This window comes from Esox lucius, chromosome 17 (genome assembly GCF_011004845.1).
Source record: "Esox lucius isolate fEsoLuc1 chromosome 17, fEsoLuc1.pri, whole genome shotgun sequence".
Classification (NCBI taxonomy): Eukaryota; Metazoa; Chordata; class Actinopteri; order Esociformes; family Esocidae; genus Esox; species Esox lucius.
In genome coordinates, this window is record NC_047585.1 from 17947587 (window position 1) to 18091300 (window position 143714).

The window sequence follows — 143714 nt, forward strand, 5'->3', positions numbered from 1 at the left end:
GAACGAGAGAACAAAAAGCAAGCTGTACATAAAAACAAAAAGTCCACCATTATAAAAAAAAGTCAATTTTCCTATATGAAATCAATAATATCAGGTTCATGTAGCTTGTCATTTTTTTTTAAATCCGAAAGAAGTTGAGATCAAAGCCAGGGCTGACAGCCGGCCCATCGCCATCCTTATGTACACTCAAAGCAAAAAGATAGCCAGCTAGGTAGGCTCAAGCGTGAGAAAACAAGGTAAGGCTCGCTATTGGCTCTGAATTAGTGACGTATACTTATGCCCTCTAGAGCAGTGTTTCCCAATCCTGGTCCTCGGCACCCAAAGGGGTGCACGTTTTTGTTTTTGCCCTAGCACTTACCTGTTTCAAATGTTACCCCACCACTTACACACTTGATTGACATAATCGACCCATCATCAAGTCTTTCATAGTATATGTGAAATACTTAAAATAATAAAGACATAAGATGAAGAGATTGGTAACTACATTATATACTTATACATACATATATACCAACCTAGTCTGTATATTACTCAGAAGAATGTATTTTCTTCAGGATTGCTTGTATGACTCTTCTTACTCCCTTAACTTTTTCTTCTCCTACAATCTTTCTCCTCTTTTCATTCAGCTTCCTTCTTTTTCTTCCTTCCTTGCCTTCTCTTTACCTTTCAATCACTCTTCTACACTCCTCACTTCGCTCTTTTGACCCCCTTCATTGTTTATCTTCACTCCCTTCTTCCTCCAATTTTAATAATAGTATACTATTATATAAAATACTTTGATTAACAGATTCCCATTGCTTACTTCATTTTTGTATTTCATCTAAAACCCATTGTTTGGAATAATAAACTGGCAGGCTCTGTAATCATATTTTTACCTTTCCACATCTATCTCCTTCACACTCCCAGTCTTCCTCCTCCTTCCTCTCCACTCTCTAAAACAAAACATTATGCTAGTAATGTTATTCTTGAAAATTTCAAAATATATATTTTCACACGACTTATTATAATGCCGAACCGTAAAAAATGTAACCTACAAATAAATATTCTTATAATTTATTGCGCATTCATTTAATATAATCACAATTTAAAAATAGCCCGTCCACTGCATGTTTACGTTTTTTAAACCAAGCTATCACGACAGTAGCTAGCTAAGCTAGTTAGCTAACTTAGTCTATATCGGTCTATATAGCTAACGTTAGCTAGCATAACCAATTTCAAACACTATAGAGCAGACCATCTATCTATTTAATAAATTGTGACATACCATAACCAACTAGTATCTCAAATGACTGAAACCGGTCTTGAAAAGACGTTTGTGGTGATGTTGTGGATTCACTTGCTAACCTCTGGCCGAGTTCTCACAGCAGTTTTCTCGAAAATCAGCGCGAGCAAGTAGTTAGTAGAAGAGTGAATGAAGTTGCTAAAGCAACCAAGCGCCCTCTGTTGGCCAAAACAAGCACAACGTGATTGAGACGTCAACAGGTAGGCTCTGCTGCCCTGTCTTTCTTGCCACGTAAATTATGTCACTTTGCGGTCTGTTTTCAACGCAGTTAAAAAACCGGGACATTTCCGGGGACAGGCCACCAAAACCGGGGACTGTCCTCGGAAATCAGGAATGTCTGTTCAGTAGGCTACTGTATTGCATATTATCCTCAATTTCAACACATTGCTCGATCAACCGGGGTCTTAGAACAATCTAATGTCGAACTCAAAATAATTACACAAATCCATAAGACAGCTTGAACTGTTGATTCCTGGGCTGCTGCGAGTCCAAACGTTTGGTGCAATTTACAGCAACAGACAGGCCCCTTTATCATTTAGTACTTCTTGCTTTGTCGTGAGTCCAATGGAAACACGTGCTAAAACGCCTCGGGCATTCTACCAATATCAAAGAACACAATCTGCACGAGAGAAAGTGAGTGATTTCCAGTTTTTCCTTCTACTTGTGCATGTGACTGAAACTCGTTTATGTTACAGAATAAACCTAAAACGTTAATACATTCGTCTGTAAGTGGTGGAAAAATTCAAAGTATAGTTTTTCACAAAATAAATATCAAAACGTGTCCTCCAAAAATGACTTCTCTACGGGATCTTGTATTGGAACTGTCTTTTTGGGCTCGATAAGCAATTGGTTGCAGTACCCATTCCGACCACAGAGCCCATGAATATACTTCCATCCGAACGTAACCCTGGTTCCTTGGGATGTAAACTTATTTCAATTCATCACTGTTACGCATGCGCGGTACATCTCCCCTTGAGTGTCACTAGATAGGGAAGTGGCGATTGCCACACCTTTGGATATCAACACACAATACAGTTCCCATTAACAAAACCTTGATAATTGCACAAGTGATTGTGTATTTTGTTGTAATATACATAGAAAACAAAACACATTTCCATTTAAACTTGATTCTGTATTACATTTTTTCCTGCGTCGCCATCTTTAGTAAGGGACAATGTAGCCTATGCAAGTATAATAAATTACAATGAACTAAAATAAATGTTTTAGGTGTACAAATTAAAAGCCAATTTTGAGTATCTCAAATGAAATCATTTAGGATGTTTTGTAGTCCAAATGCATGTTCGGTTTACTCTAATATGCATGAATGGATAACGGTTCATACTATATGCCAGTCGCCATATTTGTTTGGGGTGACGCCGAATCGCTGTATTTTCCTCCTTCTTTGGTTGTCAAGAAGATGGCAGCTTCCAGGCAGGCATGAGAGGGAATACTTCTTAAAAAATCTAATGAACTTGGACTAGTAATTTGAGATTAAACCCCAAAACCATCGTACTGGAAATAGTGCATCGAAAGAAGTAAGTAGTATGCGTTATGTACGTTAAATTGTTTGAACGTAAGTGTTTTGTTGTGGCGGACTGCTCGGCCATTTTTCTTTAGGGACGAATTTCAAAAAGATGGCTGCTTCCACAGACAGCATGAAAAATAACTGCTCTTTGAATGAAATTTAATACGATTGAATATACTTCAGTATGACACTGAATCAGTTGCACGTATACTGTGTATAAATACATACATATGTATCTAACTGCATTATTTTATGTAATGTGTTCAATGAGTAAGCCGCTCATTCCAGCAACAACATAGTTAGCTGGCTACGCGTTAGCCCCGATAGTAGCGCTGTAGGGCATTCGCGGTATTCAAATGAATGCTTTTTAAAGTTCAACATTTAACGCGATTATGTGAAAGAAAATGGACACTATTCCACTTGTAACATTATTAAAACGTGATTACAAAGCCGGACTGTCCACATACTAAACGTTTTACAATATGGCGACTCCCAGAGAAGCATGAAAATAGCAATATAGTACAGTAAACATGTACTGTATAGGTGCCTTTATTTTTGACTTACACATAAGCATGGTAAAGATATAGCAGTATGACTAATAAAATGAGACATGGTGCACGGGCTTGTTATGACAGTCTAAAGCGTAATTGAGATAAAGCGCGTATTTTTCATATCGTTTGTATTATCTCACGCCATTTTTCGGACTGGCGGAGGTTTGTTTGGTTGTTACAAGATGGCGGCTCCCATGGAGTTGCACTATATGGTTGCTTCAAAGTTGTTACTGAAAAATACAACTGAAAAATATGTATTTCTAATAAACAGTGTAAAACTACAACAACAAATATTATATATACTGTATCATATTAGCTTAGTTTTTCATTTTATGAAATTTCGGTAATCTACCTGCTTCCATAGTTGGTATACATATTTCTTAATCATTTGTACTGTCATCTTCACTTCGCAAAATTTATTTTAACTTCATTGATATACAACTAGACAGAACGTGTCATCACTTCTTGGTGTGCTCTTTTTTTATTTTTTTTACACCAAGCATTATCTTATTTTCCTCTTGAGGACATGACTTCTACTGGTTCCACCACATGTCCACCTCTCCAGCCACGATGGAAGCGGGTTCTGGGATGGTCTGGCCCTGTCCCTCGGCCCAGACATGGTCACCGAGCCGTTACTATTAAGGAATTGATGGTTGTTTTTGGAGGAGGGAATGAAGGGATTGTGGATGAATTACATGTCTACAACACGGGTAAGATCAGTTCGTTTACTTTGCCTTTAAGGCACATTTTAACACTAACGCACCATTTATTAGCCCCTCTGTCTCATTTCTCGCTGTTGTGGTATTATGACTTCGGTCTGGTTCTACGGCCTTTGGTCAGATGAACAGGGAGACTGACAGATTTCTAAAGAAACTATCGCCATCTAGTGGTCCAGTAAAAAAGTCGCACACAAAAATGGCGCGCTAAAATAAAATGGAGTAGCAACGGTTTTGAAATCAGTTGTGGTTTATGTGCGCAATGGTCAGAAATATACTTATAGGTCTATTATATTGAGTAGCAAGGTCAGTAATTACTGTATATTTTGTTCACAACAAAGACAATAAATTACATCAATCCCGTGCCTTATGTTATTTTGATGTAGTGAACATGCACTTCTAGTTTACCATTTTTATTTTTTGACATTTTAGTTTTAATGATCGAGCCTTTGAAATGTTAGTTTTTTGACTTCATGTTTTTAAACATTTTAACTAATTGGCTATGAATAAGAATACATTTCTTAGTGGTAATGGATGTAACTTAGTTGCTTATGTGCTGGATGTTAAAATTCAAATTTTTCCATGGCAATATTTTTGATATTTTGTCTTTAAATATCGATTTGACATTAGAAACAGACTTTTTACAGCTTGTTGAAACTGTTGGTACAGTCAGTTCTTTGGTTGCGTCTCTGCAGCAGATGTGGTCAGGAGTGGAGAGGAGAAGGGGTGGGTTTTCAAGGACAGGAGTTGTTTGCTATTCCAGGGGAAGTAGTCCCTTGGCTGTACAGTAAGGTCATCAAAATCCCCAACATTGAAGGTGTTGAGGGTTGTGTATGGTAGAAAGAAACGTGTCTGTGTTGGAATGGTGTGGAGGTACTCATCATTAAAAATATGAATCTGAGTAGACTGTTTATTGGCCAGCTCATGACATCCTCCCCCAAGCCTTTTACTTATGCTAGTTCACGCTTTTACCACATTGAACCCAATAACACATATAGCCTAATAGACTAACCTCTACTTTATTTTACCTAGCAACGAACCAGTGGTTCATCCCTGCTGTTCGGGGTGATATTCCCCCTGGATGTGCAGCGTATGGTTTTGTTTGCGATGGCACTCGGCTTCTGGTGTTTGGTGGAATGGTGGAATATGGAAAATACAGCAATGATCTCTATGAGCTACAGGTAATGGAATGTTAATGTTCCACACTTGTTATAAACATATATAAACATTTGTCAAAGTAAAAATGGGTGTAAAATTGTGGTCTTTAAGTACTTTAATGGTTTACTATGCAACAGCATGCTAAACTGTTTTGGTTATGCCGTTGTATGCGTCTTCTTGTTCAGGCCAGCAGATGGGAATGGAAAAAGTTGAAGGCTAAGCCCCCCAAAAATGGCCCACCTCCATGTCCTCGACTTGGCCACAGTTTCTCTCTGGTGGGCAGTAAATGCTACCTCTTTGGCGGTCTGGCAAATGACAGCGAGGACCCCAAAAACAACATTCCCAGGTACAGTTGCCACGCAGAATGTGACTAGTGGGTAATGGAAACTGAGGATGCTGTGGAATGGAAGCAAATAAATGTTTTTTGATTAGCAATTGAAAAACAATGTGACTGAATGCTCTTTTTCTTCACTAGATACCTGAATGATCTGTACACCCTTGAGCTCCGTGCTGGCTCGAGTGTTGTGGGCTGGGATATACCAATTACTTATGGTGTTTTGCCTCCTCCTCGTGAGAGCCACACTGCTGTGGTGTACACAGAAAAGGAGAGCAAGAAATCTCGCCTGATAATATATGGAGGAATGAGTGGCTGTCGTCTTGGAGACCTATGGACCCTTGACATTGGTAGGCTTCTAAATTAAAAGGGGGACAATGCCACATTTTTAGAAAGGAGCTTTTCAGAAATTGTGTGTGTTTTAAATTTTTTTTTTTTTTTTTTACAGTAGGTCACAGGGTCATCATTTGTGCTTGTCCGAGATGCTTGTCTGAGATGCTTGCCCTTCAATGAGAATAGAGTAGGCAGTGTGCTTACTGCCAGTGCAACAACACCTAACAAAATCACCCAATATTCTATCCAGTAGGATACATTATGTAAGCCAAACGTTATGAAGTTTTCATGCATCGGCTATAGATGGAGTGGAATATTGGTTTAGATGGCTGAGAAATACATTAAAGGGGCACTGTGTAGAATCCTGCCTCCAAACAATAAGACTTGTCTCCAACTTGTCTGCCCTTACAGAAGGAGACCGGTGGCGTACTAGCTAGTCCAGGGTGGTTTAGGGTTGGTAGGATCGTACTTTAAGCGTCGACAGCGAGTATGAAGGGTCACTGTGAACTGATAGACGGACCAGTGAGAATGTTCTCCCTGAGTAAGAGGCGTATTGAGTGAGAGAGGCAGTGTGATGCTCAGTGAGAGATTTAGGCACATTTCCACAATCCTGCACTGATCCTATTTTAAGAGTATTATCGTTTTATACCCGGTGTTCAAATAGTTTTCACCTTTTGCTCCACAGTGTTGTCGTTGTGTTATTAAAATGATCTCGCCATCTCTGCAGAAACCCTGACTTGGACTAAACCGTCTGTGAATGGCACCGCACCCCTGCCCAGGAGTCTCCACTCTGCCACCACCATCGGGAATAAGTGAGATTCTCTGGAATTCTTTGGTTTAATATAAATAAATTATCAAACTGGTTTAACAAAGGGTTACATCTCTCTGCAGTTGCTTTTAAATCACTGATCACTGCTTTCTTCTGATCTGTGTGTCGCTCATTGTAGGATGTTTGTGTTTGGTGGATGGGTTCCCTTGGTTATGGATGATGTTAAGGTGGCCACACATGAGAAGGAGTGGAAGTGCACAAATACACTGGCCTGTCTGAATCTTGGTTTGTCTTCCTGATTTTCAGTTTTTGGTGCAGCAGCTTGCATTCAACCATACATAGTGTTGAGTCATTCTTATGGATTGTGTATAGACCTGATGTCCACAAAAGGAGATACTAAAAGCTCAGACTGAAACCATTTGACATATCAGAGTAGCGTTGGGAAATAAGAGTGTCATCTGATACTGTCATAATGTTTCTTTTTAACCAAGACTCCATGACCTGGCAGTCTGTGTTGATGGATACTTTGGAGGACAACATTCCAAGAGCCCGCGCAGGACATTGCTCTGTGGCCATCAACTCCAGGTTATATGTCTGGAGTGGCCGTGATGGTTACAGAAAAGCATGGAACAACCAAGTCTGCTGTAAAGACCTGTGGTACCTTGAAACAGGTTAGCCACCTCTGTTGTCTCATTGCTCGGGTAAAGCAGTCCTGACCTATTTGCTTACTCTTTAGTTTTCATTCTAACTTTAATAAAATGTTTTCCCATGTCTCAATTGTGTAACATTCAATTCCTGATTATGCCCTTACCTCGTTTGCGACAACTCTGCCACACTTGCTTAACTCTGAGTCCTGTAGCTTGTACACGTGTGCTGTGATATTGCATTTCCCTACTGTACATCCACAATTGAATTTGCAGACACCTGACCTTAACACAAGGAGCTGCTAAAGTGCAGCATGACAAGACAGTCCTGTCCGAATAACTACCAGTCCTTCCATGGCAGCGCCAATTTGCACCTCCCTCTGCCTACTCCGTTTCCGTTGATCCCATAAGTGAAATGACGTTTTTCCCTTTTCGTAACAGAGAGGCCACATGCTCCCTCGAGAGTGCAACTTGTCCGTGCCAACACCAACTCCCTGGAGGTGAGCTGGGGCGCCGTGTCCACCGCCGACACCTACCTGCTGCAGCTGCAGAAGTACGACATCCCGGCTGCCACCACAGCCACCTCGGCAGCTGTCAGCGCCTCCTCTCCTTTGCCGGGGAACCTGCCGCCCAAGAGCCCAGCCACAGTCGTTCCCACCGCGCAGAACATACCACACACAGGTATCATCCTGGTCTCATGCCGGTGTGCCAGGCAGCCTCCTCCTGTTCTGCTGGACGTGAGTGGGGGCACGCAGCTGAATGAACACCACAGGTTGACCCAGGTTGATTTGGGGGTGCTGACGTTTTAATGCAAACCATGCGTCTTTGATTAACTGTGGCTCGTTCCGTGAAGCCAGACTGAAACACAGGCTCTCTGAAAGCAGACAATGGCACGCTTGTTTTAGTTTAGGTGCGTAACCCCCTTCGGCCTCAGTCGTCGTGGTTCCGCTGTGTTCTCTGACGTGTGCGTGCATCATTCTGGTGCTACTGTGCCATGCTAGTTCAGCCTCGCCCGTTTTGTCACAGACTTTATGTCTTTGATGTTAAGTACCCCCGCAATTTCTTCAGTCTTTTTTGCTCCGTCCCACAGTGACTTAACTATTCCATCCTGAAATTGAATGCCAGCTGCTTTTTTGTTATCGTTGTTGTCAGTTAGTTGTTTCAGCCCTTCTAAAGACCTTGAATTTGATTTGGCAGTTTTGAAGGAAGCTGGTAAATGTTTCTGATGAGGTGTTGGAGTTGATTGCTGCTTATCTGTGGCACAATCCGTTATGTGCACTTTTTTCAAACATCAAAGAGAATGTTGCCTTAGGCATTGCCGTAGTGGAAATTAATGGGAGATTGTGAAGGAGCGGTTTCAAATTTCCTTTGGGCAGTACCTTTGTGCTGGTTAAAATCATATTTCTTAAGCTAATTTTATTTACGGCTTAACTTATGCAAATTCTTTGTTTTTGTAAACTACTATATTAGATCTAATATAATAAACAAGAAACCAGGCAAGCCTAGTTCAGCTGGCCCGCAATAGAAAGTGTTGATCATGGCTGCCCTCTCAAGATTCTAGCCGAGGTTGTCCACGTGTCAGGCTGTGTCTTTAACCACAACACCACAGAGCTGACATTATATAATGTTGACATGCATTAACATCACGTCATGTTTGAATATTTCGTTAGACGCCATTACACATTGTGTTAAACTTAGCAACATTTCTTATTAAGTTTACCTCCACCACAAATCGCATCTATTAACTGTATGGCTTTTGCCACTGGCCGTTTTAACAGCTTATTTGCCATTCGTGAATGACACTGAGACAATAACTGCTGTGTCAGTATAGGGAACGATAACCGATGAAAATACGAGAGAATCGTGTAGCCAGCGAAGTGTTTGACTATCCTGACGAAATGCTAAGACATAATTCGCAAATCCACCAGAAATAGTCGCAATAACAGTAAACTAATGATGGCCGTTCTTCTATCAGCAGGATATTATGCTAGCAGCGCTAACTCAGATTTTATTTTTCAAAATAAAATCCATAATTAAAATTATGTAAGGCGATATAGTTAACAATCTAGTCTGTCATTTTATGTTTAATGCCCGTTTCAATGTTGTTCTTGTCTGTTCCTCTTTACATACTAGATTAACTAACTAAATGGCCTTCTAAATGTCAATGACGGCTTTTATTGTGATAATGAAAATCTGCGGGCTGCCAGCATAATATCCTGCTGCTAACATAACATTAATGAAGCCTCGTTTGGCCATCACTACAGTAAACATTTTCATTTTAGGCTTCCCGTAGCCACAGAAGGTTGTACCCCGCAACGTCTATTCTGAATAAATCCTCTTTTACCACTGGCCGTTGTAATAGCTAATTAGTGAATGACATTGAGTTTCTATCAATATAGGTGACGATATATTGATAACTGACAATTTTGTCAAGTGAAAAGACGAGAGAATCGTGTAGGCAGCGAAGTGTTTGTCTTTCCTGAACAAATCCTAATATCCACCAGAACCGTTTTATTTTAGGCTTCCTATTACTTTGCTACATAAAGTTATTGCCATCAAAGCTTTGTCCGTCCTGTACCACCGTCATGTGGGCTGACTGCTAAAGGAGTCGAACACAGGACCTGTTATTCCGTAGCTCGCGTCTCTAACCACTAGGCTATTTAACAAGGGGTAGTCAGTCAGTTAGTCACTCTTCTAGTCCGGCAAAAACATTAAAAAAAAAGTTGTTTGATTATTGTTTATAAAAGCATAGGTAAAGCATGTATAATTCTAAATAAGTAGTTTCATTTTCAACATTTTGTTGATAATCTAAAGTCCTACCAAAATGCATGAATTCTATATTTTTCCCCTCATTATACCATTGTTTATTTGGTGTAATACAGTTGATATTTGATCATCTTCATTATGCAGATGTCATCAAAGCTGTATTTTTTACCTTAATCAATTTTGACAACTTTGCAGTTTTCTTAATTTCTTTACAGCTGTCTTGAAAGTTGCAGCACCTCAGTCTACTGCGGGAACCTCCCTTGTCACTGTTCGAGCCAACCAGGCTGGGAAATCCCCTGTCACTGTGTCATCACTTCCTCCTGGGGTTCGGATGGTTGTTCCTGCCCAGGCCACCCATGGAGTGGTATGGAAAAATTAGGATTGAATTTAGTTTCTGAACAGATGAAAAATAGTAATGTAATGCCAATGAAGTATTGTCTCACTCGAGTCTTTTTTTTTATTTTCAGCCAATCGGCAGCAACCCTCAGATGAGTGGCATGGCGGCTTTGGCTGCGGCAGCAGCCGCCACACAAAAGATCCTGCCCTCTTCAGGCACAGTGCTGAACCTTCCAGCAGGTGCCACACTTGTTAAAACCATGGCTGTCTCCCAAGGCTCCACCACAGTCAAAATGGCCTCTCCTCTCATGGTAACCTATTAGATATTGGCCTTTTAAATTTTACTCACTGGCAGAATGTTTGGTTTGGTCAGGAATTGTTTTTCATTGCCTAGTTTGATAGACACTAAGTGTATAATTTTTCACCCCGTGTCCAGGTCAGTAACCCAGCCACTCGTATGCTGAAGACTGCTGCAGCTCAGGTGGGCACAGCAACCGTATCGTCACCCAACTCGCCCAACCGACCAATCATCACTGTGCACAAGTCAGGCACGGTCACGGTAGCCCAGCAACACCAGGTGGTCACCACCATGGTGGGAGGAGTCACCAAGACAATCACCCTCGTCAAGAGCCCCCTCACAATGGGAGGAAGTGGGACTCTGGTGAGAGAACTATAGGACAAAGGGGAGGGTGTGACGAATGGCTCTCCGTATACAGAATCCAAATTAACGTTGTAAGACCCAGGCAAAAATCCAGATTTAGATTTCTTTGGGCGAAAGATCAAAGGTCTCTGCCGTCAAAACAATAACAAACTGACACCCAACCTGTGATAAGCTGAGGTATGGGCCTGGAAGGAGGGTGTCCAGGCATCTGGTGGCCTCAGGAGAGTGAGTAGTTTTATCTCAGAATGAGCAGAAATGTTGTTATGCTGACACCATCTCCGTGTTAATCTCGCCTTATGCTGCCCTTCATGCCCCTTGACTTTTCAACCCTGATGGAGAGTTCAACTGTACATCACACAGAATGCTGAGCTAGTTCTAATCCAGGCACTTATCTCACTTCTGGACTGCTGAACTGTTGGTCATGCCCTGTGCTTTTGCCATCAGTGTATCCAGAATGTGTCAGGCAGCCTGGTGTTCAGCCTTCCCATGTTCTCCAATGTAATCCTGCTCCTCTGCGCAATCCACTGGCTTCCAGTTGAAGCTTGCATTACAAGACGGTGCAAAGGGAACTGCCTCTCCCTACTTTTGTATCCAAGCTCTTTGTTTTTGCCACTTCTGGTCTCCTGGCCATCTTAACAAGACCGCAGCTCTTCCTTAGCCCAGTCAAAGCTCATCTCTGGCCTGTTTTAAGTACACAACCCTGTTTCCAGAAAGGCATTGCTCCTTCAGACACTCACGTGGTTCGGTTACCGTTTGGTGCCCTACATCCATAGGGTAGCTCAAAAAGGGGTTTGGCCTTAATATGCTGTTGTAACAGTACAAACTTTACCACAGTGAATCTCCCTTCATGGCCAAACTAAACAAATTAAAATATTTTCCCGCTAAGCAAGTATTCATTAGCTGATGTTCGATTTCCCTAGAGTATGCAGCTTGTAGCAGCAGTTTTTATGAAATGGGAATGTGAACTGTATCTAGGTAACATTCCAGACAACTCGTTTGCTTAATAACTCAGCTGAGCAGATCTCTAACCCAACAGGGATGCTGCTACCCAATGATACACTCAAGCAAAAGGGTCGTAAAATTCATGACTACAAATACACCGCTGCCCGGTGACACCACAAGCACAACAAATGTGACAAAACGTGAGCTTTAAAAAGGCAGTTAATTCTAACAAAACCCTTCCCACACTTCTGAACACTAACATTGAGCGGCAAGAGTGTGTTGCAGCTTTATATGGCAGCAAACGATGCTCAGCCAGCCCATTTGGAGGTGATCTGACTTACTGCTCATGAAGGCATGAAGGGAAATTATTAGGTGGGTTCTTGTAGTTGTATTTCAGGAATGTACAAGGATGGTGATCACACCTCCCTGGCACTAAATTGGATGGTGATGAGGTTATAGGTACTTAAGCAATATTGCCATAATCAGAAATTGGTCTCAACCTATTTTGGGACAATTCAACTCTTGAGTGTATCTGAGTGTAACTGCACAAAATCGGACAAATGAGGGCAGCAGAAGCATGTCCCAAAATCGAGGCACACCACTCAAAGCTGGTGGAAGCAGTGTTGGAACTACAGCAGAGCACATATTCTAAACTCTATAACTGCTTGGATGCATTCGTTTGGAAGAAAACACGAATGCAACAACTTAAGCAACCATGCCTTCAGATTTAGGACATCCCCCTATAATGGACGTTTACCTTAAATGTCCATTATAGGACATTAACACCTTAACACACGCCGCGATTGTGGCGTGTGTTCAGATGTTAACGGGATAAGGGTGTTTGTGCACATTGGTTGGACACAATTGGGTCTAAGGACTTGGGCTGTCTGGTGCATCACATTATTGTTGTTTTAAGATGTGCAATTTGCATCTGTGGGTCTTACAGGGTTAATGGTTTTACATGCTGTCAAGTGTTATTTGTTTAGCTTACTTGTGCCCCCCATCAAATGACAGTGTGACCTATGCATGAACCCATGGTAGAAGATCTGGCTGTAAAACAAAAACTTAAAACTCCCAAGATAAGGAACGGCTTCATTTTTGCATGTCTGTCAGGGTCAGCTAGATTAATGATGAATGATGAAGCTATAATGTAGACACACCGATTCTTTTGACACCAAATACAGTTGTCCACCCAACACCCTGATCTTCTGACGCCAAATACTGTGAAGTCTTCTGGTGACTCATAATCTTGAGTCTCTCTCCTATGTCAGCAGATCTCCAACCTTGGCAAGATGATGTCTGTGGTACAAACGAAGCCAGTGCAGACATCAGCTGTTACAGGCCAGGCTTCCATTAACCCTCTTACACAGCTCATACAGGTCAGCTATCTGCACGAGTGCAGGGAAAGTAGGTAGCTAAAACTCCATAGACGGGCTCAACCAAAGTTGATCATGTTCCTTGTCTCCCGTAGACTAAAGGTTCCCTCCCTGCCGGCACCATATTAAAGCTGGTGACCTCAGCGGATGGCAAGCCCACCACCATCATCACCACTTCCCAGGCAGGGGGCACAAACAAGCCCACGATCCTGAACATCAGTGGCATGTCCCCCAGCACAACCAAGCAGGGCACCACCATCATCAAAACCATCCCCATGTCTGCAATAATGACTCAGCCTGGAACCACAGGTCAGGACACGTTGGCTCCATGTTTCAGGGACAATGTAATACAATTGGACCACACGCTGACAGATGTATTTCTTGCTAACAGTGACCAGCAGCACAGGGATGAAGACCCCCTACACCATCATCACAACCAAGATGATGACCACCGGCACTCCGGGCAAAATCATCACTACAATGCCCAAGCTTGGCTCTGCAACTGGCCAGCAGGGGGTGACACAGGTACCTCTCAGACCTCTTTGTCTATATACAAAAGGTGACTACTCTTTTGACAATCTAGTGTGTTCGATAGAAAATCCAGTTTCTATCTTGAAGGTAGTACTTCAGCACTCTGCTCCTCCCACTGTGTTTCTGCTATAAATGCCGTTCAAACTTTAAAATGCTCAGGGCATTCTGTACCAGGTTGTCAAAAGGAATGTAACATCAAAATGTTTGTAGACTTTAAATAATAACTATTGATTTGCATACATTTGCTTAGTTAGTGTTAATTAGCCCTAAAACTGTACCTCTTATAAAGTTGCTATACTAAACAATCACAGCTACCTATTCACTGATGAGAAGGGAACAAAATAACTATTTATTAGATCATGATTTAATAAATATTCATAACATTTTAGTAGGCAACATCTGGCAAGGTGGATCTGATACTTCTGTGTTGAAAGCAGTGGATAGTTCAGGAAGAACAGTTGAGTGTCAACTTTGACAGTATCAAGATGCCTAGTGGACACAGAAGACCATTCGCCTATGTGTCCTTTCCTAAAACCCAACTTGTTATGGTTGAGGGCAAGTTCAGCAATACAAGGTTAAGACTAGAGGTATTCTAAAATCTCAACTCTTTGAGCTACTATTAAGCAAGGGACCAGCTTCTGCGTTCGGTGTGACTGGGAGTAAATGGTAGCAGCAGAAGGATAACCCCATTTTGTGTGAAATGTAAACAACGGTTATTCCGCAAACCACTGTATGATAATACAGCATATCTGCCAGTTATAACTCAGGTATTCAATGCTCATTATGTGGACTAGCTACACACTGGTCCCATACATTGCTTTATTTTCAAATACATTAATGTGCAATTAGAATTAGTTTTAACCTTGTATTGTTGAACGTGGTATCAAGTTAATAATTTTAAGGGAAAAAACTGCAGTTGTTCAGGGACAGCAGGCTGAAGTGTTTTGGACGGGATGGGTTGGGATATCGGCCTTTTAGTTTTTGATGTCAGAGTGGTCAAACATTTGGGGCTTTAGGAGCAATTCTGCCATCTTTAAGTCAGATGCCATATGAAAAAGAGTGTTGGGGCCACGCCAGCAAGGAGGAAATTGGACAGTCTTTGGATGTAGAGAGTTAGGAAAGTGTTGAAGTGGCAAAATCAGGAGACAAGTGGGAGAAGAGAAATGGGATTTGGCAGATCGGAGAGAGTGGTAAGGAAAGAGAACTGAGATTGTTGTGGGGTAAGTGGGTGGGTGGGGGAGAGAGAAAGTACTGATTTGATGAGGCTTTATAAGGAGATGTATTTTATTCATTTAGCAGACACTCCTGTCCAGAGCGTGTTACAGTTATTGCATTTATCTTAAGATAGGTGGGAGAACTAAACAACACAGTAGTAGTAAATTCACTGCTCAATATAGTTATCAGCAAAGATTGCTAGTGATGTTCACAGAATGTTTGGTGGTGACTTAGCCAGCTCACTGAGGAAGTCAGATTATTATTTTAAAGGGACATTATGCAGAATTTTTGCATTTTAATATAAGGAAGTGGATCACCCCAAGGTGCATTGACTTCTTGAAATGGAAACCTGGCACCATCTCTGTCTTCCATTGGTGTCACTAAGGCACACAATTTATCCACATAAGAGCAATGGAAAACAGTGGCAAGTGTAATCGCTCAGCTATTTCCTGGTTGTTAAAAGTCCACACAATTTTGGTTTAAATGAAAAAACAGCTATTGTATTGTGTAGGGAGTCATTGTACCATCTAAAAAAAGAATAATTTAATACAAACAATCAGTTTCTACAGCTTTTTTAGGGTGGGCAACCAAATGACTGTTTTATACAACCCTGTTTCCAAACAAGTAGGGACACCGTGTAAAATGCAAATAAAAACAGAATGCAATGATGTGCAAATCATTTATCCATATATTTAATAAAAAATACCACAAACTAATGTCCAAAGTCGTTGTGACGCTGGGTAAAATATAAAGAAAAAAATTATGCAATGATGTGCAAATCATTTAAACCCTATATTCAATAGAAAATAATACAAAAACAAAATATCAAATGTCGAAACTGAGAAATGTTATTGTTTCTTGAACAATATATGGCCACTTTGAATTTGATGCCAGCAATACGTTTAAAAAAAGCTGGGACAGAGGCAACAAAAGACTGGAAAAGTTGTGTAATGCAAAAAAAAAAAAAAAAGTGGACTATCACACAACTAATTAGGTCAATTGGCAACAGGTCAGTAACATGATTGGATATTAAAAGATCATTCCAGAGAAGATGGGCCTGTCAAAAGTGAGGATGGGGAGGGGTTCACCACTCTGTGAAAGACTGTGCAGTCAAATAGTGCAACAATTTAAGAATAACATAAAATTGCCACCTTGAACTGCCACCTTAACGTGGTGGAGGGGTTTGAGTACCCGAGTGACCCTGGGAGCTATGTTGTCTGGGGCTATATGCCCCTGGTAGGGTCTCCCAAGGCAAACAGGTCCTAGGCAACGGGTCAGACTAAGAGCGGTTCAAAACCCCTTAATGATGAGAAAAATGTAGGTCCGTGACGTCGTCCGGTATGGCGCAGCCGGGGCCCCACCCTGGAGTCAGGCCCGGGGTTGGGGCTCATACGCGAGTGCCTGGTGGCCGGGCCTTTCCCCATGGGGCCCGGCCGGGCTCAGCTCGAAGGAGCGACGTGGGGCCGCCTTCTCGTGGGCTCACCACCCACAGGAGGGACCATAAGGGGACCGGTGCGGAGAGTATCGGGCGGCAGTCGAAGGCGGGGGCCTAGACAACCAGATCCCTGGACACGGAAACGTCACCTCGCTGGCGGGGAAGGAGCCTGAGATCTTGCGTGAGGTTGAGAGGTTCCGACTAGAGGTAGTCGGGATCACCTCTACGCACGGCTTGGGCTCTGGAACCACACTCCTTGAGAGAGGATGGACTCTTCACCACTCTGGAGTTGCCCATGGTGAGGGTTTGCTTATAGCTCCCCAGCTCTGCCGCCATGTGTTGGAGTTTACCCCGGTGAACGAGAGGGTTGTTTCCCTGCGCCTACGGGATCACCACCTGGTGGTGAGTTGGATCTGATGGCAGGGGAGGAAGCTGGACAGACTCGGCAGGCCCAAGCGTCCTGTAAGGGTCTGCTGGGAACGTCTGGCCGAGTCTCCTGTCAGAGAGATCTTTAACTCCCACCTCCGACAGAGCTTCGACTGGATCCCGAGGGAGGCTGGAGATATTGAGTCCGAGTGGACCATGTTCTCCACCGCCATTGTCGAAGCGGCCGCTCTGAGCTGTGGCCGTAAGGTCTCCGGTGCCTGTCGAGGCGGCAATCCCCAAACCCGGTGGTGGACACCGGAAGTAAGGGATGCCGTCAAGCTGAAGAAGGAGTCCTATCAGGCCTGGTTGGCTTGTGGGACTCCTGAGGCAGCTGACTGGTACCGGCAGGCCAAGCGGACTGCAGCCTGGGTGGTTGTGGAGGCAAAAACTCGGGCCTGGGAGGAGTTCGGTGAGGACATGGAGAAGGACTATCGGCTGGCCTCGAAGAGATTCTGGCAAACTGTCCGGCGCCTCAGGAGAGGGAAACAGTGCCCTACCAACGCTGTTTACAGTAGAGGTGGGCAGCTGTTGACCTCAACTGGGGATGTCGTCGGGCGGTGGAAGGAGTACTTCGAGGATCTCCTCAATCCCGCCGTCACGTCTTCCATTGAGGAAGCAGAGGATGAGGGCTCAGAGGTGGACTCATCCATCACCCGGGCTGAAGTCACAGAGGTAGTCAAGAAACTCCTCGGTGGCAAGGCACCGGGGGTGGATGAGATCCGCCCTGAGTACCTCAAGTCTCTGGATGTTGTGGGGCTGTCTTGGTTGACACGCCTGTGCAACATCGCGTGGCGGTCGGGGACAGTGCCTCTGGGATGGCAGACCGGGGTGGTGGTCCCTCTTTTTAAGAAGGGGGACCGGAGGGTGTCTTCCAACTATAGGGGGATCACACTTCTCAGCCTCCCCGGGAAAGTCTATGCCAGGGTTCTGGAGAAGAGAATACGGCCGATTTTAGTAGAACCTCGGATTCAGGAGGAACAGTGTGGTTTTCGTCCGGGCCATGGAACACTGGACCAGCTCTATACCCTCTATGGGGTGTTGGAGGGTTCATGGGAGTTTGCCCAACCAATCCACATGTGTTTAGTGGATTTGGAGAAGGCATTCGACTGTGTCCCTCGCGGCATCCTGTGGAGAGTGCTTCGGGAATATAGGGTCCTGGGTCCTTTGCGAATGGCTGTCAGGTCCCTGTACGACCGAAGCAGGAGCTTGGTCCGCATTGCCGACAGTAAGTCAGACTTGTTCCCAGTGCATATTGGACTCCGGCAGGGCTGCCCTTTGTCGCCAGTTCTGTTCGTAATTTTTAGGGACAGAATTTCTAGGCGCAGCCAGGGGCCGGAGGGTGTCAGGTTTGGGGACCACACGATTTTGTCTCTGCTCTTTGCGCATGGTGTTGGGCCCTTCAAATCAGGACCTTCAGCATGCACTGAGACGGTTTGCAGCAGAGTGTGAAGCAGTGGGGATGAGAATCAGTTCCTCCAAATCCGAGGCCATGGTCCTCAATCGGAAAAGGGTGGCTTGCCCACTTCAGGTTGGTGGAGAGTGCCTGCCTCAAGTGGAGGAGTTTAAAATTTCATTAAAAGATTCAGAGAATCCGGAGAAATCTCTGTACACAAGGGACAAGGCCGAAAACCAATATTGGATGGCCGTGATCTCCATGCCCTCAGGTGGCACTGCATTAAAAACAGACACGATTTTGTAATGGACATCACTGCATGGGCTTAGGAGCACTTTCAAAAACCATTGTCTGTGAACATATGCATCCACAAATGCAAGTTAAAACTCTACCATGCAAAGAAGAAACAATATATAAACAAGATCCAGAAACGCTGACTCCTCTGGGCCCGAGCTCATTGAAGATGGACTGAGGCAAAGTGGAAAACAGTCCATTGGTCTGACAAATCAAATTAAATTATTTTTGGGAATCATGGAAGCCGCATCCTCTAGATTAGAGGAGAGGGACCATCCTGCTTGTTATCAGTGCACAGTACACAAGCCAGAATTATGCAATGAAAAATACGACAAAGGAAGACCCCGAACTGTTGAGCAGCTGAAATCCTATATCAAGTAAGAATGGGAAAACATTTCACTTTCTAAACAACAGCAATTGGTCTCCTCAGTTCCCAAACGCTTTCAGAGTATTGTTAGACAAAGGGGTGAATCAACACAATATGCCCCTTTTCCAACTTTTTTTAAACGTGTTGCTGGCATCAAAATGGCAATGTATTGTTCCAAAAACAGTAACATTTCTGTTTCTTCATTTGGTATCTTGTCTTGAGATTGAGAAATTTGTTTTTATTTCCCTAAATTGTTGTACCAATGGGCCAGAACAAATGTTTTGTTTGTTATGAAACTTGGTTTTAAAACTCTTTCTGATTCTTATTTTGAGATGCTAGTAGTCTAGTTAACTGGCTAGTGGGCTAGGCATTGGAATGTTTGCCTGAATTTATATGAAAAAAGGACCCTCAGCTAGGTAAGATTTTTGAATATTTGTTGATGTACTTTTGGATAGCAGACAGCTAGCTTGCAGTTACAAGTAAAGCTTTTGCAGTTAACTGTTTCACTATGCTGTTTCATGCCAGTGGGCTTGCTGTAAATTTGTTTTCCCTTTTTTCACAAGAGACTTTACAGACTTCAAACGTGTCAGTAAGTTATTAATCTTGTTCTCAGACAAAACTGCCCATGTTTGCAGAAATTCCAGTGGAACAATCCATCAAACCTGACTTTATTAGTCAATAAGAATGCTGCGAAATTCTCTGTGAGGTGCGCTTTGGCTTAATCGCCTCAGTTTACCAACCAGTCACCTCCCACAATACCGATATTGTGACATTGTTTTGGGACAGCGGAGCTGTCTCTGGGTACTGCACCAGCTCAGAACAGAACAAGACTGTTCTTGCTTCATTATAACTAGTTAATCGCAATAAAAAAGTGCACCAGTGGGTTAATTGAAGGATAATGAAGTGGTGGGCTCAGCCTAGACAAGATGGCCAAGTTTTTCAATAGGTTATGCTGGCTTGTTGAGCTTGTTCATGAAACCAATATTCTTATACTGTATTGCACACTCTACAATTCTCTTCAAGCCAGTCAGAAAACATATTTAATAGGTTTATGTTTAAAGGCTATGTACATTGGAAACAATTGTAAATGGGAAAACACTTTTAGATGTTTAAAAAAAGAACAACTACATTTGACTTTATAATATCAGGTGGAATTTATTTGGTAACTACTATAAAAGTATTTTGCTAAGTACACGCGAGGCTGTTGTAACATATGGCTCTATCTGAACTTCTGCCCCCTGTGGGTGCAACTGATATTTCCCCCTAGTGTCGCGGTCATACCTCCCCCTAGCATCGCGGTCATACCTCCCCCTAGCGTCGCGGTCATACCTACCCCTAGTGTCACAGTCATACCTCCCCGTAGCGTCTCAATCATACCTCCCCCTTGGTGTTTTAGGTGGTTTTGAAGGGAGCTCCTGGCCAGCCTGGTACCATTCTGCGCACTTTACCCATGGGTGGAGTCCGACTCGTCACTCCAGTTACGATGTCATCTGTCAAGCCCAATGTAACCACAATGGTCGTCAAGGGAACAACTGGTATGGGTTTTATAATTACTCCATTATTGAAAATACGTGTAGTCTGTTCAGTTCATAAATATCCGCACTCCTGACAGCAACCATTTAATTAAATTTGTCCATCCTTTGACCTGGCTATACAAGTAAACATTTTAATTTGTCTGGCCATTCTGAGCCACTCCCACTGGTGCACATGTGCTTGGTTCTTATTCCACCCTCCTGCTGTTCTATCACATTCCTGTCTTTCCCTCCTTTTCCCTTTGTCGATAAAGCATAACATGCCCAAATATGTTTTTTTATATGCATGCATACAGTACCAGTCAAAAGTTTGGTCATGTTCACCCATTTAAGTGAATGGGTAAAGTGTGTCCAAACTTAAGATTTTTTACTGTATGTACACACTTTTTAATTGGTCATACGGGCGCACATATGGTCCTCTCACTCTGAATAACAATATAACGTTAAGGAGCCTAAGACCATGATTTGGTCAAACAGTAATGTACATTATCCTTGCAGTGGACCATCAACCTAACAGTTCTGGGTGCTTGGTACCCACTGTCTGGATCAAACCGGTTTAGGGACAGTGCCCTGTTCATGTTCAGCTAAAATGTGGTGAATTGTCAAACACAACCACTTACCCTGTACGTATCCTATACATTGGATTAAAGAGAGCCCTAAGTTATCCATCTCTGCCTTTTCCATTGGGTGCTCCAACCACTTCTGTTCTCAAATTAGTGTTTTTTGTCATTTTTTCTTAGTAGCCATTTTTCATTAACTCCAAAAGGACAGTTATATCTGCTGTTTTTGGCTCTGTGTTCTGTCACCTGGGATTTGAAAACGCTATGACTGTGTAGGCTGTCGGCTTTCATTTTTATCCCTATTAGATTAACCATTTTGTAATTACAGCACATTAAGTCCTGTTAGGGTACAATATTCTAAAGCCCTATTTTAATACAACTGTAGTGTCATTATAAACCTAACATTCATCATTAAATTTCTCTATAAAATGTATCTTAAGAATTAAAAAATATTCACGCACACTGATAATGCTTACACTGATAGTGTTATAATTTAAAAGATGCAACGTTTTTGTCAAAGACCTTTATTAAAAACTTTGTTTATAATTGCACTAATATGATATACATGAGTATCTTATTATTATCACTAATAAGATGGTAAGATAAACATGCGTGCATATACAGCTGTGTGCATGTGCACGAGCAAACCTGGTAAAGGTTTGCTACTACTGTATGCAGTTTATTTTTTAAAGCCAAGTTCTGCTCCCTGATCATTTGTGCTGCATTCCTCTAGGGGTCAGCACACTGGGGACCGTCACAGGAACTGTCTCATCCAGTTTGGCAGGTAGCAGTGTAGCCGGTGCCTCTCTAGGTACCCCCATCACCACTCTGGGCACCATCGCCACTCTGTCCAGCCAAGTGGTCAGCCCCCCTGCCATCACTGTGTCCGCAGCACCGACCATTCTGACCACAGCCACTACTCTATCTGCCTCCACCATGGTAAGGCTGTTCTTCTTCATGCCCGCCTTTACAAACCCTAATTTACCTACTTGAGAATTGGAACATAAGATATAATTCTGCACACTAAAGGGCTTACCGTGTTCCTCAGTTATAATAAATACGTGCTGTCATGTCATTGCAGTCGGTAACCCAGCCAACCCAGGTGACTCTCATTACCACCCCCAGTGGGGTGGAGGCCCAGCCAATACAGGACCTGCCCGTGTCCATCCTGGCCTCCCCGACCTCTGAGCAGCCGTCCTCCACCGAGGCCGGCGATGCCCCTGGTACCGTCACTGTGGTCTGCTCCAACCCCCCCTGTGAGACCCATGAGACCGGAACCACCAACACGGCGACCACAGCCTCCTCCGCTATAGGTGGGGTGCAGAGGGTCTGCTCCAACCCCCCCTGTGAGACCCATGAGACCGGAACCACCAACACAGCCACTACGGCGTCTGCTAACATGTCTGTGCCGCGTGTGTGCTCCAACCCTCCCTGTGAGACCCACGAGACCGGAACCACCAACACCGCAACGACGGCATCCACTGACATGGGCGGGGCAATAAGGGTGTGTACAAACACTGCCTTTAACCAAACCTAACACTGCCTTTAACCAAACCTAACACTGCCTTTAACCAAACCTAACACTGCCTTTAACCAAACCTAACACTGCCTTTAACCAAACCTAACACTGCCTTTAACCAAACCTAACACTGCCTTTAACCAAACCTAACACTGCCTTTAACCAAATGGCCTCTCATCCCTCATCTTTCTCCACCTCTCCTCAGACCACCAGCTCGGCGTCCCCCAGAACAACCCCTGCCGCAGGCGACCAGGGAACACAGAATACGAACACCGCCATCACGGTGTGCTCCAGCGCAGGCTCTACAGTTTGCTCAAACCCACCCTGCGAGACGCATGAAACGGGCACAACGAACACCGCCACCCAGTCCGTGTCCAGCATGGGTAATGGGCAGACTGGCATTGTAGAGAGGGTGTGCTCAAACCCACCCTGCGAGACACATGAAACGGGTACCACCAACACCCCGTCACAGGCCACCTCCACCATTACCGGGAACCAGACAGGCACGGTGGAGAGGGTGTGCTCCAACCCCCCCTGTGAAACCCACGAGACGGCCACCACCAACACAGCCACCACGGCCACAGGTACACCGCAGGGGTGGCAGGTTTGAATGTTATTTCATAACGTGTACACGGTTATGCTGTATTTCAAGCCCTCTTAATGTGTCCTACAGCAGATGGAGAAGATGGTGGCACCAGCAATACGGAGCTTCCCACCAGTGCATCAGAATCAAACCCAGCCCCCACTCAGAGCAGAGCCATCACCACTGTGACCCAGTCCACTCCAGCCCCTGGGCCCTCAGTGCCGGTAACAGAACAACTAATCTCACTTCCAAGGCTTTGCCGGTCTAGATTTTACTTGTGCTCTGGGACGAACTGGGAGTAAAACATTTTAATGCACACGCGTACAAATGCGACCAACCTCTAATACAACCACTTAGCAGCATCACAACAATTGATCACTGTTGTAGTACTACTTTTAAAAGGCTGCAGAACGCACATACGATGCATATTGGTATAACACTTCTACAGAACACACACTGAATTTGTCATAATTGAATTATTAGAGTGAAAAGGAGATGCTAAAATAGCCACAAAACTCATTGAGACAGAACTGTCTAACTGCTGCTCAGGGTCAGCTGGCCGGCTTCACTCTGTCGAAGTACTGGACAGCAATATTACAGACAGGAAAGAGGCATTAGAAATGTAGGAGTAAAATAATGGCAAGTTAGCAAGTTATAGGAAATATATAACTATATACTACCTACCTTATTGGAGGAGCAATTTTCTTTTCATGTGGATCACCATGTCAGTATCCAGGGCCCTTCTATGGATCACTGTGTCAGTATCCAGGGCCCTTCTATGGATCACCATGTCAGTATCCAGGGCCCTTCTATGGATCACTGTGTCAGTATCCAGGGCCCTTCTATGGATCACTGTGTCAGTATCCAGGGCCCTTCTATGGATCACTGTGTCAGTATCCAGGGCCCTTCTATGGATCACTGTGTCAGTATCCAGGGCCCTTCTATGGATCACTGTGTCAGTATCCAGGGCCCTTCTATGGATCACTGTGTCAGTATCCAGGGCCCTTCTATGGATCACTGTGTCAGTATCCAGGGCCCTTCTATGGATCACTGTGTCAGTATCCAGGGCCCTTCTATGGATCACTGTGTCAGTATCCAGGGCCCTTCTATGGATCACCGTGTCAGTATCCAGGGCCCTTCTATGGATCTGGTAACAACACAGTGGACATTCTTTACATGATGAGCAGCATTTATTCGTTATTTCCACCTCATCTTCATTTTCATCAGGGCACTCCGCCACTGTCCTGGTCATGTATTCCTCCAGTCCTGAACTTTTCAGTCTTTTCCATTGTACAGCGAGGCTCCTCAGCTCACACTGAAAATTGTCGACAGTTGCTCGGCTATCAAATCCATGTAAAAGTTTCCTGAGCTCTTCAAGGGCTGTCTCAGCAAGACCATTGGATGTTAAGGTTTCCCTGAAGCCACGACCATTCGATGGACAGACAGGATGTCCATCCCACTTGTCTGCAGGTATCTGGACAGTGGTGACGTGTTCTAAAATATCAGAGGTTTTTGAGATGTCAGTATGGTTTCATACCGGTGAAGAGCCTCGGTAAATCCTCTTGCCTTCACCCGATCAGCTGTCTTCATGTTGGCCTGTTCTTGTATGGCTTATAGTGGTCAACATAGAGACCCTGGTCTGGTTTTCCAAATGATCCAAAGACCTTATTCAAAGCGCTGTCCTTAGCCCACCAGCTTGCTTTTCCCACACATCCATCCTTTTGTAGGATTCACAGAGTAATACGGCAATGTCGTTAAGGAGAATTTACAGTGACCCACTTGCTAAGACAATTTGTTGTCAGACAATAAACAATTAAGGACATAGCATCATAGATGCACTTGATTGGGAGACTTAGAGGATAACAGAATAGAGAAGCCCTTATACCGTTATGTCCAGAATTAATTGGACACTGACACACATTTTATTTTAGCTGTTTACCAAAATATCTTCCAGTTACAGTTAAATAATGAATATGGGCTTAAAGTGCAGTCTCTCAGCTTTAATTTGAGGGTATTCACACCCAAATTGGAGGAAGGTTTTAGAAATGACAGCTGTTTAATATGTAGCCCCCTTTTTTTCAAGGGACCAAAAGTAATTGTACAAGCTGTCATGGACAGGTTTGGGCTATTCCTTTGTTGTTTCTTCATCAATTAAGCAGGTGAAAGTTCCAGATGTGGTATTCACATTTGGAAGGTGTTGCTGAGAACCCACAAAATGTGGTCAATGCAAGTGAAACAGGGCATCCATAGGCTGCAAAAAAAAGAAAAATCCGTCAGAGATGGCAGCAAGATTAGAAGTGGCCAAATCAACAGTTTGGTACATTCTGAGAAAAAAGAATGTACTGGTGAGCTCTGCAACACAAAAAGGCCTGAACGTCCACAGAAGACAAAACTTGTGGATGATCGTAGGATCCTTTCCATGGTAAAGAAAAACCCCTTCACAACATCCAGTCAAGTGAAGAACACTCACCAGGCATATCATTATCCAAGTCTACCATAAAGAGAAGACCTAATGAGAGCAAATACAGAGAGTTCACCACAAGGTATAAGCCTCAAGAATAGAAAGGCCAGATTAGACTGCCAAAAAACTTCTAAAAAAAGCCAACCCCGAAGATACTCTCTTACACTGAAACTGGACTGGGCCTGTCATCAACCTAACATTCTTCCACTGAAACTGGACTGGGCCTGTCATCAACATGAATGCATTCTTCCACTGAAACTGGACTGGGCCTGTTATCAACATGAATGCGCACCACAAATGAAACTGGACTGGGCCTACCATCAACCTGGATATGAATAAAATAATACATAAAATAGCTCAAAGGCCCAATTTCGAAAAACTACAAAAACACAGCAACAGTGCCAATATTTAATATGAAGTGAATGAAGGGCAATACAACAAATACTCACCGTTCACACTGGACGCATGGCAGGATGAGTTTCATAGCATTACTGAATCCCTGTAGCCCTATCCTCCCACACACAATATGAATGTGATGGGCGAAGGACTTGATTGGTTTTACAATATCTATACTATTTGCAGTAGACATTAAATAAAATTTGCTAATTAACATTTTGTAAATGTCTAATTTAACGTTTAGAACGACAAGGCAAAACAATCAGAATCAAATGAAAATGCGTATTTTAGCTAGGTAAAATTACATGACAGTAAATCACTGATACTCAAGTGATTGCCATTTCCCACGAATTCCGCACAGGACAACGAAATGTAGGCATTTAGAGCTTTGCTAAGCATCAGATTTTTCCCACTAGGCGGTTTGAACACCCAGTTACTGTACGTCTTTATCTCAGTTAATTATTTCTGGTACATTTACACAGCAGTAGCTTGTATTTGTAACACATTTAGGCTAGGGTTGCACGATATTGAGTAAATATGATATTGTGATATTGATCATGAATATTGTGATATCAATATTAATTTCAATATTCTTAAACATTTGAAAACACAAAAGGGATTGGAAAATCCATCCAAAAAGTTTCATAACATGAAAACAAGGGTGTATTTCCACTGACAGTCATATTGGACTGGTACAACGTGAATAAAGACCATCTCTACAGAACAGGATATGTTGTACTGGTGGTACAGCAGACCTGCCAACCCTGTTCAACTTTTTGAGTACCAGACGCGCAGCAAACTGGGGTTCAGAACTCCCATTTGCCTTCATTGCACATTTATACATCACCCTTGTACATACATAATACTTGTACATTTTCTGCCCTCTTCTATTTGCACTTCTGGTTAGTTGCTAACTGCATTTCGTTGTACTATACTTGTACTGTACCCCAAAGTTTATTCTCTACAGTAGAGGAACTCTCAAACAGGGCCAATCACAGGTATTGGCTTTTTAGACACCGTACTTAACCAACAGTATAAAAGTAAAATCATTTAGAAAACATAAATCATCGCATGGACACAGACTGCAAACTAGCCACACAAATCTTTTTAGTCTACCGCAAAGAACACTCTGATGTTTCATCCTTTGTAAAGGTGCCTATTGTATTTTTTGGCAACACATACATAATTTGAGATTTTTAAATTGATGAATCCTCAAATCTAGTGCAATGGCATTTTAGAAGCATTGCCTCTATAACTAATAGCCTACCGGACACTCATTCATTCTTTATTGTACAGTCTTCTCCTGATTCCATTTAATGCCAAGATATTTATATTTGTTTAGTATTCTACTTTTTTAGTGCTTTTTGTGACGTGCATCAAAAAGTTTGTTCAGGATAAACAAACACTTAGGTGGCTACAAACTTTAGTAAGCCTAAAATAAAACAGTTTACAGTTATATTGCGACTATTTCTGTAGTACACATCCGTGCATGCTTTTTGGGGTAATATAGATCACAACCCTGAAAATGCACAGTATAGAGGAGGTGTTTCCATGATTCTCTTGTCTTTTCATTGAGGGAAAGGTCAGTCATCATCACCTATATTCATAGTTATTGTATCAGTGTCATTCACAAATGAAATAAAAATAAATGTGTGTAATGAAATAGCTTTGGCAGTGTGAAGTCTTGCTAGAAGTGTTCAGTCTCGCTAGATATTGCTCAATTCTTTATGACTATTCCAAGTAGTAAGTTAGTAGATACTAGTAAGCCTATTACTGGCTAATAAGCTGTTAAAAGTCCAGTGGCAAAAGCCATATGGTTCATAGATGCTTTTTGTGGTGGAAGAAAACTTAAAAAACGCTAGTCAGTTTAACACAATGCTTGATGGTGTCAGGCTAAATATTCAAACTAAATTGATCAAATGTCAAATGTCCCAATACTAGCTTACTATATGCAAAACAGTACTTCACCATCATCTGCGAATTACGTACTATGTAATATGCAATTTGAGGTTCAGCCATTGCTTTCAATTTACATAGTAGTTCAGATAGTGGTTGGCTTTTCAACTGTCATTGTTTTCTAAAGAAACGAACCCGCCATGTTTCTAATAAATGGTTATACAATTGAGAAGTATGCCGACACTGCGCACACATAGCTTAGTGGTTTTGTGGTTAAAGACAGTCTGTCACATAGGAGACCCCGGTTTGAATCCAGCGATGGCAACACCATTCATCCCTTCTAATGGCGGGCCAGCTGAACTCGGATTGCCTGTTTCCTTTTCTTGTTTACAGTTACTAGCATTTGAGTGAAGAGTCTTTTGTCTCAACCTTTCAGCCTCACCCTTACGGTGTTTACTCTGGTTTTCCATTTTCTGTTGTAGCTAGTTTCTGTCTGTCTGGGTGTGTGTGAGGCAAAGGGGGCATGGCTAAGGGCTTGCATAGACATTCATTTGGATTAGACCAACTGGCCTCGGCAAAGGGGGGTTGACCCATGTTGCTCAACTTTCTGCCAACTTATTTTCATTAGCAGTAAAAAAGGTATAAGGCAGGTGTCCCACTGGGAATTCCCAGTGCTCCTTGTGGTTAGTCTGCTACTGCTGGCACTGTAGAGATTCCTTTTGAATGAGCCAATATTGCTTTGAAATGAATTGTTCTAGCAAATGCATGAATTGTATGGACATTTTGTTATATTACCCATTTCAAAATTCGCAGTCTTGCTAATTTCCACCCATTTGTCTTCAGTCAATTTTGTCAATCACTGAGGGTGCAGCCGGTTCCGCAGAAGAGCCCATGCAGACTGACGCGGTCGAGGCCTCAGAAGGGGGCGACACGGCTATGGAGACTGGACTGCCCCCGGAGCTGATGTCAGAGGGCCAGATGGGGACGGGTCTGTCTGAAGAGGAGCTAGCAGTTACTGCAGCGGCAGAGGCAGCGGCCCAGGCTGCAGCCACAGAGGAGGCCCAGTCCCTGGCCATCCAGGCTGTCCTCCAGGCAGCGCAGCAGTCTACCATGAGTAAGTCTGGCCCCCAGATTGGTCGTGTACCAGGCCCTTACATAGAACCCGTTTTTGGCAAATTATAAAGATGAGTCTCAGTGGGTTACCGATTTGTGTAAAGACCACCGCTATCCAACAGCCAGAATATTACAAAATATGATCTCTGCATCACACAGATGATGGTGATTCAGCCTCTGGTGGACAGAAATCTACCACAATCCCCATCGTCCTGACCCAGCAGGAGCTGGCAACCCTGGTCCAGCAGCAGCAGAAGCTCCAAGAGGCTCAGGCCCAGGCCCAGGCTCAGGCTCAGGCCCAGGCTCAGGCCCAGGCCCAGGCCCAGGCTCAGGCCCAGGCTCAGGCCCAGGCCCAGGCCCAGGCTCAGGCCCAGGCTCAGGCCCAGGCCCAGGCCTTGCCCACAGAGGGCCTGGCCCCTGCAGACAGCCTTAACGACCCTGCATCTGAGAGCAATGGACACAACGAGATGACTGCAGGTGTTTCCAGCGCTGTGGCGTCACTACTACCGCACACCTCTGCTGAAAGTTAGTCCTTTTAGTTTTTTATGCATTTCTTTTGGCGTATTGTTTTTTTTTTTGTCCCTACTGACCTGTTTCTTTCGTCCCCTTCACTCCACAGCCCTGGCCCCCTCAAGCACATTTGCCGTTGCCGGTCAAGCCAAGCTGCAAGCCTCACCTGCTCCAGCCGAGGTGGCCAATGGCATCGAGGGCGGGGTGAGTACCCTTTAAGTCCAGCTTTTATCCAAACCATTTGATCACGATTTGACATTAACATTGCATGTTCTTACTTTTTTCATCCCTGTCATTCACAGAAGCTAAACCCTCAGCCGTCCCCAATCAAGACAATCGTAAAAAAAGAAAACCAGTGGTTCGATGTCGGAATCGTCAAAGTCACAAACATCGTTGTCACTCACTTCTTCATCCCAGGGGACGATTCTCAAGTAGAGGTATGCTTTAAAGACGGGTTAGGGTTCAGCGAGGTCAGAGCAGCCCTAATGATCTATGCATTTTAGGACGATTCGGGTGCCGTCCCAGACTATAATCAGATGAAGAAAATGGAGTTGCAACCTGGAACAGCCTACAAGTTTCGTGTGGCCGGCATCAACGCTTGTGGTCGTGGTTCCTTCTCAGAGATCTCCGCTTTCAAGACCTGTTTACCAGGATTCCCCGGAGCACCATGTGCCATCAAAATCAGCAAGGTAAAACTATGCAGAATAGTTCTGACAAATCATTTGTTCCTAGTCATAATGGAATGTGAATTATTTTGCTGGTTTTGCATTTAAATTATGGTTCCTTGGTTTCCCATTCAGAGCCCAGACGGTGCCCACCTCACATGGGAGCCTCCCTCTGTGACATCGGGAAAGATCATTGAGTACTCTGTGTACCTGGCCATCCAGAGCTCACAGACTGCTGAGCCCAAGGCCTCCACCCCAGCCCAGCTGGCTTTTATGCGGGTGTACTGTGGGCCCAACCCCTCTTGCTTGGTGCAGTCCTCCAGCCTTTCCAACGCCCACATAGACTACACTACTAAGCCCGCCATCATCTTCCGCATAGCCGCGCGAAACGAGAAGGGCTATGGCCCTGCCACTCAAGTCAGATGGCTCCAAGGTGGCCAGTCTTATTTATTTCTCACTTTTCAGCCACATGCTTTGTGCTTTTTTAATAGTTTTGTAATATTAAACAGGTTTTGTTTCCTGAATGGATTTTTCTCCCCTTTTCAGAGTCCAGCAAAGATGGCACCTCAGCAAAACCTGCCCCAAAAAGACCAGTTTCCTTGCCTGATACGTACGTACCTCTACACTACCTGCCACATACGGTATCACTAACTGGTTGTGTAGATTTATATCTTCTCAGCACCTTAAAATGTTTTTGTTTTTTGTGTTCCCCTGTAGTAAGGCTACTGGTCAAAAGAAAGCAAGAACAGAGCAGTGAAATGGCCCTGATGAGCACCCTTCCAGAAAAACACACGGTTGCTGTCCTTTTGGGCCGGAAGATTAATCATCCTCATGCCAGAATTCATTGCATCCTGAAGTGGACTTACATCCAGCCAGTAACAGAAGCAAAATGGCAGTAAAATACCCCAAAATTAAGTCAATAAGAGATGGTTCTCTAGGCAAACCCCCTTTTCCTGTTTCTACAGCAACACAAATGAAAGCACATTTATAGCTTCTTCTTCATTGGGCTTTTTTGCTTTGTACACAGCTATGCTTAGGGCTCGATTCAATCCCATCTAGTGCAATAGTGGACACCCGGATCGCTGATGTTTTGATGAGTGTCTGGATGTTAAGACTTTGGTATTTTACCCAAGTACATTACACAATATAAGCCAATGGAACACTGTATGTGAGTCTAGGTCACAAAATGGGCTCCTCATAGGACAGATTCCTACCTATGTTTTTTTAGGCACATTTGCGCCACTCAAATATTGTAATGGTACTTATGATTCCTTATGTTACGATAGGGCCATTGTTGTTTTAATAGGGAAACCTGTATTGAAAGTATAAACGCGGTTCCGTGATCTGCTCTATATACTATATTTAAAGTTAAGTTGCATTCCTCGATTTGTGGCCACTGATTGTAGATGTGCTGCTGTCGAGCCAAAACAGGTCTTGGAAAATTGTGCTATAATGTCTTGTATGTACCAGTATGTGCCCCATGTCATCAAAAACGCTCACTTTCAATTGTATTTATTATGTTCAAAGATTATGGGCACAACATATTACAAATCCTGCTGGAAATTAAAGGTTTAAAAAATTGTTAGGGTTAAATGTGCTGAAGTCCAGGGATGTATCATTACATGTTTGGAAAAATTAACTGGGTTGCCGCTGTGAAATCCACAAGAAGTAGTTCTTGTGTTCGTTATCACAAATCCACACTTGTTCCTACTAATGCAACTCAGTGCAGCCAACAGCCATGTCCAAGATGGTTGTCAGGAGCTGCTTGTGTATTTAGCGACTGTTAAGCAGCTGTACCCATGAAATCGTCCAACACTAGCTATGTGGGTGTCTGCTAGCGCAAGAGGTTGAATTGAGCCCTTATGTGACTTTTGATGGGTCTTGTTTTTCTTTTTTCCATTTGGGGGTCTGTAAAGAGACTACATGGGATGAGACTGTTTTAGGATGTACTGAAAAGGAGGCAGTGGTAATGTCATTTTAGATGGGAGGAAAGGGGAAAACAAAGCACTTGTCCTCAAAAGGGGATATATTTTTTTGGTTCAGAACAAATCTATACAGACATCATACTGGACTCCAGTCTCCTGGTAATATCAGTACTGCTTTTACCCAGGTTGGGGAATGATGGCTGATGCTATGAAGTAGGAAAATGATATAGTGACTAAGGAAGATATTTGTATAGAGGGACACAGACTTTGCTCGGTCGGAGACTTGCATACACACACAAAATCTTGCAAAGTATTAGCAAGCAATGATGCATAAGATCTTTGTGTCGTTTATTTTTGTATTTTTTAAGCTTTTTCCTGTGTGTGTGTGTATATGTGTATGTCACTGCATTTTTGAAACGTCAACATTTATTTTGTTCATTTTTTCTTTTTTACTATTGTTCATCCCCATAGTTTTCTAATGTATGTGGGAAATGTGGCATTATTGAGGTAGCCACTATATTTTTTAAATCTTGGTTTGATCAGTTGTATTTTATTGTGTATGAGACGGTATGAAAAAGAAAGACTTTTGTATTTGTTCTCAGTAGCACCACAGTAACAGGAAGGAAGGGAACTTTAAAAAGAATGGGAGGGAAGTGCTTTTACTTTGTTTACTAGCTATGCTAAATCTTTCAATGCTTATGTTGTGTATGCCAAAATGTATGGAATATAATTAAGAAAAATCTGATTGGTTTTCACATTCCTTCCCTCTCCCTAATAACCTTCCCAAACAGTAAGGCGTATAAGATTTATTTTGGGGACTAATTTAGAAAATCCCTTAACAATGCATTTATTTTAAACCATGAAAAGGCAGATGAATTTGAAACCAATAAATACAATTTTAATTGCATTATAATTTACTTTACCAATTATAAAATTGAGGTATGCAGCGTCATTGTGAAAAGTAACCCCATGTCTTTACATTGGGAAGAAAGAAACATAGTCACAGTTACTTCATTAAAAACAGCTCAGCCTTTAATATTACCTGTACCAAAATGTTTTTACTTGTTAGTTATCTCATGATTGCCTTTTGTGTCTTGAAATATAAACAACTGAAATGTACAGACTCCCTGATCAATTGCTATTAATTGCATTTGTTTAACATATTTGCATTAGAAGTCTCAATTATAGCAAGGTTCATTACCAGTACCAAAATATTTGTATTCAGGATAAATCACTAATGGAGTTTTATAGAGGGAAGTCTTGGAGTGGATACAACTTTGTTCAGTGTTATGTAAAATTTGTTTTTAGAATGGTAAGGGCCAGAATAGAAATTAAGCCAAGTGATTAAACTTGCTATCTCTCTGGATTGTAGTACTTGCACTTTGGTTTGTCTCAAAATTCTCCAGAGTTTTCTTCTATAAATGAAAATATTGCATATACATCAATGGTTTTGTACTTGTCAGTGTGTCTGAGGAAAACTAGACATGCATGCTACCAGTGTATTTTAGTAGTGATGCCTTAAGGTAGACCATAAGCTGAAGGATAAAACAAATTAAACATTAAATTTGTTTGTTCCTTTCCATGTATTATACAAATGTGTCCTTTCTTCCACAAAACCTTTAGCGTACAATTTTTTCACCCTTAATAGGTTGGTCATCAGCAGTGCCGAGGTCTTTCAGAACTTTTCTTCCCACACTGGGGCAGGTGCTGGTCTCAGCACTGATGTGTCATTGTTGAAAGTTTATTTCGTTTGGAGGTTATCTGGAATTGTCCTGTATTTTCCAATGTGTGTTTTTTGTACTGTAGGGAGTAATGTATCTTTTCTCATCAAAATAAACATGTCAAACATTACATTTCCCTTCATTGTGGGATATTCTGAAGCACTGTTTTGTAGCTTAAAGCATGTTTTAATAAGCGCTAAATATCTGAATAAAATGCCAGCCGTGGTTTCTGCAGTACCTTTTACTTGAATGTTAACGGCAAGTGCCAAAGAATCCTAAGCCCTCGATTCAATCTGCAAGTGGGTTATAATCATTGTCTTTTAAAGGCTGGTTCGAATCGAGCGACACAAGCATAATTTATGGGTTTATGATCATATTTGCAAATGTCTATGGAAGCTGCTTCACAATCAGTGCGCATTCATTTATTCTTGGAAGTACATTTGGATTGCTGCTTATGGATTGAATCAAGGCCTTAAAACATTACATAAAGCAGACCAAGTAGAAAACATTAATAGAGTACCCAGATCAAACTTGAGATAATTTATATTCAGACAGCAGAGAAATTATACCATCTGATAGAAATTATGATTCAGTAATGTTATTTCTAACACAAACTGATTTATTTCATGGTAGTTGGAGGAAGAAGGTATATTATTCATCTTACTTACACAGTTTGTACTTTTGAGGAAACGTAAACAAAATATATACTTTGTCGCTATGATATACACTCACCTAAAGGATTATTAGGAACACCTGTTCAATTTCTCATTAATGCAATTCTCTAATCAACCAATCACATGGCAGTTGCTTCAATGCATTTAGGGGTGTGGTCCTGGTCAAGACAATCTCCTGAACTCCAAACTGAATGTCCGAATGGGAAAGAAAGGTGATTTAAGCAATTTTGAGCGTGGCATGGTTGTTGTTGCCAGACCGGCTGGTCTGAGTATTTCACAATCTGCTCAGTTACTGGGATTTTCATGCAAAACCATTTCTAGGGTTTACAAAGAATAGTGTGAAAAGGGAAAAGCATCCAGTATGCGGCAGTCCTGTGGGCGAAAAATGCCTTGTTGATGCTAGAGGTCAGAGGAAAATGGGCCGACTGATTCAAGCTGATAGAAGAGCAACTTTGACTAAAATAACCACTCGTTACAACCGAGGTATGCAGCAAAGCATTTGTGAAGCCACAACATGCACAACCTTGAAGCGGATGGGCTACAACAACAGAAGACCCCACCAGGTACCACTCATCTCCACTACAAATAGGAAAAAGAGGCTACAATTTGCACGAGCTCACCGAAATTGGACAGTTGAAGACTGGAATGGTCTGATGAGTCAGAATTTGGCGTAAACAGAATGAGAACATGGATCCATCATGCCTTGTTACCACTGTGCAGGCTGGTGGTGGTGGTGTAATGGTGTGGGGGATGTTTTCTTCGCACACTTTAGGCCCCTTAGTGCCAATTGGGCATTGTTTAAATGCCACGGCCTACCTGAGCATTGTTTCTGACCATGTCCATCCCTTTATGACCACCATGTACCCATCCTCTGATGGCTACTTCCAGCAGGATAATGCATCATGTCACAAAGCTTGAATCATTTCAAATTGGTTTCTTGAACATGACAATGAGTTCACTGTACTGAAATGGCCCCCACAGTCACCAGATCTCAACCCAATAGAGCATCTTTGGGATGTGGTGGAACGGGAGCTTCGTGCCCTGGATGTGCATCACACAAATCTCCATCAACTGCGAGATGCTATCCTATCAATATGGGCCAACATTTCTAAAGAATGCTTTCAGCACATTGTTGAATCAATGCCATGTAGAATTAAGGCAGTTCTGAAGGCGAAAGGGGGTCAAACACAGTATTAGTATGGTGTTCCTAATAATCCTTTAGGTGAGTGTAGATTGATAATTTCTAGACAATTACGCCCATACCATCTCCTGGCTGATTTTGTTATCTGGATTGCAGCTGTTTTGAAATGTTGTTGTGTGTTATCCCCTATCTCCTGACATAACAACTGAGCCTTCTAAAGGAAAGTAGTGATCTCACTAGGCCTACCAAACCAGGGTTTCCTTCTAAAGGAATGTAGTGATCTCACTAGGCCTAACAAACCAGGGTTTCCTTCTAAAGGAATGTAGTGATCTCACTAGGCCTAACAAACCAGGGTTTCCTTCTAAAGGAATGTAGTGATCTCACTAGGCCTAACAAACCAGGGTTTCCTTCTAAAGGAAAGTAGTGATCTCACTAGGCCTACTAAACCAGGGTTTCTCAAACCCAGGTCTGCAGACCAGAAGAAACCTGCAGGTTATATCCCTCATTGACGGCATTGACACTTGGTAGAAGAGATGTCAGATCCTGATCTGGCTGATCTACCTGATCTGACTGATCTACCTGATCTGACTGCCTACCTGATCTGACTGATCTACCTGATCTGACTGCCTATGGGATCTGACTGACCTATAGAGCTCCGTCTCCACGGTCTGTGTCATACACATACATTCTGAATGTTGATTTGTTGCCTCTCTCTGCACTTTCTGCCACATCATTACAGTTTCTGCAACTAGCTGATGCATGTTTATTTTTCCTGGGAGAAGACTCTTTCAGAAGTAGAGATGGGAAGGGGTTCACCACTCAGTGAAAGTCTGCGCAGGCAAATTGCAACAATTTAAGAAAAACGTTTCTCAACGTAAAATTGCAAACAGTTTGAGGATCTCATCATCTACAGTACATAATCACTGCATGGGCTCAGGAACACTTCCAAAAACCATTGACTGTGAAATGCAGTACATTGCTGCATCCACAAATCCAAGTTAAAACTACCATGCAAAGAAGAAACTAGATATAAACATGCAAGAATGGGAAAACATTTCACTTTCAAAAATACAAAAATACAGCAATTAGTCTCCCCAGTTCCCAAACACAATACAGAATATTGTTAAAAGAAGAGGTGATGAAACAGTGGTAAACTTGCCACTGTCCCAACTTTTTTTGAAATGTGTTGCTGGTATCAAATTCAAAATGGGCATTTTCCAAAAACAATAACATTTATCCGTTTCAACGTTAGCAATGTTGTCATTGTACTTTTTACAATTAAATATAGGGATAAATGATTTGCACATCATTGCATTCTGTTTTTATTAGCATTTTACACAGCATCCCAACTTTCTTGGAAACAGGGTTGTAATTTCATACCCCATTTGTTGACAAAGGTAGCCCAATTTAATGAACCACACATAAAACTACTTTTAAACTATTTCTGCAATTATTGTGAACAAAAATGCAGTTTCCTAAAATGGCTAAAAACAGGTAAACCAAGAACAGTGCAATTAGAAAACAATTTGAAAATCATCATAGGCTTACTTGGGAGCCCTGGCAAACAGCCACTCTATTAAACTATGAATAGATTCATAACTGCCAGTTTCAAATGATAGGTAAACACCCCTTCTCATGTGATGACACTGAATGTAATCACGGGTCATTAAGAACCAAAAGCACTTGTATATGTTGATATTGAACATAATAGCGCTGCTGATTTGTTCATGATGAACTTAATATTTTTTCCCGAAATAGATACATATGCATGTCATTCATGCAATGATGCATTGGTATATGACATGTTAAAAGGCACTGAGGCAAAATCGCAATAAAAAGCAATGTACATCTAATCTATACTCAATTATTACTTAATGGTTTTTCCTTATGTTTTAGTAGACATCCCAATAAAAATGTTATACATAGCCAATACAAACCGTAGATCCCTATCTCTGATTTGAATTTGGTTTACCTAATTTTAAAGAAGGGAGTAACCTAAACTGAAATACACTTTTTCATAGCCCATAATAAAACAGCCCTAACAGCCCTAAAATAGAATATAAAAATAATTATTGAACCATGCTCTGTCTGATAAAATAATGTATTAGAGTAGTAGAAATCATAGAGATATTGTAGTAAAATATGTTTCTAAAAAAGCGATGGTGGATGTGTTTTTTTTATGTAAGCGACCCCCAGTGGAAGACAGCCATGCATTACCAGTTTGAGAAACTCTGTGATGGACACTCCACCTGAAATAAAGACAGAACCATGACCACCACCAGAGGGCAATCACATGATGTTCACACATGAGCTCTGCAAGGATTTAGGAATCTTGCTTGGATTCTACCAATTATCAATGTTCCTAGGTATGATGGTAGTAACTATCATCATGAAATCTTCCCAGGCATGAACATGCCCAGGCATGTTCAAGACAATACAAGAAAGAAGGGGCCATCAAAGTATCAAGTGAGGAAAAATAAGATTAGACAGAAAATGTATGTGATGGTATTTGGTGTTCTAATGTGTATGTATACATGTATGTCGATATGTAGTATAGCTGTTACTAGTGTAAGAACTAAAAAAGGGGCCATGATTGTGCAAATTTTTATTACATGAATATTGAAATCAAAGCTCAGTGAATAACATTGTTGGATGTTGTTCAGCCTTGCTCATGTCAGATGAAGTAAATGCTGACATTAGCCTTGCTTGTTTATTAGGTCACATACAAATATGTTGGGGTGTGTCAATGTTTTACGACAGTTGGGGTGTGGTACCAGCTTGTAATTTGTCACAACAAACATTTAAAAAAACGACAGATTATTATTCAGTAAGGAATTAGTGTTGAATTAAACATATACATTTTTTTTTTTACCTTTTCTAATTTCGGATATGCCATATGTTATATCTCTCAGACAGTGCACACTTCATTAACAGCATGTACATGGGAACACACAAGTTACGGAGAGAGAGATTGGGGGGGGGGGGGGGGGGGCAGTAGTCCCGGGTGTATACTGGTGTCTGAGAATGGCTCAGCAGCCTCTGTATGGTAGAGATAAGACCTCTGCATACACAGAAAACTGTTTCTTGGGAATTGGAGATTTGACCACTGGCCTACAACCCTGTTTCTCCTGCTGCCCCATTCATCAGGTCATAACCTTACAACACAACTGTTCAGCTGTGACATTACGCTGGTTACACTGTCACTTCTTTATAGTTCTGAGTGAGCTGGGCGTATGTGCACGCGCCTCTGTGTGTCACTGTACATGCCAGTGCATTGAAAATACACAAACGTTTGAATTTGCCTGCTATTATTGGCTAGGCTTTTCAGGGTGCCTGTGCTCCTCTGGGTCTCCTGAGTGACCGGGTTAATTGGGCCAATAATTCCTTGCCTCCCCCTTCCATCTTGATAACCTCTTATCAGAGACAAGCAGCTCGTTGACAGTGTCACCAGCCACATCCCACTCCACTGCTCTCCTCACACAGACCTTTTCACCGCCAGAACAGGCCCTCACCCTCTCTCTTTCATTCCATGTTGCTCTTTAAGTGAACTGTAAGACTCAACATAATCTCTCCAACTTCGGATTTGTCTGATGAATTACTTCAATTTAAGTAATGTATTATAATAATTTCACCGTGATAGAAACAAGGACTATACAGCAGCTGTTAAGGTGAAATTCTGTTACATTTCCACTTCCACAAATAAACAGTTACATGCAATGAGCATGCTTCTCGTGCAATGAAAGGATTCACTTCTTTCCGACTCTCTCCTAATTTCCCTGAAAACTGTAAATGAACAAAGGAGGAGGAAAGTATGGGATGCTTTGACTACCAAATGCCTGTGACCGAGTGAGGCCTGTCCAGAGCCTGACCATATCTCTCTCCATGATTGTAGCACTCCCGATTTGCATTACTGTCCTCCACTCTAAGCTGTGTTGAACCGCATAGAAATTTATTCTTTGCATTTTTTATTGGCTTTGTTTAAATGCCTGTCTGTTCTTTTCCCATTTGTGTCTTATCGTTGCTGTATGCATAACCATCAACAGACAAAAAAAGACCCTGCTGGCTGCTGGCTGCATTTAGTCAATAAAGACTGAAACTCAGGACTAGACACAGATTCCAAAGCACAGAAGTCCAATGGAGGGAGTGAAATTCTGACTTCCAAAGTCGTATTGGACTAGATATAAATAATATACATTAATACCTCTCATTTGTCTACTGTCACTCCTCTTTTTTATGTAACACCATCCTGACCTAGTTGGAACTGTACAAAAATAAAACTTTCCTTTCAATAGCAAACCAAGTTTGGACTGACTATAGTGAATCTACATTAACCGACAAATTAGATGTCTCTGGGTATAGTAGGCCCAGGAGGTGTGTCTTTATGAAAACAGTTCTCCCCAACCCCTCCCCTCGCTCCCTTTCGAACCTAACTTCAGTCAGTTTTCTAGGGGTAATAGATGTCAGTTCTTCTTCTGGAGATTTGCCCATACAGACACAGACGCAGAATCTAAAACCTTAGGCTGAGCAATATCTCAATCTCTCCCTGAGCTGGGCATCCTACACAGTGAACCTAATCCACTCTACCTTTGACATCCACTCCAAGGTAGGTGCAGCTTTTCTGTCACATTACAGGGCCAGTGATGATGACAAGTGTAATGGTTTGAACCTGAGACCTAGGGAAGTTAGCCTTCCGCTTCATTACAGATTATTAGATGTTTCATTGGCTGCAACACTATGTGAGATAAGATGCAGTGATCTTTGGGCATTTCAGGGTTGGAATTGAAAATGATTTCCAATGAACATTTACATTTACATTTGCATTGCATATTAATTTATTGTTGCTGGTAGTAGAAGTATCTTATTTGTTTTGTCTTTTTTATACTCCTTCAGATCCTCCAATTAGGGAAAAGGAGTGGGTTATAATAAAACAGTAAATAAAAATGGGATTAGATTTTGGGCACTTCATTTGGTATTTTGGGGATGTGTATGAAATAAATTCCAAATGACCTACCAAGTTTGATCATGTTTCACTGAAACTCAGCAGTTACCGTAGAGTTTCATGACATGGTTGAACCCATTCTTTACTGACAAGCGTACATCAGTCCACATCCATTGTGGTTCAGCATGACATTTTTCTTGCTAATACCTGCAGTACTTGTTATCATCTTTGATCATGCTTTAGTGTATTTTATTTGGATGTTAATTTAAAAAGTAAAATAGATTTGTGTTTTTTTGCTGTACGCTTATACAATGAAAGTAAACAACTTTCCTCGCGTATAAAAAAATTACTTATTGTTGTGGTAATGTTTTTGTCTGGACAATGCTGAAAATTTTAAAAACACTGTTGTGGAGTTTCCACGAGAGAGGTTATCTATGTCGACTTGCTGTTAATCATCAGTAATTGTGAGACAATACATATATTTGAATCAGATGAGATTAGGGATGATGTTCTGTCATATCACCAGGGCTGCTTGGTATATTTATTATGACAATAATATGCTCTATCTGATTTTCTCAGAGCCTATCAGGCTCTTCTTTCCTCTTATCACAAAATTATAAAGATATGGTACTACGTTTTCTCTTCTACTTTCTGTACACTATGAACTGTGCGTAACATAGCAGACGTTACTCCTGTTATTTACATATATATATATATATATATATATTTTGGACTAGAATAATTATCTGTTACATTATATGACCATCAATTTCCCACTACAGTGATAGTAGTAAACATATTTATACTAGTTATAATTTACATTATGCCAATGAAATCCAATTATCTAAGCATAATGCAAGTACTGAACATTTATTACAGATTATTTCAATTTTTTTCATTTGTTTGTTACTTAGAACTCAGTGTTTTACCCCAGGGATGTTTCTTTCACATTCTACTTTTACAAAACTTATAATAGGAATTCCTAAAATGGTAATTGGTTGTAGTAAGCAAACGTTTGGACACGGTAATTATAGATAGACCTATTTATTTTTAGGGTCTACTTTCAGCCACAGGCAAATGAGGATCCTTGAAAGGGAAGTTTGAAAGGACCTACTGCTGTCGAATGACCTTCATGTCTTAAAGTTACAAGTGTTTCTTTGAAATAACAGAAACACAACATCAGCATTTGGTCAACACTAGGTTGTAATTTCATATTTGGTCAGAGCACATGTTCAACGTAATAATAATAGCAAACATGGATTTACCCTGTCGTGGGCAACAAAACAATAAAATACGTATAGGTACTCAGGAATCCGCTTGTTTTGTTAGTGAAATGAGGACAATTTATTTTAGTTTTTATATAAATACTTTTTAGCTTTCCTATCTATGGTTAAAAGTATTCATGTGTGTAAGGGTCAGCCCATTGGCTTTTACACTATTTGATAATTTTATGTTTTTTGTTGTTTATTTTGAAATCATAGTTTTAAAGGGAATAGTTTCACCATAGTAAATCAAGAGTTCAGTTCACATGAAAGAGTTGATAATAAAATGGGGGAAATGAATCATTTTTAAATGGGTTAAAATCTCCCTAGAAGTTGTTAAAACCTGAAAAGAGATTTTAAAATCAGTTTTTGCTCTTTAGCAATTCTTCCTAAATTCAAAACATCTGTTTGTTTATATTTTCCATATGCTCTGTATTAATGAATTGTACATGTTATGTAATGTAACATACTTTTAAAATGCAACATTAGTGCAGAAATTCTACCTGAAACATTTAAATGGTACTAAATGCTGTTTCAGAGTGACTGGCTTAGCAAGCATGGAGGATTCCTCTGAACAGACTCACTGGGTGTCTCCGGCTCTGCTTGGTTCCGGTCCACTGGGCAGCTTCTCCTCAGAACCTGGCTTACTGCCTCCAGGAGAAGAGGAAGAGCCCTTCTTCTCCAACGCTGAGACTGACTACACCAGCCTGCCCTCCTATTTCTCTAACCCGGGCCACAACAGAGCTCCATCGGGCTACAGACACAGCTCAAGTTAGCAGTAACATAACACATCAGAACGTTACATTTCACGTGTTAATGTGTTCACGTTGAAAATTTAATTCAAGAAAAGTTTGGTAATCAAGACTCGCTTCTAATGCATTTTGTCTTGTCCAGTTCGCCAGGTGTACTCCTCACCCTCTCTCCTGAGCAACCTGCAGTGGCTGGACGGGTCTGGCAGTCACTCTCTGGGCTCCCCTTACAACCCACCATCCTCCACCTGGACCAGCAATCCTTTAGCCAAGACTCTTCTGCACCCACACACCCCAACCTCGCTTTACGCCTCCAGCGCCACTCCCTCTTTCACCCCGATAGATGGTTATTCCTCTCCAGGCAGGGATGGCAAGGAGAGTCCCAGGTTTCAGGAGGTCTTGAAGGCAGAGCGCTTGAGTCCATTGGGGGGAGGTGGTGGAAGCAGTTTTCTCAATCTGACCTCAGCTGCCGGGAGCGTGTACTCAACATCTCCACACTCCCACTCGCACATGCTGGGCCCCTACAGCTCCTACATGACCTCTCCCCAGGACTTCAGCACAGGAGGCATCTACTCCTCCCAAGGGACATGGATGAGCACCTCTTACTCCCCCAAACTACGAAATAAGATGAGACTCTCCCCACCAGGTAGGTACCACGCCACATACGCACGCCCCTCCATCTTAGTTATTTCCTCCAGTACTCGGGACATCCTGTGGATGATTCTTTGAGAACAGGCGAACAGGAAGAGGCTGACACAGTGTGTGTGATTTGTGGCAGAGGCCAGAGAATGTGTCAACTGCGGAGCCACGGCCACGCCTCTGTGGCGCAGAGACGGGACGGGCCACTACCTGTGCAACGCCTGCGGGCTTTACCACAAGATGAACGGCCAGAACCGACCCCTGATCCGGCCCAAGAAAAGACTGGTACGAAGTGGGTCAATGACTGGATAGCATAATGATTGTGTTGAGTTCCACAGTATTGATGTATCAGTCTGTTGTGGGAAAACACAATAATTCAATATAAACATTGGACCTAACATTTCATTCAGAGTACTGACGCATCTCTCTTTCAGATTGTCAGTAAACGGGCCGGAACACAATGTGCCAACTGTCACACCAGCACCACCACACTGTGGAGACGGAATGCCGGCGGTGAGCCTGTGTGCAACGCCTGTGGACTCTACTTCAAGCTGCACAATGTGAGTTAATGACCAAGGGTTTGTTCTGGAGTACAGAACTAATTTAATCTGTTTCTAGGAAGCACCTAGAAGAGGTTGTTTATACAAAACCCAACTCAACACCGAGCTACTTAACCCCAGTCACTGAACCAAAGATCTGACCTCAATAAAGCCTCAAAGTCTTTTTTTAATAATTACCTTCTGGACAGTAATCTAGTAGTATGAGAAGAGTAACAGAAAGAGGGGATTCATTAATATGAATAAACATGAGGCACTCTTCACTTCCTGCAGGTTAACAGACCCCTTACAATGAAGAAAGATGGGATCCAAACACGAAACCGCAAAGTGTCAAACAAGAACAAGAAGGGCAAGAAGAGCTCAATGTTAGAGCAGTACTCCAACCTTTCCCAGGGTCCCGCCCTCAACGACCATGGGAGCCCCTACTCCCTGGGCCCCGGGTCACTGCTCTCCTACAGCCACAACCCTCACCTGCTCTCCCCACCAACCGGCCTACATCAGTCTGCCAACCTGTCATATGCCCACCACCCAAACCCTGGCATGGTGCCCACGTTAGTGTGAGATAGATCCCGGAACACACAAGACCTACTGTATAGGCAATATAGAGACACAAGCTAGCCTGCTGGTTAATTCATTTGTTTTGATGTCCTGTATATTAATTCCTTTGTACTTGTTTATTTACCAATTTTGCGTGAAAAGTTGATCTTTGGCTCGATTAAATCCTTAGTGCAGAATATCTACGTAGTGCATAGTGCAGTTCAAATATCATGGTAATGTAGTCTCTATTAACTTGGAAAACCTTTGCTTTGAATGTCACCCCAAATATAAATTCACACATATAAACGTCTGAACGTTTTTTTTGGGATTTTCCCCAAAATACCCATTTAGTTTTGTGTATGTAAATTAATCATGTAGGGACAAACATACATTGAGACAAATGTATGAACACGCCTTTGGACAAATTACAAGAAAACAGTTATTTGGAAAGTAGAACATTTTTCATGTTAACTCTTCAAAATGTTCAGATGACCCAGACACATTTCATACGTGATATTCTGAGCTTCACATGATTACTTCTGTAACCAGTGGCAATGGAACCGAGGCCTCCCATGAAAGAACTCAACAACTTAACCATAAAAGCAGAAAATGTGTATATTTTTCAATTATCAAAATAGCCACTTCAATTCGTAATGTCAGATTTTCAGATTTTTGAAAAATGTAAGTTAATTACATTAATCAAAAGATAGATGTGATTAATCACAACTGATTGCAACTTCTAGTATCTAAAATATTGTTGCAATGTAAAAAAAATTGTTTTATAGAAAGTATAACAAAAATATGGACAACTTCATCCTGCCCAAATCAACGGTTACGGTTATCAAGACAATTGACAGAGCACACTTTCTTTAGTCTCCCTGTTATTTTGATATTGAATTACAGATAAAATAATATAATATAAATCAGACCAATAAGTCACTGCTTCACAGTTCTGATGTAATCCAGGTTCTAATCCTGCAGGAATGTAGGACAGACCAATATTTGACTATCCTGTGCCGGCTGGGAGTAGACTCAAACAAGGCCTTAATCTTAAATTGCACATCAAAAATGTTGGAGGGAAGATATGTATAATGTATTATGTCTTTGGATGTTTTCAGTGTATGGTGAAAGCGCCGTGTTTAACATTTTTAGTGGTCTGGGGGGGTCCAGTGATCCAGACCCCTGCCTCAGGTTCACATGTACCATTGAAGGATGGGAAGGATGGGATGAGTCTGGCCCACTGCTCTTTCAGCATCTTTCCACACTGTCTACGAAAGGATAAAAATGGCTGAAAATATCTCTTAAAAGTACTTAAAAAAATGAAACATTTCATTATTTCTATAATTTTAGTATTTATTCAATTGTGATTTTCACATTGTTTCATACTTTTACATGTGGAGATTTCAGAAATCTAAAAACATGATGTTCACATGTGAAATCTTCTAACATGTTAAATTTACCACAAATGCAATTCATATGTGCAACCCAACCCAACCCAACGTGAGGTATGAACAGATTTATCTTTTCACAAATAACATTTGAGCTTAGTATGTGATAACAGCCACGTCATATGTGATGTGACAATCTATATTATGGTCTCTATTGTGTAAATGCTGGGTGCAAAAGATGAACAACAAACATCTATATTTACATAACAATATTTAATGATGGTTATTATTATTGGGTGAGGTGACCTTCAGGTGTCTAGAAAAGTGCTATATAAGTATATATATATATATATATATATATATATATATATATATATATATATAAAAGCGATATATAGGTCAGATTAATTATTAGTATATTTATATGGTTTAATATACAAGAGTATACAGGAAACAAATACTTCAGAACAATTTGGCATTCCCAGGGCAGATAAACATGAAGTGTCTACCCTTATTAGTCTTATTAGTTTTCAGCCTTGACTTGAATAGGTAATCAGGTTGGTTATGTAGACACTTTCAGGCCAGAGTGTATCATGAACAGACCTTGGGAATTACAAAAGTGTTAAGTGAAACCAAGTTCTTTAAAGGCGATGACCATATATCTGTTTATATATTCTTTGACCCCTGATTTTTCCATGTGAAACTGCATAATTCACAGAAATGTGTGCGGGGCAACAACATTTTGACAGTCAGATTCTGTGTTTTGAATTAAATTGAGCCAATCATCTAAACACTGGACATAGTAAGGATGCACATTGTTGCAAGATCAAAGGATTTAAAGTTTTATTCTAACATTTGACTGTGTTTTGTTAGACATAATTGTATGTTTATAAAGGACTATTTTATAGTGAAGTTTAAATATTCTATTGTGATCATTAACATGTGCAATGGTGGAATGAAATGTATATATAGGCTGAATTTTGTGGACTACAATACCCCTTTTCAAATGTTAATGATTTCAGTAGAACAAGGTGAAAGGACATTTAATGTGAAACATGTTTTGCATTTGCTACATGTCTGTATTTGTTATTTCTTACAATGTACACAAAAACATTTAAAAAAAAGTATTAAATATAGAAAAATGTTTCTAATGATTTCCTATTAGGGTTTCAGTCATAAGATTGACGTTTTGAGTGTGTAAATGGTATTTAAATGATCCACACTCTTTCAGGTGCTGCGGTGAGTTTCACTATCATGGCATTGTACTCTCATTCAGTGAGGAATAATAGTGTCTTTGTCCAGACTATATTGAGGTAGGGACTATGACAGTGGAGTTGTTTTGGGAGAACTAGACATGCAAATCATACATTTTCCATTAAGCTGAAGTGACAAAACATTCAACTCAAGTTCAGAACGTGTGCCAGTGTCTATATTTAGATTGATGTGGCATTATCTACCCATAGTTCAACAAGAAAAGACACATAGCTGGCGCACGTGCACACACGTACACGCACAAACGCACGCACACACACACCATGGGCATCCAAATGCATGCATGCTCATTGGGATGGATAACACAATCTCTTCTTTGTTATTACACATCAAAAAAATAACCCAAAGGCTGAATAAACACGTTGTAACAGATATAATGATCTAACGGGGCTGAGCCAGCTGAAAAGATGAATGCTACATTAACATATTGGTATGGACGGGCATAGAACGAAATGAAAAGCAGAAGTTAAGTGTAGAAGATGACCTGGAAAGTGTCTCTTTTTGTGAGGCGTGGGGTTATGGTTGTTCAGTAGAGGGGCTGTCAAGCTACTGATTACTTTATCATTGAAGCCACAGACTTTTAAACAGCCACCTGCTGCCAAAAGCCACTAATACACACTCCGTCAGAGGCTCTGCAGTGCTCACACAGGTACTCAGACCCAAGACCAAAACACGGTTCAACAGACACAATCCAACAGCAAACACTTCTCAATGTAAAAAAACATCATCAATTATGAGAATTGCAGCAATGATGAGCTAATGATTTGAATTGTTTATGGGGCATGGTGACCATAGAGGCTATGTTTGAAAAGGATCTGTGTAAAAGTCATCTTATCACATCATTACTGTGCATTTGATTTGCATATTTATTTTCAAATGCTAAATATATTTATTAACGTGATATGTTCTCAATCTAGACATGCTGTGGACATGTATCTATAGAAACATAAGGTATCTATACATACATCTACAGGTGTGGTAATTATTCAAACAACACAATTAATCTACTAGAAAACAATTGAAAATGAAACATCATCTACACACGTATTTCTTTGGTTTGCAGTTGTACAAAACTCAAGTATCTGAATAATTTAATCTTTGCTTATTCCACAAAAACAATCCTAAAATGGCCTGGAAAATATTACTGGCACCTTCAAGAAGTAGTTAGGCATACTTCAATTTCAAGCAGTTGGTTCTCATTTCCTTGGAAATTTAAATTCACCTGCGGCGAGTGGCAGGTTCCTGCAAAATCGAAACCACTCATTCAAACAGTTTCATTCGAGAAAAGGACTCATTCTCCTGTTTTGTGTCACTGTGTGTACCATGGAGAAAAGCATGGTGAAAAGAAGAAATCCCCAGCGTAGTCCGTGGTCAGACATAAGATTGTATCTAAGCATGGACAATCTCAAGGCTGCAAGTACAGGCCACACATCTGACTGTAGACATCTCCCTAGACGTGGCTGCAAGAGAAAACTTCATGGATGAGCACAGCAAAGGATTCTTTGAATTGTGGAGAAAGCACCTTGATCAACTGTCACACGGATTCAAGCTGACTCTGAACTCTCTCTTGATAACTCAGTGAAAAGGGTTGTATGGTAGGATACTCACTGTTGTGAGAAAGAGATAAGAAAGCCTGACTGCAATTTCCCAAAACACTCCTGAACATGCTACAATCCTTCTGGGACAATCTCCTGTGGACAGATGAGACGTCATTTGAGTGTTTTTGTAATTCACACCTCTATGTTTACAAAGAAAAGAACACCTTGCCCACATTATAACACGGTGAAGGTTCAGCGTTTTTTTGGGGTAGTTTTGCTGTCCAAGGAATTTCAGAGCGTAATGTCAAAAAAGCTGGGTTTCTGTCAAATGTCTTCTAGCAGGACAATGATCCCAAACACATTATAAAAATCACCCAGGAATGGTTCAAAACAAAATGCTGGACTGTTCTGAACTGACCAGCAATGAGCCAACCATTAAATTCCATTAAAAACTTGAAAAAAAGCATTTGGGCGGCACCCTTCAAACCTGGGAGAAATGGAGCAGTTTGCACAGAAAGAGTGGTCCAAACTGCCAATACAGAGGTGCAGGAAGCCAATCCTATAGGAAGCACTTTTATTTGCAGTTATTTTGGCCAGAGGCGGTGCTACCAACTATTAATTCCAGGGTGTCAACAATTTTATCAGTGTGGATTCTGTTGATGTTCTGATTTAAAATTATATATCACATTCTGAATCAAAAACAAAGTGACTGCACTATTAACAGTCAAATAAAGAATTGTGGCGACCAAAAACTTCGTTCAATTTTAACTTATTTTTCAAGACAATGAGAGATATTTGAATAAAGTGCAAGGATGCCAATACTGTTGGCCACAAGCGTATAATATAAGTATCTACACTCACTGAACTATACAAACATATCTAAACACACACTCAATAGACCAGATCTAGAAGCAAACAGTAATTTGTGTTCTTGTGTCCTTACAACACCTGCATCCATGTTTGACTAAGTCACAATAAGAACTATTTGTGATGTAACATTTAGTTTTAGCCTTGTAAACATCTGGACACCACTGAGACGTAGACTTTCACCCAGGAATCATCATCAGCCTGTTTTTAAAGAATGCAATAAAAAAATATACAGCTAAAGTCAAGTTAATGTTTATAATAAAATATATTTTTCACAACATTCCCTCCTCACATCACAGCATGTTCTCTGTACTTCAATCACATATTTTTTGAATAAATTACTCTGCTTGTGTTTCTAACGGTTTTAGCTTCTTCCTCTCTCAGTGGTAAGCTTTGAAGAAAAACAGAAAACAAGATGCTGAGGTAGGGAATTTCATATAAGAATGAAGAGTAAGTGTTAGATTATCTGAGTGGCTGGTAAGTTTCCATAATTTATTCTGCCTTTTAACTGGCTTTATCTGCTGGTGCGGCCAGCTATGCTTTGGGGAAATGGCAACAAATGACAGAGAGAGATTAGCAACCACAGGCTCGGCCCAGCCTGCTCGCTATAGGCCATCCGTTGGTGCCCATACACTTCGCTGTATCTGTCATGACAGTTCCATTCATACTTTCATTAGTCATTTCTTGCATTTTCAATATTGTTGACTCCAATGACAACTTGTTAGTAGAAATAATGCAACGGTTTGGCCCCAGCCTTCGATATTGTCCTTTAGAGTAATACATTAAGACACTTCTTAAAAGAAGCCTGCATATGAATCTAATGTACATGTTCAGTATGGGTCCTTGAATAAAATGGCTTAAAAAAACATACAAGGCATGTTTATTTGCATATATGGTGTAAACATTTACCACCATGTATGTATTCAAAAATAAAATGCACATACCTTAGAAATGTGCATGGGTGACAGAAGTATAATTTCAAACAAAGTTGGTTGTTTCACTGCCATCAGTGCTGCAAGCAATTTTCTGATTTTATGGGCAAAGAACTCGAGAGAGATGATGTGACATTAACAGTATACTAGGTCGTAAAATGGGAATGCTAGACATTGCATTTGTTAAGCACAGGCACCCCCTAACGGCAGATATTGAGAATGCAGCACAGCTAGATCAACTGACAACAGTAACTTTCAGCGTACTCACTATGTGGGACTATCACCAGTGAATCACACAGAAAACACTTAAAACATAAATATGTTTTATTATTTAGTGCATGCCTGAAACTCCAGTACAGCAAGAAAGGAACAAAATGTTTAAAGAAAATTTCAAACAAAGAGGTTAGGTTAACATCTTAGAGCTAATAAAATAAAAACAACCATTTGGAATCTTCAATGTAAATCGGCATATGTCTGTAGTTGGTCCTACTGTATGAAGGGTAACACAAATCTAACACACCAGCTGTAGTTCTCCCATTCACTCTTAGCTTATCAGGTCCATTGCGCATTTTCCATCTGAAATGCAACACCCTCTATTCAAGGTAAATAATACAAATAAAAGCAATAATAATAATAATAATAATAATAATAATAATAATTATAATAATAGTAAGAAAATAATGTCAAAATGTTATTTTACATATCACTTTTCAAAGGGAAAAACTAAAGTTACAGAGCGCAGGACAGGAGGTGAGTAGCGAGACAGCTCACCAAGCAACAAATTAATTGCCCAACAACTGTCTTAGCCAGGGCTATTAATCAGGTTTCTGTCAGTGCACTAGCAGACTGGGCTTATGTAAACATAAACTATGAAGTTCTATTTTTGTTGATTTAGCGTTTATATGTGCTTGGGTAAACTAAATGTGGCTTGAATACTACCACTTTACTGGCGTTTCTTCATGAGGAGAGTGCCAACCAGCACTCCTGAAAGCAGCATCACCCCAAATAGCAGCCATTTCCTCAAGCTTTCTTGGGAACGTCGGATGTCTGCAGCTGCATCTCTGCCAAAAATGTCAGCAAAACGATCCTTTCAGGGAACAGAGACAGTGTAGGATTATTATAATGAACTGGGTTTTCACCACCCATCTGTGTTCCACAACACTATGGCACAGCGATAAACTTAAATTGATAAAATTGAATATATGCTTTGGCCAGATTTTACAAATAAGGCCAAATAGACACCAAAACACATTGTTTTCCTTGACTGGTGAAAAACTGTCATCTCACCTCAAATACTTATTCCCAGAACCTTCCAACCAAATATGTGGAAAGTCTAGTGGCACAACCTGTCAAACTTGGCCTTCGTTTGGCAGCAGAAAATTTTTGAGATATTCCCAAGCCTCGCTGTATTTGGATGTGTTGAAATTAAAAGATGACATGTGGAGCCGCGGTCCAGTGGAAACACTCCCAGCTCTGTGCACATATGCACCTCCCCGCCAGAGACCAGGGTTCGACACCGCCTCCTGCCTTTCTAGTCTGCATCACAAATCTGCATATTTCTAACTGGACGTGTTCAATCTTAAGGAGACTGCTACAACAAGTGGATCACTGTTAGTAGCTATGCGTTATGCATGAATGATGACATTAACAACAACCCTAACTCTGACAATGAGAAGCCTACAGTCAAATTGCATAACAAGTATATATAGCATGCAGATGTGTAGTATCAGCTCCAACATACCCATCCTCCTTGAATTTGGATCCAGGGCTGGATGTGTTCGTCCAGGTAGGTGGTCATCCAGTCTGCAATACGTGCCACTAGGAGGCTCATATCCTTCTCAACACACTCAACACATAGGGCCCCGCCGAAAGCAAACAGGCCCACCACACGACCCCAGTTAACCCCATCCCTGAACACCTCGTCCATCACACTTTCAAAACTGTGGTAGGCTGTGGCGGGGGTGATGTGGAGCTGGGAGGAGAGATCACTGAAGGCACGGGTGTAGCGCAGCTCAAACTCATCTGCAGAGTCCCGTAGTGCTGCTTTCACTGCCTCCATGCACCCCTGTGGAGTTGAGGGCTTTCCCAAATTGCGTCTGCTGTTCCTGCCATTCCCCACAGACCCATTTGCAGTAGCCTCTTCTCCCTCAGTCCGTCCACTTGCACCCTCCAGCTCCAATTCACAACAGGAATAATTCCTCTGGGACAGTTTATAGTTTATAAAAAACACCACCAGTTCCCTATTACTGTAAGACATCTTTTCCACCTTCTGTTAACCCTCTTGATCCATGGACTCTCCACTCTATGACGGCACTCCCATCTTACCTCACTGTAACTGATGTCACAAGTGAGCAATTTACTCCGGACTGCAACAAGTAATTACACCCTGGAAGAAGAACAAACACTCACACACAAACTCTCCAAATCTGAAAAAAATTTAACCCATAGACTATATTAGTTGTGGTCAATACGAATGGAAATTAATGTTACGATCTTCTGGACTTTAGATAAGCCAATATTTATAGAAAGAGCAACAATAAACACAGGTCTGTTAGTTATAGTGATACAACATATCCTTAATTTTACTATCTCCTCTGACAGTGACATATCGATGGCAGTAGCAAACGTACTCTAATACGCCCCTTTGATGTCAGAGCCATCTGTCTTGGCCATCGAAAGCTATAACCATAAAATTCAACCAAACACCTTCTAGCACTGGTTACCTAATGTTTACGAATTTATTGCACGTTCGACAGGAGACCGTAGCAAACATAGATAATAGAACAAATCGTACAAATGTTTTGGCTTTTATGCTCTGCTAAATTTGTATAGCTACATGGATTTCAAAGCGAACAAAACGAACGTATTAAGACCAAATTAGTATCACTTAGGATAAAAATAAAAACATAGCAGTAATTTCTGAGCACTGTAGCTATACCTACAATGAGAAAATGTATGTATATATTAGCTACGTAGCTAGCAAATTAGCGCCGTAGCTAGCAACATGACAGCTTCCTATCTTGCTCTCCATAGTAATATTTTCAAACACAATCATAAAAAATATAATGTCCTGTCATACTTACAATTGCAAATGTGACTGAAGTACCTTTCAAGAGAGGTATCGACTTTTTAAAATGTAGATTTCTTTTTGTGCATATAAAATATCGACATATTTACAGAAGCGAAGGCCAATAATGCACGTTGGCCATTGGCCAGTTTTGTCATGTAGATCGGATGTTCCACCTTTTCACAAAACGATCTACCAATCAAATATAAGACTCAGAGGAAGTTGTGATGGTTTCTTCAAATAGCGCTTCGTCACAGATAAACAGAGAGCCAGATAGCCCATCGGATGTAGAAATCTGAACCATTAGGTCATCATGAACAGAAGAGAAAGACCAGTGGTCCCACAGGCCCGAAGTGGGAAGCCTAGGTACCTGGGCGGACATACTCCACATTTTCCCATCGAATAAAAGTCTTATCTCAATAGTTTTCATTTTTCAAAAGTATAGTCCATAGACTTAATCCTGCACCAAAGTTTCTTTAAAGAAAAATAATTTCAGGGGGAACTCAGTTTTGGGTTAGGTATTGCCCACACAACTTTTTTTAAACAATTAACTTATCTAAAAGGTTCTAGCATAATCAGTACGGAGGGGTAACTTTATTTTGAAATTGCTCTAATCATTCTGGTAGAGCTCAATTACGTTTTATTGTAATTTTAAAGGACCTTTTTTTTGCATTACAAAATGTCTTTCCTCTAGCCAGTGGTATTACTGTTGTTGTAGGACATAACTATTTTCATCTTGGCAAATATAGTTTTTTAAACAGATTATCAGGTAAGATTTCAACCTTAATAGAAAATATCTATCCATAATCATCTGCAATTTATTTGACCAGGATAGTGGTTTACAATTTTTGTTATTTTAAGTCTAGTAAACAACCAACATTCAATGTTTTCCAGTTTTTGTTAGAAGATTCTATGTCTTATGAAGGCCCCATAAATATGTTTTTTAACTGGAGAAATCCCATTATTATCAATGAGTGACATAGATCTTACTGACAAGAAATGCAATTACAGGTGCTGGTCATATAATTAGAATATCATCAAAAAGTTTATTTATTTCAGTAATTCCATTCAAAAAGTGAAACTTGTATAATGTATACATTCAGTCCACACAGACTGATATATTTCAAGTGTTTATTTCTTTTAATTTTGATGATTATAACTGACAACTAATGAAAACCCCAAATTCAGTATCTCAGAAAATTTGAATATTACTTAAGACCAATACAAAAAAAGGATTTTTAGAAATGTTGGCCAACTGAAAACTATGAACATGAAAACTATGAGCATGTACAGCATGCTCAATGTATACATTATACAAGTTTCACTTTTTGAATGGAATTACTGAAATAAATCAACTTTTTGATTATATTCTAATTATATGACCAGCACCTGTATTTACATCAGGCGATTCAGTTTCCCAAAGCACTTTATTGAAGGTCAGCTTTGACATGAGTGTAGATAAGATATAAACTGATCTTAATAGATTTATTATACCAAATAAGACTAAAATACACATGAAAGTCTTACATAGATGTGTTAGAATTCAAAATTCACTTCTAATGATAAGAAATTCCAATGACATCACCTATTAATCTATGTAATGTACAATACACATTTAATGCTAATGTATAATTAGAGACTGATGTATGTAAATATTGGTACTGGTTATTAGGGCTATCATGATATTGCAAGATTGACATACTATAGTGGATGTGGCACACCTTCAGTGGTATGGGCTGGCAACTGTTTTGTGGCCTCCAGGTAGTTCACAAGAACAAGAGCTTAATATACATACCAGTCGTCAGCTGTGTATCAGTGATGGTCTGGTTCGGGCATATTCAAATCTTTCCCTATGATGTCCGGAGCTTGTTGGGTTCTGTTCGACCTCACCACTAACTGCAAGTAAGTCTTTCTTGTTGCTTTGTGTACTAACGGACAAGAAATGTAATAACGAGTGTAGATTGATGAAACCCTGTTTACATACTCAGTGGTGACATTTGTCTTAACATGCGTGACCTTACAGATCCGGTGGGGTTACGTTTCCTAGTAAACAGTGTACTTTGACTTTTCCACTCAGTCATGTTTTATTGATTCACTTCATAATGTGCAATTTAACACCTTGGAAAACAAATCAATTTCACTAATTGAAATTAGATATTTCCCCACAGTGCTCTGTCGTTAGATACTTTTCTACATCTTTGGAATGAAGTACGTTGCAACAAAAAATACATATTTCTGAAGAAACATGTATTTGATTCTGAGAAAGGCATAAAAACATTTTCCAACTTCTCCAATTTTAGATGAAATTACTGTTAATATGGAATAATTGAAGGATTTCCTTGTTTGAATTTTTCTGCACAACTGCACTGTCTATTTTCTTAAGGCACAAATGCTCATGATATGCTGTTTATACTGTTGTAAACTGATTAGTATGCGTAAACTGTGACTCAAAGTGAATATTAAATGTCTTGTTTACCATTTAAAAGGGTTTTTCCAGGATTTCCTAAGATGTAATAAACTGGCAGTTCACTCAAACCAGTGTGTGGCAGTAGAAACAATCTGTGAACAATATCACAGTAACCACCATTACTTCCATACAAATTGTAAGATTTAGCATTTAGAAAATCTGCTTGAGAATGTTCTTCAATTAATATACAGACCAGGCCACGCAACGCCAAATCGGAAATAGAGAAAAATATTTAGAAAGGGGGAAACACTAAAGATCTCTTGTGAACTTGTCCTAATTAAATGGAAAGATACAGTGTAAAATGTGAGGATAATTGACATTTCAATTACACAATTTTTTCATTGTGGACTTCCATACAGGCTACCATGTATCGTATACTTGGACTGTGCATTTATAATCATCTATGTAAAGTACAATTAGACGATTCATATTGCTCTGCGCATGAATAAGTAATTGCAAAAGATTTTCAAAGAAATTGATAATATAGAAATCACGATTCTCAGATGAAAATGTACAATACAGCCAGTCATTGTTCTTCAAACATCAATTAGGTACAGAAATAAATCTCCAAATAGGCCTTTTATATTCATAGCTATTGTTTTAAAAAATTAGTTCACCAAGGAGAATCTGTCTGGTGTGATTCACGATTCCTGGAAGTCTCACAAAATTGTATTAAGTTTCAAACCTTTGTGGGACTATTTTTTGCTAGAAGTTTCTTCCAAATAATCTACTCACCATCATATCATAACCTACAATGATTATTACTCTAACATTTAAAATAAAAATTGTTACTAGAATAATACAATTGGAAGGTATTTTGTTCATTGTACAATTGGAAGGTATTTTGTTTAAAGGTGCTACACATGGAATGGGTAGAATTCACTTCATTGCAGCATAATGTTCTTGTAATTCAGTTAGGGTCGCACCTTATAGAGTTGACAGTGTTAGTAGTCCAATGGTAAGGTTATTTGCAAACAGCTTTATTAAACCAATTTCTTTATTTAAATCAAAAGTGAACATAGGCATACATGTTACCCTGCTATTTCTAAAACGTAAATAACAATAATACATCATATGGGGAACTTTCTCAGAGCTAGGAGGACAATACACAGCCATAGGCCTATATGAAGAGGGATTTTTTTTTTATTTCACTTAAAACTTTGTGACAGACATTAGTCTGAATGTATGCATAATCTAATGTAGGCCTACTAAATATGTACAATGTTACCACCAATATTAGTTACAGAAGCCATACATTTTTGCACCATTTGCACCATTCTTTTTTTTTTTTTATCTGAACATAACCAGCTTTTGTTTTAGATGGAGTCAGATGTTTTCATATACAGTTAGGTCCAGAAATAATTGGACACTGAGAAGTTTGGTTTTGGCTGTTCACCAAAATATATTCAAGTTACAGTTAAATAATGAACATGTGCTTAAAATGCAGTCTCTCAGCTTTAATTTGAAAATTATTCACATCCAAATTGTAAGAAGGGTTTAGGAAATACAGCTCTTTAATATGTAGCCCCCTCTTTTTCAAGGGAACAAAAGTAACAGGACAATTTACAAAAAATCTGTGTCATGGAGAGGTGTGGGCTATTCCTTTGTTATTTCTTCATCAATTAAGCAGGTAAAAGGTCAGGAGTTGATTCCAGGTGTGGCATTCGCATGTGGAAGCTGTTGCTGTAAACCCACAACATGCGGTCAAAGGAGTGCTAAATTCAAGTGAAACATGCCATCCTTAGGCTGCAAAGTTAAAAAATCTATCAGAGATAGCATGAACATTAGGAGTGGCCAAATCAACAGTTTGGTACATCCTGAGAAGAAAAAAAATAAGAACACACCGGTGAGCTCTGCAACACAAAAAGGCCCGAATGTCCATGGAAGACAACAGGGGTGGATGATCGTAGGATCCTTTCCAAGATAAAGAAAAACCCATTCACAACATCCAGCGGAGTGAAGAACACACTCCAGGAGGCAGGCATATCATTATCCAAGTCTAGCATGAAGAGATGACTTCACGAGAGCAAATAGAGGGTTCACCACAAGGTGCAAACCATTCATAAGCCTCAAGAATAGAAAGACCAGATTAGACTTTGCCAAAAAACATAAAAAAATAAATAAAGTAATCCCAGTTCTGGAACAGCATTCTTTGGACAGATGAATATAAGAACAACCTGTACCAGCATAACGGGAAGGAAAAAGTATGGAGAAGGCTTGGAACAGCTCATGATCTAAAGCATACCACATCATCTGTAAAACATGGTGGAGGCAGTGTGATGACATGGGCATGCATGGCTTCCAATGGCACTGGGTCACTAATGTTTATTGATGATATGACAGAAGCAGATGGGTGAATTATGAATAGGGATATATTGTCTGCTTAGATTCAGGCAAATTCAGTGAAGTTGATTGGATGGCGCTTGACTTTACAGATGGACAGTTACCCAAAACATACTGCGAAAGCAACCTAGGAGTTTTTAAAGCCAAAGAAGTGGAATTTTCTGCAATGATGGAGACCTGATCTCCTGATCTCAACCCGATTGCACATACATACATTTCACTTGCTGAAGACACCTTAAGGCTGAAATACCCACGAACAAACAACAACGGTAGACAGCTGCAGTAAAGGCAACGAATCACAAAAGAGGAAACCCAGCGTTTGGTGATGTCCATAGGTTCCAGACTTCAAGCAGTCATTGCCTGCAAAGGATTCTCGACAAAGTATTAAAAATACATTTTATTCATGATCATATTAATTTGCCCAATTACATTTAAACCCCTGAAATAAGGGGACTGTGTATATAAAAAAAAATTAATTCCTAAACTGTTCATACAATATTTTTGTTCAACCCCTTTATTTAAAGCTGAAAGTCTGCACTTGAATTGATTCTCAGTTGCGAAAATTATGAAAATTTTGTCAGTGTCCAATTATTTCTGCACCTAACTGTATTTCTCCATAATTGTACTTTCTAATTTCTTAGTTTTTGTTCACTTAAAATGTGCATCCCACACTTTGATGTCTTCATTTGTCCTGTCAGTTTTTAATTCCTTCCCTATATCCAAAGAACTGCACAGTAAGGATTGCCTGCACATCAAACTTTACTTCACCTGTAATGCAGGTCATTTAGACTGCTCTCTGAAATTGACGCATCATGTTCCCAAATGAAGGCACCTTTTTTTTGGCCTAAAGAGTTTGTAGTAGACTAACAGAAAGCAGTCCAGGCATCTTGGTAAGTGCCCATCTCCTCTCTTGGCCCATCAATGCTTGTAGAGATTTCTTCTGGTAGGTTTGACTTCTCTTGTGAAGCGACATCCACAGATTTTGGTGTGTCAACTTTCCCATTCTCAATTGAACAGTTTTCTTGTTCTGACTCACTATCAGATGAGTCAATAGATATGGGTTCTGTGTAAGTACTTAGCTTGAGGGTACAGTTAATTGTCTCGCATTGCTTGTTTTGGTCTGTGTTAAGTGCTGGCTTAGACTTAAAGGCCTTCTCAACAGAGGTGACAAGGACCTTGGTTTTCTCCTCGAAGTCCATGTCATGCTTCACTCCCTTCAGTGCCTGCATGTCAAAGCCAAGTAGCACCTTCCATTTCCTGGTCTCACAGTCTTTCTCACACGATCTTCGTCGATTAGCGAAGTGACTGGCAATGTCAGATTTCCAGAGCCACAGGCTCGTAGAAAGCTTCTGCTCTTCCTGTGAGGTTATATAAGGGCGACGATTGAAATAGGCTGTAAGGAAGGCTTTTCGTGCCTCGTACGTTTTGTGCTCATAGCTTCTGGGGTCCAAAACTAGATCAGTAGCCTGCCCTGGCTTGTTCATAGTCATGGGGGAAAATCCAACATCATTGTTCATCTTCATCCTCTTGGAGTCAGACATGGTTTGGGTGGGTGGCTGACGCTTCAAGAAACCTGCACCAGACGAGTTGAGCGTCAAGGAAGACTTTGGTCCCAAGCCTTTCTGGGCCAGGCCCACAGCTCGGCACTGCACAAGGTGCAAAGTGATCGTGGAGGCCACCATGTTGCTAGTGTACACACCCAAACAATGGATGCACTTGTAGGTCATCTTCTTCTCAACAGGGTGCATTGTCTGAAGCACTTGGTGTCGTTCCCTCAGATGTTGTGCCAATGCATCGGAGATGGGACCCTTTAGGATGGTAAAACACAGTGGGCAAAGGGTTTTGCCAACCTCATTGCTGCCAGACACAGTGGCTTGACTTCTGGCCAGCATGTCATTCTTTCTTTCTGGCATCTTTGAAGATAAACCCCTCAGTGTAGTTTGGAAGCTGTTCTGAGTATGGGAAGCCATTGACTGCTCCTGGGCAGCAACAGGTTCCTTCATGTTATAGGTTATAACTATGAGCTGTATGATCTTGTTTTTAGCCTGCCCAATCGTGAGGTCAAACGTAAGCGGGGAAGAGGCTGGAGGACCAACAAAATCATCTGAGTGAGCCTGCCCCACATGATCCAGCATTTTCTCCACATTATTGAAGCTGGCATGACACTGTGGGCAGGTTAGTCCATGGATGAGCATGTGGTTTAGCAATGTGTCACTGGGCAGATATCGGTTGCAAAGCAAACACTTACTAGTGAAGTTGTGGATCTTCATGATGTACTTAGCAATTGCCCATACCTTCTTAGCCTTGTGTGCTTTCTCAAAATGAGCACTGTACAGATTTTCAGGAAAGAGCTCATTGCAGACCGTGCATATCTTCCACTTCTGTGTTTGGGATGTAAGACTAGCATTGGTACCAGATACCTGCATTCCTGAGGGTGATGTTAGATTATTGGATAAGGAGGACACCCTGCCTTCTCCCAAACCAGTATTGCCAGGAATGGACAAACGCTGGCCAACCACAGAGGACTGACTGGTCATATTCTTCAGTCCAGAAGGCCCCTGCTTTAGATGGGCCCCCACCATATGACTGACCTGTTCAGATGTCAGGGTACGACCCCCAGTCATCACAGCACCCTTTTGAGCTATCCCATAGCTTTGGGGCCTGGACACCACAACATTAGCATGTCCGATCATGGTTGTCACCTGAGAGCCAATGCGCTCATGATATTCAATTACATGCTGCACTAGCGCCTCATAGCTACGGGTTGAGAACTGACAGCGTTTACAGAGAATGTTGTTGCCATTGACTGCATTGGCTCCATTTTTGACTGACGTTTCTGAGACCATGGCAACATAGGGTGAGACCACATGCTGGAAGTGCTCCCTGTAGATGTGCCGTCGCACAACGTTGTACAGAGGGTCCCGGTAAGTACATTTCTTGCAATAGTACATTGCCCTCTCCACTTTGTTATTAGGCCCCACAGCAGACCCCTGGTAGGATCCCAGACCCTGACGCGCCGCACTGGATATGTGGAAGACCTTCACGTGTGTTTCCATAGTCTTCTTGCTTGCCGTGAAGGTGCAGTAAGGACAATTGAGCAAGATGCGGTTCTCAAAGTTGTGCCTGTGAACATTTCGGAAGTGGTTCTTGTAGCCTGAGTAGTACTTGGAAGAGAAGTGACACTCTGTGCAGCAGAAAGGTTTTGACCGGTACTCCTGTAAAACACACAAATACACAGGAGTTTGAGAATGTCACCCAAAACTAGTTCATGTTTGTCAAAAACAAATAACTGCAACCTTCGGTCACTGTTCCAACCTCTGACAACTGACCCTCGAAGCTCAATTACCCCTTAATTATATGATACATGTTAGTAGCTTTCATAACATGACAGGTTCTTGCAAATTCATAACATACAAATTTGTCTGTCACAGATTTACATATACTAAGGTACGTATTCCTTGGAAACCAGATTAGATGCCAAGACCTGAGAGCACCAAACACTCTCACTCTGCGCTAAGTAATATGTTGCTCAAAGATAGAACTTGTGTTCCATCCAATCATCTTCTATGCATCACAGCTGCAACAAGTTAAAGTAAAAATAGCATACCTGTCACCAAGATATCTAACATATATTGAGCTAATATATACTGTCTCACTATATAGGTATTATCTATTGTTTGGTAGGCAGTATGACAGAGCTAGCTTACTAACCAGCAGAGCAAGCAAACAGTGGAACAAAAGTATAATTGCTTTTTCAAAAAAACTCCAACACGCTGTGAATTTCAGGAAGCACAACAGCACAACTAGTGCACTTTTAATTAGCCATTAATTTTTTTGTAATCTTCTTTAGGAACAACTGGTTTTGCCATAGCTCTCAATGCCTTAAATCCCTGCTAGCCTTCTGAGGAATATGTTTCTCAGAGCAGAGTTTCTTAACTCTGGGGACTGAGTAAGAGTACAGCTAGTTTTCCATGTCTGAGTCAATCATTTGAAAAAACTATTTCCTAGAGCATACTGTTAATGTTTTTATGCACACAACCTTCCTACAGGATCTCTGCTTTGCTTAGGAACACTCAGAAACTAGTAAGGTTGTACCCAACAAAAAACAACACAAATACATATCTTTCTGAAAATAGAGACAGAACACATTTTAATAAAATGGCAGGGGACCGCATTTCCCAGAGACCCTTGAAAAATCCTCAAGAGTGCAGTAAAATAAGTCTACGGGTCAAAGGGGCTCCCTATATCTTTACCCTTTATCATTATTACATTGATTCATTTATTGGTTTTAATCCCACTGCTGCGGGCAGTGCACCAGTTATTTTGGTTCCATGGAGTACTACTTTACTCAGACGTTAGTGTCAAACACAAAGTTCTCCACTTCACCCATTAAACTGTGACTACATCATGAAGCTGGTTGAGAGAATGAAAAGAGTGTGCAAAGCTGTCATCACAGCAAAGGGTGGCTATTTTGAATATCAAATGCATTTTGATCTAACACCTTTTTGTTTATTACATGATTCCGAAAGTGATATTTCATAGTTTTGAGGTCTTCACTATTATTCTACATTGTGGAAAATAGTCATGAATATAGAAATATAAAACGTTTGACTGGTACAGTATATACACGGCTCAAAAGAATAAATGAAGGGAACACTTACATCACACATCGGGTTTCAAAGAACGAAATATATTAAAGATCAAAATGTACTGTACATTGTGTGATTAGTTGAGAACAAAATGACGTAACAACGGTCAAAGGAAACCAAAAATCACAAACCGACTGAGGGCTGGATTCAAACAAACCAAAAATCTAAGTAAACAATTGAAATCACAGGCTGTTCCAACTTGTGTAAATTTCACTCATAATGTGACTCTGTAGTATGTATGGCCCCATATGCCTATATGCACTCCTGACAACGTCTGGGCATATTCCTGATGAGATGCCGGATGGTGTCCTGGGGACCTCCTCCCAGACTTGGACAGTTTGTGTCGCTACTTGGCGGCGTCTGATGCACCAATACATAAAGTCCCAGAGGCTCTCAACTCCTTAACACTGTACACTAGCAGCAGTTCATGTATAATTTGGCTTTATCTTCTTGCTATATTTTCGCTGAGTGCTATGCCACCATTCATAAGCATATTACACTTATTTGTATCTATAATATTCAATAATCCCTCCAAATTACTGATAGTTTACCATTGTTATGTATATTACTGCCATACTTGCCATATCAACAATGTTCAATAATACTACCCAGATTGCTGCTAATTTACAGTATTTTTTTTTAAACTGCTGCTAGTTTACAGTGTTATGTATATTGTTCCTTTTTTTTGGTCTGGCTATATTCTTGCTTATTTATTCTTCTTAACTCTCACTACATAGTTGTCAAGGGCCATGTCACAAGAATTCCACAGTGCAGGTCTGCAGGATGACACTGTGTTGTTCAGCGCATTTGACAAACCTTAAAACGTGAATGGAGACAGTGAGGGCCAGTCAATGGCATGAATGCCTTCATCATCCAGGAACTGCCAACACACTCTAGGCCCACTGCACGAGCGTAAGGTCTGAGGATTTCATCCTGGTACCTAACAGCAGTCAGGGTACCATTGGCTAGCACGTGGAGGTCTGTGCGACCCTCCAAGGATATGCCTCCCCAAACCATCACTGATCCACCACCAAACTGGTCATGCTGGATGATGTTGCAGGCAGCATAACATTCACCTAAGCGTCTTTCACGTCTGTCACATATACTGAGTGTGATCTCATCTGTAAAGAGAATGGGGCACCAATGGCAGACCTGATATTGATTCACAATCCTTCCTCACCGGATGGATTGATATCCCTGAACTTTAACTGAATTTTTTGGAGCAGTGTATTTTACAGGATTTTTCAGGAAAAGTTTCCTTAATTCCCACAACCCACGTGAGACCTAAACAAACACTCCCACAATTTCCAAGTATCCAAATGTGCTAGCTGCAGGTGTCGGACATATGACAACTGCCATCAGTTGGAACACTGCAATTGGTTGTCAAAAATCCTGACAACGGTCTTAGTGATTGGTAACCTATCTAGGGATTTACCTGTGTTTTGGAGAATGATGAATCCCATGAACAAAGTTCCAGGCCAACAGTATTTTTCACATAGTTCTCATCTGGGCAAAATTCTTTGAGGTCCTATGAAAGAGGAGAGAGATTTGATCAGAATTCTCATAACTGTATCCTGGATGTTGTAAAATTGGAGTATGTTTATTAAACTACCACCACAATGCTTTAATGGAGCATACTACAAAATCTGAATATAACACCCTGGGCACATACTCTTTTTTTGTAACCTCATAGTACCAGTGTATATTGGCTGAATACATTATCTTACACAGCAACAATCTGGGTTAGGTGCTCAGGGAAAGAACAATGTTTTACCTTGTCTGCTCTAGGAAACTTTCGGCAACTGGTCATTTGCTCCAACCACTGGGATACTTTTTTGTTTTACCATTACTTCATCAGGTTAGAATACTAAAAACAAAAACCTTTGTGCAATTAAGGTTACCTTTCTTGGCAGAATAACAAGGCTTTGCATTGTGTTGGTTTGGGATTAAAACCAACAGCGTTTCATTTACTGGCCCAATACATCTCAACAGCAGGCTGTTAGGTAAACGTTATGGAAAAACACGTAAGGCTCACCTCTGCTTGTTCCTTGCAGTACTCCAGTCCAATGTCGCTAAGCGCCTTCTTCACCTGTTTTCTCGCTCTTCGTATCCTAGTAAGGTTGTTCACAGGGAGTTGATACATCTTTCCAGTCTGCAAGAATCATGAATAAAATCAGGGACAAATCTTTTGCTACTACTCATTTCAAAGCAATTGTAGCCTGCTCAGCCGGAATTGTGTAACAGTGGCAGTATACTAAGTCAGGTATAAGTGACATTTACTTTAGTTACGACCATATGCAGTTGACTTAAGACCATATTAGAACGCACGCAGGATGGATGGCACACAAATGATGGGCTTTCAAGTTTGTAAACATCCAATGTTTTGTTCACTACAACACTGCCGAAACTAATCTATGGGCCTAGGTAGCTTGACTCTAAACTAGCGTGTCTGCAGCAAGCTAAAACTAGGAACATTTAGCTGCTGGTAGTAGCCTCCCTGGATGGGACAACTTGGCTTAACTGTGCAAGTTAGGCTTAGGAAATATCTAGGTAGCGTAGCTATGTCTGGTTAGTTAACATCGTTATATTGTCAAAGGTGGCCCTTTTTTTTAAAGTGAGAGTGCAACGTTTACACATCCTCGAAATCGTGCGAAACAGCTTGGTAGCATAACTAGCCAGTTAGCCGTGCATTGTTACCTTGTACATCGTAGCGCATCGTTTTAGCAGCACTCTTATCTAAAACGCTGGAAGTGAACTTAGACAGCCAACTACATTTTCTGACGTCTAGCTTACCACTACCCATTTTGGAAACTGTGAACTAGTTCGCTATAATATTTAAGGTAAAGAAATGTTATGAATTTACGTACTAGGAAAGAAAATGGACACAATGGATGTTAGCTAATTAGTTAGCAACTGAAGTCTGAGGTTAATGCTGGCTTCAGTCGTAGCTGGAACGAGAGCGGGCTAGCAAGCATTTAAGTATGTATTAGCGATCTAAAATTCCCGTTTAAAATTCAGCATGTAGTCTTCATACAGAGCGTTAACACAAAGCAGCCCAAGGACAGTCCTACGGTACATTTAAAATATAGAAGGTCCTGAGGCTGAGTTCACGTCACATAAAAGGTCAGTAACGCTAGCTAGCCTGGCATGTGTATTAGTTGCCTCAGTACTTGCCGTAGCCAAGATTAGTTAGCTACAGTAGCAAAGTTAATTATAACATGTTTGAGTCTCTCTCCAACAAGTCTTACCTTGTATGTCTGCGAACCCGACTACGCTAATACGGAGAGCCCAGATTTTAATCTGACAGTATACAGAGATTGGCTATGCTAGCTAACAAGTAACGCGTTTACTCGCTAGCTGGCAGAAAACTGAGTCCAACTCAATGATGTGATGCAGTTGTTGTTCGTCCTCACCAAGCCGGTGCTGCTGCTAAGTTAGCTAACGCGTTGGCTGAATCTGTATGGCACCGGGCTGCGATACGCATTACATTAGCTAACTGCTAATAGCCAAAATATGTGGGGTACATGCTAGTGCATATTTGACAGCATACATGGCACAATAGACTCCAATTACGTTAATCATCAATCTTTTCTCTTGAATGTTCCCAACTAGCTAAGTAACCCCAACCTCAATACAATCCAAAATGGCGAGGAAAAAAGGACGGAAGTGAATGTTTAGGGAGAGAAGTGAAATTCATACAGTTTTTTTCTCTGAGATTTGTTCTATCCTTAGCACAGAGTACCTAATTGTTTAAAAAGTCGCAACTATGTTTCTTGGGCGTAAAACCAAATATAGTGATCAAAAGCATAATATATTCATGACCCACCCACAACAATCCAGGACATGTGAATCAGTGGGCTACCATAGTGGACTTATGCATCCCGTGATGTCGTTTTGAAAGGCACTGAAATTTCAAACGTCTTTCTAGATGCTAGTGTACATAATGTACAGGCTATAAATTAACAGGCTTAAACTACAACTGAGAAATCTACAGCAATGGATGCTCAACAACAAAGCTGCGGTGGGATAATTTTTATTTTGACTCCTAAGAAATAGGAAGCAGAGTACAGATTTATTCATATACTACCAAGACACCATTGCTTTTCCCTCTGGCACACAGTATAGAGTCTTTAGACAAATCATATTTTTGTGGATTTGGAAGGCACTTCTGGTCACCCCAGTGGCTCCATGACTTCCAGCACAACTGTGCGAGGTCCAGTCATCACAAGCCTGGTGACCTGGCTGTAATCCAGGTTAAGAACATTTTGCCCATTCACCTGGCACACAAACTGACGCACCTAGGCATATAGTATGGATCACGGAAGAATATCAAAATAAATACGTTTTATTATTATTATAGTGTGTATGGTAACTCATTGTGTGTGTTTGTGTTACCTTAACACCTGAAGCAGCAGCAGGGCTTCCAGGATCAACTGCCTGGACGTAAACTGGGGCCGTACCTCTGACCACAAAGCCCCAGCCTACTGCATCTCCCATCACCTAAAATATAAATCCACTACTATGAGGGGACTGTAGAAAGAAGATACAGGTAGGTATTAGATGTGTACTGTTGCTCACCGTCAACACTCTCTTGATATAGGGTGCACCGGGAGACAGGAGCTCCTCACATGTCACATTCCTCTTAAGCACTGCAAAAACAGATACAGAGTTTTAATTTCAGTATTGACATTTATTTTTTCAATAGCATTGTTGCACCATGTTGCCCTCAAGGAGACTGCAAGTTTCCTGCAAAAATAGGTCCAACTGAATATTTTGGAATTTTGACTCACATAGACTCACTGAACATTTCAGTTCAGTGTGTCTATGTAACATATTGAACCAAACACATTGTCATATAGGAACAAATGGACAATCTGACCTGATTTTGGATTGCACCTCACCACTGGGGTAGAGGAGAATGTGGCAGGGGGTATATATCCAATAGAACGTATCTGCAGGGAGTTTAAACTGCTTCGACCCACAGTGGATATCAACTTCAATGGCTTATTGAGCTGCACTGCCATGAGAGACCAGACATAATTGCATATAAAGCCAATCTATTTCTTTACAGGCAACCTAAGTATGTATGTATTTTAGAGATCTGGATTTATGTTTTCATTTACCAGATTCAAATGCACTGCAGTCCTCTTGTGGGATGATCTTGTTCAGGACAAATGAGCTGTCATCATGGTTGTCCTCCGGGGCCTGCTCTGACACACCTTCCTCTATCTCCCGCTCAGATTCATTCAAGAGTTCAGACAGGCGGCGCCGGCGGCGGAAGTTGATGCAGAACTTATACAATAACCCACTGTCAAAGAAGTTGTGTTTCTTTGCCACTGAGGGAAGGGAAGATGGAAATTGGGAAGAGAGGGAGAAAATAATATATGTACATTGTTTTAAACAATAAGGCATTAGGGGATGTGGTATATAGCTATTGTTCTTAGGCACGACACAATGCAGAGTTTCTGAACATAGCCTTTAGCAGTGGGATGTTGGCCATACACCAGTAAAACACTAGAGGTATGTTATTGCTTTTATAAATTACCAATGCAATTAGTAAAACATTCAGAAGTAATTGTTTGTTATGATCTTATTATGGTGTCATATACGATGGCTTTCCACCCATACGCATTCAGGGTTCGAACAAGGTGATATTGATGAAAGGAATTTGAATAGACTATCAAGTGTAAATGTTATGAGACAAAGGTTACACGGTAACATCTCTTACCATGCTGAATGATGCCATGCTCCAGCAAGGTATGACACAGCTCTAAACCCTGGCGCCGGCACTCTATTTCTCCATTCTGTAGCAACCAGTCGATCAACTGACAGCCAGGGAACGAGCGCTGATATGCAACACCCTGCTCCTCCCTTAGTTGCAGAATGGAGTCTCTACCCGTTATTAGACTGCAGAACACACAATTAAAACATGGACTATCCATCTCATACTAGTGACACAATCACAGCTACACAAACCTGCACACAATTGACCACGTTTTAACTGACTGTTTTTATCAGCCAAACTTGGAGATACTTAGAACATAACACAGAAGTTGCAACTACCTTTTTTCCAAGAGCCATTTACAGTGAATATCAAAAGTCTACACACTATTATTGAAAATTCTGCTTTTGTTTATGTAAAGGCTAAAATCAAGAAAAAATATGCCAGACTTTTTTCACCTTTAATAAGCTCTTCTAACCAACAATATTTAGGTGAAATTTTTTTTATTTCTCAGAAAAATAAAATGAATACAAAAAACTGTCAATGCCTTGGTTGCATAAGTGTGCACTCCCCACTACTAATTAAACCTTTATTTCAACAAAGAACACAGACTGCTACCAAGGTCTCTTTTACAGCTGGGCCCTGTGTATACATGTTTACACATACAGTTTAGGTTCAATGATTAAAAACAAACAGAAAGAAACTAATACTTTGTTGAAACACCCTTCGCTTTGATTAAAGAAGTACATCTCTGTCAACCTAGGACATGTAGATTTTGCATTTTTATCCTACTCATCAATTGCGGGGAGATCTCTTAAGCACAGCCCTCTTTAGGCCAGTCAGCATAGTACGATGTAAAGGATTTAGGTTTGAGCTCTAGCTCAAACCTCAATCCTAAATTCCAGGAAATTTATATTCCTTTTTTCAAGCCATTTGTGGATTTGGCTGTGTGCTTCAGGTCCTTGTTGAAAGGTGAATTTCCTTCATGTTGAAAGGTAAAATTCCTCTCTAACTTAAGCTTTCTAGGAGAAGGCAGCAGGGTTTGAACCAAAATATGCTGATATTTGGAGTAATTCATTTTGCTGTCTATCCTGACGAGAGTCCTTGTCCCCTCTGAAGAGAAGCAGCCCCATAGCATGATGCTGCTCTCACCCTGCTTGACACTGGATACTGTCTAGTTTGTGTGATCATTTCTGTTGTCTTTGCCTGAACATACAGCCAAAAACTACATTTGGGAGGGACTTCCTGATCTTTGCAATGTCCTGGTGGAACTGTTTTCCTTCCACTTCTTAATGATGTTCTTCCCATTGTTCCATGATACATGTAATGCATTTGGAATTATCTTATACTCCTTTCCATATCAGGAAAAGATATGTAAACAATACAATCTCATAGATATTTAATTAGCTCTTTGTAGACCATGGCTATTTCTGCAGGATGCAACCGAGAAACATTCAAGGAAATCCTACATAACCACAATAAATTATTTTTTCAGAATAATTTCAATTGATGTCAGGAAATTGGTAAATTACCTTTGTACATGATTTAGAATGTGAATGGTTGCATCTGAATGCAGTTACAATCCTGATTATAAAGGGTGTATAAACATATGCAACCAAGGCAGTGACAGTTTTTATTTGAAAAAATATCAATTATATTTCACTTATATTGTTAGTTACAAGGTCTTATTAAAGGCAAAAAAGCCTGACAAGCTAGGCTTGACTTCTTCAAGGGCACATGTTCCTACCAGATAGAACCCCCCAGGGTAAACAAAGTAGTTCTTACTGTTCGTACAGTTGTTGTCCACGAATGAAGACCTTCACCTCTGTGTTACATGGAAATGTGCCATCATCCTGACAGAAACGGTACAGCAATTTTGCATCCTTGAACATAGGGCACTTGTCACAAACTAAAAAGATCAGAGTTGAAAGGAGACAAAGAAAGAGACTTCACTATCAGCCTACGTAGTAGCATTTAGATCTTGCATATTAATGTTAGTATCTTTGAAAGACTCCTAGCTTCTTGCTATACATGAGGCCTGGGTATTATAGGTATTGGACATACATTGTGGGAGTATTTTCCAAGAGTATTTGATCTCCCCTGAGATGTTACTCAAGTTTCCTACCATGGTGCACAATGCCGTGGTCCATCAGGTGTTGCATGAGGCAGACTGCCGTTATCCGATCAGGAGCTTCCTTGTGGCTGATTAGCCAGTCTGTAAGCTCTTGGGCCACAAAGCAGTTTGGGTAGGTGCGCAGATGATACCTTCTGTCCTTGATCAGTTTGCCATCATGTAGCCTTAACCTTTCAGTGAAGTAAAATGTATAATAGGCAGCTATAACTGATATATACATGTATAAGAAAATACATACAACATTTATTGAATGAATGTCAGGTATGACATTTTTGTATGAGATGAAAAATAGGGTCATTGGAAAATATGATCAGTGGAAAATAAAAAATACAGTACGCAAACATCTTTGAAATTGAAATTAAGTTTCAGATTTCCACACTACATTTCAACAGGTACATAAATAAAAACAACATTTAATTTTTTGTCTTTCTCAAGTACTCTCTTCCATACCTTAATTGTTCCCCAGAAATCATAACTTCAGCTTTGTGAAGTCTGGCCATTGCTTTTCTGTTAATGCTGCTTCCCATTTTCTCCATGTTCTTTTACTGAAACTGGTCTAAAAAGAAAGAGCTATGTTTACCAAATAACCCGTGCCTTGTAGCAGCCTTTGACCATGTGGGTTAGGTGTTGTATAAACAGACACAGACATAAAGGGAAAGACCCTAATGGTGTTTAGAATAACTGCAACACTTATTCTGATTAGTTTATTTTTCTGATTAAAAGAATTGATGAAGAGAAAGCTTCAAGAAGAAGAATATTTCACAAGGAAATATTATCATACTTACTTGGTCAAGGTTACTTTGAGAAAGTCATGATTCAAATTAAATTATAATAATATTAAGGAATAAATTACATGGTAGCTATAAGGCAATAATACCTCTCAAGCTTACAATTACTTTTCTGTCTACTTTGAGAGGCAATCATATTACATTATATCACCTCTAGGGGTCAGCATAGATTCATAAATATGAAAGGTGGTTACACAGCAGAAACCGTTCAGTCATTTAGAATGAACCTATTTCTAATTCTATAATCAGCCCTTTGTCCTTTTACATAGAATATACTTACAAATAATAACACATAAAACAGAAGCGGAATACAACCATTTATTTTCATGGGCTATTGATGGATTACAGAGAATATAAAATATTGGTTTATTATTTGTGGTTGTGGATGCAAAAGGCAAAACAGCTCTAGAATTCTTGAATGATTTTATTGCATGATGGACCTTTATATGAGTACTATTCTCCAAATCTAAATGTTACTGTAAAAACGTGATAGTTTTGTGATATATGGAAAGTCAGATAGTAATTTAGGGTGACTAAATTATTATTTTGTAGCTGTACTAACTACACTACATCCCTACATAAAGCCAAACAGAATTCATATACTGTATTTAGTCCTCATATGCTTTGCATTTCAGCATTAGTTCCGGGATGGTCCTTTACAAACAATTTGAATAACCGCCTGGTCTACATTAAATGTCGAGGGAGTGTGTGAAAGAGGAATATGCACAAATGAAATAAAGTACGCCACAGTAGCCTAGAAAACGTGTAGCCTATGTCTTTGCAGGTCTATGTAAAAAATGTGGACACCATTCTTCATTTAACCTCTGTTGGATTGTCAAAACACACACATCAGCTATTATGCAAATTACCCTCCTTGCCGTCTTTTTATTGGAGAAGAGCATGGAGGTGTAGTCTATACGGTGTGACATCATGCAACGGTCCTTTATGAAGAAAGTGCGCTCGCAAGCATAAACCAGCACAGCTACACACATGCAGAGCTTTTGGCCCCGCCGTGGACTCAGAGCACCTTTCTTCTGTCCGATTCATCGCTTACTGTATGTTGTTCTAAGAAAGTACTTTATATGCTTTTGGGAGGAGAACGATTTTCTTTCACTTTTTACGCATGTGTGTTTTCACTGTAGATTACATTTAACGGATTTACTGTTTGTATGATACGTCTTGTCAACAGTTTATCGAGTTTTTCTCAACTCCAAATCAATCTAATTAATAGTGAATTTGTCGTAAGAGACCGCATGAGAAAATAATAGTTTCGGGACGCTTGGAAGTGGCCTAGACACCTCAGACCAGGAAAGAATGACCGCCGAATCGCATACAAATCTAGGTCTGCCGAAAACCCCATTGGAATATGTCAGTGAGTTCGATTTGATGAAGTTCGATGTAAAGAAGGAGACGATGCAGGGGGGGATCGACCGCTCATTCATTGGGCCATGCAGCCAGCTCCAGAGACCGGACTCAGTCTCCTCCACCCCGGTCAGTACCCCTTGCAGTTCGGTTCCCTCGTCACCGAGTTTCAATCCGGGTGAACTGAGGAACCCTGATGATCTTTACTGGACGCCAAGCAGTGGTGGTTATTCTCAGCAAATGTATCCCCACACTTTTGGCCTGACACCCGAGGACGCAGTGGAGGCCCTCATTGGTACCACAGTCAATGGGCACCAACCAACACCCCACGGTCACCAACAGTCTCTTCAAGCGGAATTCGAAGGGTACGGGTTGGCACACCTCAACGGCCATGCCCAGCAGTACCAAGGACTTATCCGTCAACCCGACGCCCTCTCGGGTCACCCTGAAATGCAAGATATGCACTGCCAAAATCAATATCACCACAACAAGCACGACCTCGACAGCTCGGCTCCGCACTCACCCGATTCCCAGCTTAGTGCGCACCACCTCCATCAGCAGAATCGCCACGACAGACGACTCAATGTGGAAAGCGCTTTCTCGGACGACCAGCTGGTCTCCATGTCAGTGAGGGAGCTCAATCGGCACTTGAGGGGCCTAACCAAGGACGACGTGATGCGTCTGAAGCAGAAACGCCGAACCCTGAAAAACCGGGGTTACGCACAGTCGTGCCGCTATAAACGTGTTCAGCAGAAGCACGTTCTGGAGCACGAGAAGACCAGCCTGGTCACACAGGTGGAGCAGTTGAAGCACGAGCTCAACCGGCTGGCACGCGAGAGGGACGCATATAAAATGAAATGCGAAAAATTGACTGGCTCAAATGGTTACCATGAAACTGGTTCTACCAGTGACAACCCTTCTTCGCCTGAATATTTTATGTAAGTTTATTCTTTGTATCTGCTACCAAAGTTATTTTACTGATTTTATTGATAGGCTTATTTGTTTTAACAATATTATTAATTTCATACCAGTTCTTAATGCAGACCTATCATCCAATTCAGCTTTTAAAATTGTTAAAATAATGTCAGATTTGTAATGCATCTATAATCAATCATGCATGCTGGACATGTATGGAACTGTCTATTTAGTAGGCCTGAACTTGACTGTTGTACTTTTCAGACAGAAAATATTTGAAATAGTTTCTCCAAAAGTTACTTTGTTAAAGTGAATAACTAGTCTGGTTTATGATATTACATACACAAATAATGATATTACTTTTAGCTTCATGTACTAGGCCTATACTCTCAATTTTGTCTTAAATGGATTCATCCATCAAACCACTTCTGCATAATTTTCCTTTTTTTGTTAAAATGTTCACCCAAGTGTTATTCTGTGTCAATTCTACTTATCCATTCAAGAATGAATACTTGGGTGAGGTTGATGTATCTCCTTGTGCTAGCTAGATATCCTTTTATGTCATTTTACATTTTGAGGAACTGGTTCTGCTGGCCAGATGTGGTTAATGTTTTTTGTTTTTCTTTCACATAAATTTTTGTTACAGTAATTGTACAAGAAAAATAACTAGATTTTTTTTTAAATATATCATTGATGCATCATAGCCTGCTAATGCCCATCATTGTTTTGTTACCTGTCCAGCTATGTTGAAATATTTTATTATCTGCTTTAGACTTGTAAAGATCAATAAAGCCATTAATACTGTACTTCTATTCAGCGACTTTGTGTTTTATCTGTAATAGTTTTTGGACTCACATATACACATTTTCTTGGTTCACCTGTGTATTAATTTTTTATTCTTTTGATTAAATAACTGATTACTATAATAAAGCATGGAAGCAATTTCATCATATTTTATTCTTTTACAAAAATATTTTAGTTTATGTTTACAGAGGAAAATGATGGTTTTATGTGGTCAGATTATAACTAGCAGTATGATAATTTGTGTTTTTCATGTCTGTAAGAAAGAGAAGTGTAGCTTGACAGGCAGACAATGTAAATAATATTTCCTTTTAATAGGCCATTTATGATCAGGTAGACATATTCCTACACTATTATACACAATCACCTGTGTGCAATAAAGAGCAATGAAAGTCCCCAATGCACAGTACAATATAACAAGTTATTGGGACTGCATGTGAGAAACCTGTTTAATTGCATTCATGACTTGATAGAAAAATAATAGAAGTTCATTTAAACACTTTCTATAACAAAGAACTTTATTCAACTCATGACAAATGAAAGTTTGAGTGTCTCTTTTTTTCTCTGTGCTGACCTATGACCTTCATGGATGGCTGCTTCCTGAGGGACCCCTGGATGTGAAGCCACTGAAGGCTCACTGGCTGTGTGGTAGAGATAATATGAGTGGAAATCATGCTTCCCCTCTGCTCTCTTCCTCAGACAAACAGGTCATCTCTGCATTCATTAACAGAGGAAAAGAGAAACACAAGTCACAGCAGATTGTTATGTACTCATCTCTTTCATTGAACCTTTCAGGGTATTTTACATTCTAAATGTTCCACCCTTCTTTTGGCCTTTTCAAGTTTTGGTAGAACATGTATAAAATGAAAGCAAGTTGTCACCTTACTCCTTGCACCAAATGAGACAGTTTCTGTCTGCTTAACAGTGCCAAATGCCCAAAACCCACCATACTCAAACGACCAACAATGTAATTTATCTTGGAATGTTTTGTCATGAGATGGCATTGTGGCAATCATAAAATCATCATAAAATAAGATCTTAAAGTCCAATGTACATGATACAATCTCAAACTGTAGTACTACCAGAGAGCATTTAGATCCATTATGAACGGCTTGGCATGTGTTTACTTCCAACTGCCCCATGGTTTGACTTCATAGTAAAACATATTGTATGTACTAGTTTCAAACTATAAGCAGATGCCATTTTATATTATTGTCTTACACACAAATTTGTACAATGAGGTTTTTGCGACTATATATTGGCTACATTTGATTTTAAATTCACATTAATTGAATTAGCAAACACACCCAAATTTATTTATTTGAACCTTAGCTCACTGTTCATCCCCTTAGTTTTTACAGTTCATCTGAACAATTTGGTAAATTCCCAAGATATTTAAAATGTATATAATATCAGGGTGTACCTGTAGCAGCCAAGGTAATTGCAATGTGGCCAAAACAAGGTTATGTAATGTGTAATAAAGTTAATCCCAAATGTCCCCATTAAGGACTGTTACTAGATAAAATCACATTTTATCTGGGAGATACATTTTCAATAGATTAAAACATTTAAAAATGTGTTTCCACAGTGTTGTGTTCAGATGAGCAGGTGTGGTACTAATGTCTCTGACCTTTAACCTGTCTGACTGTCTTCTCCACTCATATATGACCTCACAGTGTTGACCTTACCCTCTGTGCAGTGTTTAAACTGCCTCAGAAACAGAACACAGGTGCAAAAGCACTTTCCCACTGAAAACAGCAGGCAGATTCCCGGGAAGGTCACCATACGGCTCCGGGTGAGAATAGGTCTGTTTTGTCCTTAGGAATAAGGCTATTCGTTTAACACTACAACTTGTTAAAAACACTTTTATACCTTTGTTGAACTTCACTGATGTAGTCTCAATGCCCCAGGGTCTTACCTGATGTAGTCTCAATGCCCCAGGTTCTTACCTGATGTAGTCTCAATGCCCCAGGTTCTTACCTGATGTAGTCTCAATGCCCCAGGTTCTTACCTGATGTAGTCTCAATGCCCCAGGGTCTTACCTGATGTAAACTCAATGCCCCAGGGTCTTACTTGATGTAATCTCAATGCCCCAGGGTCTTACCTGATGTAAACTCAATGCCCCAGGGTCTTACCTGATGTAGTCTCAATGCCTCAGGGTCTTATTTGATGTAGTTTCAATGCCCCATGGTCTTACCTGATGTAGTCTCAATGCCCCAGGGTCTTACTTGATTTAGTCTCAATGCCCCAGGGTCTTACCTGATGTAGTCTCAATGCCCCATGGTTTTACCTGATGTAGTCTCAATGCCCCAGGGTCTTACTTGATTTAGTCTCAATGCCCCAGGTTCTTACCTGATGTAGTCTCAATGCCCCATGGTTTTACCTGATGTAGTCTCAATGCCCCATGGTCTTACCTGATGTAGGCCCAAATCCCCCTTGGTCTTACTTGATGTAGTCTCAATGCCCCAGGGTCTTATTTGCACACACTCAGTACACTTTACAATGCTTCTCCAAGGAAGCCCCGTACTGCATCTTATATCACGTAGCAGGATGGCCACCCTTCACTTTAAGGTGATAGACATGTTTGTCTGTAAAGACATTTTAGGGAAGTTGCCTATATATTCAAGCCCAACACAAACAACAGATCCTTGGACATTACCATCTGAGATCAGATAACTGTGTTATAATGGTTCTAAAACAAGAACTGAGTTTGGTAAGAAGGGTTTTAACTTTGTAGCCCCATCACTCTGTAACACTTTGTAGAAGAACTTAAAACTAGATAATTTTGTTATTGATCATATAAAATCCCAGATTGGAGGGCTGATGGATAGATTGTTTGTACTGCTTTAACATCTATTTAGTGTTTAGTTTTATGTCATATAGCACAATTTGAAAAATAAAATGCAAATCTCTCTAGGACTTCCCTAGTTAAAGATAGTATACATAAACTTTTTTAAATAAAGTTGTGGTAGATGGCTTTAACCCTTCACAATTATTTTGTTGTAGTGGAAGAAGTTCAATTACATTTTATTTAAGCAATGCCCTTAAATATAACCAGAACAAACGTCTTTGCTTATTCAACATTGTAGAATTGAAAAAGCAGTTTTGTTATTTGATTTATTTAAGAAATAACATTTTGTGCACTGGTGTTTTGTTCAATGTTTCACAATGTGTTTAATTATCTTGGAAGAACTTATGTGTGTACAACCCAATAATGTATATAACAGTGTAGGATGATTAGATTTATAAATCATCACTTTGTATCCAGTAAAGTACTTGTGAGTTTTAAATATTTTATTTAACTTTAAAATATATTAAAAATAAAAACAATTCTCTGAGGGTCCTTGGGCCCTTGAAATGCTCAGTCTGATAGTGTAGGTATAAGGAAACCAATTAGAATATTTTTCCATATCACAGGCCTGATTGGCTGATGGTCTGCAGCCCGCCCCCTTACCCAGCTGAGTGGTCTATAAAAATCTAATCAGCTTTGTGAAATAATGCAGTTGGCCAAAAGTACCATCCAATTCAAACTAGCTGTAGTTCCTTTTATATTGTGTATTTTAGTTTTGAAACAGCTTGTGGACAAAGAGGGAATTACCAAACTTTTTTTTAAATGAAATTATTTATTGATAATATATATATATATATATATATATATATATATATATATATTATATTATATTTATATATATATATATATATATTATCAATAAATAATTTCATTTTAAAAAAAGTATATATATATATATATATATATATCATAAAAACAGAATATCAAATGTTTGACTGATAAGGGCCTTAATGCTCCTACAATGCTCATGTCATGTATGTATCTGACATGTCAATAATGTAAATGATCCACTGATCTGAATATGATGGATACTTCTAAGTAGTATCTAAAGCTTAACAGAATAAATATTTTAAAATGTTTTAAATGAGATTGAGCTACAGCAGCAGAAAAGAAGATACCTGGGTTTATTAGTGCAAGAAATATTCTATTTCACGTTAAGCAGTTAAAAAGTTAAATGTTTTAGACTATACACAAAAGTGCTTTCCCATTTATTAAATTGCTAGAAAGACTACATTGCTACTGTTGGCATTAACTTTGCAGATGCAAACAAAAAATACAATTTATTTGAAGTGTCACATACTTAAACAGTTCATTAACTAATACAGTTGTATCTCATGATTGACTGATGATATTACAGTTTTGTACATTCTGTTCATATCATCCAATAAAATAATGGACATTCTGGATTAATAATTATGGTAGAATATCTATTAATTATAATACCATACCAATAGACAGCACGGAACAAGTTCAGTGTAGTCTGGGCGTGAAAAGTATTTTAGAAAATCACACTTTTGGCCTAAAATGTTGGCAAAGTGGTCAGAATGTCAGTTGGTTATAACACGTTTACAGAATGTTTTGTTGGTGTGGTAACTAAACTAGACAACAGCACAGAATATTTATGTTCTGTTGTCAGATTTAAATAGCAGAGAATTGGAGAAAGATGAATATGCTCTAAAGTTTCTTTTAACATGTAGGGAAAGTGGTCTGGTTTTTGGCAACGTTTATATTGTTACATTCCATAGGGAATGGAATGCTGTAGATGATGCTGTAGACCTTTAGCATGTTGTTGAAATGTATGTTGCTTTTAAAGTTTATTAAAGGTTGGATAGTTTGTGGCCAGGGGCCTCCAGTCTTCCAAGCTGTTGCCTGAGGGTTGCACGCACTGCTGAAGCGTGGGTTGGAATCACTACAATTTCAGCAGAAAAACCCCCTACTTTCTAATTTAACGTAAAATAATAGAAAAAATATATCTAAAAAATGTATCTAAAAAGAATAACAGATAATAAAAAAAGTTATTTTTAAGAACATTATTCAAGATTAGTCTGAACATTTTTAAGTCTTGCATTTGAAGCTTAACCAGCATAGTAGTGGTCTAAATAAGAATTAATCGCTACACATCAGAAGAAAATATTACTACATATTTTCTAAATAAAAAATGACATGTGACACAGGAGCAGGAATATGTGAATCATATTTGGAGATGGTTATGTGCACACTACCAAGATATGAATGTAATGCTTCGATTTCAACTTCTTACTGTAAAAGTCAGCGCAATCACATCTATCTACATTGAAAAAGTATTCCTACACACACTTTCATCCTCATTGGCACATGCAGATACACCTGTGTTTTCCAAAATATATAATCATGAGTTTTTTTGTACATGTGTGTGTGTGGGCATGTGGGTGTGGCTACTTGCGTGTGTGTGTGTGTGTGTGTGCGTGTGTGTGTGTGCGTGTGTGTGTGTGCGTGTGTGTGTGTGTGTGTGTGTGCGTACATGGACGTACATGTCTGCCTTCATGTGACAGTCAATGTGTGGAGGAGAGGAGACAGCGCTTTGTGGTCCTGTAACACAGCTTGCAGGGTGCCATTGTAAAAGTCATTAGCCAGCTCTTTTTCTGTGCATGTGATAGGCCAATGTGCCTGATGTGGGAGCCAAGTACTTCCCCCTCTTTGCTTGCTGCCACCAACACCAACACCCCCACACCATACACCCACCGCCTCGGGCTGATTACTGAGTCAGCAGGAGGAAAAGGTGTCTGCTTCACTGTGGCGTCAGAGAGAGAGAGAGTTGAAGAGAAACGTGGAGAAGGGTGGATTGAGAAAAAGAAGAGAAATGGAGAGAAGGATATGAACGCAAGAAAGAGCTCTCCTCAGGGAAACAGAGATATGTGGAAAGTTGAGGGGAAAAAGAACAAGGCAACAGTGAACATGCCCCTCACCAATTATGCAACACCCTCTCCTAGGCCAGTTAGGGTCAAGGATTTAGGATTAGACTGTGTCGATACTAACAAAATGATGTACTCAATTTATTTACCATAGAATCATTCTGTGGTGGATAATATTGTTTAAGTCTTGACAGTGTTTTCATCGTGAGTACCAAATTTGGTTTAAATTCCTTGACCTGTATGAATTGAGGTGCAAGGCCACGCCCATGTGAATGTTTACTGGTCAGTTGCGGTCATGTTGTTTTAGGTATTCATCTGAGAAATATGGTGTTGAGCAACCTTCATCCATAGATGTGTTGGATCAAGTTTCATGCAGGCTGGTCATTCAGTGCCAGAGGAGTAGCATTTTAAGTGTTTTTCATTAAAATCTAAATGGCAGAAATGGCAGTCTGTAAGAGTCCCTGAGGCAAAGGTTGTAGTAGATGGATCTATGTAACAACTTTCATGACTTAAAGTCAAACTTAGTTTGGCAAATATTAGATCTGGTTGGCAAGACGCATAATTTTCCCAAGTTTCCAAAATATTGGGTTAGTGGTGTCTAGGATATCATTTGTGGCATACGGGCTCAAGCACACATGCAACGACAGAGAAAGATACAATTTCATCATAAGGAGAGAAGGGGAAGTAACATCAATCAGCTTTACTTTTCCCACTGATAGAAACAGATTGTCACAGAATATCAGACCAAGTGTTACTTCTTTCATTGATAGCACCAAATCGACATAGTAACGCAGACCATTTTCAGGTGTCTTTACTTCTTTCACTGATAGCACCGGATCATCACAGTAAAGCAGATTATTTTGAAGTGTCTTTCGTTATTACAGTTGGATTAGTTGGATTTGAAATGGACTGTTCAACATTTAATTCTATTGCTCTGTAAAAATGTGTTAAAAATGTGACAATATACATTTAGAGAGAGTGTTCTTGGTTCTAGGGACTGTAGGATACTGTTCTTGGTTCTAGGGACTGTGGGAGATTGTTCTTGGTTCTAGGGACTGTGGGAAATTGTTCCAGGGACTTTGGGATACTGTTCATGGTTCTAGGGACTGTGCGATATTGTTCTAGGGACTGTGGGATACTGTTCATGGTTCTAGGGACTGTGGGATATAGTTCATGGTTCTAGGGACTGTGGGATACTGTTCATGGTTCTAGGGACTGTGGGATATAGTTCATGGTTCTAGTGACTGTGGGATATTGTTCTTGGTTCTAGGGACTGTGGGATATAGTTCACAGTTCTAGTGACTGTGGGATATTGTTCTTGGTCTTAGGGACTGTGGGATATAGTTCTTGGTTCTAGGGACTGTGGGATATAGTTCCTGGGGGATGGGGTATGCAAAGGGAATCCTGCGTTTGCAGCTGGGTGTTGGTTTGCAGAGGCCTTTTTGCTCCACAGACAGTGGGCACAGACAGAGGAATGTCAAAGATGTGCGCCATTGTGTGTGGAGAGGCACAGGAATGCAGGCCGCCAGGCTGCAGTGTCACCAGTGAACACAGCCAGGGGCATCAGTAAAGGAGGGGTGTGGGGCAACATGCAGCCCATTCTGCTTGAATCCACCCCCACCACCCTCACAGTCCTGACCATCCGCTAGTTAATTCCGCGTCACAGCAATGGGAGCACTCTGTGTAATAATTGACACAGCCATCATTATAACTAATGCCTCTCTTGCCAACCGTTTTATTAGTCATAATTTAACTGCTTGCTGTAAATGTTTCCACTAAACCACCCACTGACCAGATATTTGACCTGCATAGCAGCAAGACATTACCAGTCAAAGCCAGTTATTTCCAACTTAACCATTGTTATTGTGCAATGGCTGAGGCTGGTGCAGATGACCTGTCTATCTGTGGCTTCACGTGAACAGCGGCACAGAGAGGGGAATAGAGGATGGGATGAGGGGGCTTCCTCTTTCACTTCCTATATGAGGGTCCAGTCAAGTGACTCTTTGTGAGTGCGGGCTGTGTGGCGGAGAAAAATGCAGCTCGGGCGGTTTCCGCTCAGGATGTCTAGTCCAATCTGTGTAGGGTTGTGACAGCTTGAATCATGCACATATTGCGCATGCATATGCACGCACGCAATCGCGCACACATGCACGCATGCACACACACACACGCACGGACACGGACACACAAACATGTTACCAAACAAACATGTTAAGATCATTATTGAAAGTACCGCTCCTAAAATCTCAGTCTCTGTTTTGACATTTGTCATTATCTATTCCCTTGGGCCATCACTAAAAAACACATCTCCAAGCCAAGATTGCCACATGAAGACTTATATTGTAATTATGATGGCACTACTGTAAATTACCCAGGTAATCATAAGATGATCTCAGTAGGCTTCAGCGGAGGAGTCTCATGATCTAGATTAATGTGTAGCTCCAGTGCTGCAATAAAGGTTGCAAGCTATCTGGTTGGATGTAACAGAGCACCCGGAGGTCACCCTGTATTATGCATGTTTGCGGACCGACGATCTGATAAGGAACCCCCCCCCCACCACCACCGATGGAGCAGCAGTCACGTTTCTCTGAGCGCTCATGAGAAAGATGTGACAAAGTCCTGGCAGATTACTGAACCTGGAATTTAGGTTCAAAGGTGACACTCTGAGTAACCCAAGGTTTAAAGGACCTCACGACTGTCACAAGTATTAAATGGAGTTTATGAATATCATTATATTAAGTTTTGGAATAAGTTCAAAATTCATATATTACCAAATTGTAAAGGTTAAACGGTTGTAACCTTACAATTCATAAACCTAAAATAAATTCCAAATTCCCATGCTTATGTTTCTGAACTTCACAGTTATTCTAATAAACAGCCCTTTCTCTTTTTTCTATTCATAGAGGTGTCATGGCGGCTCATTGGTAGAAAGGGGAATGTGAACATTAATCCACGTAGTGCTTAATAAACTGGGTGCAGCAGCAGTAAGCTGGAGGTCAAAGAGTGAAACTGGTCATGTGAGAGAGATAACAGGGAAAACAGAGAGAGTGGAGTTCAAGGAAAGAAGAGAAACGAGCAGGAGTTCCTCTCTCCTTCACTCTCTTCCCCTGCTAGGATTTCCTGCTCTGTTTTATGGGGGTCACGCAGCTGGCAGGCGCCCTCCTGTTTCAGTCCGTAACGATGACAGGCGTCCATAAGTGCCCAGTAGAAACATGAGCCACAGAGGTTAACTCAGGCTCTTCCCCCTTGACTGCCTCTTCCCTTTCCACAGCCCCTAACCCTGGCGCTGGATCAGTATCTGGACGGCTGAGGTACTGTTGACGCTCTCAGTGTTGTTAGCAAAGCACTGCTGATTAAGGGTCAGCCTCCATTCAGACGCCAGACTGTTGAGTTTAGTGCATTGAAAGTCCTGAACTCTGTGGCCGTCGCCACTGGTGTTCAGTATTAAAGGAATAGAGTATGAAGTCCCCAAGGCTCATAGCGTTTGGTTGTTTGAAAGGTGTTGTAGAGCTAAACAGTTGTTTCCTCATTATTCAGCAAAAAAAACATGGCTGATTAAGATTTGCGTTAGCTGCTTTTCAGTCACGTCTAACAAAGCCATTGAATCTTGCACACTGCTGGGAAACCTGGCGTGCAGAGCTGTAGTCTAGGGGAAACACTTCCATGCATATGTGCAGGACCCGCCAGAGAACGGGGTTCAATACTTGTCTCTGCCCTTCACCAGAATTTCACCTCCTTATCTGGTTTCCACTGTCAATAAAAGACTTGACAAATAATGAAATATAGATAATGAGATGAGTGTTCACAAAAACAATTGAATGCCTGACTTCCACAGGTCAAAGGTCAAATACTTAGACTTCAGTAATTATACAATCCTCGTTGTGAGTAAGGGAAAATTCAAAAATGTGGGTTCACTTAGAGATTTCCTTGTTTTAGAAAGAAAATATATTTTCTTTTCATTAAAATGACATTATAGTGATCAGAATTACAATGTACACATTACTAATGATGTAAAAGACTATTGTGGCTGGAAATGGCAGATTTTTTATGAACTATCTATACAGGCGTACAGATGCCCATTATCAGCAACCATCAGTTCTGTGTTCCAATGGCAAGTTGTGTTTGCTAATCCAAGTTTATAATTTAAAAAGGCTAATTGATCATTAGAAAACTCTTTTGCAATTATGTTAGCACAGCTGACAACTGATGTGCTGATTAAAAAAGCAATACAATTGGCCTTCTTTAGTCTAGTTGAGTATCTGGAGAATCAGCAATTGTGGGTTTGTTTGAAGGCTCAAAATGGCCAGAAACAAAGAACTTTCTTCTTAAAGTCAGCAGTCTATTCTTGGGAGATTTGAACAAGGTAAAAGGGATTTTGAAGAAGGAAGGCTCTCTATTTTGCAACACCATGCCAGTGGACAGCGTTTGTTTGCAGCAAATATCCTCCTACAACAGGACAATGACCCAAAGCACAACTCCAACTATGCAAGAACTATTTAGGGAAGAAGCAGTCAGCTGGTATTCTGTCTTTAATGGAGTGGCCAGCAGTCACTGGATCTCAACCCTATTGAATTGTTGTGGGAGCAGTTTGACCTTATGGTAAGTAAGAAGTGCCCATCAAGCCAATCCAACTTGTAGGAGGTGCCTAAGGAAGCATGGGGTGAAATCTTTTCAGATTAATTCACAAAGGTCTGCAAGTCTGTTATTGCTGCAAATGGTGGATGCTTTGACGAAATCAAAGTTTGAAGGTCTCAATTATTATTTCATTATTTCTAACATGTTCTTTGACTATTTTTCCTAGCCTACCACTGTATATGAATGAATGAGTGAACAATCTAAAAAATATATATTAAACTTTGTAAAACTGAAACAAGGACTGTGGTGTAGCCTATAATTGTGTGAAATGTATGATGCAAATCGGCTAGCAATTTCGCCAAACAAATATCAAGAAATATTGTAGCAGTTTGTCTTTCGAATACACTTGAGAAATCCGCGATGGGACTGAGAGCCAAATAGCTTCAGTGACTTCTTATAGTACAGACCGCAGTCAGTCAAAAGGAGATGCAGTTTGACAGTTTGTCAGATCCTCCAATCATCACGCGGAAGCCCGGAGTCCGGGCCAGCCCACTCCTCATTCACCCCCAGAGACGCTGAGCGTCCGTGGGCGGGACATAATCGCAGCATTTATCCAATCACCGTCTACTTTTGGAGCACTGAAAAAAACTGTTCTAAGCAGCCCCATTGAAGTCAATGGATGCTCGGCTTCAACAGGGAAATGCACTGTGACGCTGCGGGATTGTATGAGAAGAAAATCGTGTCAGCCGACCTGTAGCTGATTCTGAACTAACTAGTTTTAGAGATGAACGTGTTTTAATGCATTTTTAGTCAATAAAATGCTTACACAATAGTACATATTTGACCATATTTTTTTTTTACATTATAGGGGAAGCCGAGCTTCCCTTGCAGTCTTAAATAAATCCCCACTGTTTCACTGGGTACAGACGATCTGGTAATCTGACCATGCATTTCATTGGATTCACTGGGTACAGATGGTCTGGTAATCTGTTACCATGCGTTTAATTGGATACACTGGGTACAGACAGTCTGGTAATCTGTTACCATGCGTTTCATTGGATTCACTGGGTACAGACGGTCTGGTAATCTGTTACCATGCGTTTCATTGGATTCACTGGGTACAGACGGTCTGGTAATCTGTTACCATGAGTTTCATTGGATTCACTGGGTACAGGCAGTCTGGTAATCTGTTACCATGCGTTTCATTGGATTCACTGGGTACAGACAGTCTGGTAATCTGTTACCATGCGTTTCATTGGATTCACTGGGTACAGGCAGTCTGGTAATCTGTTACCATGCGTTTCATTGGATTCACTGGGTACAGGCAGTCTGGTAATCTGTTACCATGCGTTTCATTGGATTCACTGGGTACAGACAGTCTGGTAATCTGTTACCATGCGTTTCATTGGATTCACTGGGTACAGACGGTCTGGTAATCTGAAGGTAAAGGGACTAGTTCTCTGTTCCCCAGGGTTGCCCTTCTCCCACAGCTACTACTTGGATTCTAATTCCATCTTGTAGCTCACTATGCTCCTATGGCATGTCTAAATGTTTCGGAATCACAACTAATTATCTGTTGGTGGAAGAATCGTGGGAGTTGTTTTCAGAGCTGCCTGTCCCTTTCCCAGCTTCATTCTGCGTCATCCGTGTGCATGACTGCTGGGTACGATCATCTCCATGACATCACCTGCTGTAACAATGCCACCCCCGAGTGGAGCAGTCAGTTGAGAGTGGCTTCATCAATGGTTGAAGCCCCTGAACCAAGAATGGCCTTGGCTTCAGACAAGAAATGACACCGTTCTTGTGTTTCCATTGACCCTTACACCCATTCTTTATGGGTTTCCAGAGTGTTGTATCCTCACATTATGAGGAGACGACAGGTTTTTTGGTCCTCGAGTTTGGTTAATCCTTTTCAAATGTAGTGGAGGAGGCTCTGGATTCCATAAGGAGCCAGGGGATGAGGGTGCTGGCTTGTCGGGAGGATTAGTTAATAACACCAGAGTTAATGGAACCTGCTGTAACACACACATCCAGACAAATCGCGTAAGATTTGGCTCCAAGTTTGGTTGTATTTCTGGTTGTTTCTTTCTTGGTCATTTCTGGCTCCCTCTCAGCGTCTGGATCTGAAAAATGTCTTCCACAAGACCCTACTCATTGCTTTGGCCTCAGCTTAATAGGTTGGTGAATACAACACGTCAGACATAAATATTTATTGTTCTCAGTTCAGCCCGCGCAACTCGAAAGTAAAGGTTAAGGCAGATTTTTTTCCAATAAATAATACAGGTCTTCAGCTTTTGAGCTGTACATTTTATATTTTACTCTCCTCCGTTTTTGTCAGCAGAGATACAGCAGTAGCATTTGTTGAGTGTTCAGATATGTGACCAGGTATTTGTCTGTTATGTTAATCCATCTCGCGCTTGATTGCTTTCTAAGCATTGACTCTACCTCTGGATTGTAGAATCTAGCTTCCAGGTGTGTATAACAGCAGGGGTCAAGGGTTACTTAGCTGTGTATGCACCCACATTCTCAGGGGTAAGGCAGTGTCTTGAGTATTATTCAAAGGGATGATTGTTGGTCATATTTGGTTATGGACGGATTTGGACAAAACAGTTTTAAAAGGTTCTATCATTTGGATGTCTCTATTTCCAGTATGGGGAGCCACAGTGCGCTTACTGCTGTCTCAGGAAAGCACCTACTGAAAAGGAACGTCACATTATGACTGTAAGGGGCAAAGCAGGGTTGGTGCTGGTCAGCCACTGGAGGGGTGATGGAGGGCCAGTAAGGGAGTATTCTTCCTAATGCCCCAGGGTAACGCAGGGGACATTGCCCCTACATTGGATTCCACCTTCAGTAAGTGACTTAAATGGGAATCTTAAAATGTATATTCACAGTCAATCTAAAGACATCTATGCACAGACGCCATTGGATTTGTACAGAAAAAACTGATTTGAGGCTGACTTCCTTCAAAGAGCAGATTGTGCAATGTAATAGTACAGAGGAAGTTTGATGATCATCATGTCATTTTCTGGTGAAAACAAATTTAATACATAGATTTACAGTAAATAACAGTGAAAATATATTACATGTAAAAAACAAAAAACACTGAATTAGTTGTGGACACAGTAACATAGTGTTCACACACGGAGCTTTATATGCAAGAAGTGATCATCCATGAAATCAAAATGACAGTTTGAACCATGTTTTGAGGTCGTTTTTGTGAGTTTGTTTACAAACACTGGAGTAAAACCAGCTGATTTCTGGGTTGTAATTGGGTGCAATAGTTAAACATCAGTTAGGCTTATGAGGCATTTATCATTCATATTCTTCAATGTTCAATGGATCAATACAATTACTCTGTAGGTCCATAAATGTAACTCCTAGTTACCCCTTTCAGGTACACATTTAGTTAGTTATTATGGGTTTTAAAGATACTTTCTGCAATCTTTGCTTGAAAAAGTGGCGCTATTGAGAGTAAAAAGGGTCTCCTGTGTACTGTGTCATGTACTGGTTGATTTGTGCCTCATGTCATCAATATCATTCATCTTTAAACTTGGAATTTCATGACTAACTGAGGTATGATAGTGATTGTACTTAGAGATTATGTAAATATACACAAGGTATTACAGCCCAAATGCAAGGGGGGAGGGGGGGGGGTGGCGTTCCAAGTCAGTTCAGATAAAAATTATAATGTGAGTCCAGTAAGTAGAAATACTTCTGGGAGTTGGGTGTGTGCTTCCAAGTTGAATGTGTCATGTCAACTTCTCCAATGTGTCATACCTCTCTGCTGGTGTTTCTCAGAAGAGCCAAAAAGACCTCAAGGCCACTCCTCCTGGTTTCTTCTCAATATCTCTCAGCTTCCCCCTTCTTTTTTCTTCTACAGTCATAACATCTGAAAGGATTGCTGTTCCTTTCACACGCCCATTCTTTGATTCCAAACGCAGTTTTCTCACCATCGTTAAAGCCTGGCCGAAACAACTGAAGAAAGCAAAGACACAAACCAACTTTGTGTGCTGTGGTCTAGATGCATGGAGGATGGCTTTTCATTAACACAGCACAGAGCCTATAAGTGTTCTATTTAAGGCCAAGATATCCTTTATACAATACATTCTGTTCATTTTCTCATTTTGTGGTTGATATACAGGAAGTACTAGTGTTCTGGGAGTTCTAACAACAGACAGATGAAAAAACGCATGCAGTCTTTTTTCCAGAGTTGGAAAACCAATTATAAGATTATAAGTGGTAAACCAAGATTTTCTCAATGATGTACTGTAATTCCGCAAAATGCATACCCTACCTTCGGCCCTTTATTTGTATTCATCGCCACTGTCTACTCTTCTTATTGTATGCTATCTTTATTTGATAGCTTGCACAAACACAAGGCATACAGCCTCATACGAGGCGACATGAATGTGCAGGCCTGACAAAGGATGTGCAAGAATATAAGACAGAAGGTCTGAGGGGATACGACGCCCACATGTGGCCAAGGAGGGAGCCTGCATCCTTAATAGACTGCATGTTGTGTAACAAGGGTTTACAGAGTCCTGGCATGTGATCCCACAACCTTTGACCTTAACCTATCCCGTCAGGTGTTCAGGAATGCTTAAAGAAGGCTCCATTGTTATTGGGAACCCCCAACTGTCTGCCTCCTCCTCACTCAACCTGACACACACACACGGGTGGTGAGTCTGCCACAGAAAGACACTGTGTTATGATAATCAAATCAGCAGATATTGTGAAAGAATGTTTCGAAAACCGGGGAGGAGATCAACCAAGGCTTCGTCAAGAGATTGTGCATTTTATATCTATCTTCCTAACGTAATTAGGATTGCCACATTTCAGTTTAGTTTGTATGATGTTGGTGAAAACATCCTGGTTAGTTGTGTCTGTTCAAAGTCTCCTTTGTGCAGTAAGTGTCATAAGGTCAAAATAACCCTCTCTGTCAGAGGACCGAGTGAAAGGAAAGGCTTTGGCTCACATGTGCAGAGCATCCCGTTTCCAGTCCCACGAATGTCAGCCCTCTCTGCTGCTTGAGATATGAACTTGCCTATAGCTTACATAAACCTACAAGAAGTCTACATTAAGCTACATGAAGCAACATGCTTTTTGTGTTAACCATGTGTGTGACAGAGATCATGAAAGGCTCAATATATTTGGCAGCAGGCAATAAATTAAAACTGCCTGCTGACAAAAAAACTTTATTTTCCCACTTTCTGTGAGCCCAGAATATTTTCCAGTCGTCATGTTACAGAGAAAATGTGTTTCTTTCCCAAATAGTCACTTGCCACTTGACCACAATGCATTATGAGAATATGTCTAAGCATTTTATAAAAAAATTCTCAGCAAACCAATATTAAATAAGAATCTCATTCTGCGTAATGCTTCTGCAGTGAATTGCAAATTTTTGCTAACAGCATCATTAACATATAATCATGATTCAGCTTGCAGGCACCCAAACTACCACAAGGAATCACTAGAACCCCAAGAGAGAATGGAGCCCGGTCCGACATCCCACCCCATTTGTCAATTAAACAGCCCTCTGTGGTCTCAATAACACAGCACTACTCAAAAGCATTGACTTGGACACTGAGGCATTTTTTTCGCCACCAGAAAATAATTTGTTATCAATAAAAGAGAAAGTATCCATAATAAGATTCTGATGTAATGAGTTACTGACAAATATTTTGGGTGTCATGTAAATGCAAACAAATGGTTAAAATGAGGCCATGTAAAAATAGTGGAACTGTGGTGTGAAAATATATATGGTGTGAACATTCTTTTTCATGGGATATAATGTCAGCAACAGGAAGATCCCTCTTTGTTTACACACCATATTCAAAGCTCTTTATGTCCTGTTCAACTTCTGCTGCTTTGCACACATTATTCCCTTGTTGACTACGACAAATGTGAGTGGCAGTTGTGGTTTTTGGTGGCAGTGGAAAGCAGGGACATTCGGCCTTCCCACAGGATCAGGGAAGACACTGAAACTGGAGCAGCCTTTGAACCTTTATCTGGCCCCGATCACTTGATAAACCAGTCAAAATCCACTCCCCCCACGAGTAGTTTTAACCGGGCCTGTCATGTCAACTATACACACTGACTTTTCACACAAAGCAGAGGCACAGCAGGAGCTTAAACTTTGAAAGACCCTAATTGCAATATAAATGCTAATCTTAACCCCAATATCAATAAGTATTGTTTGCGGGAATGTTTGATACGCACATTATACAGTAATCTGTATCATCTTCATCTATTAATTATTTCAGAAAAATATTTTTTTTACTTAAACCAGACAGGGAAATGTTGCAGTTCACCATTTCCCACACTATTTGTCTTTCCAAATTCACTGCCACCTCTGCTATTTTGACACACACAAACACTCATATACCTATCTCTGTACCTATCTTTTACAAGTATCTGTGTCAGCAGTGGGCTGAGGCTGAAGCCTGAGAAACAGGGGAGTGCTCAGTCCCCAGTCCCACATATAGGGGCTGTCAACTCAGCTCTAACTCCCCTAGCTGTTAACTCTGTTAATCGGCCTGTGTGTGTGTGTGTGTGTGTGTGTGTTTGTTTTCATCACTAGAAAGGTGGCAGGACAAGCCTTCCCACAGCAGTGGAGAGAGACACAGTCTCTCACCTTCCTCCCCACTCTCCCTGGTCTTGACATGTGACTACTTATCACAGTCTCGATCAACAGGGGCAAATCTAGGTCTGTTTAGTCACTCCACAGTAGTGTCTGAGATATAAAGAGTAGAAACGTCACCCACTGTGATGTTTAATACAGTTGAAGGACATGTTAGGGGCTCTGTGCTTATGTAACCCAATACAGTCCTCTTCTTTGTGTTGTCGTCACTGATAAAACCCACTGCTTAAATATGTACAATAACATTTTGCTGACACAAAAGCGATGCATTATTCAGTGCTTCAACAACAAACCTCCAGAACTTATATTTGGGATATTAGTGTACACGTGCATGTGACAATATGCAATCTGGCCTTGGCTGGTAAAGGTTAGAGCTCCAGAGAGGTGCAGCAGCATCATAGTGCATTTTGGGTTCTTATCCTGGTTGTGATATACCGAGCCTGCCTGGGAGTCCTGCAAAGGGCACCACAAATTGTCTCAGTACCATCTGGGTTGGTGGAAAGGCAGGTTGGACAGGGTTGCCTTGCCACGTACTGTTACAACAACTTCTGGCTGGTCAGGGGCCTGCCAGCTAATTCTGGTTGTTAGTCATAGCAGTGCTCTCCTCCAAGCGTGTTGGTTCTGAATTATACTATTACATTGTAAGTATATATACAGTGTATATATCAGCTATAATTTGGTCCGTTCCTTTTCCTCCACTCAGCACTGTAATGGGGGTTGTAAAATGGGGTTGCACCAGACTGTCGGATGAAAACCTCTTATCTCCAAAACTTTTCAGGAAATGAAAACAATACGTTTTCTTTTTAATCAATATAGAATTATGAAAAACAATTTGAATACATTTTGTTGGTACTTCAGTCATGAAAAGGTGTGACTACATTCATTGGGGTGTCTCCTTTACATAAATGAAACTGGGCAAAAATGGTTTTCATTACAGACACGTGTCTTTCGCTGGTCTTACAATATCTGACATATTGGATGAAGTAACATATCATGTGCTTTGGGGGGTGTATAGTATTTTTAACCCCATACAAATTATTCCATTGTGTGTCAGGAAAATATAACTAAACATGTTCTGTTATCATCTAAAACAATATATTGTATATATCTTCTCTTGAAGAAAACGACCATATTTTATATGTACATCAACAACCAAATTGACCTAAACTCAATGGCAAGACCGGCTCTCCAACTGTCCTTCCATACTGAGTTACAAACTGTAATCCAGTAGCGAACCATGACCAACATTGATTGATCTTTTATAAGACGTCTGGCTTAAGCCTTTTACCATTTCATATTTTTTGTCCACGGTCTCAGTTAGTAAGTTGGCGGAACCTCTGTAATTTCAGAAAGGATTCCCGCGTGACCACCTGGTTGCTCCATAATATCCGGCATGCTCACGCGAGAGGGAAAACAGCTGATTGTGATCTACCAACTGTCCCCTCCCCGCTCAACACCCACAAACAAAAATACACTGCCAATGGAACGGCTCACACTGGGGCACCCCCTCCATGGATGAGGGTAACAGGGCAATAAAGGTAATAGTTTGGAAAGGAAAGCAATGATTCATTTTCCATTTTTTCATTTCCATTTTAATCATTTAGCAGACACTGTTATCCAGAGCGACTTACAGTAAGGGCATACATTTTAAGAAAGCTAGGAGAAACAATCCATACATCAATAAAGCTTTTTAAAACTGGTTATCGTGACTGCAAATATCAAATACAAATATCTCAGTGGTGATCTAATTTAAAAGAATAGCAGTTACTTAACAAAAACGTGCTATATAGAGAGAAAATGTATGATTGTTTTGTAACATTGCTGTATTTGCTCATCATTTTTGTGACATCCCATCTTTTTAATGAATGGTTCACCACAGATATTCAGCATATGGAAGCGGATTAAGCAACAAGGTTGTTGAAATGTGTACGGGAAAAATATGTGTCCGTTATAATTTCCTGAAACATCAAGAAGGCAGTGTGTGTGAGCCCCTATTAGTAGAGGAGCAACATTAGGGCTTGGCATGAGGTTAACTCTGTTGCATTAAGACTTCTTTTAAGATGAACAGGGTTGATCCATTTTTGGCTGTAGAAGCTTGGGACAACCCAATTTAAGGGACAGATAATTGAGGAAAGAGAACATAGAAAATTATCATTTAACTATGCTGCACAAAGTTCAGAAGATTCCAATAGAAAAAAACCAGTGCTATCATCAAAGCAGCGATTCCACCTTTCCAAGTCACCTCCGCCATTATAAAGAAAAGTTGACCTTGCCTTTGGCCCCTTGGCTGTCTGACAAAGCACTCCGCAAGCTGTATTGCAGTGCGGCTGTCCTCTAAATGAAAGTAGCTGAGAGGGGAAGGGCAGAGAGGCATTTGGAATATCAATGTGTGATGCTCTCCATTAAGATTAAAGCTTCCAATGGAAGCTTATGCATCCCTGAGAGATGGTTGACATGGCGCCCTTGTTGACTATATAAAATAATTTAGTCCAGAACCACAGCTGCTACTGCTAGCTAACTACGACTTCTACTAGCTAACTACATCTTTTACTAGCTAACTACGACTTCTACTAGCTAACTACATTTTCTACTAGCTAACTACGACTACTACTAGTTAATTACATATTTTACTAGCTAACTACAACTACTACTAGCTAACTACGACTTCTACTAGCTAACTACGACTACTACTAGCTAACTACGACTACTACTAGCTAACTACAACTACTACTAACTACGACTACTACTCTTTAACTACAACTACTACCAGCTAACTACAACTTCTACTAGCCAACTATGACTACTACTAGCTAACTACGATTACTACTAACTCCAACCACTACTAGCTAACTATGACTTCTACTAACTACAACTGCTACCAGCTAACTATGACTACTAGTAGTATCTGCCCATCCTCTGCTACCTCTCCATTTTGCTAGATTCCTGGAATTAATATTGACTCATAGTCACACTTATTACATAGACCTAAAATGGATCATTTTACTGCTGGTGGATGATAAGAATATTGAAATATGAGAAATGTTTGGATCAGCAAAATGACAAACTGGAAGGAAGGAAAATGTTAGGCAATCAGAATAAACCTTCAGGCACAAACATCCCTGCAGCTTGATGGAGAGAGAGTTCAAGGGGGGGCGGGGGATGTTTAGGTAGCAGGAAAAGGTTTTCCTAAAATGTCTCCATCTCCTTGTGATAAACTGAAATAGCGCACTGGTATCAGACGCTTCCACCAGGACATCCAGCTGTCCTTACACTAAACACTGTTGACAGAGACTACATTAAGGCCTTTAATGAATGAACATACACATTATGTGCTTGCTAGAAAACAGAGACCTTGGGGAAGTATATTAAAGGGATTGTGTCTACCACCAAAAACATGACAGTGACATCATCCACACATCATTGTGTTTTCACCAATCCCATTATCACGTGTGCAGCTAAGGCACAGAGTACCACAATACTGTATGGAAAAGACCAGCAGACAATTACGGATAGTGTAAGAAATTAGAACAAAATGGAGACCGTGTGTAAACCTCACCCTGATAAACAGAATTCCACATCAAGCTCCAACTCTGCAGTTAACTGAATCAATGCAATTCCAGTTGTGCTGATCTTGCAGTCTGCGCCCCTTCCCCCATCCCTGCGCCCCCCTCTCCCTGCGCAGGTCTACCCATCGTAACACATTAGCAGCGGTAGCCATCACACAATCAAGACAAGCTACTGTATGAGATGTCAGCCCAATTTGTTTCCTTCTTCCAGCAACATCACATTAGCTGGGTGGATATACCCTTGAGCTAAATCCAAGTTCACACATAGAGTCAGTGTGTTGTTGGGCAGAATCTGGCTGCATTGTCAGCATTAAGGAGACAGCTGCAGACATGAAAGCAGCTGAGTGACATGTAGAAAATGCCTAATGGTTAGAATTTGTCATCTCTTTGTTGTTTTAGGAGCTTTTCACCACATTCAAACTCTGGGTTTATATGAAAGGAAAATAAAACCACTTGAAAATTGTTCTGCAAATTTGATTTGTAAGTGCATCAGATCACTTAAAAATGTGACCCATTTCCATTTTATCTCATGCTTCTCAAACATTCCATGATGTTCTGCATCATGCTTATGGGACCCCAGGATCTGTAGCATTATCTGAAGCCACTTATTATAAAAGACAAATGTTACTAAGAGGCCAGTCAATAGTTCAATTATCCAAGGTCCATCTCAGTTAATTAAACATATAATTGACCATCTAAGGAGTAATGATAGCAATCCCATTACCCATGAATCCATCTGATATGGCGCACCCACCACTTGACCCCACTGTGGATTGACTGGCTTCAGTGTCAGGGTCAGTGTCCTTCGTTAACTGGGCTCACTATTCTCTGTGACAGCCTGTTGCCTCAGCTAACCTGGGCCTGTGCCCATGAAATGTAGAAAATACAATGCAACAGTAAACATGTCGTCCCCTCTGCGAATGATGCAATCCCACTCTAACTGCCCTATCCATGCGTTGCTTCAGTCTGTGTGTGGATATAGCCTTTGCCAACCTTTGGACTTCGCCCCCACTCACCTTAATAGCTCAGTCTGACTGATCATTTAAAAGGCTGCTGAAACAGACAGATGCGTAATGGATTGCATGGCAAATCAATGCCTGGATCAATGGAAGACATGCATCAATACATGGATAGAGAGCTGCTGAAATAGACACCAGAGTAGCTGTCACATCGAACATACACACACACACACACACAATGCCGCTGTCTAGCTGCCTTAGTTGAAATGGTGGCTGTATTTCCTGCACTTTGAGTAATTACAAAATCAGAGTATGTGACTGTATTTTGTGTGTGTATGGATAGCAACGGAGTGATCAGTTGTTTTGTTGCCTACCAGTGATAAATTATCTCACTGTACAGGAAGGTTTAGCTAGGAACTAGACTGGAGATACAATGTCTGGGATTGCGGGTTACAAAGAATGGACTCTACAATTGCAAAACCAAAAGAGGTTGTAGTAAGACATGCAAAAGGCATGCTTATCTCTTTATAGACAACACAAGCAGTTTGTCAAAAGATTTTGTGGAACAGACAAGACGTGATTGTATCGTCCTAGATCTTCTGCTGTCTTGGTGAGTGTACCACAACTGACTTCTGTTCTTTCACAGTCCCATCTGTGGGTGGGGTACGAAGGAATATCCACAAGTTTGTGACACAAGGTTGACTCGTCATTCCTGTGAATGCCAGACGTCATATGACAGGTGTACAACAAGAGGTCCCAAACCAGGTTGTTCCCTGTCTTACCTCAGCAAACAGCATGGACAACAGCAACATAGGTTGACATTTTGGCAGACGTTCTCCTGGTACTTAGCAAACAGAAATGTAGTAATTAGAAAATATGTTCAGTATTCCCCTATGCATAGGTTTCTGATAAACATAACTGTTAATGAGGTCTGACCAATGTTAGCTGGCACAGCTAGGACAAATGTAGCATGTGTCCGAACACTACAGCTGTTTCGCATGGGCTCATACTATAAATCATTGGTGAATAGCTGGTTAAAAAGTGGGGGCAGAGGAGCAGCTGAACTTGTCTAAAAATAGCCATCATGCTGTTGTTGAACAGTGTGCAAATGCAGAGCATGCAGTTAGCGCAGAGAACTATCAACAATACCCTCCGCTTGCGTTACCCTGGTGTGTCATCAGCATTTGAAGGCCAGGAAGTGACAGAATCTGAACCATGAACACAACTTTATCTTACTCATCCACAAAAATACCCACAAAGCAACAGTATTGAACCTGACCCATGTATTTTAGGACTCTTTATTTTCTAATGACTAAAACATTTATTATCTATGTTGTGTAGCCAGAGGCTGAATACTCCCTTCTCCAGAAGAGTGACTACTCCAGTGTTCCCTCATGGAAAACAAAGCAGAAGTGGCATTACAAGAAGGATTCATCATGACAAGGGACAGTGAATCAAAACAGGATTCTGCCAATTGAGCAGGTTTTATCAGTATTTACTGTATGTCAGGGTGTTTTAAGAGTTGGGCAAGGTCACGCGCCAACAGAGTCACACTGCCATTATAAAAACCACCATATATAGTTTTTTACAATTAGGGCCAAGTTTTAATGGTAAGTTTTTTTTAGGAATCTGAAAGTGCTTCAATCAACAAGAAATTATAAAAAAATATGTATTTAATGCATAACTCCCTGCATAAAAGAAAGAAGTGAAAATCCATGAATTTAACATATCTGATAAAACATATATCTGATAAAGTAATTAGTTGACAATAATAAAACACCTTTTTATATTTTAGTAGCCAGCCTTATATAAAAGCATTTGCAACCTAAAATATTTCAACTGCTTGCATTCTTATGTTGACAATATACTGTATTATTTGGCATTTTAAAAAATGTGGTAATTTACTTTCTTTTAGATAGTATTACATTTTTTGTTAGGATTATTTTTTGTCTTAAAAATGGACAACTACACTTTATTTTGAGTACCAATTTCCATCTGTAAATCTTCTATAGACTGTCTACAGTCCACAATCTTTTGATAAAGGTTACAGGTAATGGTTAGTGTTAGTAGATAGTTGCTTAAAATGTTACTGATAGTCAGTAGATAATCTGTAGAGCATCTACAGACACACTTTTGGGCCTTTCAAAATAATATAACCTAATCTACTTTTGTTGATTGTCTGTAACTGAAGTACCACACTTCCACTTCTAAAACCTAATTTACATAAATGAAGGGTGAATTTAATAAATATTACAGTTAAATATTTTACAGTAATGTCCTTTAATGATCTCATCTAATTAGTCTCAAAAGCATAATCACATGTTTAATGTACAGTACATACGGTAGAAAAAGGGGGAAGCTTACAAAAAAACAACGACTACAAAACCGATTTTCTAATTTTTTAAACAGCATCAAGTGACTGTAAAAAGTTTAATGTAGATGCTAACCGTCAGCAGTCAGGTAGCTTTCTGAATTTAAACACTCAAGTCATTTTGGTTGGTAACAGGAACAGTGTGTGTGTGTGTGTGTGTGTGTGTGTGTGTGTGTGTGTGTGTGTGTGTGTGTATGTGTGTATGAGAGAGAAAGAACTGATTACTGTGCAGTAAAACTACAGATGAAATTCAGTGGCAATTGCAAAAGAGAAAATGATGCCTTTGGGAATAGCCATATCTCACAGTTTAACCCACTGGAGGTTAAGTAATCAAGCACTAACCTCATCAACTGTAATTGAGAGGTTTACTTTAGGCATCAAGAGAGCAATTTCAGTCTGTAACATTAAACACTAGGAGGAAATTCAGATAATTATCGTGACTAGAAACTATTGGCATTATATAAAGTCTGAATTTGAAATCAGTTAAAAAATGTGAATAAATGTATCGGAGGATTAGTGTACTCACCTCGCTATGAGTGATCTTCAAATCACCCTCTAATGAATGTCATTGAAAATGTGTGACTTATGCTACAGTGAGAAGAGCAGTCGATACCTTAGCACCCAGGCACCAGGGGAGCCTATTAAATCTACAGGGTGATGGATACAAATCCAATAATCAATCGAGGTGGTTGTTACTGTCTGTCTCACCCGTCTTTGCTGTTCAATAGGGGATCAGTGGGGGTTGGACAGGGTGGGGTTTGGTACTGAGACACTTGACAACAGTAAGAGTAGTGCCAAACAATTTTCACATTCCTAAAGATTACTCCAGAATTTCCTGTGTACATTTACATTTTATAAGTTAGGTGAGAGGAATTCCCCAGAACATCATCTTACACACACACACACACACAAACATGCACACACACACATGAACATGCGAACACACACACACATGAACGCAAACACACACATGAACGCGAAAACACACACACACACACACACAGCATCTTATCTGAGCCAGAAAACAAGATAGGAAACTGTGACCTATCGGCTACAAAAAGGTTAATGCACAAAGCATTTGTACGACTGGCCTTGCCGTACACTGAGAGTTTTCCGTTATAGACTGATGATTATACAAGAGCTTGAGATGTTTCTCAAAAAAACAAGCACAAGGTTATTTCTCATTTACGTAAGGCCTACTCAAGCTAATACACAATAGCACACTCCTGTAACTAACCTAATAACATGTTAAATCATACTCTCATTAACCAATCCGATTACATGTTAATTCACTCTCTTGTAACTAAACTTATTAAATGATATATCATAATCTCAGTAACTAATCTGATTTAAAGTCATACTCTTAGTAACATTCTGGTAACATGTTCATTCATACTCCTAGTAACAAACCTTATTACACATTAATTCATACTCCTAGTAACAAACCTGATTACACATTAATTCACACTCCTATTAACAAACCCGATTACATGTTAATTCATTCTACTGGTAACTAGTCTGATTACATGTTAATTCATACTCCTGGTAAATAATCTGATTACATGTTAATTCATACTCTTAGTAACAAATCTAATTACATTAATTCATACTGACCTGATTACATGTTCATTAATATCTCTTAGTAAGCAATGTCATTAAATATTAATTGATACTTTGTAACTAATCTGATTACATGTTTTACTGATACACCTAGTAAGTAAAATGATTACATGTTCATTCATATTCCTAGAAATGTATCAGATTACATGTTAATTCAATATGTTTCAGGACACAATATTACACCTTCTGTCAGCCATTGAATGCCAAGATTACTTTACCCAGCATGCATCAGCAAATGCAGTATCCTGCTGAAATTACCTGAAAATGACAAGTGAAACGAATAATACTGTACTTTGTGTGTACTTTTTCTTTAATCTGAGAATAACAAAATATGGCAATCTACAAACAAGCAAAAATTTGAGATCCAATGATTATGTACAGAATGTAAAGGTTTTTTCTCCGTAGGAATACACTATCAAAGTATAAATGGAGCCTGCTGAGTTTTCAAAATGCATATATCAAGCCTGCCATGGGTTTTTAAAAAATGCACTGATAACCAAAAGATATAAATTGGTTAAATCCTGGAGTCTCAGAGGAACTGGAAACAGACACAATAGACCACAACAGATGGCATTATCAAATGTCCATATAACCAAGGCTATAGCTCCCTCTGGTGGCAGAAATATGCTACTTTTATGACAAGAACCATTAGGAAGATCACTTTACCACAAATGGTACTTGTTCCAGACAGCATTCACTGTTGGTTGTATTGATTAGCAATTCAGAATAGCAAATAATTACAGTAGTTCAGACTGGTTTTCATATCTTTCCTGTCAACGTGTATTCCACTGTAATCGAATGCACATCCCTCACAGAGTAGGATCCCTCACTGTCCCTGGATCTCTGCAGGATTAGGCACCACACCAGACCACCTGAGCTCATTAACAAATTGAGAGATTGGCATAAATCAACACTCCTGGGCCAGGGTTGCCTACCCGTTTTATGGGGTAGCGGGGCCAAAAGTAGTTATCAAATAAAGCCTGCACGCTAACATGTTCCACCATGTACACTTACAAACAGCCGTTTGGATCTTGCAAGTATCTTCATAGACTCACCTTCGTGTCAAAATGCTGAAAATCTAATATCTTAAAGTACTAAAGTAAAATATTTTTATAGCAGCTTTTTATGGTTTGAAAATACATTGCATTTGCAATTAAGAAAATCGTTTCCAGCTACACGCTAAATTGTTTTTATCTTAATAATGTTGTGTTGCAGGATTTTCACACACCATTTACAAATGTGTGGAAACCAAATAGACAAATAGCGAAACCCTTGACACTTGTTTCATAACAAACACACGGTCTCACAAAACAACCAGCACATTCACAGTGATTCCCTGAGGAGGTTTCATTTGCATAAAAACGAAAACAGTCAGTTCTGATTTATTAAAGTATGAAATCAACCTGGTTAAATTCCTGCTTTATTTTACTGAATTGAACCTGCCGACTTTTTGTTTCTGTTCATGTGTTTTTCCTTGTTATTACCGCCGTAAAACGACGTTACGGTAATTCTAGTTCTAGCCAGGACTTAAGTGGTCTTGTTAGCTACAGTTACGCAGTAGTTACCGCTAGTATCTCGGAACGGCCTAATCTATTATCTACAAATACATTAAAGTAATAAATACAGTGATTGATACTCCCACACTGCCTGTCAATGTGTTGTTCCTGACTTTGTTAAATATTACTTAACTACAGAACTCAGAGTAAGACTTTTATGAGGGCATTATTTTTCCTGGCTTGATCATCTCAGGACCTTTGTGCTCAGATGAGTGAAAACATGTTCGGGCCAAATCCAGATGTCGCTCTGGACTAACAGCTATATAGTACAAGGCCTTACATATGATGTAATACATGGTAATCTACACACCAGACCGAAAACTTTCAGAGCTTTGCCCTTAATGCATTCATTCATAAGCAATGATTTGAAGATATTTAATGGACACTTGTTTATATTCATAGCAATAACTTCCCATAACGCAATGACCAGCAACTTCACAAGGGGATGAAATAAGTGCTGGGATTCATGACAGATGATCGCTGGTTCCAACTACTTATTATGAGTATAGCACAGTGTAATGTAATGAGAAAAGGAATAGGTACAAATCACTATATTTTAAGTGTGATAGAAATTCTCTTTATTTCTTTTTTACATTATCACTTGATATCATGAAACATAACAGCTTTCTTTGCACTAATATTGAGTCAATTCAGCAAAACCCATTCCGTTACAGCAGAAAAAATGTATTCCTTAAAATGCCCATAAAGTATTTATTTAAGGATTCAACTTACAGTATTTCTCCTCCAAATTGTACAGCCTAATTTCACACCGTCCAAGCTTAAAAACATTCATTCTCTTGGCCTAAATTGTCACGATAAAGTAGAGTATCTCCATGGCCCTTTTCGTACCTTTTCATGTCAGTTTCAAGTAGGAGGTACAAACAGGGGTTAGAAAGACAAAAGACAGACAGGCAAGAGGAAGAAGGCTACGTCACAAATCCTGAAGTTGTCTTTGTCTGTATGGGTGGCCCTTTGCAGCTCAGTAGGTAGAGCATGGCACTGGCAACGCCAGGGAAGCTGATTCCCAGGACCACCCCTACATCAAAACAATGTATACATGACGCTTTGGATGAAAGGGTCTGCAAAATGAAACACGTTAAAACCAAGGAAGACTAATTCTCTACTACGTTGCCGCCACCATTTTTTGTGTAGTGCATTCCTACCTACAACCCACAAGCTCTTCCCATAACACCCTCCACCTCGTAGCCCGGTAAGTTCCACCTTGTAGCCCAGTAAGTTCTTAGTGTAGACATCTAGCCCTAGGCCAAGTGCCCACGCCGTCCATCGGCTGGACAGGGTTCAGCCCCTGCCCCCACTCTTTCTGGGCCTTAGTCACTCGGTGTAGGCCCGGCCCCAGAGTCACATTGGTGATATCCACCAGCTCGCGGCGGTGTGACAGCATGCTAACCATGTTTTCCAGCTTGGAGCGGATGCTGGTGTAGTGGAACTGGCGCTCCTTGGTCAACTGGCGGAAGCACTCCCTCACATTCATATCGGGGGCCGTGCTACCCTGACGGACTGCGGGGCGACGGTCCGCCCCCCGATGCCGGAGGGAGGTGGCAGCTTCACTCGGGAGGCTGCCGGTTCGGGTGGCGTTAACGGGAGCAGCAGTAGCTTTGCTGGGGGAAGGGGGCTTCGCATCGAGTGTCCCGTCCGTCCGGCTTCCGCTGTCCTCCGAGGAACAGCTGGTCTGCGTGGAGACGTGACAGAGGGGAGGGACTGAGGGAGTGACCAGGACATCCGCTGCTGATGTCACAATGACGGGGTCATACGTGGGCAGGCTTGGATCAGCACCACCAGCCAGAATCTCCTGTACGTTCTGCTGCTCCATCCAGTCGTCCCCTATGGTTGAGGAGTCTGACACCGGCCTGCTCTCGCGGCCCTTCTCTCGGGTCCCTTCTCCAGGGCGAAGCACCGTCATGGCGGTGGTGCGGCTGGGCGTGCTCGACAGACACGCCAGTTTCCCCAGTACGTCCAGAGAGACGGGGTCAGCTACAGACCTCTCTCCAACTGGCTGATGAGGCGAGTTGGTGGAGCGTTTGATGAGCAAGTGGTCGTAGATGCCGCTGCTCCGGGCACTGGCTGGACCCCTGGTGATTACAGGCACGGACTGGGCGTACAGGATTCGAAACTCCTCATCAAAGTTCTCAGTGATCTGGCCAGACAGCTCGATCAGGTTGCTGCTGTTTAGTTTCCCGTCAGTCCAATTGAATCTAAGCATGAGAGGGAAATTATTTACCCTGTGTACTCCATTTTAGTCAAATCAGAACGGTTAAAGGGGCATTGTGTAGAATCCTGCCTCTAAACAACACAAATTGTTGTCTTCCCTCAACAAATGAGAACGATGTGGTATTGGCTAGTCCGGGTTGATTTAAAGTGGGAAGTATACAGCTCCGGAAGAAATTAAGAGACCACTGAGCCTTTTTCTTTACTTTCCAAAAAAGTCAAAAAGGAAGGTTTTGAGTGAGGAACAGAAGGTTTAAATTAAGAGACCACTGCAAATTCAACGCTTCTGATCCTCACTCAAAAGTTTCCTTTTCAACCTTTTTGGAAAGGAAAGAAAAAGGTGCAGTGGTCTCTTAATTTTTTTCCAGAGCTGTAGTACTTTGAGAGTCTAAAGAGAGTATAAGGAGATTACAAGTCAATGCAAACTGATATACGGACAGGCAAGAAAGATTAAATGGGGATTGTCAGTCACATTAACTTCAAACATTACAGATCTCTACTGGTCATTTTTGCTAGTTATTATGCTAGTAGTACAGTAAAAATGTTACGTATTGCCCCTTTAAGTCACCTACATTACCTTGGTTCATACAACAAGTGAAACAAACAGAGTAATGTTTAATCACTTAGAGCTCCGATATTTTCTTTCCTCTAAGCAAAGTAGTATAGTGGTAGGGAGAGCAGGAGGTCGTTACCTGTAGGACCCTGTAGCCACTCTGTTCCCATCAATCAACATGAATCGTTCATGAACCTTCCCTGTGATCTTGGCCCCGGATCGCATGAAGTACGTACCACCAGTTATGGTGCGCACTCGCATTTGCTTTAATGGATGAATGAAAAAAAGCAGTGTAAAATACAAGCCAGTCACTGCCCATTTTATACAGCACGACGATGCTGCTGAATCAATAGTAAAAAAACGAGTTTCCATTGATAATGAATACAAAATCTGTTTACAATAAATCGCCATTTCACTGAAATGAGAACAGAATTGTGTTATCCTGTTGCTTATCGGAGACAGAACAACACAAAGACAGTGTCAACAAAACCATATACCTGAAGCTCGTCTAAGCGCACATTGATGCTGCTGCACATTTTGAGGAATGCCTGAACGGACGATTGGTCCAGCAGGATGTAGACTGGAACTTTGCGCTGCGTGCATGCCTCCTGAAGATCCTTGAAGATGTCCAGGTCAGTCAGAGAGTCCGTCACTATGGCAATCACCTTGACACATCAATCACATGTAAGTCAAAAGTGTATTTAAACATGCCCAGTTAATCATTTCAGAGGCTGCTCCTTCTGCCCACCTATGTTTGTGGCAGAGTAACTCCCAATGGGTCCTTATACGTGCTTGTACCTACAAACCAGGCGTTTAATCAGACATTAAGGGAACGCGGCGCCCCCTCCATTGGCCAAACTCTCCCCGTCAGGTGAACTTGGAGGAGTATCCTCGCAGTCAACAGTGATACGTTGCTATGGCAATCATCCATAATGCTTGGTCAGCAAACAAATGAGGTCCTACGGCAGGGACAATCTGGGTCATTATGGAGCACTTATACTTCCTGCTTATGTCTGACCTCATTTTCTTCAGAAGCAGACTTGAAATTATTTACATTGATGTGAAGTTCCCTTGATAAAACCGCATATTCTAGACCAAGGAATATCTTGAGAAATGTCAAAATTGTTATTCTCATATTGACATTGGGGCTAATGCCGGAAGCAGAGACAATTTATATTCACTGCAAATACAAAACTGGAACTTATCCAGACTTCCAGCCTTGAGTTTTAAACCTAGTAACAGTGCACCTGCAGACTGAAGCAGATGACACCCCAAGGCTAAGCATTAATAAAAGATCAAACCAACATCACTAAATGTCAAAAGCATGTTAAGACACATTCATTGAAGTAGTACCCTAGCTTCTAGACCAGAGGTAGGGCCAAAATACTTCAGGTTTCATCCCCAGGGTACCCTGAACCCCAACCTTAAACTAAACTCTTACCCTAACCTTTAATCCTGAAAAAATTTAAATAAAAAATGTCATGACTTCAGAGTTGGGGCATAGGCATAAGTTCAAGCTCTACCCTCTCCAATAAGTCAACCTATCATTAATTTGGGCCTTCAGGACAGCTCTGCCTCCAAGACATGATTGGACATTCAAACTAGGGAACTAAACAGAAAGCGGTCTAAACACTATACAACTACATTGACATACAGGAGATACACCATAAAATCTCCACGCAGAAACTGGGCTATGGCTTTTATGTGCGTCTCAAACAGACATGTAGTCTAAAGGAAGCATGGAAAAGAAACAGCTTATACTGACAGCTCCCAACATGTCTAGAAATGTGATGAACATGTGACTAACTCTTGTCTAACCTCTATTAACAAGTAGCAACCTAGTGCTATTGTTATATTTTTCAATAACCCATTTGTGAATTATCAAGGAAGAGTCAAAGCTTAGTATAGACGATTAGAATCAAACAAACGGTAAATTCAGACGGATGGATGCTTTGAATGGTCATGCTGGAGTAAACAGTCACTCCCAGAGCCAGGAGCCAATTGCCGATTTTGCTAGAAGCTAGTAGGTCAACATTTACATATGAAAACACTACATGCACGGTTCTGTAACATCTGCAATTACACACAACACTACGTATTAAACAGTGTAGCCTTATTGGTGACAATGGTTTTAGATAAATGGATTAGCCTACCTCCTTGGCACTTTTTATCATTCTTCTCGCAGCTTCCTTACAACTATAGATGCATTCTCCATAGCTGGGTTGGAAGTGAGCGACCGCACGAGTGACTCCTCTGTAAGAGCTCGCTGTAAAGGCGGGCCAACCGATTTCCAACAGCGGTGGTTCCACGTCCGAGACCTCTGGGAAGTAAGTAACTGAGGAGCAGTCCATGGAGTTGCTTACCGTCTGCTCACAAAACAAGTCCTCCCCGTGAAGGGACACACAGCGTGGGACAACCGCAGATCCGCGAATGCATCTGATCTCGTCATCCGAGAGAAAGTTCGGAATTCTCTCTTTTCTAAGAAATTCCACAAAGGAATCAACTCCACCTGAAATAAGTTCCTCCAACGCTAGTCTGTGCCTTTCGTTATACAACTCCTGTACATTCAAATTATTTCCCTGTCTTGTTAACGGCCATCTGACAGGTGAATCTTCTAAACATTGCGATAGAGCCATAATGTTAGTATTTAAAAGAGACAAAAAAACATAACCACTTAACTCAATACGTTCCCGTGGTACGAATCATGAACATTTGTATTTTGCGTTTGACTCAGTTCCGGCCCATCCGTATACCGCATTGGCTACTCGTAAGTTGTGGGACCAGATTCGTGTACACAAGCCTGTGTATTAGAGCTGTCACTCTGTTAAAATCGCTCGCTCATTGGCCAGCAGTTTGAATTTGGAAGCAAACAAAACCTATCGCTATCAACTCTGAAAACACAACCCTAAATGCCAGCACTGGGCCTACTGTAGGCTCCTGTACATTCTCACACGACGAAGACCTATAGTAGGCCCGTCTGAATAACGTCAAGATAAAACTAAACACAATCTTAGCCTGTCTGACGTATCAGGAAATTAAACTTACTAATATTTATATTGGAGACTAGTTAATCATTCATCCCGTTATCAAGTTGTCTATGTGTACTATGGCTGAAAATTAAAAAGATGAAACTGTACGTGATAGGCATCCAAAATAAGAATTCACCTGGCAATTCAAATGATTGATTAAAAGTCCCCATAATTTGCCCCAATAGCACTCAACGAGGTCATTGTCATGATTTGCAGTTTATACGGGAAAGCCTAAGAGTAGCCCTGTAGGCTACATTTCAACAGACGAAGGAGGTTCTATAGCCTGAAATCCAGTTTTACGCGCGCTACTCGATTTAGCCTGAATTGACCCTGTTGGCATTCGCGTTACTCCAAAGTCCCTATATAGCTGGAAAGAAACATTTACATAGGTTAAATTAGTAAAAAGGACAAACCTAATTTTAGACTACATGTTGTTTTTATTTGGCCAGATACCCTTTCCCATATGACAGGAAGTCAAAGGCAAATATTTGGCAAAAGCTAAAATAAATCTTTAATAGATTATTACTGTTCAAAATTGTGACCGACCGTGGTTAGTGTCCAACACTTTCGCTTCGTAGAGAGCGCATCTCCCTCGTATACATTCACCGTCCGACCCCCGCCCCTCTCCAAAATGTAGATGAAAGGGTTTAGGATTTTGGGTGACGCTTTGAATCACGTGTTCATAGGAAATACACTCCGTGTAATTTTTAGCTGTCTCGTCCTGCTGCCGACCATAGTTGTTTTCTGTCCATACTGTGTGCGAGAGGTGATGTAGCCTACCTTGCCGTGGTCACTGACGGACGGGTTCACGCCAGTTCACCGGGTTCAGCTGAGGAGAGAACCCACCTCCTCCACTCAAAGCGCAACGAACGGAGCTAATCTTTATTAATTTCTATATTAATGTCGGATTCAATTTACCCCGGACCAACTATCAAGGTAAAGCCACTTTTCATTTCAGGCTACTGTGAAATAGCTCGTAATATTTCAGTTGTAATCTAATCTCAGATTGTTTACTCCAATTCTGGCTATTTTATTTTATCTGGTGTAGCCTTGTCTAGGCAGTTTATGAAGTCGCCAATATATAAAATGGCGACAGTAGGTGGGGGGTGACGAGTTAGGATTTTTAAGAATATGTTTTCATTCTACAGAATGAGATCAAGATAGTTGCAACTAGCCCAAGCACCGTGCCAATGTTTGGCTTCTGGAGTGAACGGGTTAACTTGTCAGTTTGTTACAGTTTCAAGAATGTAGCCTACTCAACGTTCCACTTTCCCTCTCGCACGCTACAATGTGACGTTTCTGATTAATTTATTGCACAACGTTGAATATTTCCCCCTGCTTTTTGAGTGCGTCGGAATATTACTGTTAAGTTCAACTTACTTTTCATGTAAGAAATAGGCTACATAATCTTATTGGAATACTGTGTCTGGTAGCCTAATTTGGACGAACCAGACGTCCAACTGTTTTTTTCTTCTCGCAAAATGTCTTCCTTTTTATCTATTAATTTTATGGCGACATTAAGCCGTCGTTTTAATTCTTCAGTAACGTTTCATTGAACACATGATTGGTTATTCATTGCACCATTGATAGCATTGTCTTCTTCTGTTACGGACATGCATTGATGGTTAGAGCTCAACAATCAGCAACCTTTTAGGAGCTGTCATATATATTTTTTTGTGTGTTAAGCTGTCAGAACATATAGCCATTCTCAGGAACAGACAAAATTGGAAAAATGTTTTAAGTGAATCAAGTGACCCTATAATAAATATGTTTTGGTTTTTTCGTTAGTTGTCCATCAGGTCAGTGACATAGCAGGCAATCAGGAGGAAGCCCAGTGCTTATGACCAGTTACGTTACCTAATTCATTGCTCTATATGCTTGTCTGACCATACACTTTCATATAGGAGCATACAATGCTATCCTAACTCTTAGGTGAGGAGCACAAAATATTAATTTGGAAACTTTAAATATTCAACCCTTTAATTAATTCAGGCCCTTTTGAATAAAAAGAGTATGTCATAACACCAGGGTTATATGAATTATAACACAAAGTTATTAAACTAGACTGAATTTGAAGACAACTCATTTCATTATTAGTGCCTGCTGAAATGTATTGGCGCATCATGTAGGACAAAAGCACACTCAGAGCCTTATTCTCATGCTCCTATGCTTGGCAGACATATTTAATTAATGACGAATACAAACAAGCTAGCTTCAACAGCTCAGCTAGGTTCATCCTAGTCCAGAGAGTGTCTGTGTAAAGGGTTGCATTGGGGGAATGTCAGTTCCCTTTGTGGATCCCTGGGAACCTTCTTCCATCTCCCTTCTCTGAACTGTTCTAATGAGGCTGGGCATATTATTGCCTTTTATCCTGACTCCCTGCAATTAGGGACGGCTCACAGTTTTGGTTATGGCCATAACAAAGAATGGTTGTATACACAGATGCAGCGTAATGGGCCGAGAGTGCCCACCCCGCTCTACAAAAAACATCTTTCGATGCCACTCCTTACTTGCTGTATGAACATACTGTTTTCAGGAATGGATGTTCTGAGGTCTATGGACACCGGTCCGATAATATTTTCATGTCTGCGGACTAGGTTTAACTGTGCTGTGTGGCCGTTGCCAGAGCACTCAAGGAGGTCATATGGTCATGATTTGCAGTTTTAGCTGACATCAAGTGTATAACATTCCTCAAGTTCAGAGGAAAATCAGCTATCTAATGCCAACCAGATCTATTTCCCAGCAGTTCTGTACAAACAACCATATTCATGATAACAGTGTGCTTTCCCTTCCTCACACACACACTGTCCCATAAGCATATACTTAGAGAGCTCTGTTCTGTTAGTCTGGAAGTCTATACAACTCTGTGTGGGTTACTTATTCTCTCCATTTCATTGTATGGTATCGCTTTTGTCTCAGAAGTATCAAGGCACAAAGCAGTCAAAGCCTCCCTGAGACAGCATGTTTGCTCAGGTCCAACCAAAAGAAACTTCTCTGCACTTGTGGAAGAAAAACAACTGGTGGCTGGAGAGGAGAGAGAAAGCCCCTGCCATTCTCTCTGACCCATGCAAGAAAGGTTTGGTCAGCAGGAGCTGGCATTTACCAAACCCTGGCAGTTACAAGAGGCTGTGATGTCAGCCATTTTAGGTTGGACAGTACAGTTCGCCATACACTGCCATCTTTCTTCCATTCTTTTAATTAAATTTGCCTACTCAATCGCCTGGAGTCCCAGATACAGAATTGAATGAGAGTTTTTAATAAAAAAAACAGAAATATGCTCCCATGACTAAGGATTCTTTTCTCTTATTATTCAGCCAGGCCATAAAGGAAGGCATTGATGAAGAATATAAGATTGTGACGGGTGACACAAAACAGCTTTTGAAAAAGAGGTCCTTCGGCAAAAGGACAGTTTACTCTATACATTATACTAAGCTACAACAACTCAGACATTCTCTGCCGTTCTAACTGGACAACACTGACAGGATGTCCATTGCAATTTATCCAGCCTTCATATCTCTTACCTGACGACTGTCACAAACACTTAGTCAGTGGTCTGGACTGTGCAGTGGAGCAGAAATATATGTTCTGTCATTGTGGAAGGTAGGCTTCAGCACTGACCCCACCCCAATGACTTGCAACAGCTAAGCCAAGATTTGCCTTTTTAAAAGAAATAACATTTTTGTTTGCCTGGCATATAAGGTTGAGGCGTGTGTGTGTGTGTGCGCGCGTGTGTGTGTGTGTGTGTCTGGATGCGTGGTGGGTGTAGACGAGTGACTCCTCTGTGTGTGGTGTGGTGGGCAAGGACAAGAGAGGGGTTGCCATGGCAATGTTAACACATGAGTGGGATCGCCAACTGGTCTCCCAGTGGACCGGACTGCAGCCATGGAGGTAAGGTGGGCGATGACTTGACGGATGACAACACCTGCGTCTCAGCCGACATTCACACGTTCACACACACTTACACATATGCCAGTACGCACATACACACAGACACACACACACACACATCTCCACCCTGAAAACACAGACGGAACGTACGGGCATGCAAACAGGCACATCTTGAAGACAGATTCCCGGTATTAACATAAGGTAATCAGTCACATCCTTGGACAAAGGTATGTTATTACAAAACATGTCAGTGGAGCTTACAACTCTGTAATTAAGATTTGTATATTATGGATACAAACAGAAAATGCATATGAACGTAATTATTTTGTGCCCACTCAGTCCAAGCCCTTCAGTCAAACAGACATTACTGAACGCAGAGAGCACACCAGACACAGAAGACATCCAGACATGCAGGAAATGGAACAATGGCAAGTCGACGGTCAGTCTTCTGAATGAGCGCTGGATCACGTTTCTCTTATAAATGAGGCACCATTGTTCCTAACCTCTTCCCTGTTCGAGGGAGAGTTCGCTATCTGTTTCTGACTTCTATTTGGGTGTTCAGCTGATCCACTCACATGACTTGAATCTATTTAATGGACATTTGGCAGAAGATTACCCTTTGGAACAGGTTTTTCCTATCCTTTAGATGTCTCTGTCAGGAGTTGTTCCCTCTGTCCCACACCCACTTATGCCAGACATTGTTTCAGTTCATTTTCAAACCAGAGAAGAAGGCTGACGCTGTCAGCCTTTGAAGACAGCTGTAGATCACTGACATGTTAATATATAGAAAACAAATGTTGTCCTAAAACACCCAAGATTTCTCCTCAGCCCCTTTGTGACTGCAGCATCACAGGCTGTTTATTGGTAGTTGAGTTCAAAGAGAGAGAATGCTTTGGTGTAGAACGGTGTGTAAGAGAACAGGGAAGAAGGGGCCATGGATGTGTTTATGATGTGTACGTGTGGTGGAATATTAAATCACTTTATTGCTTTCTCTGTCGTCATCGCCACTTATGACCTCCTCTCACCCCAGCTGTCTGTCTGGGTCTGCTCTCCCTATGCCTTTCCTTCTCTGTCCTCTCGCTCTAGTCATGTGACCAGCAACATGGCATTACAAATACCAATCTCTGTAAATGTCAACTGTAGGTGACCCCACAATCTACGAGTGCCTGTGGGCGATTTTTATTGAATGTATGCCGTTTTGCTGTATGCACAAGTTCCTTCATATATTACTTTTTTTTTTCTTTCTTCTTAGTGTTATATTGTGAAAAGTCAAACATTAAATAGTTGTTTCTTGAAATGAAATCATGCCGGCTGAGTTGAGGACACAAGGTAACACAAGGACTTTGCTCATGACGAGTGAGCGGGGGTGTTCTGAGAGCTCTGTCACTTTGCCTCAGTTCAGATCAGTAATTCCCAAGTCAACGGAAATGAAAGTCTTTTCATCTCAGCCATAGATCCAGTGCCAGTGGTGGGACCTACGACACGCTGGGACACCGGGCTTGTCTGAGGCGTCTACTTTAACGCTGAAACAGGAGGCCTGTCTTTTCAGAGGACGCCATTCAACCGGCTCCCTTTCTGCTTGTCCCTTGTCTTGTGTCTGATCACACGTCTCTCTCTCTCTCTCTCTCTCTCTCGCTAGATAATGATAATGCTAGATAATGATAATGCTAGATAATGCACCCCATTCTTTTGATATCCACCCTGCTTCTTTATGTACCCTTGCTAAACTTTGGGCCTGTTGTCATGAGGGAAGTGGAGGATGGATACTAGGGCAACGGTTGTCTGTCATTGCGCTATTTCCTAGCACAGGGGACTGGATCATATCCAAAAAGGTTACATCAAATAACCTTGACCTGTTAGTGTTCAGAATGCATTTATTTATTCATTTTCCATTAGATAATATCTTCTAAATAGCATTGCGTTTGTATTATTTTGATGAAGACTGATTTAAAGTATTCTCTGATGTCTTTTGGACATCTTATTTGCTTCTGTCTTTACTGGCTGTCTTTTTTTTTTTTGGCCCAATAATTTGTATAACGGCTCTTCTGAATTGTGCATTCCAACCATGTCTTGTATATTACTATAGAGTAGATTTACTGTACTGTCCTCTCCTACCCAACCCATGTCCATATTACTTTGTGTTAGGGCTGGTTTTTAATCAATAGCTAGGGTACAGGTAGTGCTTGGAGATCACTAAATTGTTCGCTAAGATTTTTAAGCCATTTTCTGGTGCTGTGCCACACACTGTGTTCAGCAGGCCCACAGTCAGAAGTGCTTCAACTGAGAACATTGTCAGTCGACAGGAAATATTATTTCACCGATAATAATTGTCCCTTGAGTTTTGTCAGACTTTAGTGATGAGAAGTATCTAGTTCACAGCTAGTCTGGCTCTTGTCATTGTCAGGCCTCACTTGGAGGTCTTGACAATTTTCTATTAGCCAATCAGATTTTCCTGGATTTGATTTTTAAGGAATCCTAGTTTTTAGCAAAGCTACCTTACAGCTAACTGCACTATGTCTCGCCAGAGCAGAACAGCCAACATAGGGGTTGCTATGGATACTCACAGAGACATGCAGTGCATGGGTTTGGGCAGGGACAAGCTACATTTGTAAATGAAATCAGGCCTGTGTAGGGTCTAAATGGTTATGGGCACTAGTAGGTCTCCGGCATAAGTGTCATGCCTGGGAAAGACTCTAAGGTATTATACCTTAATGTCCTGTTCACTCCTGTACTGTGCTGTGCTGAATAAAACTAGTATTGTCCTGTACGGTAGCGTATGTGCTGTAGTTTTCTGTGCTCTTTGTTACTAAACTTGTGAAACATAACCTACAGAAGGTGTCTGATCAGTTGCGGATCTGGTCTGCACCAACCAACCAAATATTGTTTGGGGGCAGTGCTCATTTGAATAATTCCCATCATGCTTTGCAAGTGTTTACATTTTGGTCATCTAGCAATTAAATAAAGCAGATAAACATCATATCACAGTCGTAGCAAGAATAAGAAACCGTTACTAAGAATGTTTATTGTAGTGTAAGTGGACAGTTGGCTTATCCTGTATGTTGATTTACTTTGAATATCATTGCTGTCAGCTTTAACACTTTTGAAATTGTTAATTTAACAGCTGTAAACCATAATATAAACATCAGTTGTTTCATCTTTCCTATTGAGAGGCTTTAACAAATATTACTGTAATATAATATTTACTCTATCGAGAATGTATAGCAACATTTAAAAATTAAATTGTATCACCTGGTCTGAAAGTTGTGTTACTTCAACATATCCAGAGAGTACATATTTTCAACAACTGGAAAATATGTATTTTCACTTTTCATTCAGTACCTTGAATGTATGTGATTATGTGTCAATGTCTGGAAAGTATCAAATTTAATTTTGTTTTGTGGGATGAACTTTATGCAATAGATTATGCATATATCGTCTCATTTATGCATTGGTGTTTTAACATGAACAGTGACTGTGAAGTTCTGAAATGCCAGGAGACAAAGCTTAAGAAAATGATCACTTAGAGTAAGATGAGAAAGTAATGGTTTATAGTTGTACATTACTTACTGTGTAACTGGTAACTAACTAGTAAATCAGCAGCCTGTCCTCTGTGCGAACTATACTAAAACCAGAGCATTACATTTTAATAGATGAAAATGAGCAGACCAGACTCCCTTGCATCAAAGCTGTAGCCTGCATCTCAATTGGAATGCACTCACTAAAGCTGCTGTACACATCAGGGGTTAACTATGTACCGTCGGAAAGTATCATGACCTCTCCTCCGGCTAAACATACAGCACATGCCCACGTCTGGATGCAGCGAACCGGGATTACTGCATAAGATGCTGGTGACCTAGTTTTTTTTGGTGTTTTGTTTTTAGTCAGAAGGGAGCCGTCATTAGAAATAAAAAGAGGCAGTTACAAAAAGGACGTCACAGCCCGTCTGGGATCAGCATGTACTGTGGGCAGTCATTTGGGATATTTAATTCTGGAACAGGTTCATCTTTTATTTACCAACCAGCAGGCTATGGTGCATTCATACACGTGGCTCCATTCAGTTTCATTGGCTGAGGATATAAAGGTTTTCTGGGGTATGGCAATGTTCAAGAGATTGAGAACCAGCTAGATAAGAGTTTAGTGAAGAATGTAATAGTCTGCTCATTCTGCATTCTGAACAGTGGGCTATATTGAAACTCTTTGTAAATGTGAGGGGCGCTGGAAGATTGACTGACGATGATGATGTCTCAGCTATCTGCTAAAGCACCATGACATCTCTGTGAGAACTAGACTGAGCAATACCACGTCACACATCAACACATTCACAGAAAGAGAGAGTACGTGTGGGGAGGGTGGGCAGGTTCACTGAGAGGGCAGAGTTGTCCTCACCTTCAAATTCTATATTGTTGCTCTCAGAAGGATGTTACAGATGGCAGACTGCCCGCAGTAACATTCATTACAAGACCGTTAGCTACAGGACTGTAAAAACAATAAGATGAAACATTGAACTCTGCTTGAAAAGGCTTTGATGCAGTCTAGGACTTTTTTCTTAAAACCTATGATAGTCTGACTGTAATAGTGAGGAATAGTCAACGGGTCATTATCCCCCAGAAAAATATCTAAAAGCGCTTCTTTTTGCATTATTCCATTAATTTATCTCATAAGGGATATTAGATTTGCTTCATATAAGGTCTGTGTTTTAATTTAGGCTTTTCTCAGCTCTGCGTTTTGATCACTGTGTATATCTTGTCAGGACAAGGTGATGTGTCAAAATATTTGCATGAATTCACTCAATGAAGAAAATTCTAATTAAATATAGATGAATATGTTGTTAAACCTCACCTTGTCTTATAGATATTACACATTCATCAAAATGCTGAGGTGGTATAAGGCTGCATGAAACACAGACCATTAGAAGTGGACCTAAAAATCGCCTTTGGAAGAATTTAATGGTGCAATAACACAAAGAGCAACTTTTCAAGTTTGGCTATGACTCATGATATTCCATTCCATTAATTAAATGTGCAGAATGTGTAGAATCACTATCATACCTGTTAGCCATTACATTTCATATTTGAAAGTGATTGGTTTTGATGACACAAATTTTAGGGGGGCCCTTTTGGCTCAATGTCCAAAAATCCCCAAATGTATCTTTTAAGGAATGTAAGTGCATGTGTGTGTTTGTTTCTGAGTGCAAATATTACATTTAAAGCAATTGTGAAAAACTTGGTTACAGTTTGCACTTTACAGGTTGCAAAATATTCAGAAAAATCACTGATTTTTCAGAAATCCTGGTTGGAGGATTCCAGATTTCCTTCTTATTCCCTCCCGATTCCGGAAGTCCTTCAACCATGATTTTGGTAAACCTGCAAGTTTATTGAAACTTCCCAGATTGGTACAACAATTGTTACTATTTAAAGGGGGTTTTCCTACGGAGTATTTATGGATGAGTGTGTTTGTGCCAGAATGGCACAGCCACCATAGGTCATGATAAATGTTGAGTGACAAATATTTTCTATAGACTCTGTAATTTATTTAATAACTCATGCCTTTGAGTTATGTGATCAGCATCATTATGCTGGGGTGTATTCATTATGTCTTTCAACGGAAACAGTTTGCATTTTAAGAACCAAACAGAAGAAAAAAGGGAGCAAATTAAAAGAATCAGAATGATCCCTTTGTTAGACATTTGCGGATTGGTATGGAAGGACCCACATGTAAAAATAGGCTAAACATTTTTATATGTATTCGACAATCTGTAAGGAACTAGATGAAACCAATTATCTGTTTGTATTCTTATACTTACCTTATTTCTTATTTTCTATTCCATAGGTTTCCAGTGAGCTGCTAAAAACACCCCGATCTGTGGGCGGAGTTCCAATAGTTTCGAACAAACACCAAGCAACACTGTGATGTCATCGCGGCTGGCCCATGACACTTAAACTCTATCAGCCCTCTCCACAAACCACCCACCCTCTGTTACCATACCGGACAACCAGTCATTCAACCATCATCTTCGCTCAGCTACAATACAATGGCCAGCAAGAGGAAGTCAACAGTGCCCTGCATGATCCCATCCAAAAGCAAACACATGCGAGAGGAGATCATACTTGGCTGCCTCCCTGAGCTCTTACCCACAATTCCAGAGGACAGCATCCTCAGCATATCTGGAGAAGATGGATGCCATTTCTCCCACGATTTCACCAGACCTGAAGTGGGTGACAGATGGCAGAAAGCCGACGTATACAGCTGTCAACCTTGCCGCTTTGAGTCCAAGGATCTGAACTACTTTTTGGACCACCTGCACAACTGCCACATGGACTTTAGGGCACAGCCGAGCTTCTACTGCCTGAATTGTGGTGTGTCAGTGGTCAGGTTTGAGGCCCTTGCCCTGCACAATGCTAAAGCCCACCCCGGGGTGTCAGGGGGCTCTGTCACTGCGTCCCTGCACGTCAGGAGGAGAGACGGAACGACCACTGTGGAGCAGAGCCTGTTCACCACAAATGGGGAGGACTTCAGTGATCCTGCAATATCCCTCACTAAAACACCCATAGTGAGGATGATGAAGGCCAAGGGGGAGCACAAGAAGATTGTTGTCTCCCACACGGTTGAGGTGCGTCAGATAGCCCCGGGGAAGGCTACGGAGCGGACCGACCCTGCAGCATCGACGAATGTGCCTGAGATACACAATGGGTCTCTCAGTGGGACTGGTGGCCCAGCTACATTGAGAAACCCTGTCACTCATGTGATGACGACATCAACAGTGCCCAACCAAGCCATTCACCAGCACAGCCCTCCCCTCTACTCCTCCTCATCCACCAATTCCAGCAAAAACCTCCCAAAGGTGATGATTCCCCTGAGCAGCATCCCCACCTATGATGCTGCCATGGACACCAGCAGCTTCCTCAAGACCTCCTTTGGCAAGTTCCCGTACCCGACCAAAGCTGAGCTCTGCTACCTGACCGTGGTCTCTGATTGGCCAGAGGAGCAGATCAAACTGTGGTTCACTGCCCAGAGACTGAAACAGGGGATCAGCTGGTCCCCTGAGGAGATAGAAGAGGCCAGGAGGAAGATGTTCAACACCGTCTTTCAGGGAGCAGTCCCCCCAAAACAGCCCCCAAAACAACGGCACACCAATCACGTCGTGACCCACCACACTGTCCACGGCCAGCCTGCTCCAGCTGGCGCCAGCAGCCAGACGGCCAGGTTGCCCCACGGCACTGTAGTCAGCAGACACACTGGAGTCATAGCCACTTCAACCAGCATGTCAACCGCCGGTCACCCAGTCACCACTAGGGTCTCTTATGCTGCCGCGGCCATGACCCCTCCGAAATATCAGACGATAGTCAGCAGAACAGCCCAGGTAGTGGCCAGGAACACTATCCCCACTACGGCGACCAGCGTGGAGTCTGACAAGGGCACCACTCTCAGGTTGGGCTTGGCGGGAAACAGCAGTTGCGTCGTTAGCACTAGCAGCAGAAGCAGCAGTAGCAGTAGCAGTTGCAGTAGCAGCAGCATTAGCAGTTACTCGTCCATTAGTAGTAACGGCAGGGACAGCGGCTCTGGCAAACCCATCAGCAACATCAGTTCCAGCGACAGCATGCTCTGTTGCCCCTCCAACAGTGGCAATAATGACGATTGTAGCACTGACAGCCATGACAAACCGAACAGTCAAAGCAGCCTAAATACGACCATGCCGTCTCTCTCGGAAGGCTTCAGCAGTGTCGGCAGCAACAAAAGGAAGGTAATCATGAGTAACACCAGCACATCAAACGTTACTGCCCTTAACAGTCGGAGCAACGGCAAGACGGATAACCAGGACGAGTACCCTTGTAGAAAAAGCGGTAATGACCGTAACAACAACAATATCCACAAGTCCAACAATGGCAGTATTAGCAGCGGCTACTCTAGCGCTAGCAATAACCATAGCGACAACAACAACCTGACCCATGCCAGCAAATCCCAAAAGGAGAACACAAGCACCAGTGTCATTACCAAAAGCAGCTGTAGCAGCAGTATCAGCACCGCCATCAAAGAGGACGGCAAATGCACTAAGGAGTTTCCTGTGAAATCGATGTCAGTCCTACGGCAGCTTATCAAGGAAGGAGACAATTTTGGGGACGACCTGACCTGCCCTGAGCTAAAAGTGGACCCCATCAAGATTAACCTGCGGAGGCTCATGGTGAGCGATCCAAAAACCAATTCTGGTTCAGATGCCTTCCATCCAGAGCTCCCCTCTGATATACACATCTCAGACCCATCCCACCCACCCTTCTCGGCCACCTGTGGAAAGAAAAGCTCCCAACAGGTGTACCTTCTGAGGCAGGCCTTCACCAGCACACATTGGCCCAGCAGTCAGCAGTATGAGGAATTAAGTGTCATAACTGGCCTGCCCAAGCCAGAGGTGGTCCGTTGGTTCAGCGACAGTCGCTACTTTCACAAGAACGGCCAGCTGAAATGGCTGGAGGGCTACCACTGCCTACCAGCAGAGGGAGAGGAAGGAAAAGACCTTGACACGGAGGCGCTAATCCTCCCCAAAGACGTTCACAGAGACCCTGACACAGATGTGCTGATCCACCCCCAAGAGATTCACAGAGACCCTGACACAGACGTGCTGATCCACCCCCAAGAGATTCACAGAGACCCTGACACAGATGTGCTGATCCACCCCCAAGAGATTCACAGAGACCCTGACACAGACGCGCTGATCCACCCCCAAGAGATTCACAGAGACCCTGACACAGATGTGCTGATCCACCCCCAAGAGATTCACAGAGACCCTGACACAGACGCGCTGATTCACCCCCAAGAGATTCACAGAGACTCTGACACAGATGTGCTGATCCACCCCCAAGAGATTCACAGAGACCCTGACACAGACGCGCTGATCCACCCACAAGAGATTCACAGAGACCCTGACACAGACGCGCTGATTCACCCCCAGGAGGTTCATAGGAAACTGGTGGAGCAGAAAATAAACAGAGAGCTTAAAAATGGACCTGACAGGCTGAGTTTAGGAAAGCAGGGATTCTGGTGGACCTCAGACACACAGAGAATGTTGGTGAGTGCAAAAGGACCAGAAGAGGCTGGAGAGACACAGGAAGCTGTGGGGACAGAGAACACTGAAGGAGTACGGGGTCCCAGGGCTGACAGGGAGAAGGACCAGCAGCCAGTCAGCAGCCAGGCCTTTGGGGACCAGCAGGCAGAGGTTCGGTGAGTTCTATCAGTTATGCTTGTCTAATAACTATTTCTTTGATTACCTCATAGTTTCATGTAATTCATGTTTTATGAATAATTTATTTACCGAACTCACTGAGACTGAGATCCAATGATCCTGAAGATAATTTTTCTAACTTAATAATAATGAATTGTATTTCTAAAACACGTTTGATATAATCTCAAAGCGCTTCAAAAGCAACAAATAAGCAGTATATACTAACAGGTCAACCAATTGAGATGTCCTCTGAACCTGAAGAGGGCTTGGCTTGAGTGGAAAGAGATGATTAGAGGACAGTAGATGATAGTGATGTAGTCTGCTGAATATCTTTTATAGGGAAGGTATGGCACCATCTCAGGTGATGCCTCCTTAAGTTGTTGTGCCAGAAACCTCACCACGCCAAGTTCAGAATAGCAGCCAGTTGCTGTCACAATGAGCTCTCTTCCTCGGCACCGCTGTATTTCTCTGTCTCCTGTTCCTCTCCCGCTTCCAGCATCTTCTCAAATAATGTTCTCCAAAGATCATGAGGAAGCAGTGAAAGCTGGTACTGTTTCCTGGTGCATTTTCAACAACACAATAGCTAGCTAAGCCAAAACGTGTTAACCTGTCATTCAAAATAACGAAAGATGGACAATTTTACAGAAGCTCTGTACTTGTCACCTGAAGTGTCAAACCAACCTTATCGTGTCTCCAAATATAATCAAATTCAGTAGATTTTTACAGGAGCTATATATTGCTTTGATATTTGATATGCTTAATTTATTGCTTTATAAACTGTGAAAATTAGGTTAAAGAACCTTTCAGTTCTGTGCTTGAAATTGTTACTGTGTGATGTCTGAAGAAGAAACCGATCAAACCGGGGAGGGAATGTGGGTAGTGGCTTACTCAGACAATCAAAGGTCTGTGTTTTAAGAAGCTATTTTTAGAAGAGTTGAAGTCTAGGCCATTGAATTATAGATTAAGAGAGCATGCTAATATATGTGAATAAATCATGACAATTGTCTTCTGTGAGTTGGCTGTTAGAGGTTAGTATCTGATTTCATGTATCTGTTAACGGTGCTCATTCTAAAAATACATGCCATCTATAATTCATCCATGGAAAATGTAATTTAATCAGATTTTTTTTTTTATTTTTTACAAATGTGTCGTGTGTTTTCAGAGATCACGTGAGGATAGAGCTTCTTGAAGTGTGACAGTGCCCCAAACCAACCGGGGGAAAGGACTGGCTGTCTGGCCTGCTTTACAGATGGCCATGGTCTGGTGTGTTCATTATGACAGCCGAAGTGATTGTAGCTGGACCGTTGGACTGTAACTGTGAATAACCCCCCTCTTCCCGCCTCCTCTTACACATCACCTCCTGCCATCCTCTGAAGAAGGAACTTGTCACCTTTGAGTCCTGTGATGTTCAAGCCTTTCATCATGCTTCTTTGTGGTCGTATGGGAAATGGGCGGTAAGCTGGATACGATGGAAGCCCTGTTTATGCCTGGCGCTAACAGGTGTCCTGATCTTGTCCACATTCAGATTGTGCCTGCACACGGTGTGAACATGTCCTGTATCCGTCCACTGTGTCTGCATTGTGACCAGATGTCCTGTATGCAAGGTGTTTTGCCAGAATTCTTTATTCTCGTAAGTCAGCAGGGTTAGGGAGAAGGACATTGAGTTGTCTGTTAAATCCCTGGCAACCGTCTGGAGTATTCATACAATTTACATAACAGATGCCAACATTTTATTCATGAGAGAACTCCCTCAACAACAACAAAAGTCACACAAAAAACTGTGGTTAGCTTGACATTAACCTATCCCACACCTCTCTGACTATGTTGCCATGTGAGTATACCACAGAACCAGTTGTCCTGGCAAAAAAACTGCGGTTAGCTTGACATTAACTTATCCCCCACCTCTCTGACTATGTTGCCATGTGAGTATACCACAGAACCAGTTGTCCTGGTTAGAGGCCCTGGCAGAGCTGTCATAAGAATGTTGGTTTTCTGCTGTGTGCCCAACTGGCTACAACAGTAGCAAGAGACAATTACCTTTAAGTTCAATTGCTTTGATGGAAAATTAGGATTTGAATACTTTCACTGTGTATATCTGTTTACACTTGTAAAGATACCCAGACACAATGCGTGTCTTGACTATGTCACGGGGCTGAATGGAAGATCTGATCACATGGTTTCTTTTCATTGTGCTCACATTTATTTTGATAAGTGTAGACAATCAGAGTGTGCAAAGATCAGGACGTGGGCCGCATGTTACAATGAGGTGTAAACGGGGCTAAAGAAGACGTGCACTGACCGGGCAACTGACTTGAATAAAGGAAGATGTGAGAGGGATACACAAACTGATTAGGAGGAGGGAGATGTTTATGAATGAAACTGCACTATAGAAGGTTTTTTGTTGACCGGACAAAATGAGAAGTGTCTAGGAGATATTGTTGGCTTTGTGATATTTTCTTTTTTAGCAGCCAGTTCTTCAGCACTGCCTTGAATTTTACTTTTCTCCGTTATTTGGTTTTTAAATTTGACTTACTCTTTTTCTATAGTCACTGTAAGTCCAGAAGCAATTGAGCCTCTAGTTTTATTTAGCTTTGTATGAATGTTGATTATCACTCAACAGTTCAGCTATATACACATACACAGAAGACAATATGATGCACTAGCAGACAGAAATGCTAAAACCACACTGCCCCAGAGTAATGATATTGACTGTGATTTGTCAAAATCAATACACTACACTGCCCTGGCTGAATCTGCAAACCCAACCATAAAAGAAGCCTGTCACGCTAACGTTGCCTTATTCAGTCTGTCCATGCATTGATACCATCCATCTGCCCATCACCTGTAGCTTTACAGCAACTTTGATGTTGAGATCAAAAGAAGGTGCCAGTGCATCGAAGTTACTGCTGTGTTGGTATATCTGTGAATTAAAATATGCTGCTTCTGTATTTTTGGAAAAGCTTAACATTCAGCTGGAATAATATGAAATATAATTACTGGCAAATGTTGTAAAATAAATGTCAATTTGATCAAATTCCCTGGAGGGCACAGAGGGAGATCTTGTGCTAGCTAGAGAGCCAAATGAGATCTTTTCAGTCATCTGAATTTTCATATAAAAAGTGTTCATATAAACGTACAAACATAGTCACTACATGAATGCTACAAAGCTGACAAGCTGCTAAATAGCTAAGAACGGTGCTATATCATCCAAAGTGAAATTGGAGGCAATCTCCTACCAGCAGTGTATGCACTTGTGTTGAATGTTACCAATTTATTTTGGTTTGAAAAATAAAGATGAAAAGAAATCTGGACTTACGGTGTTATATGATCACTGATTTTTATGAAATTGTTGGATCATCAAGCACTGTTGTATCATCCTTTCTACACTTCTTTACAGAATAAATACTCACTAAGGAAGACTGTTTCCTTGTTTTACTGCCACAAAAGCTGCAACACTCCTACAAAATTATAAGACATTAAATAAGGCTGTACAATATTAGCATAGACATAATATTCATAGTATATCCATTGTCTTTAAGAAAGATTAGGCAGATACACTGAAGTGGTCATGTTGTCAACACATCTAGTGTCATCTACTGGCAGGGAATGGATCATACATTTGTCTATGGTTAACATGCAACACCCTACAAGAAAAACTGAAATGTAATTCTTACTGCCGATGCAGGATATTTTTCAATAATCATTCTTTCCAATGTACTGAATTGGCATGTGATCAGTAGTTTGAACAACTTTGCATGAATGTCAATATGAACAGCTTGGTCTACACTTCAGGAGACCTACTGTCAATGAGAACAGCTTGATCTTGATAGATGACTAACAAGACCAAATTAGACTCTTGCTAACGCACAAACCTGTACATTTAATAATTTTCCATATTTAGGTCTGGAGAAATTAAATTTATAATGTATTATTTAAGGATTGCAAATATACCTTTATAACAATAAAGGATCACACAATCCTAAAATATGCATGTTGACCTTATTGAAATCAAAAATCAAATTTACTTAATGCAACCCGATATAGATCATTGAAATGCCCCATACCAGTCAGCCACAAAGTTACAACTCACGTTAAATAGATTCCAGCTGGGAAACATTTCCTCAAGTGGAAATGAACTGTCTGGGATGCCGGCAGTCATGTTAGCAATACTAAATCCAACATACAGTGCTCATGTTAGCAATACTAAATCTAACATACAGTTCTCATCTTAGCAATACTAAATCTAACATACAGTTCTCATCTTAGCAATACTAAATCTAACATACAGTGCTCATGTTAGCAATACTAAATCTAACACAGTGCTCATGTTAGCAATACTAAATCTAACATACAGTTCTCATCTTAGCAATACTAAATCTAACATACAGTTCTCATCTTAGCAATACTAAATCTAACATACAGTGCTCATGTTAGCAATACTAAATCTAACATACAGTGCTCATGTTAGCAATACTAAAACTAACATAGAGCTCTCATGTTAGCAATACTAAATCTAACATACAGCTCTAATGTTATCAATACTAAATCAAACATTCAGATATAATGTAAGAAATACTAAATCTAACACACCGCTCTCATCTTAGCAATACTAAATCTAACACACAGTTCTCATCTTAGCAATACTAAATCTAACATACAGTTCTCATCTTAGCAATACTAAATCTAACATACAGTGCTCATGTTAGCAATACTAAATCTAACACAGTGCTCATGTTAGCAATACTAAATCTAACATACAGTTCTCATCTTAGCAATACTAAATCTAACATACAGTTCTCATCTTAGCAATACTAAATCTAACATACAGTGCTCATGTTAGCAATACTAAATCTAACATACAGTGCTCATGTTAGCAATACTAAAACTAACATAGAGCTCTCATGTTAGCAATACTAAATCTAACATACAGCTCTAATGTTATCAATACTAAATCAAACATTCAGATATAATGTAAGAAATACTAAATCTAACACACCGCTCTCATATTAGCAATACTAAATCTAACATACAGCTATAATGTAAGAAATACTAAATCTAACATACAGCTCTCATGTTAACAATACTAAATCTAACATACAGCTCTCATGTTAGCAATACTAAATCTAACATACAGCTATAATGTAAGAAAAACTAAATCTAACATACAGCTCTCATGTTATCAATACTAAATCTAACATACAGCTCTCATGTTAGCAATACTAAATCTAACATACAGCTATAATGTAAGAAAAACTAAATCTAACATACAGCTCTCATGTTATCAATACTAAATCTAATATACAGCTCTCATGTTGGCAATACTGAATCTAACATACAGCTATAATGTAAGAAATACTAAATCTAACATACAGCTCTCATGTTAACAATACTAAATCTAACATACAGCTCTCATGATAGCAATACTAAATCTCATGTACAGCAGTTGGACTACACAGCGCTGGCAGTTGTACTCAGCTAGTCTCACAATATGGTAATTCTACAAAGTCAGAGGTTCAATTTGTAAGCATATTGTTATTGAAATTAAAATATTTTAAGGATTTATTAAAATCCAACACATTAATAAAGACGTCCCAATAGGGCCTGTGCCAAACTCTGCCTGGTCCAGGGTTGGTTCTAGCCTTTTGGTGGCCCCCTTCTCCTTTCATAAAGTTTTATGTAATAAACGTTTGTATAATGACAAATACAAACATATCGTGTACAATTAAGCAGGTCAATACAAATTACTATGAAGAAAGGCCTGTACCTTCTGACACGTTATTAGAACACATTATGATGTTGAACCTCTAGTTGGCACATCACCCAGATACACAATAACTTTGTACAAAGAAAGAATTATAATCGATAAAGAACAAAACAACCTATTGAACTATTATCAACCTTTTAAAACTCAATGTCTGTGTCGTAAAAGCAAAATGCTACATATAACAGTAAATAATATGATTGCATTTTCCTGATAATGGCCATAAGCTAAATATTTACATTTATGACATTTATTAAATACACTCACCTAAAGGATTATTAGGAACACCTGTTCAATTTCTCATTAATGCAATTATCTAATCAACCAATCACATGGCAGTTGCTTCAATGCATTTAGGGGTGTGGTCCTGGTCAAGACAATCTCCTGAACTCCAAACTGAATGTCAGAATGGGAAAGAAAGGTGATTTAAGCAATTTTGAGCGTGGCATGGTTGTTGGTGCCAGACGGGCCGGTCTGAGTATTTCACAATCTGCTCAGTTACTGGGATTTTCACACACAACCATTTCTAGGGTTTACAAAGAATGGTGTGAAAAGGGAAAAACATCCAGTATGCGGCAGTCCTGTGGGCGAAAATGCCTTGTTGATGCTAGAGGTCAGAGGAGAATGGGCCGACTGATTCAGGCTGATAGAAGAGCAACTTTGACTGAAATAACCACTTGTTACAACCAAAGTATGCAGCAAAGTATTTGTGAAGCCACAACACGCACAACCTAGAGGCGGATGGGCTACAACAGCTGAAGACCCCACCGGGCACCACTCATCTCCCCTACAAATAGGAAAAAGAGGCTACAATTTGCACGAGCTCACCAAAATTGGACAGTTGAAGACTGGAAGAATGTTGCCTGGTCTGATGAGTCTCGATTTCTGTTGAGACATTCAGATGGTAGAGTCAGAATTTGGCATAAACAGAATGAGAACATGGATCCATCATGCCTTGTTACCACTGTGCAGGCTGGTGGTGGTGGTGGTGGTGTAATGGTTTGGGGGATGTTTTCTTGGCACACTTTAGGCCCCTTAGTGCCAATTGGGCATCGTTTAAATGCCACGGCCTACCTGAGCATTGTTTCTGACCATGTCCATCCCTTTATGACCACCATGTACCCATCCTCTGATGGCTACTTCCAGCAGGATAATGCACCATGTCACAAAGCTCGAATCATTTCAAATTGGTTTCTTGAACATGACAATGAGTTCACTGTACTGAAATGGCCCCCACAGTCACCAGATCTCAACCCAATAGAGCATCTTTGGGATGTGGTGGAACGGGAGCTTCATGCCCTGGATGTGCATCCCACAAATCTCCATCAACTGCAAGATGCTATCCTATCAATATGGGCCAACATTTCTAAAGAATGCTTTCAGCACCTTGTTAAATCAATGCCACATAGAATTAAGGCAGTTCTGAAGGCGAAAGGGGGTGAAACAGTATTAGTATGGTGTTCCTAATAATCCTTTAGGTGAGTGTATTTGGTACACTATTTATTGATCCCTGAGAGTTTATGACATCAAACCAACTTCATTCTGCAATTAATGCATATAAGCACAGAGAGAACAGTGAGAAACAAATATGTAACAGTCAAAATAAGGTCTGTTTACTAAAGTCAACAGTGCATGATGCTGATGTTAACTCACCAGCAACACTGGTATCACAAGCAGCAGAAAATGTGATTGGTCTTGTTGTTTTCTCCAAAGTTCTGCCTTCATCACCAGCAATGAAGGTAAAGGACCAGCTGAAAAATATAAAAGTTAATTAAGAATAAAAATAAGAGATTTCTAAAAAGATAGATTAAATAAGATATATTTATCATTAACTGTATTGCTTGAGCACCAGTTGATGATCATCTCAAAACGTTGGTATAACAGAATGTATAATTTAGTACATCAAATAAAGCATACATGTTTGCTGTATATGTTCCATTGGTAACCATTGAACTGTAAATTAGCAATAAAATAAGTCAGGATTTGTGGTATATTGCCAAGGCCTGTGTTCAGGCATTCTGTGCACTCTGTGCCAAGGCCTGTGTTCAGGCACTCTGTGCACTCTGTGCTAAGGCCTGTGTTCAGGCATTCTTTTTTTTGCAACTGATCAACAAAAAGTCCATAATATCATATTGAAAATTACAAATACAAAACAGTAAATAATTTATTGCAAAATGACTCATCCCCCCCTTTAGTAAATTTTTGGTAGAGGACCCGTGGCTGCAATTTTGGAAAAGTGCCTGCAGGGTGTATACAAAAATGTTCTCAATTCGTTGCTCTAGCTCTGTCAAGTCGTATTTTCAACTTTTAATTGGATAAATATCCATGTTTTGAAAGTGCTACTCAAGGACATTCAGACTTATCCCGCAGCAACTCCAGGTCTTTCTTGGCTGTGTGCTTTGGATTGATGTTTTAGTGAAAGATAAATCAACATACACTGCTCAAAAAACACTTAAATCACACCTCTCGCTGAAGGAAATATATTTAAGTTCTAAATCTTTACAAAATTACATATAAAATGACGAACAAAATGACGTAACAAAGGTCAGTGGAAACCAAATTCACCAACCGATTGAGGGCTGGATTCACACACACCGAAAATCAAATTAAACAATTGAAATCACAGGCTGTTTCAACTTGCATGAATTTCATCATGGCAAGTCATAATGTGACTCAATAGTGTGTATGGCCCCCACGTGCCTGTATGCACTCCCAACATGCATGCTCCTGATGAGACGGCGGATGGTGTCCTGGGGGACCTCCTCCCAGACCTGGATCAGGGTATCAGTGAGTTCCTGGACAGTCTGTGGCGCTACTAAGCAGTGTCGGATGCCACGATAAATAACGTCCCAGAGGTTCTCAATTGGATTCAGGTCTGGGGAACCTTCGTCATCCAGTAACTGTCTACACACTCTGGCCACATGAGACCGGGCATTGTCCTGCACCAAGGAGAACCCTGGGCCCACTGCACCAAGAGGTCTGATGATGGGTCTAAAGATTTCATCCCGGTACCTAACAGATGTCAGGGTACTGTTGGCCAGCACGTGGAGGTCTGGATGACTTGCTGTGAGCACAGGTCCCACTAGAGGACATCAGGCCCTCATGCCACCCTCATAGAGTCTGTTTCTGACAGTTTGGTCAGAAACATGCACACCTGTAGCCCACTGGTGATAATTTTGTAGGGTTCTGGCAGTGCTCCTCCTGTTCCTCATCGCACAAAGGAGCAGATACCGGCCCGGTTCAGCTCTCCTTGTGTAACGTCCCGTCTCATGGTATCTCCGCCATGCTCGAGACTGTACTGGGAGACGCAGCAAACCTTGCAACAGCACGTATGGATGTGCCATCCTGGAGGAGCTGGACTGCCTGTGCAACCTGAATGGGCTGCAGGTACTGCATAGTAACACTTAGCGATGTTAGCACATAGTAATGCACTGTAACATATCATTTGTATTCGGCTGTCAGATTTACACATAATGCTATGGGTTGAAAGTATTGATCGTATCCCTTGAGCTCTTAGAAGGCCGAGCAATAACGTCAGAATTGCAACTTGCTGAGCTGATTTTGGCCTTTTCTTACACTAATGCTACAGAACAGTACAGCATTTAGTGGTCCTAGCTAGAATAGCTTAAATCGTTGACGACAGCAATGATGGGAAAATTTTAATGGGAGCTCCTTCACACTGCTCGGTTTTCACTGTTAATTCAAAACAGCGTGAGGATGCACATTTCATAGAGGCAATAGCACACGAAATGTGCACGCTTCCAAAGTTCTCAGATGCCATTTGGCTTTCACACACCAATCTCTACTGGACACCTCATTTAAACAATTTAGGTAGGCTACATTTTACAACATTTGTAATTTCAGTGGATGTGTAGCAGGCAGTGACTGCGACTTATGTTAACAAGCAGTGGCATAAGATAAAATACTATTGGTTTAGAAAACATTTCTGCTAAAAATAGCCTACTGTTCCACTGATTGGTTTTACTTAGCAAATACAAGGACCCTTGCGTGTCATTCAAAACAGATGCATAATAAAAACAATAACTAGAATGGCAAAAGAGACACGGGATGCAAATCCACACTTCAGCATATTCCCGTTGTCAATGAGCACACCTGATCATTACAGGCAGCCTTACTTAACTTGGGAAATGACTTCTATACGAAAATGTAACTTACTTCGGGCCAGCAGATATCACATCAGTGTACAGCGTTTAAAAGCATTGATTAATGAAATGTGTTTCAACCTGAATCTCAAATGGTTTCAAAAAGCTTTGGTTGGCCATCACTAATAAAACACAGATTGTGTGTTACTTGAGTTCTTCCTCAGCAATTCACCTTTTACATTACAGTGGGCCATATTGGTCAGATGTACCATCCTCACTCAATAGCCCCTGATGGCATTAGTTTTCCACCTCCAATATCGAGAAGAGTCACAGCTGAACATGCCAAAATATGTAGGCCTTCATAAAAAAAAAAAGAAAATACATATGACTACCACTGTGCAGTTCTTAAATATACAAATATTTTTATTATAAAATTAATAATCAGGAGGGGCTCCTAGGGGGCACTGGCCTAATCCCACCTATAGCTACTGATCCAAAACCAACAGGTAGTGGTGCTTCCTGGGGCCCACTGTTCTCAGGGCCGATGTAGACAGTTCATTCCTCTGGGTTCTAAGGAAACCAGGAAGCTTCACAAAACACCACAGTACAGAGATAAAATACATTTTGAACTGTGACCTTCAGCCAGATGAACATACGAACAACATTTCTAATAACAAACATCATTTTGGAGCAAGACCTATTAATAAACCAAAATAAGAAAGTACAGCATGGAGTTGAGGGGTTTTATTCATTTTCAACCTACAATGAGCATAAACCTAAAACATGATTGGAGGCTATGACAGAAGAGGTTGAAAAACAGGAAAGTACAGTTATCGCTACAAACAACTTTCCTCATATACTACAGTGGAATAAAATTAATGGGTCATTCACATTGAAACTCCTGTTAAAATTGTCATCAATCTTTAACACAATTAAAAAAATAACTGCTTAGCTCAATTGTAACAGATTGGACTTTTTTTTTGGCAAAGTGGATATCCCTCACCCTTCTGAGAAAAAACATGTTCCATTAACTAACTTAAAATACATTAAAATAGCATTGTTTTTTTTCAAGTAACAGACAAGGGAGTCTTCTCACCTTCTGGAAACAATCATTAAAAGTGATTAAGTTAAAACCAGATGGAGACAGGGCTATGAAGAAAGATTCAGAGGATGTTGGGGAGAAAAATAAAATGATTTGTTCACATTTACATTGAAAATAAGTCCCTGATAGATACTGTAAAACAAAATTATTCACATTCTGCCTGCTTAGGTAAATATTGACATTGGGTGTAGCATTTTCCCCCGAGCTTGTCAAAGCATCCTCATGATACACAATCAACATAGTCCAGTTTAAAACATCACACTCACCCAAACACACAGCTCATGTTCTTTCCCTCCCCACAACTCATACTTGGGCTCACATTCCATTTCCTCAAAGGCGCATGGGTGTACTTAAGGAATTCTTTTGATTTAACTTTGTTTCCTTCTATTAAAATATAGAATCCATTAATAATACGAGGGCTAAAAATACAGACCAAGTGAACAAAAATAAAATTATACACAAAGCAGTCGTTTTTTTTTGTTGAATACAGTAGCTAGAGGATCACAGAGTTCAAAGTTCAGACATCTTCTGGTCGTGCGTGTGGCTGAAGAGGAAGCAAGCCAAAAGGCAAAAAGGGCATCAACTGGTTCTCATCCAATCATTGGGATTACAGCTTGGCCTTTGGGCATGGGTATAGTCGAGCCCTTGAATCTGACAGACCGGACCGTCAGAGAACACTGTGCAAACCCCCCACCCACCACAACACCCACCCCCAGCTCATCTGTAATGGCCTATATCCTTGATCTGTCCTACCTCACCATGCTTGTTGAGTGCACACACATTTTCCCCATTTCCTCGTCAGGCTGGCCATTGGGTGTAATCGGTTAAGCTAAAAACAAGTATCCAATGAAATAAAAATCGCATAATTAAAACCGCAAACAGGATTTAAAATTCAAAGTCCTCATCCGCCATGTCAATAGCCCAGGCAAACTTTTCACGCTGAGTTTTGTTGTAGATCTTCTCGATAGGGATGCCCCACTTCTTACACCTAGGAGGACGACAGAGGTAGAGGGGAAACCTATTTGAATGATCAACACTTCAGGAGATAGGACTCAACACCAAACCCCTTAAACTCAGAGACAGCCACATGCATCACATTTCATGGAAGACCAACAGTGTGTGCTGGGACAAGCCAGGCATGGAGACGTGTTTGCATGTTAGCGTAGCATCTCACCAGGCCACCGAAATGCGTGGGTCCAGGTAGTTGAGTTTGGAGGTGCCCAGGGCGATCTGCTTGTTCTCTTCACGGTCTGTCGCCTGAACCTCCAACTTCATCAGTTGCTCTTCTACCCTCTCCACTGCCTTTTTCTTGGACTCCAGGGCTCTGGGGCAGGAAAAAACAGGAATCTGTTACTTCATACCCCGGCAGAGGAACAATATACTAGACGATGCCTCAATCAAACTTACTTTTTGGACTTTTCATCCCGCCGTACTTTGAGGTCAGCCTTGGCACCCTTTAAATCTCTCTTTGCCTCAGCCAGCTGGTCTTTTTTTGCATCAATCTGGGGGATACATTTTCCATGTTAACAATCTTGAAACTAAGGCCAAGTACAGCTGGATTATTGGCGCTATAAAAACAGATATTAGAGCCAAGTACTGGCTCCTTAGAATCTCTTGATTCTAAAGAATCAAGAGAGTAATGTCCAGATGTAAAAATAAAAATAAACAGCAATACAGTATGAGGTTTCCCTTTTGCCCCAGCAGCAGGTTTTTCATTGGTCAGACCAGCCATATCCCCATGACTCACTTTAGCCTGGAGGTTCTGCATGGATTTCTCAAAAGTCTTGGGCGCCGCCCTCTGATGGTTACACAGGATGGCCACAGCTCTGTTGGCCCTGTTGTACGATAGGATCTTGGCCGGAAGGTTCTCATCAGCTATGAGGGGGGAGGGAGTTGACATTGCCATGACTGCGGTGGTTAGCTTAACAGTTACAAAATAATATACCTACAACGTTTTCCTCAACATTACGACAGGAGAATCATAGGTGTTTGATTCCAGGACCTGTTCTTGTAAATTTTACAGACCATATTGTCCATTTAAATCAGGTGAAACCGCACTAGTTTTCCACTCCAACTGTTGACCAAGCTATGCTAGCGCAGCATTTTTAGCGACGTAACATTAACGTATTTGGTGAAAGCCTAGGTCCTACCAAGGGGGTAGAACATATTTCACCATAAAGTCTCCCTTTCAATCTCACTGCTTGCAGACTTGCATTGCTGGTTGCTGTAGCAACCTGATGCACACAGCTATCAGCAGGAAATGAGTTCTCTACAAGGTTAAAGTGAGTTGAACAGTGATTATGACAAGTAAAAGAGTGAAACTTTAAAATGCATTCCAGGATTTTGCGTCACCGATTGTGAAGGTGGTGCTGTCAAGCCAGGACCGGCTCCCAAAGACAGGGTACATTTTGTGTGCTGATATTTGTCCCATGTCATCAAAACCACTAACTTTCCAACTTGGAATTTTATGATGGAGGTATGATAGTGATATTACAAAACAATATCACATCCAGCCCAAAAGGATTTGTTAAAATCTCAGATTGAATCTTTAAGCAACTTCACAACCATCTAACTACTTTACATGCAAATATTGACTGGTGTGAATGTGTAGATAGATATTGAAGCTAGCCACATAGGTAGGTATAAACAAACCTAGCCAGCCAGCCTGTCCAGAGGCCACTCTGCACAGATGGTTTTATTTGTGACTCGAGTTCTCAATTTGCTTGCTAACTTAACTGGTATGAAAGCCTGTCTAGCAAGCAAGGATAAATAATGTGCATTTTAGAAAAATACTGCACCATTTATAAATTACAAAATATTACAAAGATACATTTTCAGAAATGCATGGTTGTCTTGTTCATGTAATTTGTTCCAATGTTTTCTGGGTGGTCAGTCTTGCACCCAACTCTCTCTAATCAGAATAGAAAGAGGAGTGTGAGGCCCTGGTGCACAACAGAGAGGACAAAGATATTAGTGTGCAGTCGGAGAAACAGACACTTCCTCACAGGACTCCGGGATGCTGGCCTTCTAGTCAGAGCCATCTCAGACTGGCCAATAAAAAGGATTGTGTTAAAGCACACATACACTGGACAGAGGAAGATTGAAGTGTTAGGGACAGACGTATTTAAGTTGGAGGTGTTCAGATTACATGGACAAAGAACATTTGTCAGACGTAGACCAAATGACAAGATGCTGGAGGAGTGCTTGACACCATCTGTCATGCATGGTGGAGGCAAAGTGATGGTCTGGGGGTGCTTTGGTGCCAGTAAAGTGGGAGATTTGTACACTGTAAAAGGGATCTTAAAGGAAGGCTATCACTAAATTTTGCAACACCAGACCATACCTTGTCGAAGGCACTTGATTGGAGACAATTTCCTCTTAGAACAGGACAATGACCCAAAGTACAACTCCAAATTATGAAAGAACTACTATTTAAAATCTTGCCAGTGACTATATTTCCTAGTCCAACTTATTTTATGTACCTTTTCATGGAAAACAGGAAATCTGAGGACACAGAACCTTTGAATGATAGTGTACATTGACCCAGGTGTTACCACAGGACCAAGGCTCTACACATACTGCCAAATCTTAGAACGGAAGAATAGCTTATAGACTTAGTCATTTAATAGATTTATTCATAATAAATATGAGTGGAGACTGGGGCAGATTGGTGGATGAGGTATAAAGCAGGAATTTCAGAACAAAGCATCTAGTAAAATATTACAGAACCTCAGGCTAAACATTTACAAATTGTGGTTGTTATACTTTGAGTTAAATGATACAGTGAAAAACATTATGGTAATTAAGTTATGCCATTTTATGCTGAGAATAGCAGTTCCTTAGGATGATTGAGTGAGGAGAAGCGTAACATTACATGTATGGTTAGTAAAAATCTACAGAACGCAATAAGTAATAGTAACAAACCATTAGTTTTACAGTACTACAGCAAAGTGTGATTTCTTGAAGAAACAGAACTGAAGAGAACTTATCTACCCTAATGTCAAGATCACAACATGGAGGCCAATACACAATCTTGATGATCACCAATTCCTACCAGTTGGCCAATGTATTTTGGGGAGGTTATGCATTCAGACCATGACGACTTACGGTTGGTGAGCTCCTTCAGCTGTTGCTGCAGGGTGATGGAGGCGTTGTAGGTACGGAACACTTTCGCCGTCAGGCCGTCCATCAGCTCCTGGAGGTGTTTGTTCAGAATGGAGGTCTGGAAAGATGGGAGGATGGAGAGAATGCCACCATGAGAAAATGTGACTGATGGCAAGAGGGGCAGAATTAAAAATATCCAATTCAAGTGTCTTCATTTTCAAAGACGAGCCACACTGACTAACAGTACAATCCACAAATTGAGTACAGTTGTTCCGCACTTCATAAAAAGGCATCCTGTTTAGTTCTCACATTGAGCCGGTCAAAAAGGTCATCTTCCGGCTGCTTGTTCTCCATAAACAGCTGCAGGTTTTTGAACACCTGAAGACGAGGACAGAGAATTCACAAATTAGACTAGCAGAAATCAAGCATAACTTAGAAACCCCTGCAGGTCAGTTAATGAAAGGACATATTTGAATAACCAAATGTAGATTGAAGCCCGTACCCTTTTCTCCACAGGGACTTTGTTGTAGTAACGGATGGAGTCTTTACCAAGGAAGTCAAACTCCACCACAAACTCTTGGCCATCTTTCTCAGCATGCAGGTTGATGTGTTCCACCCTCAGGGAGCAACAGCCCACGGTGTCTGCCGACTCTCCTTCCTCCTTCTCGTTACCTGCTCTCAGAGCCAGCTGGGCCACAATGCAACAGGAAACATGTTAGATCTGCACTTGGAACGTGCATGCATGCGAGAAAAGCAACAGCCTTACCTTGTCAATGAAGTAGAGCGCCACCGCTCTTTGTCGGATCTTCATCTCTTTGGACTTCCAGTCTTCACGGTACTGGTGCCTCAGTCGCTCCACACACTTCTTCAGATTCCGTGCAGTCTCATATTTCTGCCAGTCCTTCTCTCCCTGAAGATGTTCATAGATTACACATTACGTCACCACCCTGTTTTGAACATTCCTTTTGAGGCTGATCAACTGAGAATTCTACTCAACTCTTCCTCAATAGGAGCAGATGAAAATTGCCTAAAGTACATTACTAAGGCTTGAAAATATGATACCACCTAGAAAGCAATTAAGGCGAAACCGTTTACCAAACTCTTGATGTCAAAATGTATCCACCAAATTAAAAGTCCACCAAATTAGAGCTAGCAAACATTAGCCTCACTAATCATTTTCTATATAGTATACTATACTATACTATATTTGATAATATGATGGCACTGTGGTTTTCAACAGTTAACCTACTTTAGCAATGTTGTTGTATTTCCAAGCCCCTATAGCTCAATTTCGACAAATGTGTAATTAGCCCCAGTTCAACTTCTGGTCATCAATAGTGCTACAGCGTCTATAGAATGTTAGTGACCAAGGCTAAGACAACCAACAGGTGCTATCCATCAATACAGTAATAAACATTGAGAAAAGTGAATTGACAGCTAACTAACATATCCTAGGACATTCCGATCAAACAATCTTCCCGCCACATCCGAGCTGAACTCTAGAGAACAGCAAGAACCTACCTTGATTCTGGAGCTAGGGTTGAGCATGATGTACTTTATGGAACCCTGGATGTTCTCCGTCCATGACACCAACCAGGTAACCTTGTTGTCGTGACGCACCTCCTTCCACTTTGTACCAGGGGGGGGCTTGGGGTGCTTTGAGTCCCTGTGGGAGAGTAATAATTAAGTCTCCACAGACAACCACAGGTTCAGAGCAATCGAGAAAAGGGGATGGGGGAAATCTTTGAAAGCCCCTCCCATGTTCTTACGACCGCCAGCACCCAGGACCCCCTTAGGACCGCCAGCACCCAGGACCCCCTTAGGACCGCCAGCACCCAGGACCCCCTTAGGACCGCCAGCACCCAGGACCCCCTTACTTGCTGCAGTTGATGATGATGTCCTCAGGGCGGATGCGCCGCTTCAGCATGCCCATCTTGGGGTGGTCTCCTCGGCCACGGAACAGACCAGGCGGCTCAATGCGGAAGTTTGCAATGCGCTCCTTGTGGTTGTCCATGATACAGAAACCATACTCCTGCAGCAGACGCTCGTTCTCCGCTTTGATTTTCTACAAGAAGCAGGGACAAAACAGCTTAATTAAGGGGGACCTCAAGATCCTGCCATAGGACAACAGGTACTGCCATTCTTTACTTCCTCAGGTAGAGCTACACTGGAGGGCCAGTGCCGGAGCATGTTTTAATACAAACCAATGGTAAGAAACAGCACAACATTGTCCCAGCTTACCAGTTTGTCTTCTTTAGTCATGGCCTTTCTGGCCTCAGACTGAGCCTTAAAGTATTCAGCCATTTCATTGAAGTTGCACTTCTTCAGGTCGGTGATCTTAGCTCGCTCCTCTGAGGTCATCTCCTGTAAAAGGGACAACGATAGACTAATGATGGATCGTGGCCAGGGATGTATCGATATCGGCCAGCTTAAAGTTTGCCAGATATTTCAGAAAAGTTGTTCTTTCAAGCGTTTCTGCAGATTTGATTTAACCACGCCGCTCCAGCATGGCAAAACCATAGCCGCCAGGGCAAGAGATACAAAATCCAGACATTAAACAAGAATTGTATTTTATCTATGCAAGAATTGCACAGATAATCTGTCAAGTGACAACACTTAAGGTCATTGAGCCCCTGTTGCTACTGCATTCAGCGTATAGTCCTATAAACTGCATGAGTGGATCGTTGAAAGATTAATTTCCAGCACAAGATACTTTGCACCTGAACCTCAACCATCATTTTACATTTTTTCCCTCGGTTTTGTTCATATGCATGTTGGTACACAAAGTTTAAACTGCAACTGTCAGATTCTAGTCAGCTTGCAAGTGGCGACAGACATATGCAAGTGCTGTTGTCTCAGTTACCACGGTAACCCCTCTTCCACACAGCCGAACATTTCCAATTTGATATTTTGGCTTGAAGTAGATGCAGGTGAGGTCAGAAGATCTTAAATTGAGCAGCAATATAGCCCATTATAAAAATACATTATTTAGAAATAAATTTTCCCCCTTCTAATTATGACACAGCATACCGGTTTGTTTTGTGTTTTGCAGAGTAAAGGAGCTGGCTGCCAAAATGAGTGGCTTGTATATATTGAACCCACTGGGCCCATTTGCGGGTGAACCAAAGGTTCACTCGAAGCCCTGCCGAGAAGAATGGGGGACTTTTGAAGCTGCAAACTATGTCTGGGCACATAAAGACCTTCAGAAACAGCCAATTTAAACAAATTACACCTTATACAAAGACTAACAACGGCATTTGTTAAAGCAGTTTTGAGAGTTAAATGCCTTACCTACCTTCCTACATTTATATGCGGACATTGTATAATGTATGATAATTGTATATTTATAATTGTATAATTGTATGATGTAATGCACAAGGGAATCCTTGCTGTAATTGTACATTCTCCATTCATTATCAAACTTATTTTGGAGAGTCATTAATTATAATACATAGAAATGTAAATTCAATCATACAAAAGTTAAGCACCATTTTTATTTAATTATTGCCAGAGTACACATACAGAAAACGTACAGAAATGCCAAAACACCGCACCGGACGTTTGTGGTATACGAATCAGCTATAGGTTATGAATTCTCTTATTGACGCATCCTTGAACATGGCAGCTATAATCTAACTGAATGGAATATTATCCAGGATGCTACTTAGGTAATTTAAAGCAGAGAACGGGCAAAATGGCCATGTCTGTTTGCTATTTGTTCAAAGACCCAACATTTTTTGGGTCCAGCAGCCGGGGATTTACTTACAGTACACTGTAGGAAGGAAACAAGCTGCACTCCTTGAAACACGCCAATAATGTACTGTCGATATCTTGTCTTTAAACACTTTTTGTTTGAGACAAAAGGGTCCGTCTGTGTCCTGACTCACCTGTCTAAATCAATGAAAGAGGGGTATAACGATAAGATGGCAGCATGCTAATAAGTCCCTACAAGGGGTATGAAGAATTAAATGTTTCAAGTAGATTCTTTGCGGTGTTATTGCCTAACTAAACGATCGGCAACAAAGGCCCGAGGGAGCCTTGTCATTTAAATTCAACTAGCGAGGGAGAGGCACACTTTAGAGAAGACATTGTGAGACAGATTACCTGGCTCACCTGCTCACAAATAGGTTTCATCTTCATTGTGCGGAATATCCTAATCAAATGATGACAGGTCCTGCTTTAGTGTAGTTGTGAGGCATTCCAAGCAGATTGCAATTCATAGCCTTCCATTGCAAGGAAAAGCTTTTGATTATAACAGAACTGACAGCATCATACGAAGCCAACAAACGGTAGAAAAAACATAATTGCACCCTAATGGTTACACACCATAGCAGCCTTAGGTCCCTATAATGCAAACAATTATGGGTGTTAAAAAACCTTCAGATTGTGACACACCCACTCCCTACCTTTCTCCAGTCATTGAAGAAGTTCTTCTGGAAGATTTCCTTGGTAGTGTACTCATGGTCCAGCATTTTCGCAAAAAAGGTGGCCACCTCCTCAGCTCCCAAGCTGAGCTTCATTGACTTTCCTGAAGAGATTAATGGCGTTGTGTTAAATCAGCCTAACCCAGCACCCCACCAAGCAGCACAAACGGTGCAGTGAAACCAGCAGCAATTGAGTATTCATCTTACCATCATAAGAAAAACGGACATTGCTGGGAAGAGGTTCATATGGTGCAGCCATGACTGGCCCTTTATGTTCCAGAAACCTCCATTTGGAACCATCTGTGTATCTTTCCTCTTCCCACCTGTAGTCCAACAGAGTACAACAAATAAGGACTGAAGGAAATGGTTGACGTTCAAACCCATCTCAGACATTTTAACAGTCGGCATAATGAGAACTCCACGTTAAAGTGGTCAGGTTGCCTTTACAACGGCCGGATGACAAGTAAAGACGCTCACCATTTCCATTTCTCCTCAGGCTCCTTTTTTGCTTTCTTTTTTCCCTCAGTGACATCCCCCTTCTTGTTTTTCTGTGTCTTTTTGGGCTTGATGTCCTTCAAAATGAAACAAGAAACACATGAGGCTCCACTGCCTCAAAGGAGCGAACACCAGAGCGGACTGCTCAGACATCCACTCACCTCATCCCCCGGTTTCCTCTTCTTTCCCTTCTTGTCCACCCGGTCATTCTCAGTCTTAATTTTTTTAGGCTTGACTTCAGCTCTGAAATAAAAACACCTTGTAAGAGGAGACCTAAATGCAATCGGAGATTAAACAACAATTCTGTTATTCTCTACACCGGAGACACATGGAAGGGCAGCTGGGGAGTTCATGAGAAGCCAACAATCACCAAACATTTCCAAACAGCACGGCGGACAACCCAGATGGGGTTAGTCTAAACGTGGCAAACACAGCCAACAAACTTCATTGACAACTGTAACACAGCTAAACAAGAACTGGGCCAATCAACAGGTCAGGCCAGATGTACTGACTCGTCATCATCTCGCTCTCTCTTCAGGGATTTGGGGGAGTGGTAGAAGTCATCATTGTCCGGCTCACACTTGATGCGAGGAGGACTGGCAATAGAAAAGAAACATTCATAATCATTGAGCATTTCAAACTAATACACAACAGGTAATTGGATGGTGAATTGTACATTACAAACTAAAGCTACCTGGCAAAGCCATTTTCTTTTTCTTTCTTCGGCTTGATCTGCATGATGACAGGGAGGTGTTAAGACACGAATATCTGGCAGAGCTACGTGCTACAAATGAAGGTTTAATTGAAAATAACACAGCACCAATCCGACAAACCAATTGACACATTAAAGCAAAAAATGTCCCAGGTGGACAATTAGCCCTCACGTTCTCCTCCTTCCGCTTGTCTTTGTCCTTGTGCTTGTCCTTATGTCGGTCTGTGCTGCCATCTTTGTGCTTCACTCTCTCCTTCTCCTTTTCTCTGTGTTTCTTCTCTGAAAAGTCCTTATGGTCACTGGAATTTCACATAGTCAGGATCAGACCAAACATACAAATAGGGAAGTGAAATAGCTAGTCTGTTTAAGGACATAGTAGAGCAACAGTCTTACCCCACAACCATTGATACACACCCTGCATATCAGACTAAACGGTTCCCCTAGCGAACCACTGGGCTCTGAATGCTAGCTCGGCCTGTGCACTGATGCTTAGACAGGAGTCCTACCTGTTTCCATATTTCGATTTCTCACGCTCCTTGTCCTTTTTGTGGTCCTTGTGTTTGTGTTCTTTATCCTTGTATTTGTCTTTATGCTTGTGAGTATCTGCAAAATAAACAGAGTTGACCAAAGCCAAAACAATGCCCACCTTTGGTAAAGCAACAGACATTTAACAAGAATGAATCAGTAAATGTAGTGATTAGTTTATACTTATAGTTAACAATAACCCGCAGAAAGAACTGTAGTGATGATTATTTAGTTTGGGATTGCGAGTTCAGGAAGCACAAGTTCAATTTTAATACTGCCTGCAGGACGCAACTGTCAGAATGGTTAGTTGTGAAAATATGAGGCACAAGTGGGACATGGGCTATTGAGTTTGTATTTCTATTCCAAAACAGGAAAATAAATAGTACATCATGACTCAACTACCCTCTTCATCTACTCACAGCACTAATGAGAAAAGCACAATTCGAGCCATTTGCCTCAAAAGTGCACTGTCCACACCTGAAATAGAAACTAAGTTAAACCTCCTAAGACCTGAGCTTTGGTGCAGGAAGCCTAAAATGTCCACATATGTGGACACCAGGTCTCAGGAGGTTAAGCATTGGTCTACATGATCAAAAAAATCTGTAATTGAAAGTGAACTAAACCCTAATATTTTTATAAGTCAATAACATCTGGGAGAATCAAGTCAAAGTGGCATTTAGATGAATGTATAACTTCTGGTGTTGTAAATATGCTTCAGTGACCCACACAAAACAGGGCCATCAACTGGAGGCACATTGCAATATTTGGGCCTTCGTGCACCACATTTGAAAAGAAGTTAAAACAAGTCAGACTAACAACTGGGATGACAGTGGGTGGCTGTTTAGACACATTGTAAAGTGGTGCCACAGAAAGCCAAAACATGCCTTACAAGGGAGAACAGCGCCTCCTAGTGCACACTCAGTAAGGTAATCTGCACTGGTACTGAATCAACACAGAACGGAGAGCAAGTTCAAACAGGCCTAGTCCATCTGCTTTCGTCCAAACACACTCCTACAGATACCAAGTTGGCTAAATGAACGCCAATCTTCTCTCCTCAGCTGACATACTGTAAACAAGACAGGCCAAACAAGAGGTGACAGTCGATGAAACGCCATACTTTAAATGACTTTCATGTAGCACCATGCAAGGCATGTTTTGAAAGGTGAGGCTTAAAGATCAGGAACTCAGTCAAAAGGCTCTATGAGCCCAAAGCAAGCTACCGGTTCAGACCCCAAAGGAAAAAACTGACCTGCCCCAATCTTGTCTGACAACAGCATGTGCAGCAATTACTGATGAAAAAATTGTTGACTATGTTGCCCGTTTACTACATTGCAATTACAGTAAGAATATGTACTAATTAATCTATGCACTGCCAAAAAATGGTACACCTTTGAATTGCCATGTGAAAGCCTCAATTAAATACATTGTCATAACCCAGCATCACATATTAGCAATAGCACAAGCTTTGATGATGCCCACAGAATGAGGCAGCCATCTACTACGGGCTGCTTTAAGCGCTGTAAACTGTAATTGTGACAGTACTGTATTCCTAAACAAACTACAACACTGCTGGCTCAAATTACCGCAAAGAGGAAAAAAAATAAAGACATCAACTTAGTTGACTCATCGAGTCCAAACTACATTGAACTGATTGCCAACTTGAGGTGTGTGGCCACTGGGAGAAACCAGAAAATCCTCTCCCTGAAATCATTTAAATTTTTTGTCTGATCTTACAAACCCTTGTACATTTCTCATGAGTATTGTTTTAGTATTGAAAGTATCCAGAGTTGTTCTAAGATTGTTAAAACGAGGCAAAGAACATTCACAATAAAAGTCACACCACTTTACGGTTCGGCCTCAGCAGTTTCAGGTCA

The 143714-nt window shown here is 41.0% G+C and overlaps 9 protein-coding genes and 1 long non-coding RNA gene across 22 annotated transcripts in view; 5 read left to right on the forward strand and 5 right to left on the reverse strand.

The window, feature by feature from the left end:
* The first annotated feature begins 2667 nt into the window (after positions 1-2667).
* On the forward strand, positions 2668-34065 carry hcfc1a (host cell factor C1a). 4 transcript variants are annotated; one of them, XM_029113926.2, is made up of 28 exons: positions 2668-2817; positions 3882-4068; positions 5107-5255; positions 5418-5578; positions 5708-5916; positions 6627-6711; positions 6847-6953; positions 7160-7339; positions 7754-7993; positions 10294-10442; positions 10546-10725; positions 10851-11075; positions 13289-13396; positions 13489-13702; positions 13785-13918; positions 20451-20589; positions 21880-22085; positions 22228-22650; positions 22871-23249; positions 23339-23472; positions 28845-29115; positions 29274-29639; positions 29734-29828; positions 29927-30061; positions 30128-30313; positions 30425-30722; positions 30836-30899; positions 31007-34065. In XM_029113926.2, the coding sequence occupies exons 2-28, from the start codon at positions 3885-3887 to the stop codon at positions 31044-31046; spliced, it is 5061 nt and encodes a 1686-aa protein (XP_028969759.2). In that variant the 5' UTR covers positions 2668-2817; positions 3882-3884; the 3' UTR covers positions 31047-34065. The 4 variants fall into 4 exon arrangements, with proteins under 4 accessions (XP_028969759.2, XP_028969761.2, XP_028969760.2 ...); XM_029113928.2 differs by having other exon boundaries at positions 23342-23472; XM_029113927.2 differs by having other exon boundaries at positions 13292-13396.
* Positions 34066-40204: 6139 nt separating this feature from the next.
* Positions 40205-45954, forward strand: gata1a (GATA binding protein 1a). Its single transcript, XM_010881918.3, has 6 exons — positions 40205-40353; positions 42490-42722; positions 42846-43346; positions 43479-43624; positions 43774-43899; positions 44170-45954. Exons 2-6 carry the CDS (start codon positions 42509-42511, stop codon positions 44455-44457), a joined length of 1275 nt encoding a protein of 424 aa, XP_010880220.1. The 5' UTR covers positions 40205-40353; positions 42490-42508; the 3' UTR covers positions 44458-45954.
* Positions 45955-50736: 4782 nt separating this feature from the next.
* Positions 50737-53673, reverse strand: LOC105017364 (bcl-2-like protein 1). The gene is made up of 3 exons (XM_010881916.3): positions 53514-53673; positions 52172-52816; positions 50737-51517 (listed from the first exon to the last, which is right to left on the reverse strand). The coding sequence occupies exons 2-3, from the start codon at positions 52685-52687 to the stop codon at positions 51374-51376; spliced, it is 660 nt and encodes a 219-aa protein (XP_010880218.1). The 5' UTR covers positions 52688-52816; positions 53514-53673; the 3' UTR covers positions 50737-51373.
* A 4957-nt stretch (positions 53674-58630) lies between these two features.
* Positions 58631-66559, reverse strand: adnpa (activity-dependent neuroprotector homeobox a). Of its 2 annotated transcripts, none has more exons than XM_010881915.5 (4): positions 66370-66559; positions 64992-65108; positions 64392-64484; positions 58631-61522 (listed from the first exon to the last, which is right to left on the reverse strand). In XM_010881915.5, exons 2-4 carry the CDS (start codon positions 65097-65099, stop codon positions 59171-59173), a joined length of 2553 nt encoding a protein of 850 aa, XP_010880217.2. In that variant the 5' UTR covers positions 65100-65108; positions 66370-66559; the 3' UTR covers positions 58631-59170. The 2 variants fall into 2 exon arrangements, with proteins under 2 accessions (XP_010880217.2, XP_010880216.2); XM_010881914.5 differs by having other exon boundaries at positions 66205-66559.
* Positions 65118-68694, forward strand: LOC109616825. 3 transcript variants are annotated; one of them, XR_002198105.2, is made up of 3 exons: positions 65118-65796; positions 67366-67505; positions 68197-68694. It is a non-coding gene; the product is annotated as an uncharacterized LOC109616825 (long non-coding RNA). The 3 variants fall into 3 exon arrangements; XR_002198104.2 differs by lacking the exon at positions 65118-65796 and adding an exon at positions 65822-66079; XR_004574683.1 differs by lacking the exon at positions 65118-65796 and adding an exon at positions 67105-67209.
* On the reverse strand, positions 67115-71357 carry si:dkeyp-97e7.9 (DEP domain-containing mTOR-interacting protein). Of its 2 annotated transcripts, XM_020055921.2 has the most exons (9): positions 71263-71357; positions 70804-70982; positions 70464-70587; positions 68685-68863; positions 68080-68292; positions 67836-67973; positions 67535-67605; positions 67352-67456; positions 67115-67254 (listed from the first exon to the last, which is right to left on the reverse strand). In XM_020055921.2, the coding sequence occupies exons 1-9, from the start codon at positions 71346-71348 to the stop codon at positions 67129-67131; spliced, it is 1221 nt and encodes a 406-aa protein (XP_019911480.1). In that variant the 5' UTR covers positions 71349-71357; the 3' UTR covers positions 67115-67128. The 2 variants fall into 2 exon arrangements, with proteins under 2 accessions (XP_019911480.1, XP_019911479.2); XM_020055920.2 differs by lacking the exon at positions 71263-71357 and having other exon boundaries at positions 70473-70587; positions 70804-70886.
* A 1210-nt stretch (positions 71358-72567) lies between these two features.
* Positions 72568-74689, forward strand: mafbb (v-maf avian musculoaponeurotic fibrosarcoma oncogene homolog Bb). The gene has a single exon (XM_010881913.3). It carries the CDS (start codon positions 72915-72917, stop codon positions 73902-73904), a length of 990 nt encoding a protein of 329 aa, XP_010880215.1. The 5' UTR covers positions 72568-72914; the 3' UTR covers positions 73905-74689.
* Positions 74690-102257: 27568 nt separating this feature from the next.
* On the reverse strand, positions 102258-108256 carry fam83d (family with sequence similarity 83 member D). Its single transcript, XM_010881906.4, has 4 exons — positions 106640-108256; positions 104984-105151; positions 104626-104750; positions 102258-103920 (listed from the first exon to the last, which is right to left on the reverse strand). Exons 1-4 carry the CDS (start codon positions 107120-107122, stop codon positions 102948-102950), a joined length of 1749 nt encoding a protein of 582 aa, XP_010880208.2. The 5' UTR covers positions 107123-108256; the 3' UTR covers positions 102258-102947.
* si:ch211-232b12.5 (zinc fingers and homeoboxes protein 3) lies at positions 108252-123250 on the forward strand. Of its 5 annotated transcripts, XM_029113842.2 has the most exons (5): positions 108252-108451; positions 111743-111842; positions 116687-116760; positions 117233-120613; positions 121777-123250. In XM_029113842.2, exons 4-5 carry the CDS (start codon positions 117435-117437, stop codon positions 121808-121810), a joined length of 3213 nt encoding a protein of 1070 aa, XP_028969675.2. In that variant the 5' UTR covers positions 108252-108451; positions 111743-111842; positions 116687-116760; positions 117233-117434; the 3' UTR covers positions 121811-123250. The 5 variants fall into 5 exon arrangements, with proteins under 5 accessions (XP_028969675.2, XP_028969674.2, XP_028969673.2 ...); XM_029113841.2 differs by lacking the exon at positions 111743-111842; XM_029113840.2 differs by lacking the exons at positions 111743-111842; positions 116687-116760.
* Positions 123251-131207: 7957 nt separating this feature from the next.
* The window catches only part of top1l (DNA topoisomerase I, like), a 14469-nt gene continuing 1962 nt past the window's right edge, over positions 131208-143714 (reverse strand). The window contains exons 3-21 of one of the 2 annotated variants that reach the window (XM_010881905.3): positions 141822-141918; positions 141488-141614; positions 141305-141335; positions 141116-141206; positions 140765-140846; positions 140586-140680; positions 140316-140431; positions 140091-140212; positions 137926-138048; positions 137562-137749; positions 137206-137350; positions 136451-136594; positions 136187-136372; positions 135994-136062; positions 135688-135802; positions 133328-133455; positions 132988-133082; positions 132755-132904; positions 131208-132568 (exon numbers count right to left, since the gene is read on the reverse strand). In XM_010881905.3, coding sequence (XP_010880207.1) covers positions 132466-132568; positions 132755-132904; positions 132988-133082; positions 133328-133455; positions 135688-135802; positions 135994-136062; positions 136187-136372; positions 136451-136594; positions 137206-137350; positions 137562-137749; positions 137926-138048; positions 140091-140212; positions 140316-140431; positions 140586-140680; positions 140765-140846; positions 141116-141206; positions 141305-141335; positions 141488-141614; positions 141822-141918 — 2207 coding nt within the window. In that variant the 3' untranslated portion in view covers positions 131208-132465. Of the gene's footprint in view, positions 132569-132754; positions 132905-132987; positions 133083-133327; positions 133456-135687; positions 135803-135993; positions 136063-136186; positions 136373-136450; positions 136595-137205; positions 137351-137561; positions 137750-137925; positions 138049-140090; positions 140213-140315; positions 140432-140585; positions 140681-140764; positions 140847-141115; positions 141207-141297; positions 141336-141487; positions 141615-141821; positions 141919-143714 lie in introns of both variants that reach the window. The other variant, XM_010881904.3, reaches the window with a different exon arrangement.

Excerpts from the sequence above, each read along its gene's own strand:
- fam83d (XM_010881906.4), bottom strand. The coding sequence starts at position 107,122 with ATGGCTCTATCGCAATGTTTAGAAGATTCACCTGTCAGATGGCCGTTA. Across the intron at positions 104,751-104,983 it reads TGCGCTTAGACGAGCTTCAG|CAAATGCGAGTGCGCACCAT; the intron begins GTATATGGTTTT and ends CATCCATTAAAG. Across the intron at positions 103,921-104,625 it reads GTGGCTACAGGGTCCTACAG|ATTCAATTGGACTGACGGGA; the intron begins GTAACGACCTCC and ends TCTCATGCTTAG.
- gata1a (XM_010881918.3), top strand. The coding sequence starts at position 42,509 with ATGGAGGATTCCTCTGAACAGACTCACTGGGTGTCTCCGGCTCTGCTT. Across the intron at positions 43,625-43,773 it reads TCCGGCCCAAGAAAAGACTG|ATTGTCAGTAAACGGGCCGG; the intron begins GTACGAAGTGGG and ends TCTCTCTTTCAG. Across the intron at positions 43,900-44,169 it reads TCTACTTCAAGCTGCACAAT|GTTAACAGACCCCTTACAAT; the intron begins GTGAGTTAATGA and ends CACTTCCTGCAG.
- mafbb (XM_010881913.3), top strand. The coding sequence starts at position 72,915 with ATGACCGCCGAATCGCATACAAATCTAGGTCTGCCGAAAACCCCATTG.
- adnpa (XM_010881915.5), bottom strand. The coding sequence starts at position 65,099 with ATGTATCAACTCCCTGTGAACAACCTTACTAGGATACGAAGAGCGAGA. Across the intron at positions 64,485-64,991 it reads ACTGCAAGGAACAAGCAGAG|GACCTCAAAGAATTTTGCCC; the intron begins GTGAGCCTTACG and ends CCTCTTTCATAG. Across the intron at positions 61,523-64,391 it reads CATCATTCTCCAAAACACAG|GAGTACCGGTCAAAACCTTT; the intron begins GTAAATCCCTAG and ends TGTGTTTTACAG.
- si:ch211-232b12.5 (XM_029113842.2), top strand. The coding sequence starts at position 117,435 with ATGGCCAGCAAGAGGAAGTCAACAGTGCCCTGCATGATCCCATCCAAA. Across the intron at positions 120,614-121,776 it reads GACCAGCAGGCAGAGGTTCG|AGATCACGTGAGGATAGAGC; the intron begins GTGAGTTCTATC and ends GTGTGTTTTCAG.
- si:dkeyp-97e7.9 (XM_020055921.2), bottom strand. The coding sequence starts at position 71,348 with ATGGAGAAAATGGGAAGCAGCATTAACAGAAAAGCAATGGCCAGACTT. Across the intron at positions 68,864-70,463 it reads GGACAACAACTGTACGAACA|TCTAATAACGGGTAGAGACT; the intron begins GTAAGAACTACT and ends TGTGTTCTGCAG. Across the intron at positions 68,293-68,684 it reads GCATGGCATCATTCAGCATG|TGGCAAAGAAACACAACTTC; the intron begins GTAAGAGATGTT and ends CCCTTCCCTCAG.
- hcfc1a (XM_029113926.2), top strand. The coding sequence starts at position 3,885 with ATGACTTCTACTGGTTCCACCACATGTCCACCTCTCCAGCCACGATGG. Across the intron at positions 13,919-20,450 it reads GCCAGCAGGGGGTGACACAG|GTGGTTTTGAAGGGAGCTCC; the intron begins GTACCTCTCAGA and ends TTGGTGTTTTAG. Across the intron at positions 30,062-30,127 it reads GGGACGATTCTCAAGTAGAG|GACGATTCGGGTGCCGTCCC; the intron begins GTATGCTTTAAA and ends TATGCATTTTAG.
- LOC105017364 (XM_010881916.3), bottom strand. The coding sequence starts at position 52,687 with ATGTCTTACAGTAATAGGGAACTGGTGGTGTTTTTTATAAACTATAAA. Across the intron at positions 51,518-52,171 it reads TCCAAATTCAAGGAGGATGG|GATCGTTTTGCTGACATTTT; the intron begins GTATGTTGGAGC and ends GTTCCCTGAAAG.